The following is a 121,896-nucleotide window of genomic DNA, read 5'->3' as shown; positions in this document are numbered from 1 at the left end:
CTTAAGGGTTTTATGAACTTGGAGTTTCTCAAAAGCACTTTAGCCCAGTCAGCCTCAGGATGCAAAAAAGCTTTTGTCACCCAAGAGGAAGCCAACTTGTAGGATGCCTGATGGATATTTATGACTCCTAAACCCCCCTCAACCTTGGATCTAGTGCAAAGGGCCGCTTGACTTTGGACATTCTTCTCTTAGTGTCGAAACCCCACCACAAGAAGTTTTTGTAGAGTCTGATAAAATTTTCAAGCCTGGTCTTAGAGGCACTGACAGGAAAGGTAAAAAATAGACATAGGGTATAAGCAGTGATTGAGAAAAGTCCTTCTACCTAATAGGTTACTTGAAAATCCCATTGGTATACCCAGTAGTCTGAAGACAGTGCCCTTGGGGATCTTTTTGCATCCTAGTTGTACCAAGATTGGTTGCTCTTTGTCAGTCAATGCTGCATATCCTATTTTTGGTTTATTTTGGACCCTAAGGTGGTGTAGAAGATGTTAAGGCATTTGAGTTCTGTTGAGACATCTTCAGGGGTGTTTCTCAGAGTAAGGTTTGTGTCGTCAACAAATTGTTGGGTTACAAGCTGCATCCCACTTGGAAGCTCAATCTCTTTGATATTACCTTCATCCATCTATTCTTGAAAAAGCCAGACCAAAGCATGAGATGCAATAGCATAAAGGCAGAGAAGCTATAGGGCATCCCTCTCTAATGGACCTTCTCAAAGGGAAAGGTAGGGTCATCTCCCCGTTGACACAAAGTTTGGTCGAGGCATTGGTGGGGACAGGAGGAGCTTGATGAATGGAAGAAACTATTTTCCAAGGCCCATGTTCTCAAGGGAGAGAATAATAAAATCCCAATTAAGTCTATCACATGCCTTGTCAAATTCTATCTTTAAAAAATTGATATCCTACTTGGTTTCACTGCCATGTTCACACCCTTCTCATAAGTTTATGATGGCTTCTAGGAAGTGCCTTCCTTTAATAAATCCTTTATGCTTAGGCTAGGTCCACTTGTCCATTTTACCTTGGATTCTGACTACTAGAGCCTTTGCAATAATCTTGTAGCTACTCTTGTTGAGCATTGTGAGGGATCTCCAGTTTCTCAATTTAGTTTTGTCCCCCTCCTTGGGGATGACCCTTGCATTTAAATGCACAGGGAGGGATCCAAGGGCTAGGCTCTTGTTTCAAACTTTGAGTAGACATGGGTCCACTATCTCCCAAAAGCATTTGTAAAACTCACACAAGAGCCCATTCTCCCTAGGTGTCTTGCCCTCAGTCATAGCAAGGCTTCTTCTTTTAGCTCTTGAATAGATAAGTCCTTATTTAGATACACCTTTTCATACCCTGGCACTGTGACCTTTCTCGCTCTACTGCACCATCTTCTTGTTTCTGTAGCAATGTTGACTTCATTATGAACATTGCTTAGCATGTCATAGTGGAGTCTTATGTAATCCAAGTTCTCCTCAGTTGAGGTGGCCAGGAGGCCATTTTCTTTATTGAGAATGGGGATTTTCTCTTGGGTTCTCTTCCTCCTAATAAGTTTTAAGTTTTCTTTGGTAGGCCTATCTATTTTTCCTGCCCACCAATCCCTGTAGTACACCTTGGATTCATTTAGCTTGATCTGCTACCACTACACCCTCAGCTCCCTTTTCTTTACTACCAGTTCTTCTTGGGCTTGAGCATCTTGTGTTTTAGCCATTCACTTCTAGATCTTCAATGGTCTTCTTGATGCTGTCCATTCTCCTAGCATGTATAACTGCTATGTTTTTCCTTGCCATTTTGAGGATTTCTTGGGTGTTTTTAATAGTAGTCATTCAAGCCTCATGAGCGGATGTGTCAAAGGAAAAGGCATGGGTCCACACTTGAGTTATCTCTTATTGTTGAATAGATTGAAGAGAAAATAGTTTGGGATCTGCTGCCTTGAACCAGGAAGGGCTCTTTCTACCTTTGCCAAAGTCAAGTACCGTCAAGACAGGTTTGTGGTCAGAGAGAGCTAGAGAAGAGAATGTTGATGACTTGAAGGATATTGTCAGTGAGAGAAGACTATGAGAAACATAGATCCTATCTACCCTTGCTTCTCTTCTAGCCTCCCCAATTTGTCGATTGCTCCAAGTAAAGGCTCTTGGGGTACTTGAGTCTACTAGCTGGAGATTTTCCTTTAGTTCCTACCAAGCAAGGAGCTCAACCCCTCTCAAAGTGGAGCCCTTCATTAACCATGTGTCACACTAGAGAGCTCCACTATATTGAAGTCTCCTAGGAGTATAGTGTCTAATCCCAATCCATTTAATTCCTCTAAGGTGCCTCTTCTTGACTCTACTGTGGGGTCATAAACAAGCCACTGTAAAAGAGATGTTTTTGGTCCTATAGGACAAGGAAATCTATCTACCATTTTGGTCAACTTGATTGCCTAGTATTCCCTCATTGAAATGTGAAAGAACTCCTACAACTATGCAAACTTTACCATTTTCATGTTTAGTAAAGGACCATACTCTTCTTATGTCTACATCTTTGAGTCTTCGCTCAAAGATTTCATCAGCACAGCTTTAACTTCTTGGAGGGCTAGAAAAGTTGGGGAGAGAGCATTTGCTCTAAGCCAAAAGGCAAGTTCCTGACTTCTTAGGGGATTAGTTAGACCACATACATTCAGAGTAAGGAAAGAGATGGGCTTACTCACCATTCTTATTTTTTCCCTTTTTTGCCTTGGGGGCAGGGCTCTTTGGGGGGGTGTTCTGCCCGTTTACCTGGGATATCCTTCTTTTGTTCTGAATAATGGCTTGGGCTGTGCCTTTGGGAGTGCTCTTTATTGCTATAGCATTAGGAAGCTCTTCTTCCAAATCCCTAGGGTCAAGAGCACTCATGATTGTGTTCTTCTAATTTACCTCTTCCTTGAATTCTTGCAACCATCCTAGCTTGAAGTCTTTTTCTTTATTAGCTTGATCTTGAATCCAAAATTTTGCCTCTAGATTGATTAGTGCATCGAAAGATTCTGACAAGTTTAAGAGTGTGGTTGACCTCTTGTTGGGGGACTAAGGGCTTGGTAGGAATGGTTGGTAGGCTCTTAGCCCCTTTATGGTCTATTTGGGCTTGGGCGGAGCAGCGGGAGTGGGAGCTACTTCCTTGGCATGGAGAAGGTATCAAGATGGTTAAGCATGTACCAAATGACGTGGTTTAGCCAATGGATGAGGATTTATAAGACATATTTGTTTTTTTGATAAGGCAAGCACATTTTAGGTAAGCGCAAAAGACATTGCAATAAATTTTTACATATTAGTTATCTTCTTTGTTGGAGGTAGTTGAATTGTTACAGCTAGCATCTTTTGACCAAAATAAGGTTTCTTTATTGTGGCCACATTTGGAGTGGTCAATGGCTTTAAGATAAAAATGAATATTGAAGAAATACTTAGATGTGGGGTGTTGTCTGCCATGATTAGCATCATTCTTGCATTGCTTGACATCCTTGGAGGAAAGGTTGAAAATAAAAGTTGAGGTTTGGATAATGAAGGGAGCTAGAAAGTATAAATTATATAAGCTCCAAATTTTTGTGGTCAATAGCATCAAATTTCATTTCAACATGTTTGAGTGGGAGAAGAGGTAAGCAGGAGGATAAATTTTTTAGATCTTTCCCATCCATAGGTTTTGGAGGCTTGGAGAGGGATTGGGAAAGAGTTTCAAATTATTCCTTATCATCAAGGAACATGAGATCAAGATAAATAAAATTGTGGATGGAGCAAGGCCAATAGGTATAGGGAAAGGAAAAGCTCCATTTAGAACAAGGATCTTGTCTCAGCAAGCCCAGGGATAAGTGAAAGGTAATCATTGAGTGACTGTGTGTCATTCTGTTTTATGGCTATAAGGTTTGAAGCCACTCTTTCAAGTCTAGATAGGGCACATATTTTTTATTTTGCATAAAATTGAGTAATTTAACCCAATCATTAAGAAAAGGTATTGAGTAGAAGTGGAGATTTGAGTTTAGGGCTCCAAGATCATGAGTTCTAATAAAAGAAAAGAACTCAATGCTATGGAAGTAGGAGAGTACCGCTTGTGGTGCAAGAGAGGGAGAGGGAAGTGGAAGTGGGATATTCAAAGATTTGTCTTGTAGAGAAGAGTCCCACGAACATTTTTGAAATAAAAAGGAAAATCAGTTAAACAAAATCTGTCCCACAAAATTTTTACAAGTGTAGCTCAAGAGATTTATGAAATGAGTCAAGAAGTACAAAGGATTTAATGACTTAAATGTAGTATGTGTAACCTTTCAATGTTGTAGTAGAGCACGTATGTGTGTACAAAACTTGGAAGATCACTTTTGCATTGTTAAATGTTTAAAAACAAGGGAAGTATTTAAACAGAAGTATATTGCATATAAAGTTTACAAAAGTGATATAATGTTGCAAAATAGTTTGTTAAATATGTTTAGAATTAAAAAGCATTTCATAGAGGAGATAGGGAACTTTGAAAGTAGATAGCACGATCAACTTTTTACTAAAGACGGATGTCTGAATACCTACCATTATCTAGTAAGAAACAAGGGTGAGAATGAGCGTTGACTTGGTTGGGAAGATAGATGTCATAAACACCCCTCCCTTGTTACCAGGATCGCAATTAAAATTAATCAAAACCACTACTTACAAAAGCTTTAAAAAGATATAAAGAAAACATAAGGCTTAGAAAGTAATTAGAAAACCAAGACCATACGAGTTGGGAGGGGGGGGGGATACGTTAATGGTTTTGCAAGAAAGAAATTAAAGTCCAAGCTATAGTAGTCGAAGTGGAATGTGTGTGGAGGATGGAAGTGGTGCCGTAGAAGAGTATAGACATTTTCATAGATAACATCTCTTGTAAAGGTATTTGATTGTTCATGGAGTGGCTTTTTTCACATGAAGAGTAGAGACTTTCTTAAAGATGACCATTGAAACTGCATAGAAATTGTGAAAACAAAATCTGAGAAACTAAAAATTTAGAAATTTTAGCAACTTAAAAAATTAAGCTAGAGACCTAAGAGCTTAAGAAAGAGAAACGTCTGAATTGAGGTACAAACTTATAAAAAATCAACTTAGCAACTTAGACGCTGTAGGAAAGACATATAAAATATTAGAAACTTATAAACTTGAAAAAATGGCATAGCAAGTTGAAGAGCATTGTAACATCATAGAGAGCTTAGTTAAAACATAGAGAGTGTGGTAATATATGGAAATTTGTAGATTGGAACAAGAAGATATTGCATAGGCAAGTGCTGAGTAGATCCTTAAAATTTTTATATAAGAGTAAGATATTTCAAAAAAGTAAAGCTTAAGAAGAGCACAGACTTGAAGCTAACATCTCAAGATGATGTATGCAAGGGAAGTGTACACGGGTTTGGGTGTGTCACCAAAGAAGTGAACATTAGTAAAAAGGGGCTAGGACTATGGAGAGGTTGAGAGGGTAGAATGGGGTGTTACTAGGTAGATAGGGGAATGGTAATGAAAGGGGGTCAAGGATATGGAGAGTCCAAGCGAGTGGAAGAGGGCTATGGAGATGCTGAGAGGGGGGAAGGGGGTGTCTCCAAGGAGGGGATCATTAGTGAAAGGGGACCTGAGGGTGTAGGAAGTCTCGGAGGGAGAGATTGAGAGGGGGTGGTAGAGAGGTTGAGAGGGCTAGGGGTTGTGAGAGGGTTGTGAGGGGGTGGTTAAAGAGGTGCAGCAATGATGGGGGGGGAGTGAACGACACTAAGGGGGGTTGGGAAAGAAAGGCTTATAGGAGGGGGTGGAGCTCTAGTGAGGAGGGGAAAACGATGGGAAGGGGCAGGACGTAGCAGCAATGAGGGATGAGAGGAGAGTTGAGTGGGGAGTTGGTGGTGGTTGCCAAGGAGAGGAGTGGTAGTGAAAGGTGGTTGGGGTTATGGAGAGGCTAACAAGTGCAAGGAGTGTCACCAAGGAGAGGAGCGATAATGAAAGGGGCCTAGGGCTATGGAGAGGCCAAGACGATGGAGAGAGTGCACTATGGAGATGCTAAGAGAGGGGAAGGGGGTGTCTCCAAAGAGGAAAAGAAGGCGGATAATCAAGAATGTCTTGCATTAAGTTTGTTAATCTCAAGGCCTATCACTCAATATGTGGCTTTTACCGTTTTACTAATCGGAATAAAATACTCACAAGGATTGCATGACTTAGAATTTTGGACAGAAATGCCAAGGACTTTGAGTGTGTGAAGGGAGTGAATAGTCACAAGGATAACCTAAATGGGAGGCTGTGCCTCAAGCCCTTCCCAAGCATTCCGAAGTGCCATGTGACATTAAATCTTCTCACTATCTTTGGTAGATCCTATGATAGTTTTGAATGAGAATTATGGGTTATGTCTCTCAACAAGGAGAAAAAGTTGCATGTTGGTCCCTTTATCGAGCACCTTTGAACATACTACAAGAAGTCGTGGACATTGATAGTGTTTACATAATAGGAGATTTCAATATTGACATTAGTATCAAAACAATAGCAACAACATCAATAAAAGAGTTCATCGAAAGAAACAACTTCCAACAATTGATAGATGTGCCAACAATAATTTATGGATCCACTCCGGATCACATATGGACAAGACAAAAAAAAAATTTTGATAGGACCAAATTATGCATATTGGTTAGACCACTCAATCACTTACACTACAATTGAATAACAAAAAGTCAATTTAGGCATGCCATTTGAATCCTATTCACCTTGTTTCAAATTTCTTATCATCATGCCACTTAAGCTAGGCCTCTCTCTCTCTCTCTCTCTCTCTCTCTCTCTCTCTCTCCACCATAGTACATCCCCCCTCACATTGAAAAATAAGAAATTCCCATCAATTAGTTGTGGGGAAGAGAAGAGGGGTCAAAAGGAAGAGGGAAAGGTCATGATAACTGATAAAGGGTGGAGGAAGGAGTTTTGATTAAGGGGGACCACTTAAGAAAGGGGGCATTAAAGAAGAAGGCAAGTGCTAAAAGGGGAGGGGGAATAGGGACCATTTGAACGGGGCTTTAATGAAGAAGGCACTTACTAAAGGGAGAGGTGAAAGAAGGACCATTTTTAATATTTTAGTTAGCATTAGGGATGCTCTTCCACTCTATAGCTTAGTAGTAGGGCTCACATCCAACCTTGTGGGTTGGAATCCTACCCTCTTGGGGGATAGTGTGCACTCCTCATAAACATAGCTTTAAATTAATTAATTAACCCAAATAAATAAATTAATCCATGGACAAACAAAAGTTAATTAGACTCCAAACAAATAGGAATAAAATAAAGCTGAGCGAGTATGTCCCCATTCTACAAACACGATGAATTCATGCATACGGAATTCATACAGAGTAAGATGCACCCAAATTGTCGATGCATTAACCCACTTTAACAAAATTTTAAGGAAGAGCAACATTTCCTCTCTCTCTCTCTCTCTCTCTCTCTCTCTCTCTCACACACACACACACACACACACACACAAGTACTTTGCCTACTAGAAAACAAGATTCCCTCTTTTAACGTTTTTTTGGTTAGCGCTACCCAAGGCACACGCTACAGGAAAACAAGATTCCCCTTTCTTCCTTCCCCCCCCCTTTTCTTAACTAGAGTGACAAGAGTCTTTAAGTTATTCTCATCGAGCCACTTATATTTTGGGCCCTACTAAAGGTTTATGGAAAGTTTTGGGTTTTTTTGGCTAATCTCCAGCTGAGGGTTCATAAGGTGACTATGTTAGAAAGTAGGTTAATATTTACTTTTGTGTTAGTTGTTAGTGGGCATTAAAGATTACCTCTCTCAAGTAATACCTTGACTACTCTTCCTTTCATGCCATAATGGTTTTGCCACCTTATTTTCAAATGTAAAACTCATGTGCAAGTACTTAGGCTGGTTTCACCAATGGGCGCCCATAAGTCCCACGGCACAAGTGCTCAACCACTAAAAAAATGTAAAATGAGTTAAAAGGGGGATGTCCATTTCATAAACAGGTGGACACCTTCTGTGGAAAAAGTGACATGGCGACTAACTCATACCGACTAAGGAAATCTTGGGCTGCATCAAGAGCCTGCCCAAGATGTCAGGCGGATGGGGGCCCCATGGTGTTTGGCTAGAATTGTACATTGCAAGGATTTGAGCCCGAGACTCCTTTAAAGATTCTTTAGCTTTACCACCTAGCCACCACCACATCATTCGTGTAACTAAAGCCCACATTATTAAACATCAATATATCCATCCACCCTTTGTGAATTGAAGGCATACATCCTCCACTCTACTATTCGAAACAACGCACACATCTTTGCCCTCAATTATCCTGGGTGCCAGATGTTTGTGAATCCAAGAACCCTTTCCTTGCTCCATGGTAGTGAGATTCTTCCAAATGAACCTAAGTCAAGAACTCATCAATGTCTCCATCAATCATGTGACTCACGACATACTCTCTATCTCTTGTAGATACGCAAGAGTATCTCTTGTAGTAGATATGCACACATGAAGAATTCCTTATGGCCAAAATGCTCCACAAATATTGTAGTCAACAAACAATGACCAAAATGCTTCACAAATATTATAATCAACAATGACCAACTTTGCTTGTTCTCCTTGGCTTGCTTCTCAAACCAAACTTTGGCAAGCCCCTCCACAAAAACAAGTACCATCTTAATCCATGTATCCTCAGTCAACAAAATGAAGCACAATGTAGTGATGCCTAAATAATCTTTTGTGTTTCATCTACCACCACAAAAGATAGCGATATACGCCATATTCTCCCTTTACCAAATGAAAAAAACCGTTGATCACTCCAAGTGTGGTCTTATTAAGGATATATTTTTTCGCTCCAAAGGCTCCAACCAATAGGACTCTGGCTTCTCAAACAAAGATGACGATTACTATGTCAAAAACTACTTGAACGTGTTTTCGTCCTTAGATTAAATGTACCTGCCTTATCAAGAAGACCAATCTCTCCTGTAAATCCTCCATTCTGTGGCTCGACCATGTCTTATGGTATGTGCTAAATCACCTAGACATCTTTTTTCCTCTTAGCTCCCTTCAAGCTAAGTTCTTCGCCTTTCTCAATTGGACTTCTCAGTTACCGAAGGAAGTTATTTTCTCCCTTATCACCTTTTAACATTTCAGAGTCATACTTATTGAAATAGCCAAGTCCGTCATACCCTCTGTTGACTTTACCTTCCCCTCCTCCTTCCAAATCCTTCTCGGACCCTCTTTTGCATTCTCTCCCTTCCCTCCTCTTCTAAAACCAACCTCTCTCTCAAACGGAGACACAGTTCCCCTCCCAAGTATACCCCCAAACTTCAAAAGACATCCCCTCTTGCTCACGAGGTTAATCTTTCACAAGCCTCCCTGGTTAAAAACTCCTTACCAACCTCCTCTAGTGCTTCAGTTCCCAAAGTAAAAGCACTTGGTGGCAATGATCTGCACTACTCCATCGACTGGGATAAACACTGATCTACTTCGGCTCTTCGATTTTGTAGATTGGCTCTTCTGGTTCACCCAAGGTACGCACTACTACTCTTCTCAACAATGGTTTACTGCATTTATAGTTGTCTCCTAATCAAAAGAATCTGAAATATTTTGTTGCTCTTTACACTAACAAAATTCTAATTAAAATCCCCCCCAGATCCCTTTACAGAAATACTCTACTTTTACATTTCAATTCCCTTTCAGACATTGTTCATTAGAGCACATTCGCTGATCAAATTCCTCTCGCGTGAGAATTCTTGGAGCCCCGCACCGACGCACACCGATAGCTCTCAATGGGGTACTTCATCTACTGCTCCTTTTGTGCATCTCATCAGCGACAAAATCCCGCTTCCCCATTTCACAAGGCTTCTCCTCTCTTATCGACCTCACGTTCACTTGCAAACCATAAACCCACTACCACCTCGCCCTCGTGAAGAGCTTTAGCTTCTCTCCTCACTCTTTTGCTTTTAGTTGGAAATATACACCTCCCCTTAGATCCCTTCTCTACAAGCCTAAACTTACCTTAGTTGAAAACTTCACCTCTTCTTGTCTTTGCACATCTCTCAAGAGATTTAAACCCTTTCTCAAATCCTTTGATAACAAACTTCATGTTTGTACCTCTAACCCTAGCTTCTTTCATCATCCCTTTCTCCGCTCCCACATTCATTATGGCCTCAATCACATCCATATCACACCCTTAGATCCACATCTCGCTCTTCAAGCACTCATCCAAACCTTCCATGACGTCTATCTCTCCCTAAACTTGGACCCTACCCATCTATTAAATAGCCTGTCCATCTTTTTTGGAAAGAATTCCATTCCTTCTAAGTCTCCTCTTGAAGACAAAACTCTTCTTGACGAAGTTAACTGGCTTCTTGGCCATGTGTTCATCATCGGTCTAGATAAGGCCTCCCAAACTCCCATCATTCTTTGTAAATTTTTAGTACATACCCTGACCCTTGAAAGATTAAACTCCCGTGAATTCCTACCCTCATCCAACCCCCCTTCCACTACTCTTTCATCCCTTTCTATTATCCTTGGCTCTCTCAATCTTCCTTCTTCTTTCAATTCTTTACCCTATCTCATGTGTACCTATAAGGCACACAAACATGGCTTTCGTTGGCCAATGCCCATAATTGCATCTTCTCCTCACTTACTGATCTCTTAGCCTTAGGGCTCAAAGAGCTAAAAAATGTCATCTCCGTAAAGGGAGAAAAATGACATTCCACTTATAAAATTTTTATCAATGTATCCACGAACATGCTTTGTGGCATTGATTCTAACTTATAGTTCCTCATCAATTTACCCCTTGAGATTCACTCCTTATATTCTCCTGACATAGCAAACTGCTACGAAGCTATTCCTCACTTTGGCCCTTTTAGCCTTATAGAATCCCTCACCTATTTTTGCGAACTTGCTTCTAAAGTAGGCTGCAAAGGCTTTTTACTCAAATTTGGTAGTTTCCACCTCACAAAAAGGGATAATGTAAAACCCTTTTAAGCTTTGATACCTTTCTAAGCTACAACTACCTTCTTCTTGATTTATGTGCTATCCAGGCTAGCTCTCATTACTAGACCCAATCTAAAGGGCTTCTCTTGTTCACCTCTTTGGTCCCACCTTTATCTCACTTCCTTCGAATTCAAGTTCATAAAGAAATTAGCACGTCTTGGCCTTTCCGGCTTTCTCCCTCTCTTTCTCCTTACCTTTAGGTATGTCGAGGACATCCTCTTCATCAACAATCCCCTTGTTACTAATTTCCTTGACCCCTCCAGACCTCTTAATGAGGATGACCCCCTTACCATCTACCCGCTTCACATCATCTCCCTCAAATGTAGCTTAACCTTCTCCTTTATCAACACCAACCAAAATCTCATAGGACTCTCCTGCACCTTTTTAAACACTCACATCTCTCTTTCCCCCCCTTTTATCGGAGATTTTTCTTCTACATTTGTTTGGAAGAAAAAACTTCTCAATTTTCCCACCATCTCCCTTATTTATTGCCATAGCAATTGACCTTTTTCCTCATCGTACAAAGTTTGCCTAACCTTCATTCTCCCTATCCTTTACTCATGTTCTGATGAATTTGATGCCTTTTCTTTACTTATTAACATTTGCAAAGACAACGGCTTCATTCTCCACAAAATCAATAAAATTATTCACAACTACATTGCCTCAAACTCCTTTCCACATCTTAAACTAAATTTACACATACTTCTTTCCCTTTTCGGGTAGACAGTAGGTCATCACACTCGATGATGACCTACTGTCTCACCTTGTGTGATGTACTCTACTTGGGCAAAAGCGGGTACACACACACACACTCCCTATTCATTCCCCCCTTTACATTTATATTATATTTTTCACTCCCCCCCCTTTTTCTTTAATGTTTCCCTTTATATTTTTCCTTAATTTCTTTAATTCACTATCCTTTTCTCACCTCTCTTCCATTCTTCCTTTATATTCCTCGACTTCCTTTTTATTTCCTTTATCTATTTGTTTGAATTCCCTAAAACTCAACTAAACTATCCATTAACTACCCCTCAAAAACATTTCCTCATTTTTCCCTAATCTCCTCTCTTTAGAAACTCTTTTTTTCTATCTCCCATTTCATATTTAAATTTATTTCTTAAAATTCCTCTATTCATTTTCTTTTTCCAAAATCAATTCTCCTTTTCTTCCCCTTACTTCCCCTATTTTACCCTGTTTTTCCTAACTCTCTAACTAGCCCAAAATTTTCCCTAATTTCCTGTCCCCTTCCCCCTGTTTTCCCCTAATTTTTCCTTCTCTCCCCTAGTTTTCCTACCCTCCCCTTTCTTCCCCTAAACCCCCCTTTTTTTACCCCTACCTTCCCCCAATTTTTCCTAAAATCCCCCCTTTTACTCTATTTTCCCTATTATTCCTTAATTTACCTTTTCTCCCCTATTGTTCCCTATTTACCCTATTCTTCCAACCCCCCTATTTCCTCAATTTAACACTCCTCTTTAATATACTAAACCCCTAGATTCCCACATGTGCCACCCTATGTACTCGTTTCATGTTCCCTCAATGCACGGTCTATGCGCCTCGCAATGCGTCCCCTAGACCTTTCACCTCCCCCGACTAACCTATTCTCTCCTATAAATTAAAGCCCTCCCATCACTCACTGAGTCGCTGCTCACTGCTCAGCTCCCCTACCCACGCCCGCTACTAACCACCATTAAGCTCTACCCTGTCCTCATTTCTCTTACGCCTCTTACAAAATCCTCGAGCCTGCACGTCCCCTTACACCTTGAGTAGTGTGCTACACTTAGTGCCTTCTAGCCACGTTCTGCTCCCCAGCCACCTCTATGCGTTGCAGTTCCCTCTCCACAGCTTGTAACTCCCTCACGGATCATGCCCGTACTCCTTCGCCAGCCAGGCGCAATGGACTCACATGTCCTTCTTTTCTTCCATTAAAACCCCTGCCATCCCGTCGATCAGGCTCTTTGCATAGTTTGCGATTACCCCCCCCCCCCTTCTATCTTAAAGTATTTTCCATGGCATTATATTTAACCCCCCCCTTCATTCTTTCATTTTTCTCAATTCCCTAACCCCCACTCCCCCTCTCTCCTAATCTCTCCCTCCTCTCTATTTAACCCCCCTTTGTTCTTTCATTCTCCTCTTTTTAATTCCCTCCTCTCTATTTAACCCCCCTTCGTTCTTTCATTCTCCTATTATTCCCTAATTTACCTTTTCTCCCCTATTATTCCCTATTCTTCCCCCCCCTATTTCCTCAATTTAACACTCCTCTTTAATATACTAAACCCCTAGATCCCCACGTGTGTCGCCCTGTGTACTCCTCGTTTCACGTTCCCTCGATGCGCGGTTTATGCATCTCGCAATGCGTCCCCCTAGACCTTTCACCTTCCCTGACTAACCTATTATCTCATGTGCCCTCCCATCAGTCACTAAGTCACTGCTCACTGCTCACCTCCCCTACCCACGCCCGCTACTAACCATTAAGCTTTGCCCCGTCCTCATTTCTCCCATGCCTCATGCAAAATCCTCAAGCCTGTAGGTCCCCTTACACCTTGTTGGAATCTTAGGTAGTGTGCTGCACTCAGTGCCTTCAAGCCACGTTTTGCTCCTCAGCCACCTCTACGCATTGCAATCCCTCTCCACGGCTTGTATCTCCCTCACACACATGTACTCCTTCTCCACCGGCCAAGTGCAATGGACTCACAGGTCCTTCTTTTCTTCCATTAAACCCCTGCTATCTTGTCGATCAAGCTCTTTGTATAGTCTGCGACTAACCCCCCCCCTCTGTCTTAAAGTATTTTCCATGGCATTATATTTAACCCCCCCCCCCCCCTTCGTTCTTTCATTTTCCTCTTTTTAATTCCCTAACCCCCCCTCCCCCTCTCTCCTAATCTCTCCCTCCTCTCTATTTAGCCCCCCTTCATTGTTCCATTCTCCTCTTTTTAATTCCATACCCCCCCCCCCGCATCCCCCTCTCTCCTAAATCTCTCCCTCCTCGCTATTTACATACATTCTCCCCCCTCGTCTATATGTATATCTCTTCCTAAATTTTGTTGTTCCTTTTCCCTCCTTTCCTTTTTTCATCCCCCTTCTCTACTATATCATTTACCCTTTATTGCCCCTTTACTTCTTCCCTTTTTATTCCCCTTATATTTTTTCCCTTGTAATTTCCCCTTAACCCCCTTTAAAATATTTTTTAAAACAATTTCCCACTTTAATTTTTATAACCCTAACTTGTCTTTCTATGTTCTAATATCCCCCTCTATTTTTTGGTTTTTTCAACAAGCATCCTTACCCCATTTTTCCCTCCTCACCCTTAATCTTCTGCTAACATCCCCCTCTAATTTATTTATAATACCTAAACCCATCCCCCATCTTTCTCTTTAACTGTCTCTATCCCTTAACCCAACCCCCCTCTCTATATCTTTATGCCTTAAAATATCTCTTTCCAACTTCTTCCCCTTCCTTTCCTTTTTAACTCCTTTCAAAATTCCCCCTCTTATTTTTGGTCTTTCCCACCCATCAATTCACTACCCTTCCCCTAATTGTTATCAAATGGGTCTCTCCTAGCATTTTTCTATCTTTTCTATAAATTTTTAAACTTAATTTGTCCTTCTTTCTACAAAAATGCCTCATTTATCATACCACTACTCTATACTAACCTTCTCACTCATAACTTTTACAACTTGCTTTGTAAGTCTATTGTTAAGTGTTTATTTTTATTGTGACTTCGGTAACAAGGGAGGGGTGTTCATGACACCTGTCTTCCCAACTAAGCTTTAACTAGTTCTCACCACGTTTTTCTTCTTGGATGGTGGCAGGTAGGCAGACTCCCCTCTTCAATAAAAGTGATGCTGCTAATGACTTATCAAAGCTCTACTGCTCACATTTCCTCTTTTAGATAAAATTGTTCATCCTTTAATGATGCTACTTCATTTTTTGTGGATGTTTATTTCAAAGTTTATCTATTAAACATTTATCTTTCCTACTCCAAATTTGTCTAATCTTCACTATAAAAAAGGGTGTTGTAAGTGTCTTCTACACACACTCTTCATTCATGATGTTTCAGATTGGTTTAGTGATGTATAGAGCCCCTTTACTTTTCTATGTGGATGATATGCTCTATGCATACTACAAAAGTTTGAGGTTAATTATGTATGGCTTTATGTTTCATACACTATGCTATGCAACATTAAAGCATATGATGGATACTCTTCATAGGTTCTTTGCCTACTCTTCATAGGTTCTTTGCCTTGGCTTTGCCTAAAATGCATGTAATGGTGAAAGGTTATGTGCTTCACTTGAGTAGTGATTTGATGAGCATAGATTTGAAGATCAAGGAAGACATTATGTGCCTCAATGGTGATATACTAGCTATACTAGCTAGTGATTCTTTTATGAAGAAGAAGGATGCAAGAAAGATCAAAGGGCAAAGGAGTTACAAGAAGGCCTACACCAAGAACCTCTCCAATGACAATGTACCTCACACTATGGTAGCTTGGAAGAGGAGGAGGAATAGCACAAGATATGCCATCAAAGGGGGGAGTTTCCCCACATCTTCAAAGTAGATTTTTTTTTGTGTGTGTGGTCAATAAGGGTTCTCTGCCTTGGGATGTCCCCTCAAATGATTGTTAGTCTTATGTCCTACCTTGCTGGATCTAAGGGTATTCCCATGCATAGCCATTGTTTATCTCCCAATTGTAAACCAAGAGTCCTAGGAGTGAGTCACAGGTTGGGGCCGTGTGTGTTGCCACATGATGGTGGGCAAGCCATGGAGCATCCCATGTACTACTGCTGAGGGATGACGTCATTAATTAGTGGGGGGGAATGAAGGACAAATTGATTTAATGGGATCATACCAAGGGCCGTAAGGTCTATGGTTGAGTGTGTGTAGGTGTGTCTGAGTTAGGTGTGACTAATGATGTGTCAATCCTCAGTAGGTGTGATTGAGTGAATATAGGAGTGTGGTGTGTGATTGAGAGAGAATTGTGGATCTAGAGATGCTCTCTTGAGCTCACATATGATGTCACTCTTAGATGTAACTTGTACCTATATATTGGGCATATCTCTCTTTTCATCATCTTGTCTCCATGCTACTCCAATAGCACCTACCGGACAAATAAGCGCTTTCATCTTCACCTTCTACAATAATATCTTTCTCGTATCGTTTGGCGAGTTCTACATGAGAAGAGCATCACTTTAAAGACCAAAAGCAGGAATTTATTAGAGAAACTAGAAGATGAAGTAGAAGTATGAAAGCAATGCCAGATCACAGCAAACTTTTCGCAAAGGTCTTGCTTTCTGTCTCCATCGCTTCTGGGAAATCATCTTTGCTTTCTATCTCCATCGCTTTCGGGAAATCATCTTTGCAGGCCATTGCTACACAATACGCACTGAGAAGGGGATTCCAAAACAAAGCACTCCAAGCACTCTTATAGAAATCCTTGCATGCGCTCCAACTAATGAGCTTCTGATCAAGTATCTCCTCCATGAATGGAGATATCCTCTGTAGGCCACAAAACTACAATATGCAATGAAACGTGAAGGAAATTCTCACACAATGGCGCTATAGAAAGAGGAGTTAATACGACTCCTTAAACCAATTTTAAACCCTTTTGCAAGCCCGAATCGCAAATTGCCACATGGATATCCACAACAAAAATACACATTAAAATCTTTTCACTTTGGAGCAGGACCAATCACACCTATACCAGTGTTCATAAAAAACCAGCAAACTATATACAATTTATAAGGTGTAGGGTTTATGTGACACCCTTAGGTTGTTTACACACCAAATAACACCCAAGGTTGGGCGGCCATTTGGAGTTAACAAACACATGAGGTGTCCAAAAACTATTGGGAGGACACTTTTTTGCAAAACTTTCACTAGAAGGCAGTGCTAACAAGCGGCACAAGTGCGTAGCGAACTGCCCCTTGACTACCTATAAGTGCGTGTTCCGATTTCAAAGGGCTCCAAAAAAAAGTGCTATGCTAGAGCCGAGCTCCTCACGGGGGCAGTGCTAACAAACACATCTATAAGGTGTAGGGTTTATGTGAAACACTTGAGTATCAAACAAATCTATAAGGTGTAGGGTTTATGTGACACACTTAAGTATATAACACAGGAGCTTCAGACTTGTGGCTAGCTCCTGAGAAAGTGCAGGTTCTTGCAAGATGGGACACTCTCGATCGCAAAAGAATAAGCCTCACAAAACGCGCTTTGCATCCAAATCCTCGCGCAACGTTCACAAAACAGGCACAGGTATTCCTGTATTCTTCCTCAACTTTACAATAGGAGATCATAGATGTATTATTGCTCTTGAAAGTTTTGTTGGAATTTCATCACTCCTTGTTCCACAGTATCAAGTGGCGCGAGCAGGGGTCATCACGTCGTTGGGACACAAAATGCTCGTGTTGCAAGGCTGCACCGCAACAAAATTGTGAGACTCATATCAGCATCTTGTTCATAGAGACTAATTTCAACACGTCATGTCGCAAAAGCAGGATCAAAGTAGTTAATCTTGATAAGACACAACAATATGGATAAGACATCCTCATTGCTTTAAATTTCTGATGTTTCAGCCAATTACAATGTAAGAAACACCCTGGTTCTTAAGCTTGAATATTAAGCTAAAAATAAAAGCTGTCCATGACAGACGAATCTTCTGTTCCCTCTTGTAGGTCCGCGATCAGAAAAGAATGGCACTATTGGCTGAGAAACGTGGGGTTGCTGAATTAACCCGTCCACCACTTATACTTGTGCGTATTTGTGCGCTTTATTTGTCCGAATTCGGGGAGTATTATTTCCTGTCTCTAAATACACAAGAGGTTCTGGAATCTTTCGAAACTCAGAGCTTATGCTTGTAGTGATGAGAACATAAACGTAGTTTTGCTTACAAAAACCCCTCCCCCTTTTATTCTCTCATAATTTTGTTTAAAGTCACTTAAAAACTCCCTTCTTACCTTTGTTCTTTCGCTTGTTTTATCAAAAATCACTTCTTACCTTTGTTCTTTCGCTTGTTCTGAGATTGGATGTATTCTCGTCTCATGAAGATATATATACAATATACAGTCTATCATGTAGGACGGCAATAAACCTGCGTTATGTTTATCACTTCGAGAAAACTGCCGAAAAACTGTGCGTATGTGAGTAGATCTATGTGGTGTAACCATTGGTAGATGTGTGTCTAAATTTGAGTTTGAGTAAATCCATGTGGTTTAATGATCGGCCAGTTTTTCGTGTGTATGTAGCTACCTTACTCAGTGCTCCAATGTTTTGATAGGCGCTTGTTCCACTTTCGTCGAAGGCAAACCTAAAACGAGTGAAGAGTCTACTTTTGGAACAAATCAATGCATCAGTAAATATGGACGGCAATACTATGGAGACTGATGACTTTTCCATGCAAGAGGGTATAGAGAGCAATTTGTTGACGTATCTAAGCCCAAGTCACAAATCAAGGTTCACGGTAAGGATTTTTTGATTGCATATACACCTGATATGTTTTGCAATCAGTCGATATCTTTACTTTGATTTTGGGTGCTAGTGAAGGTCATTGAAGCACCTCAGGAAGATCTTCAAGGATGCTTGGCCATTGCAAAGGTAAGGACAACGTCTTATATCATGCTCATGATTCTAGCATTATGTTGATTTCTTTTGATGATCATACTTGGTCTTGTCCTCGACATCCTAAAAGAAAGCATTCAACGAAATAGTATGCATGAGATCATCCAAGCCACAAAGTAAGAATAGGAAATAAAGAGATATGTTATAATGGCTAAACTGATAGATTGTTTGATTGCATGATATGTGAATCAAAAACCTAACAATCTCTCATAGAAAAGCCTTTCTTTATTGTTCTTGTGAGGAGCATAATTGAAGATGCATGGGATTAGGTGTGTACATAAGAAGTTACTCAATGTTTTCTCCAGATTGTATCTTGCTCTCAGCAAGTCAATCAAGACAACACAAGAAGTGAAAGCCTAAAGACTAGACCCATATTTATGTTTTACATCGTGTGTCTCTATATTTATTTGCAATGCTTTTATGCACATAGAAAAATTTTTGAACTACAAAAATATGTTTTTTGAAAAAAGTAGCAGAGTGTTAGTAGCCAAGTTACCGTCGGAATATGCGTTAACAGAATGACAATTGGCATAGATGTTGGCATTTGCGCCGGTATATGCCATGATCACCAGTGCTTATTTTGACAGTAAGACATTGAGGATGAAATTATTAATGTAAATACTATATATCTTTGGAAGAGTAGAAAATATCCAATATACAAATTTAGATTTATGTTGTAACAATTGATGTATATACCTTTGTACGATTGAGAAAACAAAAGAGTAAAAAAGGAAACATTTTTTAAAAACAAAAGGAAGACATACTTAGCAAGCAAGGCAACACTTGTGTCGTCATCACTTCTTGAATAATTTATCATAGACATATCTTTTGTTCCTTTGCCAATCAACTTGTATTTGCATAGTCAGATTTCCTTTTTTTATTTCATCATGATTTTATGAAAGTATTGAACCCAAACTCGGTGTGGATGTTCTCATCATTTTTATCTTTTATTGGTATTTTTATGGGAGGCATCAAAACCACTTTCTATAAATTTTTAAGAGTGAAGTCTTGTATTCCAAAGTAGTCTATCCCTAGTTGTATCCTTAAGTCTCTGATATTGTCAGTAGCTAAAATTTGATCCTAAAAATGGTTACGATGATGCTGTACTATCCGTGGATCCTTGAGGAGATGATGAATCGTTTTCTAAGACTTCTTCTCAACCAATAGATGGACCAGTGGGAAACATTGGCATCTTTGTATCCACGCCTCTATCTTCAAAGACCATTTACTTCTGGCAGCAACTTGGATCACATTCCACCATCTTGGATCAGATTGATATAGATGAAATATCACGTAGGTTCAACATGAAAATAGATAATAAACATTCGAGAAATGCGTCAAAGTGTCAGCTTATTTCATTTTTACATACCTGTTCACATTGTTTAAAAAGAACAAGAGTATCACTTTCAGTTGACTTGAGTTTGCTAGAGTCTATGGCCTCTATCTGTGAAAATATGTTGTAATCGGATGTTACAAAGGGAGTTCATTCTCTATAATTGTTCTTATTGCTCAAAGCTCCTTATTCAATCCAGAAATTAAATCAAGTCCCTCGTCCTTTATTCTTTGAAAAGTCGAGCTTCTTTTTAGAAGCTAGTGCCTCTTTTTTTGCTGGGTTGGAGCTACCAGCTTGGGTATCTACATGTCTTGGAATAGTATCCCTTTTAGAAGTTGGTACTTCTCAGCATGAGTTTTGAAATACCTTCAAAACCATGTTTGCTAGAATTATGGTTGTTTGGGAAGGTGCTATACTGGATCGCTCGACTTAAAAAAATTTATAACTCTACACAAACAACTCCAATCGGCTCCAAATCACTTGCAAAGAACAGTTAACTTTCAGAACAAAATTTATGGAGGTTTGAGCAGGAGGCTGCGTGACAGATTCGTGTGGGAGACAATCGGAGGGTTGATGCTTAATTTCTTAGGTTGAGAGGCGCTTAATTAATCGTACGTTGAGAGGCAGCTGAGAGAGCCAGCAAGCCTGGAGAGAGAGAGAGAGAGAGAGAGAGAGAGAGAGAGAGAGAGAGGGAGAGATTAACGTCCACAAGAGACCTCGCGGGTCTATGGGACAAAAGAGCACACACCAAAAACATCAACATCAGTTAGAGACTGAGAGTCTTTGGGGGAGTATATCATCACAGCCCCAGTTTATTTAGATGCATAAGTAGCTACTAATTTTATCTTAGGAAAAAATGGCTTGAGCAACATCAGTTTAAGATTGAGAGTCTTTGGGTTTAGATTTGAAATCATGGATCAAGGCTTGTCCATCCCTTTATACTGCCGATTTTCCATCTTTGCGTGCATCCTTCACTTTAGTAAGCTCAACATTCCTTTGTTTGGGCTGATTCGGGGTAAGCTCCTCAGATAACCATACCCGTGTGCCTTTCAATTTGTTTGTCTGTTGGAGAATCTTGACTCTACCTGCCCTCTCTGTGAACTCAACTTGTATTTGTGTTCCCTTCTGAGAGATCCAACTGATGTCGGTTTCATCCCATTCTATCTGTGGTATCTCCTTCTGTTTTTTGCTATGGCTTCCTGCTCTTTTACCTCCGTATATAGTCTGCTTTGTTGATTTTGTTGTTGGCTAGAATAGCCATCTCTTTCTTGGCTGAGCTTACCTGAGTGGTGATCATCTCTTCAACCGTGGAGACAAGTATTGGCGCTACTAGAGATGTGTTGTATTTTTCCATAACCTCTGCAATAATTTCTTGATTGCCTTTGCTCTCCATCTCCTTCACCTTTCTTCCAAGAGCTGCAACCATAAGCCAGAGAGAGAGAGAGAGAGAGAGAGAGAGAGAGAGAGAGAGAGAGACGGGGAGGTAGCCGGCAGAGGGAGACGAAGTGAGAAGAAGCCAAGAGGGGAGACATGCCCCTCCCCCTCTTATACTTGCTCAGGTCATTCTGCAGAAATTTCCAGAATTCTGCACTTGCGGAACCCTCCAGAATTCGCCACTTTTGCTTACCTTACTTTGCCACCTTAGCTTACGTTAATTTTTCTGTCACCCCTCATCTAATGAATACTCCCAATAAAAGTCATCGGGGCACCTACTGGAGGTATGTCTTGTTAAATCATTTGACCATCCCAAATAATCACTCATAGGAGTTAGTACTTTTTCCTTCTCATGCCTGTTGTTTTTAAATATTGGAAATGAAAGTAACAGCAGTGACACAAAGGTGGCTCCTTTAATTGTAGATATCAAGTTTAGGGTCAATTGAACATTGTTTAACTGTTGCTGTTTTGCTTTGTTGTAGGTGGCAGATGTTATCGCATTTGTAACAAGTGCAGCAATTTCTGAAAAAGACCAATTGGTGCACAAAAATGGAAAGTTGTGCTTGTCTATGCTAAGAGCACAAGGCCTGCCCACAACAATTGGTTTGATGCTGGTAACATATCTTTCAATTCGTCCTTAGCAACTTCTGCAGCCTGACTGCATATAAAATGTTGAGTTCCTGTGCTACTATTTGTAAAGTAGCCTTTACCTGGATCGAGTAACCCTGATGCTACAAATTAAATAGGATCTTGTGGAGCTCCCTGCCAAGAGACGGTCAGATGCTAAGAAAGAATGCACTTCAGCATTGGGTGCAGAGCTGCCAGAAGGTTCGAAGATATTTTCTGCAGATATGCCTGAAGAATTTCAGCAGGTAAATGCAGATTTGTAATCCAATTGTTGCTTCATGCAGAGGGAAAAAAAGGGTATTGAATTGAGTTCATTGTTCAGCTGAATTTTGCTAGCTGGTGAAGAAAGAGGGTAGTGAGGTTTTGTATTCACTTTATGATGGTCACAACTTCACTTGTGTGGTGGCCACTTAAGCATGTTTGATAAGAGATCATGTCTATTAATGTGAAGCAGATATTGCGACACTTGACTAATCATAGACCGTCAAATCCTCATTGGAGAAATCAACGACCTTTTGTGATGGCAGAACAGGTATTCTAGGACTCTATGTAGAGTTTTTTGAACAGTTTATCAAGTAAAGAATTCAAACATCTCTCAGCTTCCCAAATTTGGAATTTCAGCTTGATTTTGTACCGGATGTTGAAATGTCAGAGCGAGGTACTCTCTTGTTGTCTGGTTATGTCCGCGGGCGAGGTCTTTCTGTAAATCAACTGGTAACATGGCTTCGTTTTGATTGCTCAAGCATGCATAGAGATTTTTATAAATTTGTGTCTAGTAATAAGGATGTTTGTCTCCATCTTGTAGCAACCTCAATATGACTCAATATGGGGAGTGGTAAAACTGTTATCAATTGTATCAGAAATTCTTAGTTCTTTGTCTCCCATGCTCCACCAGCATGAATCTGAATAGATCGGATGTGGGCTTTTGAACGAGTCTAGGTACATTTGACTGGTCTGGGAGATTTTCAGCTAAGACAAGTTGACGTACTCAAAGATCCGTTTCCCTTTCGACGAGATCAAAAGGTGGCCAAGGCAGATCAGATGCAGATAGAAAATAATGCCACAGAGAAAGTGAGAGCTTGGATCTTCATATTTTCGAAAGAATAATAAGGTTCTTATTAATTGGTTATTTGCAGACTGCAGTCTACATAATTTTACCTATAACGATTTTTTTTTGGTGCAGGCGGTTATTTTTCAACCAGATCCAACTTTGCAGGAACTTCTGATTGTTGAAAATACGCCAGATACACTTGCTGGGGAACAGGTAAAACTTTGTGCGTAGATGCTTGATCAGTCATTTTCTATCAGAAAAGAGAGGTCAATGACCTGTCCTCTTTAAATGCGCTTAGACTTGGCCAACTGAGGAGGAGCTGGCAAAGGCAAAGGAGGAGAACCGTCAAAAGAGGAAAAATAGACTTATGCCTAAGGGCACATCAGAATACCAGGTAGGCCTTCTTTCTTATCAGAGCAAATATGGACTTTACACTCCTATTGAAGTGTCTTCTCTTTGGTGGCTACTTTTTGTTGTCAATGCTTTTTTGTTTTTGTGCATTCAAAATTGATTACCATATGTGCAGGCCGCATGGATTGTGGATGAAAATAGTGATAATGAATCTGAAGATGAACCCATGGAAGGAGTGGATATAAAAAGGGAAGTAGATGAGGAAGATGGGGTTATCTTTGAGGAGAGAAATCATGATGGAGAAGGCTTTCTAATGGGAGATGTATCGGTAGCAGACGACGACGAGGATATTCATAGTGACATGATGGTACGAATCTGATGGTTTGGTCTGTATGGGCATTAAGGTGCTGTATACTCTTTGTCAAGATGGTTGTTCGTTCACCTGTTTCATGTGAATCGGTCATTTTTCCTTTATGTTATGCTTTGATATCCAAGCCTGTTTGTGCCATCGAGATGTGTTGTTCCTTTACTAAAGTATCCATAATACAATAGTTTCTTTTAGCTTGTACATATTGGGTCAATGACAGTATTCAGCCTGTGCTTTAAAAAATTGCTTTTAAAGGATGACAGTATTCAGGCTGTTCTTAAAAAAGTGTAAGCCCATTTTTAAATATAATTTAAAATGATTTTTTTAAACATTGCAATAGATACACCACATAGACATGCACATAGATATACTCTATGTATGTCTAAACGGTCTTTGTTAATACTCCTCAACTAGGTGTTAGAAATGAATAGGGAATGAATCACTCTATCCTCCACCCAAGATCTCTCTAACTCTTACACACTCAGCTTAGATAGATGACCACAGATGCAACAGAAACATACTCAGAAAATAACAGCAAGTATAGATGGAGAGAGAGAGAGTATATTCATCCACCGCAACTAGGTGTTAGAAATGAATAGGGAATGAATCACTCTATCCTCCACCCAAGATCTCTCTAACTCTTACACACTCAGCTTAGATAGATGACCGCAGATGCAACAGAAACATACTCAGAAAATAACAGCAAGTATAGATGGAGAGAGAGAGAGTATATTCATCCACCGGATGGTGGGCAGAAAATGGCTCCAAGGGAGCAGTACAAATCACAGCAGGGTGCTGGAGAAAACTGATGAACTCTCTCTCACAAACTGCCCCAGATCTGAGTGCTGAACACTGCCTTGGAAGGCTTTCTGTAATGCACTGGATACTGGGCTGAATGGAGAAGTGGGCCTTTTATAGGCTCTGCCCAGGCCCCTTCAGATGACCGACCAGCAGGGTCGGTACCCTGTCTGGTGGCCGACTATATGGGGCCCATAAAACAACCAGGGTTGGCCCTGGTCGGTGGCCCTGGTTGGGCTGACTTGGCCAGCCACAGGCCCCTATATAAGGGTGCCCTGGGCGGCCAGGTCCGCGCTGCTGCTGGTGCCTCCATGTGAGGCCTAAAGCCCCCCTTTATACCTGCTGTTGCAGGCTGCGACCCAGCCCGTGTGCTGGTCGCATATATTCTCCCTCCGATGCTGGCCTGAGTCTCTCTCCCCAGCCCTCCTGCCTCTCACTGCCCCTTGTCCCCTCAAATCGGGGGCTCACAGGTGGGCATAGTGAGATTCGAACACCCCCCCTCAATGTCACAACTGTGGGCCAACCCCCATTCGTCTGATGAGGTGCTCCATCTGTTCTCGAGGGAGTGCCTTCGTGAAGAGGTCGGACAAGTTGTCGGCGGTCGGGCAGTACATGAGCTCGATCACATCGTCGATGATGAGCTCTCGAACAAAGTGGTAATGAACTTCGATGTGCTTGGTCCGCGCATGGTACACTGGATTCATGGCAATGGCTATGCAACTCTGATTGTCGCACATCAGCAGTGTTGCGTCCTCTTGACACACGTCCATGTCCTCCAGAATCCACCTCAACCACAATGTCACAAGCTGCTGTACATGCGGCTCTGTACTTTGCCTCTGTAGATGAAAGGGCCACTGTGGGTTGTTTCTTACTCAGCCAAGAGATGGCACCAGATGCAAGTAAGAAGCAGTATCCTGTTGTTGATCTTCTGGTGTCAGCATCACCCGCCCAATCACTGTCACAGAACGTGCCTAGCTCGATGCCTTTGGTGTAGGTGATCCCATAGGTGCAAGTGCCTTTTAGATACCTCAGCACCCGTAAACAAATATTAGGTCGGGTATTGGTGAGGTAAAGCAAGCTTCCTACCAATCGTCGGTACAAAGGAGTATCGACCGGCTGAGATGTGTCGTGAACACGTAGCTTGAGTCCGACCTCCATGGAGTTACTGCTGTCCTGTAATCTTCCATCTGGAATCTCTTCAGAAGTTCTTTGCAATATTTCTCCTGTGAAATGAAGATCCTGTCTTTGGCTTGCTTTACTTCTATCCCAAGGAAGTAGTGTAATAACCCAAGGTCAGTCATCTCAAACTCAGTCATGAGTAGCTCCTTGACCTGGGAAATCTTCTTGACATGGTCACCTGTCAAGATAAGATCATCAACATAGAGGATGAGTACCAATCGCAACCCCTTCTCAATGAACAAGTAGAGGTTTGCCTTAAAAGGACTCCGACTTAGCCCTATCTTATGAAAGAATACATCTATCCTTTGGTGCCAAGCTCTGGGGGCCTGTTTCAGCGCATATAATGCCTTCTTCAACCTGCAGACCTTTAATGGGGACCCTGGAGCCTGGTGGCTGCTCGACGTACACCTGGGTTCCATTAAGGAATGCGGACTTCACGTCCATTTGAAAAATAGGCCAATGGAATTAGGCAGCAAGGGCAATCACTGTCTGGATAGTAACCATGCGAGCTGTGGGAGAAAAAGTTTCATCAAAATCCATGCCTTCAGTCTGAGCAAAACCTTTGACCACTAACCTTGCTTTGTACTTATCCAAGCTGCCGTCCGATTTGAATTTAAGTTTGTATACCCACTTAGTGCCGATGACTTTCCGTCGCGGGGGCCTGGCCACTAAGTCCCATGTATTGTTCTTCAGGATAGCATCCATCTCTGCTTGCATGGCAGCCTGCCATTCTGGATTGTCCTTCGCCTTCTCGAAGGACCTTGGCTCTTCAAGCTGAGCCACCAACGCAAAGTTCACGGATGGGGTCTGCTTAAGACGTTGGGACCGACGCAATTCGGAACTGCTACTGTCAGGTATATCGGTGACCCGAGAGTCTTCCAATGTTCTTAGGTACCATTGGGGCAACCTCTTTTGCTTCTCAGTGGGAGGAGGAGCTGGAACTGCTTCTGGAACATCCTGCTCTTCCTCAGTACCTTGTGGAACATCAGCTTCCGATTTCGCCACCTCTTGGATGGTCAACTTGAACAATCTCCTCCTCCTCAATCTGAGGCTCCTCTTGCGGTTCATGTTCCTTTTCCTCGAAGATGACATCTCGGCTGATAAGGATTTTGCTTCTTTACTGGGTCGAAGAGTCGATAGGCCTCGGATTCTTCGCTATACCCAACAAAGTTACATTTTCTGCTCCGAGAATCAAGCTTGGTCCTTTCTTCCTTGTGCACATGCACCCATGCGTTAGAACAAAAAATGCGAAGATGAGTGATAGAGGGCTTCTTACCATAAAATGCCTCATATGGAGTCTTGTCCTTGACGGCCTTCATCGTGGTCCTGTTGAGGATGTGTACTGCTGTATTTACAGCTTCACTCCAATAGGCTTTAGAAAGGTTCCTCCCTCGTAACATAGCAAGCCGTGTCTCCGTGGTGGTTTTGTGCTTCCTCTCGGCTACCCCGTTTTGCTGAGATGTATGTGCTGTGGTGAGTTGTCGCTTGATCCCATGCTTGCGACAAAATGTGTTGAACTCATTGGAAGTGAATTCTCCCCCCTTGTCTGTACGGAACATCTTGACATTCTCTCCTGTCTCCTTTTCAACTCTGGCCTTCCAGTCCTTCATTTCTCGAAAGCGTGTGACTTTCTAGCCAAGCAATACACCCAGGTCATTCTACTGAAATCATCCATAAAGAGAAGTGAGTACCTAGAGCCTGCCCACGATGCTGTAGACATTGGGCCACAAATGTCGGCATGAACTAACTCAAGTGGTTTGCTGGCCCGAAACGAGGCCTCTTGTGGGAACTTGTCCTTGTGTTGCTTGCCTTCTAGACAAGCCCGACAACCACCATCCTTCCCTGTAATGGGTGGAAGTCCATCCACCATCTTCGACTTTGACATTTCAGCCAAGGTTCCATAGTTGACGTGACCGAAGCGCTCATGCCAAAGTTTGGGCTTTCTGTTGTCTTCATGAACCAACATTGCACTGAGGCGGTATAGTCCGTTTTCTTCGACTCCTTGGGCCACCATTTGTCCATTTGCTTTGGATGTCACGGTGACCTTGCAGTCCTCAAAGAGAACTGACATGTTGTTCTTGTCCATCTGACTTATAGACAGTAAGTTCTTGCAAAGATTGGGTACATAAAGTACTCCAGAGATATCCTTCTCCTCTCCCGAGGTCGTAATGAAAGGAATGCTACCAATGCCCTTCACAGGACATGTTCGGCTATCCCCGAGAGAAACTTTGGATTCCGGGTGTGTACTTTCCATGGTTTTGAACCAAGTCTTTCTGTTAGACATGTGCTTGGAAGCTCCGCTGTCAACATACCAACCCTCCTTGCCTTCACTAACTGCATACGTTGAACAATGTTCACTGATTAAAAACAAGTGTCCTGTTGTCACATTGGCAGAATCATTCTTAGGCCTTCTTCGATCCTGGCTTCTCTCTTCCGCTTCTGATCCGCCTTCTTCTTTCGGCATTCTTCGGCGGAGTGGCCAAGCTTTTCACAGTAAAAGCACTTCATTTTCTTCTTACGGTCAGCATCCTGACTTCTTGAACTCCTTTGACTTTCCTTTTTCAGGCTTATCTTTGGCCACTAATGCCTTCTCGTCAGTTTGCGTGAAGAGTTTCTCTCGAGCCTCGTCTTGAAGCAGGAGTGGGCCAAGCTCTTGAAAGGTGATTGGCTTAGTCCGTTGACCCGTAGTGACCGTAGTCACACAACTTTTGAAACTCCGTGGCAACTTGTAGAGTGTGAGCAACGCCAACTGGCTCAAGTCCACCTTCTGACCAACCGCTGCGAGCTGGTCCTGCACGACTTTCACCTTTGTCAGATGGTCATGCACACTATCACCCTCGTTCATATCAAGATTATAAAGTTGATGCTGAAGAGTAATGATACGGGCTATATTGTCAGTTTCATACAGCTCCTTCAGTGTGGCCTACGCCTCTGAAGACGCCCCTACCAATTGGATATGAGGGATCACAGCATCTGCTGTCGTGCCGATTAGCATTGTCAAGGCTTGAGCATCCCTCTCCTCCCATGCACTGAGTTCATCTGCATTTGCTTCAATCTCTTTTGTCCACAATGTCCTCCGGCTTCTTCTCGGTCCCAATCACTATCTTCCACAGCTTCCATGCCACCAGATGGCTTCGGATCTTGACTTTCCAGATTCACCAAAATTGGGAATGAATGAAGAAGGAAGATGACTGGAGAAGGAGGCAGGACGAGGAGTGGGTGTAACATCCTATTCATAGCACGCAAGTCTTCTCGCACTCCTCTTGAGTCTTTGGAACCAACCAAGTGTGCCCAAATAGTAGCCCCTAGATTCTTGAAGATATGCATGGGATCCAAGAGATGATTGATTTGTAACTGACCCCAATAAGGAAGCTCGTGAAAGATAGATAGCCTCTTCATACCACGAGGAGGTTCCTCTCCATTCACCCTCCATGCCTGAATCCAGTCACTTGCCTTCAAATATGGTGGTGGTGGATCAAGCTGACCTCCACGTGCGAAATGGTCCAGCGGAAGGTATCGAGCATGACCTTCATAAACATTTTTCCTCATATGTTTGGAGTATTGTGCAAGCGATTTCAAACCTGGTTCACAAATAGGACAAGCATGGTACCCACTTGTAACAAGTCCTGCACGCGTGCATGAATGTGTTAGTATAAGACATGCGTGTGAAAGAGAGTCATAAAAGCATAATCCTATATTATACATGTAAAGACACAACCACGTACCTGCGCACTGTCCATATCTTGGGTAGTCATGCATGGTCCACATCAAGATACCCCTGACCAAAATATGCTGGTCGCCTATATTCTCCCTCCGATGCCGGCCTGAGTCTCTCTCCCCAGCCCTCCTACCTCTCACTGCCCCTTGTCCCCTCAAATCGGGGGCTCACAGGTGGGCACAGTGAGATTGTAACACTAGGTGTTGCATATGCTTCTAGAGCATGCAATTATACATTTTTGAAAAGAGAGAGTTGATGAATGGTTTGTTACTACAATTCATCAATCATCAATGTGTGTATCAACTGTTGGGGTAAAGGCACATTGCCAACCCTTCATTAAAAGATAGGACACGCGTGAAGGCGAGGGCTGCGCGGCGTTTTTTCGCAGGCTGCAGGGCGGCGGCGCATTGCGCAGCCAGAGCGCGAGCCGTTCGGGCGTGGGCACGGGTGGCGCAGCTGCTTCGAGGCAGCCGTACAGACTGTCCGTACAGTCGTACGGACTGCCGTACAACTGTACGGACGCCTCACCTGCAGGTACAGTAAAGTACAGCAGGACTTGTTTGTTTTTTGTTGCAAAGACTCGACTTTTTTGGGGGGAAGCGTGCCTGCTACAGGGACAGAGAGTACACAGGTACTCTGCAGGGATAGAAGTACAGCAGGTACTGAAAAGTACAGCAGACACACTTTTTTTTTGTTGGAAGAGGAATAGTGCTGAAGCACTCTGTTTTGTGCATGTACGCGCAGTACATGAAGCATTCCTGATGCATTCCTGAAGCATTTCAGCTGTATACTGTGCATTTGTTGAGGTACAGCAGGTACTCTCGTGTCACTCACGCTTGAGGTGACTTGTGCCACAGTGGTGGTGTTTGCGCAGTTACTTGTCATTCAGGAAGGTCAGATGCTTGTTTTGCAGAAGCTTCTATGCATTTATTGAGTGCAATTCTCAGTTTTGGGTGACCATTTCAAAGGGCTTTTGCCTGGATGTGTTTGCAGTATATGCCTTGAGGCAGTGTGTAGCCAGGGAGCACACATTTGCTTTGTTTCCGCAGTGCATTTGGTGACATTTGTTGCAGGTCACATTCTTTGTACGCACTTTGAAAATCTCAGTTGAGCCACGCTTGGTCAGGGCGCATCGAGTTTACTCGGTCCCTAACTGCCCATCGTTGACAGTGCTCAAAAGATTTTCTTCTTGGTGTTTGTACTTTGTGATTTGTGTTGTTACTGAGTACACAGGGGCAGTCTATGCATTGCACATTGTCAGGTACAAGTGTCAGAGAGATTTCATATTGCATGCTACCTCAGTGTTGAGGTGTTCTCCACTTGATTCAGGTGTCAGATCAAGGGGCTTTTGCCCAGACTTTGTTTGATAGCACTTGGGTTACCGATAGAGATCTTCAGATGCATTTTCTCCCCTTGGTCTAAGGGTGATTGCTTGGGATTTATCCCATTTACTGTTGCAGGTTTTGTGACAGGCTGAAGGGTCATTTACTGTTTTTGGGGTGTTTGTCAAGTGGTTTCTGCAATTTAACTCAGTGCAATACCTCATCTGAGGTGGGAAAAGTGATCAGTACAGTCAGTACAGCAGTGTTTACAGCAGTGTTGGTGGTTTTGTCAGATGATTATGCACTGTTAAGCACTTGTTGAGCAGCAGCAGCAGTCTGAAATTACTGTTTTTATGCCTCTTTGAGCTCAGAACAGTTTGTCAGAAGGTACAGTATTTGCAGGGTCATTTACTGTTTTGCTGCAGATTTTACTGACAGTAAAAACAGCACCATTGAAAGTGCTTCTGGCTCTTGAATAGAGCAGGTTTTTTCTGAGAAATCAGAATTTTTATTCAGTCTTTTTACTTCCAGGGAGTCAGGTACTTTCCTCATCTGATATGGCATCAGGGGGAGGTGATCCTTCAATTCTGAACATAAAGAAACTGGAAGGAGCACACAACTATGCATTATGGGCAGAACAGTGCTTGAATGTACTTCTGTTAAAGAAGATTGCTAAGCCCATAAGGGTGAAGGGTGTCAAGCCATCTGATATGGCAGCTGATGACTGGGAAGAGCTTGATTTGTCCGTGAGGGCTGCTATCATGCTCACTATTTCAGACACTCTTGTGTTCAATGTACAGGCTGAAAAGACCTCTTATGGTCTATGGCAAAGACTAGAAGAATTGTATGCCCAAAAGAGCTCAGCCAGTAAGGTTTATTGGCTGAAGAAGCTGGTCGATCTTCGCATGAAGGAAGGTACAGCTATGACCTCACACTTGAGTGAGTTCAATGCTATCTTTACACAGCTGATTGCACAGGGGTTGAACCTTGATGAGGAGTTCAAGGCTACTTTCTTGCTGTGTACCCTCCCCGAGAGTTGGGACACTTTCAAGACCACCCTGTCAAACTCGAATGCCACTCTTATTTATGCTGATGTAGAGAGCTCTCTCCTTATGGAGGAGATGAGCAGGAAGAATAATGCGGGCAGCAAGTCTTCAAATGCTTTGCAGGTACAGGACAGAGGCAGGACTCAGCAGAAGGGGAGATCTGCTAGTAAGTCCAAATCCCGCAGTCAGTCCCGTGGCAAAAAGGACATTGAATGCTTTTATTGTGGCAAGAAGGGACATGTGAAGTCGAAGTGCTTCAAGTTCATACGGGATCAGAAAGCCAAGAAGGCTGAAACAAAGGATGCAGGAAATGCAAGCAAAGGCAAAGGCAGATGACTTGGATGCAGTGAATGTTGCAGCAGAGGACAGTGACAGTGACATACATGATGTTTTATGCTCTTCTGCTGTAATAGCACATGCTTTGGTTATTGATGGCCATGACATGCACACCTGGCTCTTGGATTCAGGTGCCTCTTTTCATGTTACTCCTCATAGGGAGTGGTTTACTTCCTACACAGGTACTCATGGAGTTGTTCATCTTGGGAACAACTATGCATGTCAGATTGCAGGGATTGGCAGTATACAGATAGTATTTCCTGATGGACAGTCATTTATGCTTGATGGTGTTTGCCATGTGCCGCAAATCAAGAAAAATCTGATTAGCACTGGCTTATTGGATGACAGTGGTTACCACACCACATTTGGGGATTCCAAATGGGTGATTACTGATGGCCAGACTGTAGTGGCTGAGGGTTTTAAGAGTGATACCTTGTACCCTCTTTATGTTTCCAGTGTGGGTAATCATGTTGTTGCCATAACCGAGCTGCCAAAGGTCTCATTGTGGCATAGCCGGTTGGGACACATGTCTGTTAAAGGAATGCAAGAACTGTCACGTTTGGGTTATCTGCCGCCTCTCTCTTTTTCAGATTTGCCTACTTGTGATCATTGTATATTTGGCAAGCACTCTGTCACTCCTCATAAGAGGAGAACTCCCCAGAATAGAGCACCACTTGATCTAGTGCACACTGATTTGTGTGAAATGCCACAGTTATCACTAGGGGGTGCAAAATATTTTATTACTTTCATTGATGATGCCACACGTAAGGTGTGGGTCTATTTCTTGAAGCATAAGGGAGATGCCTTAGATGCTTTCAAGAAGTTTGTCGCTCAGGTTGAGAATCGGACAGGTCGTAGGCTGAAATGCCTCAGATCCGATAATGGGGGTGAGTATGTGTCACATGCTTTTGTGCAGTTTTGCCAAGCTAAGGGCATCAAACAGGAACTCACAGCCCCTCATAATGCATCTCAAAATGGTGCAAGTGAGCGGATGAATCGAACTATACAGGAGAAGGTTCGATGTATGTTGTCTTATGCTGCATTACCCCATGGCTTTTGGGCAGAAGCCGTGCAAACAGCAGTTCACATTATTAACACGTCACCAAACAAGGCTTTGGAGTTGAAAGTGCCAGAGGAGGTGTGGTCTGGCAAGCCACCCTCATATAAGCACTTACGTGTATTTGGCTGCGAGTGCTTTGCTCATGTACGCAAAGAACTACGCACCAAACTGGATCCAAAGTCTATCAGATGCATCTTTATGGGTTATGGTGACGAAGGTGAAATGGGGTACAGGTTATGGGATCCCGTTAAACGGAAGATTATACGCAGCAATGATGTCATCTTTAAAGAAGATAGTGTACACAAGGAACCCGTGCAACCTGTGGAATACTGTTCAAGAGGGTATACAGGCTGAAAATCAGCCAGATAATTTTGCCAATGATGCACCACTGGATGTGCCAACAGATGGGGCTGTAGTACAGCCAGATATGGTGGTACAGCCACCCGTCATGCATGAAGAACAGGCTGGACAGCAGCCTAATCCGGAACATTTTGTTAGGAGGAGCACCCGTGCACAACGGCCTCCTGCCAGGTTTGTTCCAGGAGCCAATAATGTGGCTGATTTTATCATGCTGACAGATTGTGGTGAGCCTTCCAGCTTCAAGGAAGCTATGGGAAGAACAGAGAAAAAGAAGTGGGAGAAAGCCATGCAGTCAGAAATGGACTCCCTACTTCAGAATGATACATGGGACTTGGTGCAGTTACCTGCAGGCAGAAAGGTTTTGCCATGCAAGTGGGTTTACAAAGTCAAAGTGGATTCAAATGCTTTACCTCGGTATAAGGCCAGATTGGTTGCCAAGGGATTTAAGCAGGAAAAGGGCATTGACTTTGATGAGATCTTTTCCCCTGTAGTCAAGATGACTACTTTGAGAGCAGTGTTAGCTCTTGTTGCTCATGACGACATGGATTTATGTCAGATGGATGTGAAGACAGCCTTTCTTCACGGAGATCTTCATGATGAGATCTATATGAGTCAGCCAGAGGGATATGCTGTTAAAGGGAAAGAGCAGCTTGTGTGTAAGCTCAAGAGGAGCTTGTATGGACTCAAGCAGGCGCCAAGGGAATGGTACAAGAAGTTTGATGCCTTCATGCAGTCCCAAGGGTATCATCGGTGTGAGACCGATCATTGCTTGTACACCAAACGGGCAAAGGATGGCAGTTTGATGCTACTCATTCTATATGTGGATGACATGCTTATTGCCAGTAAATCTCAGCATGAGATTAGTGCTTTGAAGAAACAACTGCATAAGTCTTTTGACATGAAAGACTTGGGTGATGCAAATCATATTCTTGGCATGCGGATTACTCGTGACAGGTCCAAGGGACTTTTGTTTCTTTCACAGAAAGAGTACATTGACAAAGTACTGCAGAGGTTTAAAATGGAGGGCGGGAAGTCTATTAGTACCCCGTTGCCTCCACATTTAAAACTCAGCAGTAAGGACAGCCCCAGATCAGATGATGATAAGGCTGAAATGGCCAAGGTTCCGTATGCATCTGCAGTTGGATCTTTGATGTATGCCATGGTTGCCACTCGTCCGGATATTGCTTTTGCGGTGGGAGTCATCAGCAGGTATATGGCAAATCCAGGCAAGCGGCATTGGGAAGCAGTGAAAGGTGTCTTGAGGTATCTCAAAGGTACCAAAGACTTGTGCATATGCTATGGTAGGCAGGATGCATTGGTGCATGGTTTTACAGATTCAGACTATGCAGGGAATGCGGATAACCGGAAGTCTACTACCGGTTATATTTTCACATTTGCAGGAGGTGCTATATCATGGGTGTCTCGGTTGCAGAAATGCGTTGCACTGTCAACCACAGAAGCTGAATATGTTGCAGCCACTGAGGCTTGCAAGGAAGCAATATGGCTTACTCGGCTGGTGGGAGATTTGGGCATTACAGGAGATATGCCAGTTTTGCATTGTGATAGTCAGAGTGCTATCATGTTGGCAAAGAATCCGGTCTTTCATCAGAGGACCAAGCACATAGAAGTGAAATATCATTTCATCAGGGAGGTACTGGAAGACAAGCGACTTGAGCTTGTGAAAGTGCATACTGATGATAATCCTGCAGATTTGCTCACTAAGAGCTTGCCTACAGAGCGGTTTGCACATTGCCGCCACATCATGGGATTAGGATGAGACCATTCTTACTTTATGGTCTTGTATACAGTAACTGTATATTGCTGTAATTTTTATTCTTTTCTCCCCTTTAGGCACATTGGCCTTTAGGTGGGAGGTTGTTGGGGTAAAGGCACATTGCCAACCCTTCATTAAAAGATAGGACACCTATGACTGTCTTAAGACAGTCATAGGGTAAACCTAATCCTAATAAAACATAAGTGAGTTTGTGGTGTGGCTCATTATTCTTCACACCCGCACTAGAGTGTCACTCTCTCTCACTCTCACTCTCTTGCTCTCTTCCACTACACTCCTCCCTCTCATCAACTTATGACATGTGTGGCTTACTTACCTTTAAGATTTGATATATTCTAGCTAACAAAAGTAAGCTTAAGTACTTTGCCTTCTTCTTAGTTAGCCTTTTAATTCTTGCCTCTAGTGTTTTTTAAAGGGGCAATTATTTGATTCAAACTTTTATGCCTAATGGATGGTCTTTTTACGAGTATTATTTGAAATCTTTCATATATGTGGTAGTAGGATGAAGATGAGTTGACAACAGAAGGAAGATTAGCAGAGCTGCAACGGTTAAAAGCAGCCCATATTGCTGATGAAGGTCACCTCTCTCTTTATATCTCAAACCTCACTTTCCTTGGCTTTATAATTTCATATAAGATTTATGAGCATGTACCTAGGCTTTTAAGAAATAAAAGGAACTTTAAGGTCTGGTGCATGAGCAAGCATTGAATGACTGCTATGCAAAAGAATGAGTTAATAATTTCCTGTAAGATCAAATTCATAGGGCATGCACAACTATTCTCATCCCTGCTATAGAATGTAGCTTAATATGTTTTGGAATATTTTTGCCCCAGAAAATAGAACTGTCTATTAGAAGCTTTGAATATTTTGAAATCATGAGATGCTAAGGAGAGAAAACTGGTTGTCTTGTACCCCAACTCTTAGAGTCCCAGCTCAATGCCTAGGGCACCTAACCATGATCCATGAAGATGTAGAATATGCTTGCAGACCATGCCTTGTAGAAATGCTCTCGCCTTTCGGCAATCTTTAGAGTAGTCTCTAAAGATTCGGGGACACTACCATTGTCTCTACCTAGAGGGAAGTGGCTTCGGTCCTTTGTCACGACTGGTCCATTTCCATGACCAGGTTTGTATCAGGCTTTATCTGATGGAGATGCGGCGACACAGGGAGATGCTTCTACGACAGATCAGAGAGTAGCAGGGGATGGTCAGACCACTACAGGACATAGAGGGTGATTGGGCACATCGACACGTCATAGACTTCTATACATTTGAGTCAACCCCCGGACATAGGGGAGTGGAGGAGGAGGAGCTAGCTGACATGAGAGCACTCTGGATGAGCAGTCGGCACAGTACCATCGAGAGAGGGGTGCAGAGGCCACGTGTGCGATAGAGAGCCCCCAGGATACACTCTATTGAGGTCCGACCTATCACAACTTTCTTAGGAGAGACCGATAGAGATGAGGGGTCACCCTAGACGTAGCCCAAAGAGTCTAGAGAGCGAGGAGACCGCGTCCCCCACTGCAGCGCGAGACAGCTCGACGGACGAGATACGAGACATCTTCGCAGCCCATCGCTGTACCAGGCTTCGGTTTGGTCCCAGCACCTGCATAGATTGATTGATTGATATGGCCCACTTTGCAGTTGTTATTGTAGTTGACTTTTTTTCTCTATGATTATGATGCTAACAACACTACTGAGGTTTGTATGAGTTTGCTTTTCTGTGTACTTTGTCCTATAGGCTCGTGAGGCCTCCCGTGGACGTTAAAATATATTTCTTTCTTTCTTTCTTTCTATGACCTACTCCTGGATAGATCGCATGTCCTGGATAGATCACATGGTGTAAATGATATCATACTAGATATTGACAAGTGTTGCCGTTCCACCATTACAAGGTTGGATCATGCAACCTAGATATTCTAAGTTGTGGTGGTGGCAATCGTCTCCCAAACGCTGTCCTTCAACAAGAGTTCTCGGTGTCAACAAGACGGAGGTAAGGTCTCGTGAATATCTTGGCTTGCTCTGTGTCTATTAGATTTAGACTTAGATGCTCGTTGGGGAGAGACTAAAATGAAAACGTTTAGACTTCACAAGCAGTTGTAGCTTGAATGAAGAGATTTTGGACTACCTTTTGAATCTTGATTAGCCTTCTCCTTTAGTGCCAGCCTTCGTCATGGCTGAGTCTGCCCTTCACCTCCGGAGTGCCAACAGAAACTTAGTACGAAGACTTTGTGTAAATGGATGCTCAAGTATGTGTGGGTGTGTGGATTTGTATGTGTGAGAGCATATTTTTATACTATGGTCTACACCCACTGTTGGGTGCTGATGACGTCAATGGGGATGTCATAGTAGCTAGTCCCTGCTATGCATGATGGAGTTTATGGTTTTCAACCTTGTGAGTGACTATCATGAGATTGAAACTGCACTATGTTGTGTTTTTAGAGGATGAGTTTGGGAATGTTCCTGGATTCATCTAGGTATAGGCTGATGAGGTCATCTCGGCATGCCTCCCCTCTGGCAGCTGAACAGCAGAAAAGAGATGACCATACCAGCTGCATCAAGCACATCATCATCCACATGGCAGATAGCTTTGGACCAAAGAAAATAGGAGAAGCGAGGTTCTTGTAAGGCCAAAGGAGGTGTGAAAACCTTTGACCAATGAAGACTCTCAGCAAGCAAAGAATTACCAGCCACAGTGTCCGTGCCATTCCATTTAAGGTGACAGAGTATGTGCTTCCAATCAGCAATTAAACGAGAAACATAGCAGCATCCCTATATTTTACCTTCAATGTGACCTAGCAGCAAGTCCCATTGAGTGGCAAGCGCAAAATCAAATGTCGCATCATAAAAATCCAAGGCCGATCACCCTGCATGGACTGTAGCATCATTTTTCCCTTATGAGCTAGAATATGCATGTGAATATTAATAATATTCAGTCCTCCATGCATTTTAGGTGTGCAAACATGATCCACAGAAAGTGACCGCCAGAATAACTCTATGATAGTAGACATAAAACAGGCAATGTTTTGCTTAGCAAGCAAAGGCAAATAGAACTAGATGTAGGCAACCTAGGACATGTAAAGGCCACATTGCCCGTTTCCAGTATTCCAGCTTCTTTTTAAGCCTGTCAAGCACCCATTCGCTGACGGCGAGTGACCATCCACCCCAAAGGATAACCAAGAGGTTGTACCAGCTGCGTGGGTAAAATAATGTCCCTTGGCCATACCAAGCTTTCTCATGCAGAGGTAGTAGTTTAGATTTCTGAAAATTGACATGCAAACCAGCAGCCAGACCATAAAGAGATAAAGCATGCATGAGGCATGAAAGATCCTTTTCAGTATTTTGGAAGTGCCTTTTAGGCCACATAGGACACTTAGTCCTTTGTGACACCTAGGACACCTAGTCCTAGGTCTAGGTACTTGTACCTTGTACTTCTCTTTTTCCAATTATCCCAGTTTGACGTGACGGCTAATCTATCGACTCTAATTAACCACCAACGCTCTACCTACTAGTGAGAGTTTGGCTGAAGAGCTTGTGCCGAACTCCCTCTAGGACTAGGTGGAACTGCTACTTTGCCGAGATGTCAATGCCAACCTGGCCCCCTAAGTACCTCACCGCCTCCCCCCTTGGGATCCACCAAAAGCCAACAGCCCTCTAGTCTCGAGCCTCTTGGATTTCCTCTAGCCCAGCGAAGAAACCAACAGATTTATGCGAGCTCCGAAGGCCTTGCAATAAATGGACAAGGCCTCCTTACCCTCTCTAGACTGGATGTTGAGCCCTCCACATAAAGGGGTGTATCATCTACAAATCCCGAGTCTAGGAGCTCCTCCTCCTTCCAAATCCGAGGCCTCATCCTGTGAGGCCAAGTGCCTGGGAGTGCAAAAAGTAACCTAGGGCCTCCACCACGAAGAGGAACAAGTTAGGGGGCAAGAGGGCAGCCTTGTCTCATTGAATGGAAAATGTCTCACTAAACGGGAAAGAGGAAAGGCCTCTCTTGTGTGCCCCCCCGATGATCACTTAAGATCTTGTAAGCCGTGTCTAGTAGGGTGATCGGACTCCACTCACAAATATCTGATCTATCTCCTCACTTTGGGATTAGACAAGTCCGGCCTCTGTTCAAAGAATGTAGAAGGGAGCCTGAGTCAAAATCTCCTTACAGGCTAACCTAAGTGGGGTAGAAATATCCTCCCAGAAGCACTTAAAGAAGCTCGGAGTTGGGCCGTCCTCTCCGAACACTTCTGGGTCGGTAGGGCCTGCAAGGCCTCTCAAAGCTCCTTGTTGGTAAATTGCGCCTCCAGTCGTCTGCTCAAACTATGCATGACCACGAAAGGAACTTGCTCCCATAACACCTCTCTAGCCAGGAGAGTCATGGGCAACGACTCCTCCGACTAAAACAGCTAGTGGTAAAAGTATGTGGTCCGCTCGAGGATCTCATGTGGGTCCATGTGCATATGTCCTTGGAAGGCCTGGAGTTGCTGAAGCTGAATCCTTGCACCAACCAGCAGAGAATCAGATATTGCGATTGACTAGGCGCACGGTCATGAAGCCCATGCACGTTCCAACTCACCAAAGTCAACCTCATGAGGATGGGGCGGTAGAGAACAAGGCTCGCTTGTGTGCAGTAGCATGCTCTAGGAAACCAGATCTCTGCGATTTCAAAAGAGGTTTGGAGGGCGAGTAATCTATATCCGTGTGCCGTGGGACCAAGGTCGCCACTGGCTCAATCCATACCTTCCATGTCCAGCATATCATGAAAGAAACATCTACACCGAATAGGTCCGCACATAGCTAGAGCGTCCAATAATGAGATTGGGTGAGTACAATCTCAAGAGGCAAACAAATCACTCCTACTAAGCCTGATCCTTGCCACGCTGGAGAGAAGCCAAGCTGAAATGCGTCGAAGCACCATGGGTGCACCACAAGTCCATCCTCCGTGTCCCATCCACTCATCCATCATTCAGTACATCTGATGCTCCATCATCGCGTCGAATAGTTTCGGAGTCCATTTCTCCACACTTGTGGAGGTGAACCAAAGACCCGAACCAAATGGGTGCAGGATTCTACCACGATAATACCCCCTTTCGGGACTGCAAGATCAAGACAGTCAGTTCCAAGGGCATGGGATACAACTCCAGGATTTCCAAATAGTTCGACGGTCCCAACCTCCATAACTCTCTTGATAAAAGCAGCCCAACTTGCAGGCGGTGACTTGAGGACTAGCCAACTGCTCCCTCTTTCACAAAAGCCTATGAGAAAGCTATGTACTCTGTGCCCGGGGAGCTAACTTGCTGTCGTGGAGAGGCCAGCAAGGTGGCCTTAGCCTTGCCCTTGCTCAAGGGTTAGGGTCAGCAACACATCCGGAAGGGGCACGCAAGGAAGAGGCCCCAGGTGAGTTTGATGCTGTCGGGGCGGGGGGGGGGGAGACGAGTGGTGAGGGTGATCACGGTGTGGGAGCTAGGGAAAGGAAAAAAGGGGGGGAGGGGCAAGGGTCCGAAGAGAGGAGGCTGAGAAGGATCTGTGGCAGTCGAAGTCAAGGGCCATTGCGGCATGGGTGCCTGAGGCCTCCAAAGGTCCCCGAGGCTTCGAAAACCGCTGGAGTCTGTTGCTGCTGCGAGCACGGAGTCTTGCCTCCGGGAGGCCTACAGAGTGGCCTAAAGTCGAGGGCCCCCTCTCTGGACCTCATGGTCCATCTTTTGGGGGCCGCCAACCTAATCTCCATGGGAATGAGCGGCTGCATGTGCTCGCCTCTTACGGTTGGCATGCTGCCGTTGGTTCTTTCTGGCCCACTTACTCCGCTTTTTCTTTCCCACCTTGGTCCACCTTCCCTCATAAGCCTCGACCCAAGGGTTTTGGGACTCGTGATGTTGTCGCTGAGGTGCTTATAGTGAGCAATAGTGACTTGTAGCATGAGACATATAAAAATATGGTGATAGATGCAATTGCTCCTCTTTCTTCACATTGCCACATTGATGTTGATTATGCATGGTCAGCTTTTGTCACCCGCATGCAACAATTTATTTGTGATTATGGCAAGAATTATATGTATGCTCTCAGAGAGGATGTTGCTAAAGCTAAGACACCTATCAAGGATTGACAAAAATCAGCCACTTTCGAGAATCGACTCAAGAGGAGGCTGCTTGCTTGTATCAGGCTATTACCATTTGAATTTTTAACTCAACGAATATTGCAGGTTGCCTTTTATAATGCAAGTTTATAAAAAATTCCTTTGAGAAGCAGCCCTTATCAGTGAATGCCCTCTTTCTGGCCCTGGTTTCCCCTTTCTGAACTTTTTTGTGGTCCTTGCATCTAAGAAAGTCTATAACCTTTGTAAGACTAGACTGTATCCAATCGTACAAATTCAGATTTTGTTGTTCTAAAACCAAAATGTTACAACGAAAATAAAAGAGAAAACGAAAGAGAAGAAAAAACTTTTTGAAAAACAAAAGGAAGACATACCTAGCAAGCAAAGAAATGCTTATGTCATCATCATTGCCCAAACATAAGCAACTATACGATGATGATGGTGGTGATGGTGATGGTGATGGTGGTGGTGGTGAGATGGTCATCATCCACGAGAAGCCAAGCACAACCTTACTCTACAATAGTAGCAAAAATATTGTAATGTGGAAGCATTCCTATTAGTATATATGGTTAATCATGCGTGGAGTTGGAAGAAAGGATTTATATACCTAGATGAATCCAGGAACATTCTCAAACTCATCCTCTAAAAACACAACATAGTGCAGTTTCAATCTCATGATAGTCACTCACAAGGTTGAAAACCATAAACTCCATCATGCATAGCAAGGACTAGCTACTATGACACCACCACTGACGTCATCAGCGCCCAACAGTGGGTGTAGACCATAGTATAAAAATATGCTCTCACACATACAAATCCACACACCCACACATACTTGAGCATCCATTTATACAAGTCAGCACTCCGGAGGTGAAGGGCAGACTCAGCCATGATGAAGGCTAGCACTAAAGGAGAAGGCTAATCAAAAGGTAGTCCAAAATTCTTCATTCAAGCTACAACTGCTTGTGAAGTCTAAACATTTTCATTTTAGTCTCTCCCCAACGAGCATCTAAATCTAAATCTAGTTGATAGGGCAACGCACCATTTAAGATAGAAAGAATTATCACAATACCAGCAGGCCGCAACTTGGAGGAAAACTTCACAAGGTGAAGTTTGCATGTCCGCTAATACGGCAAAAGCATATACCTAGATGAATCTAGGAACATTCCCAAACTCATCCTCTAAAAACACAACATAGTGCAGTTTCAATCTCATGATAGTCACTCATAAGGTTGAAAACCATAAACTCCATCATGCATAGCAGGGACTAGCTACTATGACATCCCCACTGACGTCATTAGCGCCCAACAGTGGGTGTAGACCATAGTATAAAAATATGCTCTCACACATACAAATCCACACACCCACACATACTTGAGCATCCATTTATACAAATTCTTCGTACTGAGTTTTTGTCAGCACTCCAGAGGTGAAGGGCAGACTCAACCATGACGAAGGCTAGCACTAAAGGAGAAGGCTAATCAAAAGGTAGTCCAAAATTCTTCATTCAAGCTACAACTACTTGTGAAGTCTAAACATTTTCAGATTAGTGAAATTATTCCCTAAAAAGAATTTATGTGAGTCTTTTACAGATTGGAGACCCATTACTCTTATGCCTGTCATCTATAAGCTTTTCGCTAAGATGATCTTGGCTCGAATTAAAGGATTTCTACATGACGAGTTGCATCTTGCTTAGTATGATTTTATTCCTAGGAGACATATTAAAGAAAATATTGCCAATGCCTATGTGAGAATAGAATATGCCAACTACATTGAGCAAGATGTTATGTTGTTACAGGTAAATATAGCTAAAGCCTTTGACACATTACAATGTGATTTTATCTCACAAAGTTTTAGGGATAAAATGGAGCATCTTATTTATTAGCTTTATCAGGACAGCCTAGCTGCTGGCATTATGGTGGGAGGTCATATTACAGCTAACTAGACCCTTTTTGTTCGGTGAGACAAGGTTGTCCTCTCAGTGCTTTGTTCTCTGCCATAGCTACTCATTCCATGCTACAATACATGGATCATCTCGTGGCAGCAGACCTTTGCTTGCACAGGTATATGCTGATGATTCTTTTTTCTTGCATTATTGCTTGGTGTGCTTGGTGGAGGGCCTACAGGAGGCTCATGTTGCTGGTCAAAGTCCTCTTCTGAGGATGGCAGAGGTAACCAAGATTCAAAGGCATGAAACATGTCAACGTCTGGCTTAGCTTTGGAGTCCACAAGAAAGAAAGAAAGAAAGAAAGTTTATTAAAGTCTTCGGAAGACCGATGGGTCTATGAGACTGTGAAAATCCTAATACAACGAGCTGTGGTAGTGGAGCTACTAAACGAGCGTCCATACCAATGCAAAATGCAAAATGCCAAAAATGCAGAATGGCAGTACTAAGTCCTAAGTACAACATAGTGATATCGGTGGTAGAGGAGAAGCTGAATGTTCAGCAAAGATTACATCTCTACTGACAATAATCTTCCCAGTATTTGGTTGATATAACTGATACCCTCTGCTCTCCTGGCTGTAACCAATAAATATGCATTTGATTGCCTTGTCATCAAGCAGATCTACGATGCATCTTCGCCCTCTCGATCACGTCTGTGGAGTCTACCAAAGGATAGCGTTTGGGAGGGGACGAGCATTTTCCGAGCAAAATCTTCCGAGCGTCTGAGCGAAGGAAAAGAAAATCTTTCAACTATGCAAAAATATGGCAAAAATGGATCAGAAGAAAACATAGTTTCACTTAGAAATATGCAAAGTATTATAGCAATGCCTATTTTATATACAAATCTTTACGTGAATCTTTGGGCATGGTAAGAACATAATGGGATGGCTTTTGAAGAAATCCACATGTAGAGTAGACTTCTCTATGAAAATTCCCTTATGATCCTTCTTACAACTTTTACTTAATAGGAGGTGACCTTGAAAACCTCTCTCAACCTATCTTCATGAAAGGGTTTCTTCAAAGAAAACTCATTGAAGAAAGCCATCCAGGTGGTTTCGCCAGCGAAACCCCTTTGAAGTAGATCTTCCAAGGTAGTTTTCCAACGAAACTATCTTACTCAACATTTTTAAGAGTGACATAACTTTCACATCCAATGTCCAAATATAGTCATTCAACCACTCAAATTGATCAGAACACCCCATTTGAGCACATCTATGGAGTTATATTCTGAAAAATCTTGCATACATAGTATTAAATATTACATGTATTTTATGAGAGTAATATATAAGCCCAGGTTAATACTTATTTATAGTAATTTAAACTTCTTTAGAAACATGTCCATAAATATCTTGTTATTTATGCTATAAAAACACTAGAAAGATATTGCCATATGATATAAATGTGTTAATAAGTAATTATATATGTATAGTATTATTACATTGAGAGTGGCTATGAGAGATGTTTCTTAAAGGAATTATTTTTCAACACTTTTTAAAGGTAATAACAGGGGTACAAAGGGATGTCTATAAATAAGAAAATTTATGTTGTGTAAAAATGAATGAGTGACTAGTCTATATATTTTTATGATAAAGGGATCTAGTTCTAGTGAAAATAAAAGTGTAAAAACCATGTTTCCTAAAAAAATACAAATTTTCAAATCTCTTGAAAAACACGCTCGGATAAACCTGCTCATCTTACAATTCCGAAATCACTCAAGTACTCAGAAATGAATCAAGAGATCCTTAGAAATCTCTAAAAAATTAGAGAGCACATTCTTACAATCTCTCAAGGAATGCAAAGAAGAAGGATCATTAAAATGACCATAACTCCCTATCCATAGCTCCGAATGACAAGCTTTCTGATGCAAATCGGAGATGGAGGAGAGCTCTACAAGATGAGCTAAAAAGGTACTATATATACCAAGTACTTGTATTGTTTCATTTGAACATTTCTATTGGAGATTTCTTGTGTGTGCACTCTTGCTCACTTGTGTTCACAACCCATCTCCACTTTGTTCCGACATTTAGTATCGGAGCGCTTCCATCTCTAGAGCCCATTTCCATGCTTGCTCCAGACTCCTGCAAGCTTGGTGCTCCAGTGCGTCATATCCTACACCTCTCTCTGGGCGGGCACACCCACACACTCAGGACTATGCATACAAGAGATGACTAACTCTAACTTGTATGTACCTATGTGCAGCTTCAAGAAAGCTCTCTTATGTGAAATTTTTTTTTGTTCTCATTTTTAACAATAAAACATTGAGGTATGAAGACACTTTTTGAACAAATTTAGAAGCTTAGCCCCATTTACTTGTCTGATCTCTGCCATTTGATGGGGCAAGGGCAGAACTATGTGCCTTTCCTAAGGGTTCTTGTATTGGCTGCCATCCAAGCCTATATTTGGGCCCATGTGTTAGCCCAAAGAATGACCAATACCATGGCTGTCCTGAAAGGACAGATCTGCCTAGAAGGGCAACCCCGAAACGTTTCGAAAACATTTCGAATCGGTAACTCACGTTTTGGAGCACCTAAAAAACCCCAAAATCATCATAACACCCCAAACGTTTGGAATCATAAAACATGCTCTTCAGAGCACCTAAAAAACCTCAGAATCGGAGTACTTATTAGCATCATTTCAGCTTTGAAGATTGAAACTTTTGTCATGTGACATGAATCATTTGTCGGTTTTGAAATATGACCATTGACTCTTGAATCTTCAATGATGTGTTGTTTTTTTTGTTTTAGAAACTAGTAGTATGTTTCAAATTTCAAGTTCTAAGTGACATATCAAATGTCTATGTAATATGTGTGATGAGCTTTTTTCAAGTATTGGAGTTTTGGTGGTAATCATCTAAAATGTTTTCAATTTTTTGGGGGAATATATATTTGAATATCCTATTATGCATGAAACATTTTAGAGACGTTTCAGGATGGCTCTGAAACGTTTCTGAAACCCCAAAACCTATTTCGAAACTCCTTGACTACTATGAACATAAATATATTATTGTGTTGCTCATGTTGCAGCCTGTGTGCTGTCCTATCATTCCCGTGACACACTTACACCTTCAACTTATTCCTTCTACACACTTTGGGACATATCTGCACTAAAGGGTGGATCTAGATATTACATTAGGGGGATATTAATATGTTGCCCATGTGGCAGCATCATTCCCTCTACACACCTACAGGTATCATGGCCCTGCACACTCCGATAGAATAGCTAAAAGTTTATGCTGAAGCATGCCTTTGAGGTATCATGTGATCTTTTGCATCATGTTTTGGTGGAATCCTCAAAGAGGTCATTTCTATTTGCTGGTACAGCTGGCTGTCCATGCATTATAAGAACTAGAACGGATGCTAGTGGCAGAGGTTACTCGGGCTCTAGCTTCTGTAGATCATATTGGTGTAGGGTTAGGAAGAGGACGATGACAAGAAAATGACATGATAAAGAAATGAGACTTTGACAATGAGGGACATGGCAAGGAATTGGGTACCAGCTTATAGGTGATCTACATTCGTATTGCCTGGAATAGCAATTAGTGGTCTTCGACATGACAAGCTTTTTCTTAGTTCTTGTTTTATGGGTTGACTAGTCTCCTTTTGTGACATGAAAAAAGTGAATATCATCATACAAGCGAGACCTTAAAAAAAGAAACAAATTGGTTTTAGTGATGGGAAAGCAGGGAGGGAGACACGTAGTCAGTTGGGGTTAGGAGTATGCAGTTTTGGATTAACTAATGTTCTTGATTCGTTCGTCTAATTCGTGTATTCAGAATTTCCTGATGAGGTGGACACACCGTTGGATGTGCATGCAAGGCAGCGTTTTGCCAAATATAGGGGTTTGAAATCTTTTCGGACTTCACCCTGGGATCCTAAGGTCAGTTTATTTTCAAAAGCACTAGCTACTGCAATTTATTGATAGCTTGAAAATCTTTTTTTGAAATAACTATAAGATGGGTTGGAAATTCGCAGTTGTCTTCAAACTTGGATCGATATGTTTTTGGATTTCTTGAGGCTTTGGTAAATATACTCCATGGGATATTGCTTGTGTCTTACTAAATTTGATATTGAATGCAAGTTTTAGAAGTGAACCAAAGGGTTCTGAGTTTTATGTCCTGTTATTTTGATCTGCCTTAGTTGATCTCTCTCTCTCTCTCTCTCTCTCTCTCGATGATATGAAACCAGTCCAGAAGCCCTAAAACGAATCTTTATTCAGCTTTAAAACCCTAAAACGAATTAGTGATCAGCCTTGAAAGCCTAAAAACGAATCACTCCTGGTAGAAACACAGCGTGGATCTTCGATTCACAGCAGATAATCACCAAGATAGATTTTGAATTTCATAGATAACAGGGATAAACAGCATCTAATAGCTTCATCTGACGAGGAGCAGCAGCATATTTCTTCTGGGAATTAAAATGTGTTAGAAACGTCACTGCCACACCTGTGAGCCCCCGATTGGAGGGGACAAAGGGGCAGGAGACTGTAGGGGGAAAAGGGCTGAGGTTACCTGGCTGTGTGGAGGATTGCGCCAGCAGCCTATGTGGAAGATTGCGCCAGCATCATACGGGGGCACACGGAGCAGTACTGGGACCAGCCAGCTTCAGCAAAAGAGCCCAACATATGGGGCTTTATATAGGCCAGGAGGCTGGCCTAGCAACCGACCTAGGGGTGGCCATTTCGGCCCCTTTAGGGGTCGGTGCAGTAGGCTGCAGCCGACTGGCCTAGTCGGCCAGTTTCAGGCACCAGGCCCTCCTATAAAAGGGCCTCCATTCCTCCTTGATTCTCCATCACCAGCACTAACTTGCCTTGCACCGTGCAAGCGTGTAGGGAGAGGAGAATACTTAGTTCTTGTTGACGACAGCCTTGTTGTCCTCTGTGCTCGTCTTTGAGCTTTTGTCTGCCCACTATTGTGGAGGAATATATCTGAGTTTTTGTACTCTCTCTCCATCTCTTTGAGTGTTGTTTGAGCTAGATCGGGAGTGTGAGGTGTGAGTGATTCTATCTTCTATTTCCAACATGGTATCAGAGCAAGGTTTACAGCTCTAGAACGGAGTACTTCAGCAGGTAGGCGACTCCAATCGACACTCAGGTTTGCTGCATGGTCAAGTTCTCTACTGCAAATTCATTTTTCAGTTTGTTGTTCGCTATTACAGTAAGAATGGAGGACAAGGATTCTACTGTTGCCTCTTCAGCCCCTTCTCTTCCTTGCTCTTCCTCCAGATTTCTGTCATTCACCATCCCAAACTTCGGAGAGTCAGGGAAGCTAGATGGGCCGAACTAAGTGAAAATCCGGAGCCATTTAGTGGCTCGGAAGTTGTGGAAGTTGACAACGGGGGTCGAGGCAAAGCCGGAAGATATGCTCGATAGCAAGGGGAAGATTCTCATTCCAGTAGATGGAGAGGAGCTTGAGAATTGGAAAGACAGAGGTGCCCACTTCCTAGCATTAATCATTAGGACCACGGTGGACTCTGTTCTTCCGCACATCTAGATGGCATAGATGTCTGTTGAGGCGTGGGCTATTCTGAAGGATCTGTATGAAACAAACAACACATCTCGTATTCTGCTTCTTCAACATCAACTGTACAATCTGGACATGAATGAGGCGGACAATGTTCATGACCATCTGACAAAAGTCAAGGTGGTAAGGGACTAGCTCGCGGCAATTGGTCGGAAGGTCGACTCAAGTCTTCTAGCATTGCCGACATTACACAAGCTACCTCGTAGTTTAAAGAGTTTCGTGACTACGGTCACTGCAGGACAGAGGACCAAGCCTCTCACCTTTGAGGAGCTTGGCTCTTTACTAGAGAGAGAGAGAGAGTTTCTAGTTTTTTGAAAGTTTTTGTTTCTTGACTTGCTTGTTTATTTTTGCTTAGTCACCTGCTTTGTTATTCTTGTTTTCATTCTCTTTTGTTTATTTGATGTATTTTAGTAAGCACTGGGTTTGCCCAAGAGACTCCGTGGGTCTTTAGAAACCCAATATACCTGCTTGACGACATACGTGTTGCTTTGCTTGCTAAGTATGTCTTCCTTTTGTTTTTCATAAAAGTTTTTGTTTACATCTTTTTTCTTCTCTTTCATTTTCTCTTTTATTTTCTTTGTAGATTTTTTATCTTAAGAACAACAAAAATTCTAAATTTGTATGATTGGATTTATTCTAGTCTTACAAAGGTATATATAAGTATTTGGGGCCTAAGGAGCAAGTTATGGAAGAGCTACCTCCTACGGATGAAGAGGGCCAGATTGAGTATATACCTGAAAAGATCCTTGGATTTAAAGATCATGTATTGAGGAACAAGTCTTACATGGAATATCTTATCATATGGAGAGCTCTACCTGATGAGGAGTCTTCTTGGCAGCCATCTACAATTGTGGAGCAGTACCCTCAATTGCTTAGCTGAATTCTATGGCTGAAATTGCATCTTTTTTAGCAGATTTGATTCTCTTGCTATATGGCATATATGGACATGTTGCAGCCAGCATTCACTATCCTTTCTCAGATCAGCATGTCTCACTGGATTTTATGATCAGATCTGTTATATTGGACAGCATAGCTCTGCCACCCTGTTGCTTGATTTCTTGGGAATATTATATGATCCATTTACAGATCAGCATGCCTACAGGGAGGTATTTGACTGAGAAATTGTTCAGCTGATATGACCTGAATTGAGGTGTTCAAGTTTACAAGGAGCATTGTATGTCCAGGTTACAGCCTTTTCAAATTTGAGGACAAATTTCTATTTGAGGAGGGAGGATTGTAACAGAGGGTTACTTTTTACTTAGGCTAAAGTTAGTAGAAAGGCCTTTATTAGCTTGTAAGTGTTTTTTTCCTTTTTTTAGGAGATACCATAAGTTGCCACGTGGCATCCTAGGAGGTAATCCCATAAGCAATACTGCTTTGTACTACCCTGGGCCATACCTATATAAGGGCTCTAGTTGTACTTGGCAATTGATTCAGAACTTGTACTTCATTACTGAAATAGAATATACAACAAGAGTTTAATACTCAGCTGAATTCTAAAAAGGATTGACTTCCTCCTGTCCTTGTGCAGCCCCTCACAAGTCTCTGTTGAAGATCCAGCCCATGATCTTCCTCTCCTACCCTTTTCCTAAACATAAGGTACTACACTACTTAACTGTCCTGCACATTCTACTAAACTTAGTAGTGTGTACTGTTAGTTAGGAGCAGTCCTGTTGCACCTATTGCCTTTTTGACCCGGAAAGAACAAGATCCTTATTAGTAGGGATGTGATCTTTGAGGAGTGAGAGCCACAGCCTGCAGAAGAGGTTCCTAAACTTTCAGCATTACTCCCACCCAAGGTCACCATCCAAGAGGTGGAGGCGACTGAAGACCCCGGGGAGGAGCAGGAGGAGGAGCGTGCTATTCCAAAGTGAGCTCCCAAGGCAACTCCATCAAAGGCACCTCCATTAGAGAAAAAGCCACCTCAATGGTATTTGAAGACTTTAGCAGACTCATGGGTCGTGGACATTGCCGAAAGTAGTTTCGGAGTGCGGCGGTCTCAATGCAACATGAAGACTCACTCCGTGAACTACGCTATGGCAGCTCAGCTTGAGGAGCCCCGTTCCTTCCAGGATGCAAAGGATATTCCAGAATGACAGGAAGCCATGCATGCAGAGATGGATGCCATTTCGAAAAATGACTCCTGGGATTAGTGCCTAAACCAACCAAGTGGAAGGTCATTGGGACTAGATGGATGTATGCCATTTTGAAAAATGATACTTAGGATTTAGTACCCAAACCAACCAAGCGGAAGGTCATTGGGACTAAATGGGTGTACAAGCTTAAGTTCAAGTCAAATGGGAGCTTGGACAAGTACAAAGCAAGATTGGTTGGTGAAAGACTACGCACAGTCAGAAGGACTTGACTTCGACGAGATCTTTGCCCCCACAGCTAGGATCGTGACTATCCGAAAAGTCATTGCCTTGGCTGTTCATGACAGGTGGCCTATTTTTCAGATGGATGTCAAGTCTGCATTTTTGAATGGTATCCTAGAGAAGGGGGTATATGTGGCACAACCATCGGGATTTTAGATTCCAGGATTCCCATTAAAAGTCTGCAAATTGAAGAAGGCCTTATACGGGATGAAACATGCCCTTAGAGCTTGGTACCAGCGGATAGATGTTTTCTTTTAGAAGATCGGGCTTCAGCGGAGTCCATCAGAGACAAATCTTTATCTCGACACAGAGGGGGATTTGCAGCTGGTATTGATTCGATATGTGGATGACCTCATTAGTACAGGGGATCGTACAAAGAAGATTGCTCAAGTCAATAGACTTCTTATGGAGGAGTTCGAGATGACCAACTTAGGCATACTTCACTGGATTGAGATGAAGCACGGAAAGAGATGTATCTTTATTTCACAGGAGAAATATTGCAGGGAACTGCTCAAACGCTTTGAGATGGAAAATTGCAAAGCAGTAGTGACTCCCATGGAAACTGGGCTTAAGATGAGTGTGCGTGATCCATCTTAGCCGGTTGATTCATTACTGTATCCATAGTTTTTTCCATACGTGACCATATGCATACGTCATACGGGTACGAAAGTATGATTGGAGTATGGTTCAGCCCTTAGGGCTGAATCATACGTGACCCTAAATTTACCCCCAAAAAATCAGAAAAATATAGATTGTACACATTTACTTGAGAGAGAACTACAAAACTTTCAACTTCAAACTTTTATTGATTTTAAAGTCTTGAAGAGTCCAGGAACTGGATTCTGTCATCTGATACATAGTGATAGAGTCAGAGTCGGACCAATGTTGTAAGACACGTTAAGACACGACACGTTAGACATGCTTTAGACACGAGTGTCTAAAGTGTCTTAAAAATAAGACACGTCATTGTAATATTAATTAAATATTTATTATATGTATAAGAATACAGGTGTACAACTTACTAGCATAGCTAGTAGCTAGATTCTAAAAGTACAATAAGTTACACTTAAACAAGGCACTTCTACAATGTACTCAAGACTTCAAAGGTAAAGTTTAGACTCACGGCTCAAGATCTTGCAATTCACGACACAACTTTTAAGGTTTAAATTGACAATTGAATCTTGATTTTTTAAAATTCAGATAAACAGCTTAACAAGAGCCTAGAGGGCTACATAGATTATATACCAATCATCATAGATCAATAAACATAAGTATCATGACAACAGTCAGTCACATGTGACATGAATGAAATCTACATCTCAATACATATAATAGGAAACTTTGGACTCTGAAGATTCATCCTAATCTGAATCTGCGAGGTCACTGCCACTGCTGGAACCAAAGTTGCCATCAATGATAGCATGGTTAAGTCAAACTCAATGTTTGTTGTTACACCCCACAAAAAAAAAAAAAAAACAAGAGTGTCTAAAGGTGTCTTAAGGTAAGACACGTGTCTTAAGTGTCGTATCATAAGACACGAGTGTCTTAACAACCAATCATGATCAATCATCAAAGGTAGCAGGTAGTAGATCCAAAAAAGTGAAAGAATTTTGGGCCCTGTAGGCTGCAGGTACTACATCAAAGGCAAGCTGGAAAACATCATATAACAAACTGAAAAGGCTGCCAGCTTGGGCCCTGCAAGCTGCCACAGGCTACAGCCAAGAAACAAAACTGACATGCATGACAATTGATGAGGCTCAAGCCTCAAGGTGCATCCTCATTCTGTGTCTCATCCTCATCATCATTAGCATCAGTGCCATCCTCCTCCTCCTCCCCCTCCTCCTCCTCCTCATCATCATCATCAGCATCAATTCCATCCTCCTCCTCTTCCTCCTCCACCTCCTCATCCTCATCGCTGTCAATCTCATCTGCCTCGCCATGGGACTCCAAAATAGTGGAGCTGCTTGAAGCTGCAGCAACATTCATCCTTCCTGTAACAAGAGGGGCTGGTCCGGCTGGAATCTCCTCTTCTCCCTCTGGAGTCTCTTGCATTGCAAAGGAAGCAGCCTTTCATCATCCTTCTCCTTGTTGATCATTTCGAAGGTCACTTCTATCTTCTCAAATCCCCTTTCCTTGATTTTGGAGATTAGTCGCAAATTAGTATGGATGTATACTAATTGTTATGTAAGAAGCCTATTCCTTGTTTTGATATGTATAAGAGAGAATGTGCTCCAGTTCCTCACAAGGAGAAGCACATGTCCCCTGCGAGAGCACTCGAATAGCCAACTGCTGCAAATTTGGAGTATGAGCCCCAAATGTCTCCACCACTTCACCCCTTGATGCATCCTCTTATCATCCTTCGCAATTGCCCGAGCAAATGTGCCTGACATGGACTTGTAAACATCGAACTCATCAAATAAGATGCCTTGCCTCTCAACATCATACTTCGTGTACCGCTCAATGACATCCATCCACCCATCATACACCTCCTTATCACCATCTGGATTTCTCTCTCTCCAAATAGGATGGAGAACAAAAGCTGCTGCATGTAAAGGAGAGTGCATCATATCCCACCTATTAACACACCTGCACCACATTATCTGGCCCAACATCAAGAATGGCATCTTTTAATATCCCAAAAATATATTCCCCTCATTTGTACTGCCCACTAGTATCCATAGACTTCAAGAAGACAAATCCAAAAATGCATGAGATCATAATATTAATGATAGGCCTATGCTGAGTGTCAGACCAGCCATCACACACTATGGTGGATCCATACTTTTTCCATTTCTCCCAAAACTGCAGTAACTCTTGATCTATGCATATCCCGAAACTGCAGTAACTCTTGACCTCATTTTTCAGCTCCGAACTGCGCAAGGATTTGTAAGATGGAGGCTTAAAGCTAGGCCCAACTTGGCCAATTGCACGGACCATTTCCAAAAAATATGGACTCCTCACCTTCCAATGAGGAATGTCCCCTGCAAAGAAAAAGCACCGAAGAGCAATGTAGGCATCCTTCCGTCCCTGGGACTCCCATGCCTTGGCCAAGGCTTCCTTTGACACCTTTTGTTTCTTCTTTTTTGGTTCATGTGTAGATGCACTTGCACTTGTAGCGCCACTCTCCCAGGCATCTCCCAAATTAGTCACATCTGCATCAAGCTCTTCTGCAAATTTATTTTTACCTGCCTTTGCTTGCAACTTTCTGCAAGTGTGTCTCACATTTTCAAGGGGGGAGGAGCAAGGGTCAACCCCAAGGCTTGTCAGTCCAAGAAAGTGTGCTCTTATGCAGGTATGTCCTCCATCCCATTTGTGAGGGCAGTACTTGCATTTACAAGTGCAGGGAGCTTTGGCACAATTGGAGAGACCATGTTTTGAGGCTTACTTCTAGGATCCCTTGACAAGGAGGTGGATGTTTGATCCGTTGGTGAGATCAAGGATAGGCGATTGTTACTTACACCGAGGATTGCCAGCTCCAGATATCATCTCGGATTGAGGCAAGGAGGGCAACTCACATACCGAAAGAGCAAAGGATGTGTAGACTTTGCACACTTAAGCATGTGGAGATAGAGGAGCACTCCATGTGTAGATGTCCATTATACTATGAGATGTGGATGATATCACACTGCCCCTTTGAGAGGGGCTTGGTTTTGGATCATGGACCTCGATGATGAATTTCCGTGACCAGATGGGTGCCGCTGTATACTTGATAGAGATGGAGAGACACAAAGAGACCCCATTGAGACAAAATTAGATAGCAAAAAGAGATATTGACACTTGAGATAGCGAGGGATTGGACACGAATGCATGTCACAGAGTTCTATGCATTTGAGTCAGTGCCGGAGAGGGGTGGAAGAGATGGCTGCGATGAGGTCAGAGTGGGTTAGCAAGAAGAAGAGATGAGCAGAAGTCGGAGTCTTGAAGACCGAGCAAGCAGAGACTGACTAGGACGCACATGATGGAGGTTCGGTCTATTTTGTGACCGCTAGACACAAGGGATCACCTTTGATGTGGCTAGATGTATACAAAGGAGACAGAGATTGCGCCCGCCACCATGTATAGCGGCGACTCAACTAAGGCATATACAAGATGTCCTCGCATCTCACTGGAGGGCTCCACCATAAGCTGTACGCACCATAGAAGGTCTTGTGTATCCCCCTGTACAATTGGTGCTTGACTTCAGGACCTTAGTATACAACATTGTAGCAAGTTTCAGTTTTGATTTTGATTTTCTTGTTAGCACTCTATAGTGCACCTTGCACTTGCACTGGCCCATGGTGACGTGTATTCGGAATCAACTTTGGATGTACCTTTTTGTCTCACAAACGTGTGAGGCCTTTGGAAGAGGGTAATATATCTTTCTTTCTTTCTTTCTATATGTCTGTCTATGACATTATCATGATCATATTCTCTCATTTTTATGACATTGGGCAGGTCAAGATGGAGTCACAGTTGATCTTTAGATATTTGATCTATTATGTGCGTAGTAGGCAATAATTGGAGATTATTGCTCCACCTCTGGAGATCCGCTTAGATGTAGATGTTCAATCTGTAAGGCCCTCATAGGAGAACTTAGAAGCTGGAGGGCATTAGGATATGTTAGGAACTAGGCTGAGGTATGGACATGACAAATGGCCATAAATTGCATGGTTTTCTGGGGCAATGGTGAGTCGGAGATGAAAACACATCCAACTATGAAAAAATAAATTCGATCTTTAGAACAACAAAGATATGAATTTGTACAATTGGATATATTCTTGTCTGACAAAGGTATATTTTGTTATCACCATAGCGGACATACAATTGCTTTGAATTTTCGTCCAAGTGGTGATCAACTGTAATATCTTACGCAACAGCTAAAAATTATTTTTGGTCTATACAACAACAACAATCTGAACTTGTTCGATTGGATATATTCTAGTTCTACAAAGGTATATATATGATCTAGGCGGCTGATGGCATGGCAGCAAGATGTGCTATCCAAGTGTCTATTCGCACATTTGTTCAAGACCTATAGAGGGCCTAAGATTTGCAATGCCAACAAGACACAATGTTGCCAATGTCTCAATGTCCTAAATGAATCTGTTTGAAAATATAGAAGAGAGAGAAACCATGGATGGTGTATGGGCTGGAGTAGTTGTACGAATGGCTTGTGCTATAGACTTATAGCGATGAAGCAAGTCATGCAAAATATTGAGGCAATTGCAGATCGCAAGGAACAACGAGGGGATAGAAAGCAAGTCTTGCACAATGTTGAGAAGGCGGCAGCGGCAATTGATGGGTCACGATGAAATAGCTCTTCACCCAATCCTGAGATGACAAGGCACTGGTGGTAGCTCTCGAGGAGATTGGTTGTGCGGCACAACGATGTACAAGTCTCAATAGACAAAAAAGAGCACGGACTCATTGATTGTAGTCAATGGCAGCTTCAAGGAATTTTCATTTTCCTCCCAAACCTGAGGTGAATAATTGTATCAACAACCCGAAACCACTCCCACCCTTACTCGATCGCACATCGGTGCAGCTTTTGTCTTTATCCGCAAGCGTTGGTCCTTGAAAAGGCAATACTTAGCTGAAGGACCTTCTCCTGAGCTAGGACTAGCTTGAGCTAGTAGAGGAATAGGGCTTTAATACCAAATGTCGGGAATGGGGGTAAGACCAAATAATGAGAAATATATATGCTACAAAGGACGCTTAAACTAATACTAACCTAGGGGGGAAATCCACTTAATTGGAGGAAAAAGTTTCCATGCACCAAGGGTGTGTTCACACCACACTACTCATAATGTGACGAGTGCAATTATATTTACTCGTTGAAGGGTTGCAACCTAAATGGTAGATCTGATTGTCTACACCACAAATCAGTACATTACTGATTCTTTCACAAGGCCATGGGTGCTAGGAAATTTGAATGTTATAGACAGAAAGAAAGAAAGTCTATTAATGTCCACGGGAGATTAACAGATCTGTGGGACAGCCAAAAACCAGCTAATACATTCGTTCAGGGAGGGCACAAGGCAGCTCCCAAGGGGTGCATATAGCGACTCTGAATTATTATAAGGTACCTATATTGTAGTATGAAAAATAAGACAATAAACGGCGAGCGTCTGTTGGTTTGGATTAAAACTCCTTGATGAGGGCCACACCCTCACCATATATTACCCATTTTCCATCCATCCTAGCAGCCTTGACTTTGGCTAATTCCGTTGCCTTTTGGTTCAGTTGAGTGTGCATGTCTTGGTCCCTTTCAGCTTGTAAGATTGGCAAAGAAGCTTGATTCGTATATCCCATGTGCTTGTGTAATTATGGCATGCCCTCCATGGTGGCGAATATTAGTTGCGGAATCTATTTGTCTTAGTCCTCTTCCAGCTATTCAATGCTAGGGGAGAGTCTCATTTATGTATCCTGCTCGTTGAAACCAGGCTTCAAGAAGGCCGCATATTCTGATCTTCAGTGCATTGCTACGTTTGGCTTTGTGCTCCTTAATTTCAGCCTGAATGTCAGTTTTATTTGCCTTTGTATCGAGCCCTACAATCACTTCCTTGTCAATTGTTTGCACGTCTGTGTGAAGAAGATGCTTGGCTGCAGAGACTAATTACGGGGTAGGAGGAGAGGACTTGCAGGTCTGCATTACCTCAGTGACTACGGCTTGCTTCCTAGGTCCCTCAAGGTCTTGAATCAGGCTACCAGAACTGCCCTGTATAACCGTAGCTCTCGTACTTCTTGCTGTAGAGAGAAAATCTGCTCTTGAGGGCCAACAATGGGCTGGTTAAGGGCTCCCCATTGGTATGTCTTTGCATATAGATAGGGTAGGGAGGCAGCAGCTTTAGAGTATGGCTACAAGGGACTGCTCTACAAGGGGAGGAGACTACTGCTAGGGGCATGCACACATGCATGTACACTCGCACACACACAAGAGGTGAGCAGGAGGGGTGCAGACTACTATTGGGGTTTGAGTGAGGGTCTGAGTGGGGGTTCTAAGCACAGCGTCTGAGTGGGTCTTTGAGCAGAGGTCAGAGAGAGAGAGAGAGAGATTAGTGTCTTTGGGAGGGCTCGTGGGCCTATGGGACAACGTACACCAAGAGTAATAACTCATACAAGCCTCAATGGGCTGAAGCAGAGGGCACGCTAGGAGTCCTATGCTAAGCTAAAGAGCTCAACAGCTCAAACAAAAACTCAAATGCAAACTGAAAGCTGAGACTCAAAAGCCAAAACCCGGCACCGTGGTGGCTCTCCGGCGGGGGATCTACGGCTGTCGAGCTGTCTTGCCCTGTGGCGGAGGACGTGATCTCCTTGATCTCTAGATTTGATGGGCTATGTCAAGACTCAAGAGTGACGCCTCGTCTCTGGTGGTCTCCTCTAAGACTGAGAGACATGATTTTGAGCACTAAGGGAGAGTGCTAGAAGTTAATACCAATTTTCCATACTATTGACGGCATTTTTGGAGGAACCATTGTGTTTTAAAAATTCTGACATCAGCTAAGCTCATCTAGGCTTTCGTCCATGTTTGGGAGGTTGTGAGTCATACACCGTTTACAGGATGGAACATAGTAAACAACATATGGTATTCTGCGGTTGGGAGTCTATTCTCTGTTCGCTAAATGTTATCAAGATTATACGAGCCAATTTCATGCATATTCTTGGATCTTTTCAAGTGTAAGGTGTTTGACACATTGATGAAATCCTCAAAAATTGGGTGATTCGTTGGTTGATGGAACATGAGTAGCATGATGTACTTTAAGTACGTTTTTTCAATGGATGTACTTGTCATAATTACTTTATGAGGTTTCTCATGACAGCGACAATTTGCAGGAGTCCTTGCCACCAGAATATGGTAGAATTTTCTCTTTTGAAAAATTTCAGAGAACACAAAAGCATATCCTTGCTAAAGCCAAAGATATAGATCAAGGAAAAATGGATGGTTCTGTTAGTGTGGGCACATATGTGAGGCTTCATATCAAAGATGTTCCACTAAATGTGGCCTCTAATCTACGAAGTACGTACACACACACGCCTTCAGTGGTCTGGGGGCTGCTGCAGCATGAGTCAAAAATGTCTGTTTTACATTTCAGGTTGGTTGATTATGGACATGTATTTCTCCTAGAATGTTCAGAACTGAAGGCTGGGACATGGTTAAACAGTCAATCTAGGGGGGAAAACAAACTAACAAACAATCTAGAAAGGCAGTAGAGATCTTGTCATAGTTGTTTTTAATGAACCGTATCTCTCAGGTGCCTATAGTGTCCGCATATTGCATCAAGTATCGTGCAGTGATGATTGTGCTTACCAGATAGAGTTTTTTCGCTTTTGCATTTTGCAGCATTAAGAAACATGAAAGTTTCACAGAGCCCTTGAAGTCAAAAGAGGCCCTCATTTTTCATTCAGGATTCCGCGTATACAAGACAAGGTAAAGATCCATCATGGCTCTCTTTATTGTATTGATTGGACCCATTTTATTGTGATAGATGGTGGAAACAGAGAATCATACTTAAGCGTAAGATGGTTAATCAGTCTATATATTTTTGTTTGGCATGTTTTCCAGACCTATTTTCTCAACCGATGACATTAACATGGATAAGCACAAGCTTGAAAGATTTTTGCATCCTGGCCGTTTCTCTGTTGCCTCAGTTTTTGCACCCATCTCTCTTCCGCCTCTTCCATTGGTGGTTTTCAAGGACAGTGGCAGTGGTAAATCAACTCTTGTGGCTTCAGGCACATTAAAGAGTATAGATCCTGATCGCATCATCTTAAAGAAGATTGTTCTTTCTGGGTATATCTACTTGCCATCGAAATGTATTTGATAGCACTCTCAGTCCCATGTTCTGCAAGTAATATTGTGACGTTGATGTTCAGATATCCACAGAGAGTACATAAGCAGAAGGCAGTTGTAAGGTTTATGTTCCACAATCCTGAGGATGTGCGCTGGTTCAAGGTAAAACTTTAAACCCGCAGTCAATTTGGTTTCCACTTCTAATGCACATAGGCAATGTTGCATGCTAGCATTGGTTTATTGTTGCTTGCAAGTAAAGCCTTAGCATGCTCTATACCTGACTCCTCTAGAGGTTTGTAATAGAACAGTTCATACACTTGCTGATGGAGTGAATTTTATGGTGTAGGGATTTGCTACAATTAACTGTTGATATGACAGGAATCTCTAGTTTTACAGTGTTTTCGATATTGATAGACAATGTTTCTGGTTTTAGGCAACTCACTGAATGAGGATATACCTTGTTTCTCCAGTACCTTCCTTTAGTGTAACTCTGGAAAAAGAGGTGATTATTGGTTTTTTGGATTGCAGCCCCTTGAATTATGGACAAAATATGGACGCCGGGGTCGAATCAAAGAACCTGTTGGTACTCATGGTATGGGCTATATGAAAGCATTTCTTCATGCACATTTTCCTTTCATGCCTACTGCAGAGGTGTTTCCATGGTCTTTTGTTCACTGCCATTAGATGCCATTGGAAGCAATTTTCACAGGCTTAATGATTACAAATTCCTGTTCTTTTGTGACCAGGGGCGATGAAGTGTGTATTCGATGGTGTCCTTCAGCAACGGGATGCTGTTTGTGTGAGCTTGTATAAGAGGGTTTACCCAAAATGGCCAGGCCTTGGTTCATGAAGTTGCAACACAGAGGTATGTCAATGCTCTTACATGATAATATATTTTATAGAATTTGGTAGGTACTTCAGTACACAAGTTGACTAAGGTATTCTTGAGGGATTCAATTTGTGCTTGTAGACAAGATTTCCTAGTTTTGCTGCATGGAACACTGACTCGTGGCAAAAATCCTCAAAAGCTCCACTAGATGATCTTCTTACCTGCTTCACTGTCATGAGCTAGCAGCTGAGCTTGTAACCCTTGTAGAGACCCTAATATGGACACAATTACAGAGATGACTATACCATCCACTGTTTATAACAAAAGTCATTTGAAATTTGGGAGGTAACACCTTAAGGGACGTTTTTTAGGATTGTTGAATCCACTAGATTTCCAGCACAGGGGGAACAGGTTGTGTCGATCGAGCAATCTCTGAAGAGTTACTTACTCGTTCTCAAATTTTTACAGAGGTAATAAAGAGAATGGGTGAATTCAATGCTAGTGCAGGGTGTAAGAGTGCCACTCAAAGGAGAAAATGAATTGAGACAAATGCAGCTGTGAGGAAGATTTCCTTTCAATGGAGAGGTGCTACTCTGGAGGATGCAGCTGATGCTTTCCTCCTATGCTATTATTGGATACTGTGCTGGGCTTTCTTGTGAAGTGGACTTCATTTGAAATTGGGCAGTGTCACTGTGAAAGCTGATACAAGCAGAGCTGAAATTGCAGAGTTGTTTGTCTGTCTGTCTGGTAATTGTGGTCATTCCTTCAACATCGAGAAGTGCAGAGTCTGGCCTACATTCCGGCTTATTTAAGAGTGGCAGCAACAGGCTAAATTTTCCTGATTTTGTAATGCCTTTTCTGTACAGAGTTTGCCTTACATATCTTACTCAGGTATCATGAGACGGCTGTTCAACGTCCTCCAATGGCTTTAGTCCATCTTTTGGGCACTCTGTATCTTTCGTTCGCATACATAATAGAGTTTCTAATTTCAGTCAAATAAAAGGCGATGTTTGAGTGGCATTTTCTCTATTATGTTTATATGGTGGGCCACATGAAATTCCTCCCCTCAGTTTAGTTCTGAAAGCAGGACTTGATTCATCATTTGACTCTTTTTATTCTGCAAAAGCTAAATACCCTGGAGCATCTTTGTTTTCATGCCTTACCACTCCAGCTACAGTTGCTTGCCACTTGAAGGCTTACATATTGCAAAAGAGTGGCATTTACCTGAAAATTATGCATGAGTTGCTGTGTACTTGCTAGCATTGTTTGTATACTAGGCAGTTGTTCACAATAGGTCATGACATGCCTTACATACCATTGGACCCATTTTGACTAACATTGTGAAGCACATTTGGAGGAAATATATGTGAAAAGGATCCATTCATTTGGGCACTCCACTTCCCACCAGCATCCATAACATTTGCAAAAGGGCATGTAAGAACATGGAATTAAGAAGTCTTAATACAAAGGCATGTTAGCATGCCTCGGGTTAGGCTATTCCAAGAATTTGCAATTCCATATATTTTCAACCATGAATCCGAACACAGTCATGAAAATAAATGGAATGAAAAGCTCTTCGCATTTAGGCTATTGGATGTCTTTTGAGGATTATAGCCTTTGATTAATTTTAAAATTTCATAGTATTACATGTCATTGTTAAGAAAATCACAATATTGTAAATGTATTGTCTCACATTGTAAAATAATGATAGATTAACAGCATTTACAAAATGAGTCATTTTTAAGGAGAAAATGAGGAGTTCTTGTAGATACTTGATTCAATATCTTAGGTGAGCCCAAATGCACCACAAAGTTGATGTACTTGTACATCCCAATACTAGGGGTGCCAAGAATTTGTAGCTATCGTTATATGTATTTAAAGTATTGTTAGATTGGGTTCGTTTTCATATTTTTGCAATGCTGACAGGACTCCGCTAGAGATCATGACCCTATGTTGAGTTGCCCAAGTCTTGGCACATTTGTCTTTTCAATTAAACCTCCAATAGACTCATGCATGACATTCACATGATGAAAATTAAGACTTACTATGGATTTATTCTCATTGGATGTAAAGACAAGTGGACTATCTTTACTTAATTGTAAGAAAGTTGTACTTTGCAAACTATCTTAAAATGGAGAACTTGCAAAATATCTATTGTCCAAACCCATCTTTCCACTATGGCCTTGCTAAAGTGTTGTTTATCCTTGAAGCACTTTTTTCCTTAGCATGTAAGCAAATTGTATGTTCAAACCTTGAACATTTAGTTTAGAATTGCCCTAGTTGTGAAACACAAATCCATGAAGGATAGTGTCAAAGATTTGCACACAAATAAACACAATGTCAAAGAAAAAAATCGTATGTAGGTAGATCCTTGGTCATATGAAAGTGAAAGCATACTTGAAGTTGTGCAATTAAGCTAGATTGGACAATGTAGACTAAGCAAAAACTTGTTTATGAGTAGAGAAGACATGCTTACCATGCCAAAGATGAAATAAGCCTCCACGTTTTTTAAATCTGTGCAATGTTCCAGTAGAGTGGCAACACTAGCACTCTGGAGCATGAAGCCGAGCATTTCCATAGTGTAAAGTCTGTAGCATATCATCAATTGACCGCGGAATGGATTAGGAAGTCTTGGAGGCGCAAGATAAGTTCTTTCACAAAAATACGTGTAAATGGTTGACTAAGAATAAAAATTGATTCAAGAGATCATTTTGGTAGAAACTTAAGGTGCACCCACAAACATATCCACAAATGCATGAGAAAGAGTAAGGGAGCTAACATTGCATCAAGTTAATAAGGTCCACACATGGAAGATAATGAGACCAGCATGGACACAAGAAGGACGTTGTCAAATAGTTTATCGAATCCAATAGTGGAACCTTGCTCCAGTTGGGGAGTTGATTCAGATAGGTCGAGCTTCAAAAGTTATGGAGCTTGTGTTCACTGAAGGTCTTAAGAACTATGGGGCAAGACTATGGTTCTCCACATAGGCTCCTTACATTAACTCCTTGTAGTGCCAAAAAAGCTTCTTCACTAACTTAATCAAGGTCCTTCTCTCATTGCACGACCGTCGCTCTTATTGTCCTTCGCAAGCTCCTAGGTGATGAAAGAAGTAAGATTGAGCTTTTTTGTTGGGCATTCATTGTAGCAATTTGCAACACAACTTAAAGGAGGACGTACTACGAAATGGATGTGAACGCATCATTTAAAGATCTCGTCAATGAGAATAAAGAGGAAATCTATCTTAGAACACACAAGAGATAAAGCCAAAATCCGGGGAGCCAATCCGAGCCAACAGAGAAGACACAAGCAAAAGGCGGCCAATTGACTAACATAACAAATAGCCTAATCACAACTTAAACTAGCTAGAATTAATCACCTAACTAAAATTAGTACTAATCTCCTAACCAAACCGGTCTGCATGACTTTTCCCAAGGGAAACAAACATCCACTCAAAACTCAAAGGCCCCTTGCAAGGCCAAAAATGTTGCACAACTTGTTTAGCCAAGGTAAGGCTTGTGTGTGTGTGTGTGTGTGTGTGTGTGTGTGTGTGTGTGTGTGTGTGTGTGTGTGTGGGGAAGACTTGACAACACCCCTTTGCATAGTGAAATGACTAGAGAGTGAAGGGAGAATGTAAAAGAAAGAGAAACTTATTGCATTAAAGGAAAAGAATTTGAACCAGTAGGTGAACCCCTAAAAGTTGCCAAGCGGTGGGCAATTTTGTAAAAATGATTTTGCACAACTGCATAAAAGTAGAGCTTGGATAAGTCCTAACCAACATCACTTTTATTGAAGAGGGGAGTTTACATACCTGCCACCATCCAATAAGAAAAATAGTAAGAACTAGTTTTAACTTTAGTTAGGAAGACACGTGTCATAAACACCCCTCCCTTGTTATCAAAGTCACACAAAAAAATAACACTTGGCCATACACTAATAAAGCTTAATGTGAATACAAGATTGTTTGAGTAGAACAACGAGTTTAGAGGTTAAAGAGAGAAATATGAACCTTTGTAAAAAAAGGGGGGGTTGTAGAACAATGAGTTTAGAGGTTTAAAGAGAGAAATAATGAACCTTTGTAGAAAAAGGGGGGGTGAGAAGAGTGTGGAAAGGAAAGGGTTTATGGAAGAAGTGTGGAGGAGGTATAGTGATGCTAGAAGTTATAGTTATTAAACAACCAAGCCAAATTGAGTTTAAAATAGAGGGAGATTTAATACAAATTAATAGGAACAAAAAAAGGGGGAGGGGGGGGAATTTAATGGAAAATAATGGGGGGGAATTAATGTAAAAAGACGTGGAGGGAAATTGAACTAATGAAGATGGGAGTGTAGTTGTATGGGTAATTGCAAAGAAAGGAATTTAAACAAGGGGGTTAGAAGAGGAGAATACAAGTGCTTGAAAAGAAAAAATCTAACTCAAGGTAGGCTAAAGAGAAAAAATAAAGATAATTATAATGGGCTAAGGAAGTAAAAAATAACCTTAGAGAGTTAATTTGAAAGTGGGGTTATGTTTCATAAATAAGAGGGGGAGCATACCTGCCACCATCCCAGAGTGGAAGGAAGAGAAACTTATTGCAAAGGGGTGTGTGGAAGACTTAACAACACCCCTTTGCATAGTGAAATGACCAGAGAGTGAAGAAAGAGAAACTTATTGCATTAAAGGAAAAGAATTTGAACTAGTAACGTGAACCCCTAAAAGTTTCCAAGCGGTGGGCAATTTTGTAAAAATTATTTTTCACAACGGCATAAAAGTAGAGCTTGGAAAGTCCTAGCCAGCATCACTTTTATTGAAGAGGGGAGTCTGCATACCTGCCACCATCCAATAAGCAAAATAGTAAGAACCAATTTTAACTTTAGTTGTGAAGATAGGTGTCATAAACACCCCTCCCTTGTTATCACAGTCACAATAAAAATCAACACTTGGCCATACACTTATCAAGCTTAATGTAAATACAGGATTGTTTGGGTAGAAGAGTGAGTTTAGAGGTTAAAGAGAGAAATAATGAACCTTTGTAAAAAAAAGGGAGGTTGTAGAACAATGAGTTTAGATGTTTAACGAGAGAAATAATGAACCTTTGTAGAAAAAGGGGGGGTGAGAAGAGTGTGGAAGGGGAGGAGTTTATGGAAGAAGTGTGGACGAGGTATAGTAATGCTACAAGTTATAGTTATTAAACAACCAAGCCAAATTGAGTTTAAAATAGAGGCAGATTTAATACAAATTAATAGGAATAAAAAAACAGGGGGGGGAAGGGGGGGAGGGGGTGGAATTTAATGTAAAATAATGGGGGGGAAAGGAAATGGGGGAATTAGTGTAAAAAGACGTGGAGTGTAATTGTATGGGTAATTAGGAAGAATGGAATTTAAACAAGGGGGTTAGAAGAGGAGAATACAAGTGCTTGAAAAGAAAAAATCTGAATAAGGGTAAGCTCAAGAGAAAAAATAAAGATAATTAAAATGGGCTAAGGAAGTAAAAAATAACCTTAGAGAGGTAATTGAAAGTGTGGTTATGTTCCATTAATAAGAGGGGGAATAAAGATATAGAGAGAGAAGGGGGGGAGGGGGGGGGTATAGAGAAGGGGGAGAACATTAATTAGAGGGGTAAATCCTAAAAAAAGGTGGTATAAATGAAATAGAGAAGAGAGGGGGAGGGGGGGTTTAAAATGGATGCATGTCTTTGAAGGCGGCATAGAGAAGTGCAAAAGATGTTCGGAGTACATGGTGCGGATGGTGCTAGTAGAGTAGCCAAACGATGGCACAATCGGAGAAGCTCCAGGGATGAGCGATGTGGCAGAGCAGAGCGGGGACCGTGGGGTGGGCGGAGCTCAGTGGGCTTAGATGGCGGGATATCACAGTCCACCGATAATCATGGGAGAGGCCTCTTATATAGGTAGGCGAAGTACAATGGGAGAGTGGGGGAGGCAATGTACAGTCAGAGACCCGTCAAATGAGGTGGCAAGCTACGCAGAGGGAGGCGCAAAGCGTACATGAAAGTGCTGGCAGAGGTGTAGTCAGAGGCGCAATGGCAGTGGGACACGTGGGGGGGCGGGCGAGGGGGGTTGATTTAGTGTTTACAAATGGAATTAAATCAAAAAATTGAAGCTTTATAGTTAGGATAAGGTAGAAAAAAATAATAAAAGGGAGGAAATTAACGTTAGAATTAGGAAAATAGTGAAAAGTAAATAAATTAGGTAGGGGAGGAAAAAATAATTTTGAGAAGGTTTGTGTTAGAAAAGAAAAAATAGTAAGAAAAAAAATAGAAGAACAAATAAGAGAAAATTTAAAGTTAAGAAGAAAATAAAGGGATGTTTATTTATTTTTATAAATAGAAGATAAAATAGTAAGCAAAAAGTAAGAAATTATGAATAAAGGGAAAATTTTAAGTAAAAACAATAAACAAATAAGGAGAATTAGAAATTTAGAAAGAAGCAAAAATTAGGGAAATTGGAAAACATAAACAAAATATAGGTAAAATTTTAAGAAAAGTTTATAAAGTTATTTAGAAAAAATTTTAAAAGCAAAGAGAATTATAAAATAATAGGGAGAGTTAGGACATGATTAGTGAAAATTAGGAAGTTATAAAAATAAGTTAAAAGAAAAAATAGGGGAGAATATAAAAAATTTAAGAAAAAAACTATGAAAATTAGAAAAAGGTGCTAGAGTGGGAAAATTTGAGAGGTTTAGGGGGAATGTTAGGGGAAAGAGAGGGGATAGAAGGGTAGAGAGAGAGTGAGTGAAAATTTTGGAGAGAGAGACAGAGACAGAGACAGAGGAGGGGGGGGCAGGGGGGGAAGGCAGCTTTAAAGGGGTTTTTGAAGGATGATAAAGGGAAGAAAAGTAAAAAGGAAAAAGGGATATTGTGTATGTGTATGTGTATCCACCTTTGCCCTACACTAGGTGAGACAGTAGGTCATCACCTAGTGTTATGACATACTGTCTACTCGAAGAGAAAAAGAAATATTGAGAAATGCAATTTTAAGTAATGGAAAGGAATGGAAGAGAAGTACTTGAGTAAGGTAGGTTAGAAGTATGGAAGAAATAGATATATGGGTAAGTTGTGGTTATATTAATATTAGGCAAGCAGAGGAAAGTGAACAATTCTGACAACAATCTAGGCTAGAAGAGTTTATATGAAAAGGGAAAAACTAAAAGGTAAGTGTAATAAAATAGTATTGCTCATAAGAGAAATGAAGGAAGTCAAAAGGCCAAGGGCCATGATGACTTAAATGTATTGTTTGGGAGGTGGGAGCTGAAATCAGGGGTGAGCTATTGAGAGCTTTGAATTTGGAGTGTGACATCCGATGTAAGATCAAGGACAAGAGAAGGATTAGAAAGACAAAGTCTATTGGGTCTAGTACATAGTCCACTATACTAGATCCACCACCATGTGGGAAGCAAGCGAGTCTCCCAAAAGTTGAGACAAAGTACCAACATAAAAAAAATCACTTACTACAGAGAATCAAGGGAGTGGACAAGGCCAACTCCTCTCATGTTATTATAGAGCTTAGCTGCATTTTAACACTATTATAAAGTGGTATTTATAACATCACTTTAAGACTGAGAGTCTTTGGGTTTGGATTTGAAGTCCCTAATTAATGCTTGCCCATCTCAATAAACCGCCCATTTGCCTACCTTGCATGCTTCCTTTACCTTGGTGAGTTCATTGTTTCTTTGTTTGAGTTGGAGCAGAGTGAGTTCCTCAGATATCCAAATCCTTGTACCCTTGAACTTATGTATTTGTCTGAGAATTTTGATTCTTGCTACCTTGCCTCTGCAGTAGATCTGTGCTTGTGTGCCAGTATGGTAGACATTGTAGATATCATTTGCATTCCTTTTGATTTGCAGAACTTCCTTCTTAAGGCATATCATTATGTCCTCAATGCTTTTCTCCTCATCATCACGAAGGCAGACTGCTTTCAGTACCCTAAGGCATAAGATCGTCTTATTTCGTGCTCTAGCTTCCTGCTCTTTTAATTCCACATAAAGGTTAGCTTTATTGACTTTGTTATTGGCATCAGAAGCAGCTATCTCTTGCTTGATTGAGCTCACGTGAGTGGTGATCATGTCTTGAACCGTGGAGACAAGTATCGGTGCAGGTGGAGATGCATTACATTTGTGTACTACTCTCCAATAACTTCCTCCTTTCCACTACTCTCCATGTCCTGCACTTTCCTCCCAAGGGCTGCAAGCTGAAGCTTCAACTCTCTAATCCTTGTTGAAGGTAATAGATTTGCTCCTGTGGGTCAATATTAACCATCTGCCTTTGATGTGTTTTTGCATAGGGAGAAGGTGTCTTCTTAATGGTAGAATACGAAGGCTTGAAAGAGGGGGCTAGGGTTGCAAAACTTTGACCTTAGGGAATTCCATGGTGACCAAGGGTTCAGCCCAACCTGGAGTCTATGAACGGGAGTGCTAGTAAAATTAAACTATGAACTGACTAGACCAGATTGAACCAAGGTGAAGTTAGTTGAATTGAACCGAACTAAATCTTCACTGAAGCTTAGCTTCTTGAGGTGGCAGCTATGAAGCTGTGAACTTTGGAGGAACTTTGTGGCGGTGGCGGTGGCAAGAGGAGAAGCAGCACATCAATAGACAAAACGACCTCGCTGGGAGAGACCGGGCTGCTCAAACTGCTTGGGCTAGGAGAGAAAGGAGAGATGGGCCGTAAGATAGAGAGAGAGAGAGAGAGAGAGAGAGACGTAAGAGAGAGAGAGAGAGAGAGAGAGAGAGAGAGAGAGAGAGAGAGAGAGAGAGAGAGAGAGAGACAATATTGATGATGGTGATCATCCTAACATCTAAGAGATTTTAAATATGATCTATTGGACCAAAAGTAACACTAGAAAGGCAACAAAGTGGCTAATGTCCAGGAAAAATGTCATGGTTGCGAATACCAATGATATCTAGAGTTTGGTGAGCTTCCCATGATATTGATTCATGATCAACGAAATGTAGGTATGTGAGGCCTTATCGCAGCCCTTTTTGTAATAAGTAATGGGCCATTGAGTTGTGTCTTGTAAAACGTGTTCATAATTCCCTCATGTAAGAATACATTAAATACTCCAAAAGGCTATGATATTCTACCTTCAAAGATTCTTTGACTATAGGGCATATAGAGCTACTCTTTTGAGACCCCAATTCTCCTTATGGGCCAAATGCAAGAATCATAGTTGAAATTCAGCTAGGACTAAAAGAATATGAAGTCAAGAAATAAGGAAATATCAATTTATAAGAGAAAGAACCGATAAAGAATTAACTAATAATTCAACGAGTCAAGGAATAACTATAATAATTTAAAAAACATTTTGAGGAATCATATCCCTTAGCCTTAATATGTAACTTAGTCTCACTTCAAAATCTCAAATACACACATATGTACACACACACACACACACACACACACCCACACACACATACACAAACCGAAATCAAATTTGAAAAGACATGCCATGATTATACTAACTCCAAATTGGTATGCAGAAAAATATGGAGACTGCAATGCAACTACAAAAGACCACAACCGAGTGTGTGTCATGGGGTGTTAAAGGATCAAACTCCATCCTATGAAATTTTGCAAAGTTCAATGGGCTTTTATGCTTACTACATGAGCGCGCGACGGTAGATAATTTTCACATGACACTCGTTGTGAAGATTTTTGTATTCCACAAACAACTTACATGTAGATCATATATCTACTTCAATTTTGATGAAGTATATATTACAAAGCATATGTCATTTCCACATTACTATGCCACTCTTTATGCATGCGATAGGAGTTTCGGTTGACTTGTCCAAAGTCATTTCCTTGTCTTGGTTCTTAGATTTTCTTCTTTGGAGGTTTTTAGTGGGATTGAAAAGTCTACTTGTGTTCTCATTTCCTACTATGAGGGAGCCTTGATTATAAATTATGAGGGCGCCTTGATTATAAATTAATTTTCTCATTTTCTATCTTTAGAGTTGTTTCTTTATCTAAGTGTTTGTGGGTTTTGTGTGGAGTTTCTACTTCTTTCCGGCGAGGCTTTCTAGTTTCCTTTGATTTCTAAAAGTAAGATTTCAGCAAAAAATTGTCTAGTATTTTGAACTAGAAATGGGTCTAACTAACTAATGATTGATTGTTGTTCGCCTTTGATTTTTGGGTGATAAAGGTCATAAGTTTGGTCAATATCCTTGGTTACCATTCTTTGCTTTGGTGAGCTTGTAATTTCATTCTAATATAGTCCGAATTGTTAATAAGTGCAGCTTCATAAATGGTTGGTGCCAAAAGGATTTTATCACATTTTATTAAATGGATTTAAATGTAAAAAGCATGCTTTATAGAGATAACTTTTCATTCTATGCTGAACATTAAAAATCATTATGTTTTATATTTGCTTTCTTGATATTTACTATAGATAAGGCTATATCCATGTAAGTTTGGCATGGCTCTATTATGTAGAATTTATTTACCCGTTAAAATTTGACACTACCTTATAATTGTTGTTGTTCATGGCATTAGTGAGCTCTATATATATATGTGAGTTAATCTATTTGAATTTAAGTGCCTTGGCCCTTTATGTCAAGTAATTTTTTCATATGTGATTTGTGCGAGATGTGTGTCTCATTAACTAATGAAAGAGTTTTGTTTGCTCTTGATTATTGAATTGCTTTCTTTTACTTCTTTTCTTTATGGCTTACTAAAAGGAGCCGGGGTCTAGTAAGCTCAAAGGATAAAAGATTATTAGGTTGATCTAGGTTTCAAACAAAATTTAGTGGGGTTCGATGCTAAATCAATCCCTAGGCTTTTTTGAGCCTTTCTTGTTTTTAAAAAAAAAAAATTTGAGCTGAATGGTTGGTTTTGGTGGTTTAGACATTAGGATTTGGATTTCACGTTTTCCTAGTTAGAAAATAGGAATCGTGCACATTGGCTCTTTTCAATCAAATTTCAAGTACTAGTGGTTAGAGGGAGTTAGGAGGGTTGTTGTCCTCCCCACTAAATTTTCTCTAGCCGCCTCAGCATTCCTTCGTCTACCTCAGCGTTTTGTTGACTTCCCTCTTCTTTTCATGTTGGCTCATCCTAAGTTTTTCCTGATCTCTGTCAGTGATGCAAGCTGTTGTTGGTTGTGTTTGGAAGTTATCCTCATCTCTCCTCATTTGAGTTATCTCTACCTGCAAGGAGTCCAGGGCCATCAACCATCGCCTTTGCTGACACTTCAAAGTTCTCCCGTTGACGGCTCATCAAGCTAGCATTTTGGTGCTTCTATTAGTGACCCTCCCTGGCTACTTCTACTCTTCCTTCATCTTTACGTCCAAGTGTGCTCTTGTTCTCAGTGTGACTAGGCTACTTTCTTGGTTCCTAGCCACCTCAACCTCGCTAGCTGAGTTTGCATCTAAGTTGGTCTGAATTTTTTACCATATCTCCTTCAAATGTCATTCTTGCACGGCTGACGGCTCGTCTATTTGTGGCACCCATCTCTTTTTGAAAGCTAGTGTGAAAGAGCTAACCTGATCAAGGCTCTGTGCTTTGCATTCCTTAGACCTATTATTATTTGATTTTTTGTTGTTCCTTTAATCAAGTGACAGAGACTTACGTCATGCAAGGTAGGAACCTCAGTCTTCTTTGTTTCATGCTAGGTTCCTACAAAGAGCGTGACGTTAGTCTGGGTCCCGATCAGAGTGCTTGCGTGGTCTGGGTAGCACATTGCATGCACAGTAGCTTTCTTCCAAGATCAGTGGAATGTTTAAGTGAGGGATCGGAGGCCAACTGTGAACCATCATTATGGTTCATCTATACCTATTTCTCATCTTGCTCCTTGCTGATCCGAAAAGATCGTTCCTTAGACTTGAGGTCTATCTAGTGCTCGCGCAAGTTATCAAATCTACGTCCGTCTTTTTCAATCTACTAGCGCTCATGGGTAGAGCCTTCTCCTCTGCATCTCACTGGGTTCTTGTTACACACTTATACCTTGCTTTTGGTAAGCCTTTTCTCTTTCTTCTTCATGATTTGTTATCTGGTCCTTCTTAATGGTTGTTAAATGCTCTCAGGTTTTTGCTCGGGTGAGGAGTATATATATATATATTTCAAGGTGTTTAAATGTATGTAGGTTAGGCATCTAATATGTCTTAAGTCTTTTATCTCTCAAGCTAATCTTCTCATTCGTTAGTCAAGCTTTATTACGGTATGTTCGATTAGCAAATGTATTAGAGGTCAAATGGGCACCGTTCCTAGATTTATGTCTCAATAAAAATGCATTAGTAGTCTTTGTCATTGAATTTACATTTTAGTAGGATTTTAAGACTAAGATTGATTGTTTTAAGTTTAGTAAGTGATTGAGAGTGATTTTTTCATATTCTTCATATGCTCTTATAGTTTACTTTAGTTAGATAAATGTTAAATAGTTAAATATATAGGTTGGTTTATTTATATTTATATGTATATATATATGTTCATATTTATTTATTTATTTCTATTTGCATCAACAACGTCGACATCAACTTAAACAACAAAATGACATTGGACACGGTATATTCAATGAACCGTAGAATTGGGCAATTCTAGTAATATTCCATTGCACAAAAACAAAAAACAAAACTGATGTACACTACACATAACACTGAATTTTAATAGTAATTATTTGTGACATGGATAACAACTGGGGACATGCATTCTAACCTTCCTTTCCAATGTAACATATATTGTCCTAACACAATGTAAAGTTGGATGGTGGTAGGTTAGTATATCTCCTTCAATTACTATGCCAAATTTCACAAAGTTCGACAAGTATACTGGGGTAAATACAGCATGACAATTTGATGCATTGTATTATTATATAAAGTGATGCTTAGAATTTGATTTATATTGAATCAATAAGTTGAATTAAAAGTTTACAATGTAGAGAATTGGTTTGCATATGTATTATAAACACACACATAAAGCTTATAGACTTCCCAAAGGTATCCTCTAATGGTCAATAAGCACAAAAGAGAGAGGACACAAGGTTGGAGGGTGAAGCCTTTTTTCACTTTTGCACACAACAACAATACAATAGAATAGGGAAATACCCTATATGTCAAACCTAGAATACGTGGTTCATATGTGAACCCAAACCAAAAACATACGTGGTAGTCTAACTACACCACGAGTACAACTAACATAGGCGGTGACATAAATGATAGTCATCCAGGAGATATATCGGGGGTAGAGCTTGATATCTCAACACTCCCCCTCAAGCAAACCATTAAACTAAATCAAATGCACATGCATGCAGTGTTACGGTTAGCATGCGGATTTGATGCATTAGAGTATGATACACCTTTAGCAACCCCTTCCCCAACCGCCTAGGAATTCTTAGTCATCATATTAGACCTAGAGTTTCCATGAGCCTGACTTAAATACTTTCAAAAATGACCCCGAATCACCTCTACTACTACTGGCTCAGCTAGCAGTAGAAGCACTTGAATTTCATAGACAAAAAAGCTTCACTCATAAAGCTAGTGCATATTTAAAATCAACTTGAAGAGCTAATAATCCAAGATGAGAAACAACGAGAACATTTTTTTATTATGACTACGAATAATGAAAAGGTTTTTCAAAATTCATAGAGTAAAGGACATGTCTTTGACATATCGAAGGAAAGAGAGACTATTTGGAGACACATCTCCTTGCTGAGTGGGCACTCATATCTTAATAGCTATTTGAAAGAGAGACAATTTGGAGACACATCTCCTTGCCAGGTGGGCACTCATATTGAAGGAAGGAGAGATTATTCGGAGACACATCACCTTCCCAAGTGGGCACTTGTAGCTTAATAGCTATGGATGGTCTCACTCAAGAATATAGAGAGATTATTACGTGAAGACACCATACTCCGCCACCTCTCGATAGCTCACCATTAAAGCCCAGTGAAATTCCATATGCAAACCTTATGTTCGTGAGAGATAGATGGAAATAAATGTAGCATTGGTTAATAACAAAGCATGGATATTTGGTGACTACTCACACTTAGCACCAATTTCTATTGACATGTGGGCAATAAAGGGGGACCTCAAAAAATAAGGAAGAGAATTTAAGGAGCACTACAAAGATTTAGCAAAGGCCCATGAATATGTGATCAATAAGTACTACAAGCTAAGAGTAGGCTTCAATATGAGCCATTTCGATGTTGTTTGATGTGAATGTACATATGGCATGTTTCCACGAGTCAAAACTCGCAAGGTAGACGGTGGACAAAAAGAAAAGAAACATCTAGATGAAACTTGGAACTATTTACATCCATATATTAAATGACTTTGCCTAAAAACAATGAGATATAAATCATACATTCTATGGTTTAAACGAGCAGCATGGTTCTTATTGAATAACATCAATTTCTTAATGAAGTGCGAAACCTGAAAAAGCAAAATATTGATGCTAATCATGTGGTTGCAAATGATGCAAGACCAATAGTCAAGGCATCCATAATCTTTGCACAATTCTAAGAATTCATGAAACAACAACTAAAAAATCTTTATCATGACCAAAATGCAGGTCTCTTTCCTGGGGTGGATGGCAAAGGAATCCATTTTATGTAGAGGATCCTTAAGCCTATTGGACACCAATTTTTACGAGGATGACCAGATGAGAAAAGAAAAACCACCTTTTTGACCGAAGGCAACATACTATGGCAAAGGATATGGGAGAGCTCGTGGTGCCATAGGAGGAAAATACAAACCAAAGAAATCCACTCCACCTTCAACAATTAGACCTAATATCACACTCGCATTAAAAAAAAAAAAGGAAAAATACATACTTCAGCCAAGTGATATAAATAAACCAACAAATGGGATATGGAAATACAAAACCAATAAAGTGGGTTTGAAATTTTAAAAAATAAGACATTATAAATATAACAAACTGGCTCACTAAAAACATGTTCATATGTTTGGGAGATAAAGTGTGGAAACAAGTAAGAGGAATACATATGGGATTCTCATGATCTGATAAATCGTTTTCAACATTCTTTCATATTCATTGATGATATATGTATGATCAATGTAACAAATGTGCTGGCATTCACAAACAATTCAATAAACTGTCCAAGGATAACCCGTTCTGGATATATCCAACAAACTTTGTGGATATCAAATTAGAAACAAATAACTTTGCCTACAATGAGAAAGGAAAATATTTAGAACACAAATAACATTCCTTAATACGGAATTATGTCATGTCTGTTAGCTTTGGAACATGTTTTATCACGAAGTATGACAAAAGAGAGAATCTGCCGTTCAACATAACAAAATTCATATGGAAACAATCAAATCGACCTAATCTCCAATCAAACCACTTCTTTACATATGCTATGATGAAAGGCATGATACAAAACAAATCTGTAAACTAATAAAAGGATTCTAAATAAATTGGTTTCAAATACCACGAATGGTAAAAATAGTGAAAAAATCACCATCGAAGAAATTTACAATGGCGAGATGCAATCCACAAAAAACAAAGGCAATACTAGGTAAGCAAATAGGTGCTCATCATAGTAACCACAAATTAAGTAGCCAATAATGACACCTTAAGTGGTTCAATTATCATGTAACTTAACACATAAAAAATAATTGAAATAGCATGTTCTAAGGGATGGTGGGTGCACACACACACACACACACACAAACCAAAATCAAAGTTAAAAAGACATACCAAGGTCATACTAACTCCAAATTGGTATGTAGAAAAAACATGGAGAGTACAATGCAACTACAAAGGACCACAACCGAGTGTGTGTCATGGATTGTGAAGGATAAAACTTGACCCTATAAAATTTTGCAAAGTTTAATGAACTTTTATGCTTACTACATGAGCGACGGATAATTTTCAAATCACATACATTATGAATGATTTTTGTATTCCACAAACAATTTACGTGGAGATCCTATATCTACTTCAATTTTGATGAAGTTTTAGCTACAAAACGTATGTCATTTCCATATTACTATGCCATCTTTATGTGTGTGATAGGAGTTTCGGTAAACTTTCTTTATTTCTTTGATTGTCCAAAGTCGTTTCCTTCTCTTGGTTCTTAGAGTTTCTTCTTTGGTTCATGTGTAAAGATGTAGGTTCAAGGAGTTTAATTGGTACTTCATTTCCAATGAGATTCTATTCTTTGATACAATTTGAACTGCTTTTGCAAGTTCTGATGCCTTTGCCTTTTCAGACTTCAAAGTCCTTCCTAGTAACCATCTAAAAAATGAGTTGAACATCTCATGCGATGCATTGCTGCGAGTGACACCACCACCATGCTTTGAGTTCTTGAAGTAGGCTACCTTGGCTCTATAATGCGACTTCTCCATGCCTTGTGTATTCCAAATGGACAAAGGACCCCAATTTTGTACAAACCATGGTCTGTGTGCATAGAGAATATGTTGTAAGGAATTAAAATTTAATTCCAAAATATCATCAAACTTAAGTAGAGGCCAAGCCCAATGATATTGCAATTAGCAAGCAAATTACATTAGCAAAATCAGATTCCTAAAGAAGTTTAGGTAGAGAAAATCAAATAGGTACCATAATAGTGGAAGCACTCCAAGAAGACTCAACAAGAGCGCTTATTATGGCCCACTCAAATGCAGTAAGAAGCAAAGAGAACTATCACAAGGACATAGATATAGATGGTTATGTAGTTATGCCCAACCTGATGGTTAGAATTATTCTCAAAAACATGGAGCATTCAAGGAAATTTGAATCTGTACTGTGTAATCCACCAAAAATTATGGTTCATAGATCTAGATGTTGGGTGCAGCTTCATGCTTCCTTGTCTCCTAGTTTGGCCATTCCAAGGACTTATGGCCTTGGTCACCACACTTGTAGCATGTGATAATTAGATTATTTCTTTCTTAGCCTCTTTTATACCTTCCAGAAGCTACATACTTTCCTCTAGACCCTTGGTACTATTGCCCTCTTTGATAGGATCGAAATTTCCAAAACGTCTACTATAATCTTTATAGAACCTCTATTATAACCTTTGTGATAAAACCATGATGATTTCTCTTTTAGCCAATTGAACAATTTATCTCAAACAAGTTATTTCTAGATTTTTGGCCTGCTTGATAGTGAAACCTTTCCTCCACTCTAAAAGCCATCTTGTTAAGTCTTTAACGAGTAGTTATCAATGAGGTCATCTTAAAAAATTCATGCTCTCTTTGGATGGTCTATTTGAACCCATTGACGAGCTTCATAGATTAGCATATTTTCAGCTTCATCACATCCAACTAGTTGGGCAATTTGTAAAGGGTCTTCATATAATCCTTCATACTTTGGCCATATCTTGCCTCAAATTTTGATAGGACTTGTTGAGCTATACATCATAGTTGAAATGAATCCTTACCATTATAGCAAAGTCTCTCCATTGGGACATCAAAGGTTCAAGAAAATGTCTTCTCTCCCTTTCTTGTGTGTTTCTACCACATGGCAACACCCGGCTAACCCAACCTCTCACCCAATTTTTCCAAGGAGCCCAAACAACAAGGGAAGATCCGAGCAATAAAAGATTTTTGCAAGGTGGAGACAAAGATGAAGATAGATACGAAAATCCAAAAGAAGGGGTTCAAAAACCTCCCACCTTCGCTTTACTTTCACATAAATACTTACATTCTTGAATTTCAAAACTTGCACTTAGGGTAGGTTCACATCAGACTCTTGACCATCTTCCCATATTCGCTTGGCGCCTGCCTCGCCTTTTTACACCAAAATGCTTGCAGCCTTGTCATAAGTGCAAGGAGGGATTGTTATTGGAGGATGCCCCGAACTCCATGCCCATATATAGATTTGATTTGTGGATGGCACTAAATTGGGTGGATTGGGACATCCTTGGGCAAAGGATAGGTGCCAAACATCTTCCCTACCGCCAAACGACTTTTCCCACAAATCAAGTGGGACAACTAAGGCAAGCAAAGTATGGATCCTTGATAGGGTGGGTGGTCTGAACCCACCCTTAGTGTGTTTTTGACCTGCCATATATGAAGGCCTAAGTAAAGCCGATGGCATTTGAGAAAGCTCATTTTTTTGAGGGATTGGCGCCACATGGAGCCACATCAATGCTTCAAATCCTCTCTCTCTTTCTCCTTCTCTCATTGCTAATTTCTTCGGATTCTTCCCTTTAAATCCTCTCTCTCTCTCTCTCTCTCTCAGCTTTCCCCCCCCTTTTCCATGTTGCACATTCACTTCGTCTTCTTTTTTGATCTCGGGCAGGCCTTATGAATGATATTCATCTTGTTTGGTTAGCATTGCATGCCGTGACAATGACGTGGTGAGAAACGATTCGAGGGACACTTTTTAACAAAGCTTTCATGAGAGCCTCTCTCTCCTCACCTTCTATAACTCTCCTTCTCATTCTACTTGTTGATCGTATGCATGGTCTTCTTAAGTTTCCACCTCCCTCCTGGCCTCTCTCCTATTGCTTCTACATATATACTTTCCATTCTACTTGTTGACCATATACCTACTCTTCTCAGGTTTCCACTTTCCTCCTTGCCTCTCTCCCCTCGCTTCTGCATCTCTCTGCCCCATTCTGCCTACCGATTGTATTGCCTTAGCTATCCTTCTCCATTTCCCTCCTTGCCTCACGCCTTCTCAAGATCCCCTTGTCAACTCTTTTTGCTCCTCCACAACACCAGCAGTTGCTTCAACTGTCAACTGTTCTATAAGATATCTTCTCTTTCTAGGCAATGTGCAGTTTAGTGCTTCATATAATGCATTTTCTTGTTGTGCTAGATTTTTGTGCGTGTTATCTTGCGCTAGATCCTGCATGTCGCTTCAGCGATCACTACTTGATTCGTAGTCTGTCTTGGGTCCCCTTTACTTTTGGATTCTTGTCTTTCTAATGTTTTGATACAAGGCCAAGGAGTTGAATTCCCAACAGAAGAATACGTTATCCAGCTTGATGGTAGCTCCATTGAGTCCTTGTTGCATCATAGGTCTTGCTTGATTTTATCATCTTTAGATTCACCGAGTTTGGGTCATCCAAAGTACTGTAGATCTTCCTGTTCGCTTCATTTCTTTGTGATATGATCAATGGTGCCATGGAAATTACTTCTTTATTGCCAAACAATCATGGACAATCTGGCATAAGCTACAATGTTCATTGAAGCAGGTGTAACATGCAATTTCTGGCTTGCAATGCTACTAGGCTTGTTTCCTCTCTTTAGTTGCAATATATCGAGATATGGTGCTTATGATTGGCAGTATTATTTACGTTTTCTGTTATCATTTTGGGATGCAAAAGCTTCATTGGTCTTAGTCTCTTCAAATGGTTGATCATGTCTATAGCTTTTCTTGTTGCTATATAGTTTATCTTTGGCATGTTGTACTTAGCGCTTTTTAGGGGGGATGAAACGAATACTATGAGAAAATTGTTAATTTAAGTGAATTCTTGTGCATGTTTATTTTGAGCCTCACAATAGGGTGGATGTATCTACTGGCTTACTATGCCAAGGCTAGACACAATTGAGTAAACTTGCTTATTGGCGTAGATTCTCATTCCAACATGATTCGGTTGGTTTATCACTTATCAAATTTTGCAATTTGCTTTTGGGGGACCTGTCAGTTAGGCTTGGTTATCTCATTGTGCCTTTCATGTCTAGCTTGCCTCTCCTCTTGTACCGTTCCTTGCCTCCTCAAACTTCCAATCTTTTTCCCTTTCCCCCTCCCCCATCCCTAATCCGTAGCAATTATCGCAGTGGGCTTGGTTTGATGCTACAAATTAGGATAATAATTCAAAGTTAGGGGCCACTTAAAATAACACTAGTGGGAAGTGTTCCAAAGAAGGGTGTATAAAAAGGAACCTGTGAGTGCATTAAACGAGAGGTCGTGATATGTGAGACTCTACATTGAGCCACGCACTTGAGGCAACTAAGAGAAAATTGTGCAAAAAATCGAGCTACAGCAATTACATGAGCCCTCCAAAGTGGTCTCGAATCTTGAGAAATTATTCCAACTTTGGTCAAGGGTGACTTCAAGATCCCAAGCTCGTGAGAAATCTGTCCACTGAGTTGATTGTGATTCGAATCCAGAGACAAATTTGGATTCAGAGAACTTGTTCCCTCTAATAAGAACCAACTTAAAACTGTGAGTCTTTTAATGTTAGGTGAAATGAGAGCACTTATATAGTTCAACACAAGGTTTAAGTGTTGGAGGTTGTTCAACGATTCAAACTCAAAAGGCATACTATTGTTGAGTTGATTTGCATGAATGTTGAGGAGGTGGAGAGAAAGGTTGCTCATCCCCATAGGAAGTGGTCCTTCTTTGAAAGAAGAAGATGATGATAGTCTACAAGATACAAACAACAATTTGACATTGTAACAAAAACAAAACACGATGATACTTTATACAAACAATAATTCAACATTCCAACAAGCTACTATATAGAACGACATATATAAGATTGAACCCTTTAAAAACATCATGTTACGAGAATTTGGATTATCCCATTATTTTTTAAAATTTTCAGTATTTAGTTGTGAGATCTAGCATTTTGTTGCCAACAGATGCAGCGTGTGCTTGCTGTACGTATGAGTGTGTAGCAGTGTGTGCACCACTTATGCAATGAGTGTGTAGCAGTGTGTGCGTCGCTTACACAACGAGCGATAGTATGTGTAGCAGCGTGTGCACCAACCGTATGCATGGTTGGATATATGGCTACAGTCGTATGAGTGTGTAGCAATGTGTGCACCACTTACGCGATGACGGTATGTGTAGCAGTGTGTGCACCATGTGATGGTATGTGTCGCATGCGTGCACCATCCATCTATGATTTGTTGATTCTGCATCGCTTAAATGTTGAAAGATTGAATAATATTGGTGATTGATTCCAAGGTTTCTTATGCTTGAAATATTTGCATTATTGATGGATGTTGTGAATTCAGGGGAAGAGTAACTAATTGGGCAGTGGCTATTGGCAGCAAGCATGATTCGCCATATTTTTGTGCGCGTAAGGCGCAATCAGTGATGCAAGAAATAAACAAGGCTTACTCTAGAAAGCCTAGTTTTTGAAATTACAAATGCTCATGTATATATTTTAATTTTTGGAACATTAGAGGCTTAGCCTAAGCATATTAACTAAAGTGGAAAAAGCAAACTCTATTTCTAGAAAAGGCAAGCTATTTTGTTCGTGCATGAAGGAGATGTACATGAGCTTGTATGAGTTGTTGCTCAAAATTATTGAATCAATCAAATACATAGGAAGTGGAAGATGAGCACCACTCCTATGGGGGGAGATTGCACCCAGCGTGCTTGTTATCTTTTTCGTTTGTGAGTTTTGAAAGATCGTGCATATTTTTGTGTATAGTTTTCATTGTGTTTTCGATGATTTGCAGGTTTCACAAGCGATTCCCGTTGTACGTTGCCTTAGTGTAGTTGGCACCATGGCTCCCTAAACCCTTTCTAGCTTGGCAAGGGCTCAAGTGGGTGCTGCTTTGTGTGCGTCCACAAAGAGCATGCTACAGCTAGCTAGTTGGATTTTTCACAAAGTAAGCAAAAAATTAAAGAAAATAAGAGGCATAGGGTGCCAATTGCATTGCCCCTTTTTGGAGAGACTTGAAAGTTTGAAGCCTGCACATTCACACCACGACTGCTCACCAATTTGCAAAAAGCATTGAACCTGACGGGTGCTACTTCGTGTGAATCCACAGAGAGCATGTTGCAACTTGGATTTTCTCCAAAGTAAGCAAAAGAGTTAAAGAAAACAAGAGGCACAAGTTTGCAAAAAGCATTGAACGTGACGAGTCATGATAATCCAAAAGCCTTTTATACCCCTTGCTTTGCTTGCGCTCTCTCTCCCTCTTGCTTTCCTCGACTCATTTGCTGAATGATCGTTGAATGTGAGGAGGGATCACTGCAAAATCTAGTGACTTTCTATAACAAGCCCGTTTTGCACATGATGCTATAGCTTGCCCCTAGTGAGGTAGTGCTAACTAAAAACAACACACTAAGGCTAGGTGCACACCACTCGCCCGCCATCCTCCAAAAAGTTGTCCCAATTGGAACGATGGAAGCCCGAACACTGACGCAAAAGATTTGTGCCCCCGATCCATGAAGGCTGCCCACTTCATGGTGGTCAACTCCTCCAGCTGCTACATGATTAACCCATTGCATCCTCACCAACAAACGGTTGGTGACACAAATTAGCAGCCTGATGACGCGAACCATCACACTCGGCGGCAGCTGTCATCCCATTCCATTGCCACATACTCCTACTCAGGGGCCTGCTGAGTGCCTCTCCAACTCTATTTCCTCCTAGGTTAAGTTTTGAAATGAGGGGAAGGCGGGAGGTGGTTTTTGAACCCTTGTTCATCATCATCATCATCTTCTTCTTCTTCTTCTTCTTCTTCTTCTTCTCTACAGACCCTGCAAAAATCCTTTGTTGCTCGGATCTCTGTCGCTGCAATGTGCGTTCTCCAGCTTCATCACCTCCATCGCTAGGTTTTCTCTGCTTCATCTCCAGGTTCTTTGCCTCCTCTCTACAACCTTGATTTTTTTTTTTCTTCACAGTATCAGCTTGCTCTGCTCTCCCGTTCCTTGAAACTTTATTCATCATGTTGCTTCATCATTACCCCATTCTGCAGCAGCGGATTGTGGGGATTTCCTTGGTGCCACTAGCGCCGAGCATGGGAAACATTGCATGATCACGGGATCCTTTGCAGGATCGAACGTTTGGTTTTTGGAGAGCTACGGCAGTTCTCATGCTTTCACCGGAGCGGAATGCGAACGCGGAGAGTGTCTTTTCAAAAAGTTGCCAATTCAAGCGGACGATGTATGGCGGGCTTCTATCTTCGGCAACGACACCTGCTTGCAAATTCATCGAAGACTTGCTTTCTGTGAGCACCTCGCATTCTGGGAAGCAGCTGATAATGGCGCCATTATACAGCTAGCATAACTTCGAGAAATTTGAACGTCTGGCGAGGAGCGCAAGGATGAATTCTAACCCGTCAGCACCTCAATATCTTCATGCCACTAGCTGATGGAAGCTGGAGAAATAAGATATACTGCAATTTCCTTCAGAAGGTAGCGAAATGAGGAAATCGTAGTTTGCGCAAAATCATATGGCCGAAATTGCTGCTTGCACCATTGCATCCACTTTTCATGGCAGTGGCCTTTCCGCTTCAGTTGACTACGGTTCGATGTCCAAGACGGTCGGTTGCGCTGTTGCAGGGAAGCGGAAGACTCCATCCGAATTACGGGTAAACTCGTTTTCGTGTTGTGCAATGCTCTAATCTAGCATCTTGTTCGGCTTGTTGATTCTAATCGCAATGACTGCTGCAGGTGGAACAGTTAAAACGTGTGCACGCAGATTACGATGAAGCCGGACCAGCTGCCACTTCGTCCGACGGGTGGGTATTTACTTCTGTTTTCGCTTTTGCTAGTCTCTTGACCCTAGCTTGCAGGTGAACAAGCTTCGTGCTACGACGTACCGTTACAATTTGAATATCGTTCATGAATGCAGCAATCCAAAGGTCTCAAGATCCTCAGCCCCGCAAAAGGAGGCTTCAAGGCCACGCTTTGTTGACACTCGCGTCGCAGATATCTATGCTGCCACCAAGCCTGGCGACAGGGCCAAGCTATTTGCAAAAGACAAGCAGAAGGTTCTTGCATTCTTCTACAAGTCCGTTTTCACGTTGTCTATTGCGTGTTATCCACGGATTTCTATTGTCCATTAAAAGCAGGTCTGTCTGCTAAAATGAATCTCGCTCTTTTGTCAGGATGCACCGGTCTTCCCTCAAAAAAATGATGAACAAACAGCTACGGATACAGGGGTGACCTTGGTGTCTGCTCGCAGTAAATCCTTGGCCAAATTTCAATGGTCAGTCAAGCGTTCGTCTTTTTGCTCATGTTTCAGGAATGGCTCTTTGGCTCGATACAAACTGATTTCCAGTGGTGTCCCCTAGGAAGAAAGCAGAGGAGCCTATACATTTGGACACAGCAACAGGATTCGAAGCTTCCAATGTGGAATTGAAAAACACTAGAACTGATTTATTGTCTTTTAATACCTTCAAAGATGTTACCCAGATATCTTCAGGGTTGCAAGGAAGCAGTTCAGGACCAACATTGGATATGGTAGGGCTCCCTGCATTTGTGCATTGACGCAGTGAACACCTCAGTGGTGCCTGTACAACTCTAAGCTTATTGATATTAGTAAATGTCGGGGAAGCTCTTGCGTCTTTCTTGCTCCTAGAGCGGTGGATGTTGATCATTCCTTTAACATGAAGTGCTGCAGGTCAAAGCTTTCAAAGGAATGGCTGCACCAAAAGTTTCCAAGGTGGTTGGTCAAACTGTGGGAACTTCAAAGATCCCAAACTTATCACTTGCAGCAAAAAACAATATTCAAGGAGAGAAGCTCCCACTCGACTTAAGCTTGAAAACCAGCATGCGTTTCACTTCATCTGCTTCTTTTCAAAGGTGAGAGTTTGATGGGTCTTTCTTTGCTGGCAACTACAAACTACGCTTGGACTTCTTGGGTATATTATCTATTTTTCTGTTATTTTGTTCCAACTTTGGCATCGCTATGATCACCTACTATGTTTTTCATCTAGCTTTACTATCTGAAGCATAGCTTTAGAGATTATTTTAATTATGCGGTTTTGTTACCAGCCTTGTGCACTCCAAAATTTCATTTTACTTGTAGATCACTGGTCTCTTATACTTCCCCTTTTGTTTTATGGGTTTTCTTCACTCGAGTCAACGTTTTAAAGAACTCTTTCAATTTGCATTTCTCCCCCCCTCCGCCTCGCAAGGCTTCCAATTTTCGGTGTCTTGGTTCCCAGGACAAGGATTCCAAGCATTCATTGTGATGAACTTAAAAATGCCAATACGATCGTAGATTGCATTGTTATGTGTATAGGATTGCAGTTTGTGGTCACCAGCATGGTGACGTCTGAAGCTTTGTAAATAGGCCTCATCACAAGTAATATTTTTGTGGTCCAATAGGTGAGTGCCTCTAGGGAGGTTAAGGGCAATTTGCCCTTCAAAGTTCAGACCTAGGCTGCCATTGCTCACATAGTGTAGTAGCATGGCATAAATAGCATAGCTTCTTATTAACAAAAAAGTAGTACATGGGCATAGTTGCCAGCTGAAACGGAAATGGGAGAAACGGAAACTGGAAAGACCGGGGAAATGGAGTTTTTGGCTCTTGCCGAAACGAAAATGGAAGAAACGGCAATATGGTGCAATTTATATATAAAAAAAGTTTTATACATAATACAATTATCATAAACAGAAATGAAATGCGGTTTTGCATTGAGGAGGATGGCGAGGTGAGAAGGAGAATGGAGAGGAGAGAAATGATGGAGAGGTAGGAGGATAGGGAGGTGAAAGAGAATGGAGAGGTAGGAGGATGGAGAGGTAAGAGAGGATGGAGAGGTATAACTTAGAAGCAGGATGGAGAGGTAAGGATGGAGGGATGGAGAGGTGAGAGAGAATGGAGACTTGAGAGGTAGGAGGATGGAGAGGATCCGAGAGAGGTCTCTCAAGTGAGAGGGGATGGAGAGGTGAGCGTGAGGTAGGATGGATGAACAACTGCAGCACAGCAAGCAACAAGAAGCCAAGGTGTAAAAAGCGACAAACAGGTCCCATTGTGCAGAAAAAAGGTGATTTGGGGTTTTAAAAAAAAAGCAGGTATTACGAAATGGTGTTTCTACTTGAAATGCTGTTTCCGTTTTGGAGGTTCCATTTCCTGGCCCAAAATGGCCGTTTCGTGTAACTATGTACATGGGTGTTAGGATCTTGTAAGTAAGCATAATATACTATTACTTTTGATACATCCTCAAGCAAAGAGCCAGGTCTTTATGTGTGCAATTGGTATCCCACAAACCTTAGAATGCTATCTTTTGTTCTAAACACTGTACCATGTCCCTTATTCCAAACATGCTAAATCTCTATTCAATTAATGCACTCTAGAATCAATACCATGGGCATATAACCACCACTTGTCTAATTCTCACACTATACCTACGACTCCCATGATTTCTTTTTCTTCAGTTGATACTAGGGCCAAGGTCGAACTAGTTTTATTTACATACTAAGTAGCCTGTACAGAGAGCCCTGCATAGTTCTGCTCTAGTTTCCAGGCGTAAACAAGGGCCAATGAACGAATGGCAGAAGCGCATCAGTTGTGGACAACTTGATGGTGACCTCTATTATGCCAACTACCTCTAGGTTTTCAAGAAGAGGATGAGTTTGACAAATGTGATCGTTTGAGTTTGACGATCATGATCTATATGAACGTGAAGCTCTTTCTTGAGTTTGTTTGTGTCTGGCATTAGTAAGCGCAATCTTTGCACACTGTCATAGGGTCCTAAGGTGTTGGGTGTTGTCATTGTGCAAGCTGGGTCGAGAATTGGGTATTGTAATTACAGACAGTTTGCATTCTCAGCAGTATTCCTTCTTGAGGCAGTGGAGATAGTGGCTCCTGGCTGCTCTTTCATTTGCTTTATATATTCACATAGGTGGAAGATAGTGGCTTCCAGTGTGCTACTAAGGCAGAATGATAATCCATTGTATGACTGGATGTTTTGTTGAGTGACCACATCCAATTGTTTCTGGTCAAAAGTGTAGCGACCTTTGAAGCTTTGAAAGAGGCATAGGCCTTATGATGAGTTGGATTAGTGTGGTCAACTAAGTGAATGCCTCTAGGGAGGTTAAGCAAAAGGTGTTTGCCATAATTTTATAGCAAACCATTATAAATGGACCTCTATTTGGTATTGTGACACTGTTTCTATTCCTATGCCTCCCATGATGTAAATTCTTTCATCTTTTTCTTCAATATTGCTTCTTCAATGATTGGCTACATGCTTTTAAATTGCTGACCTTGTCTCGTCAATGGCCGATGAGATCTTGTGCAGATCTGCCTGCCAAAACCTGACCCCATCCCGGGCCCTTCATGTGTGCCTAATTAAGGCCACACACTGCCTGCAATTCCAGTCCCATTTGGGCTCTTGGTCAGCCCTACAAATGGCAGTCCCATGAGGGACTGTTCAGCCCTTTTTCTTGGCATCCAGTCAATCCCAAGATGATCTTCATGCACAGTCCTTTCATGGGCATGTGAATTGCTGCCCCTGGGGAAGATGGATTTGCAGTAGATTTGTTAAACATTTGCATAGGCTGCTACTGGTCTATCCTCAAGGGCTGCCAACAATAGGTGGATTGCTGCTCCACTGCCACTGAAGGTTGATGGGAGATGTTATTCCTTCTTTGTGTGCATGCATGTGTGTGTGAGTAAGTGGGTTGTGGGGAAGGGAGAGACTGATGTGTGCTCCTGCATTTGTAATCTCTCCTGCTATCCTCACCCACCATATCTCATTTTCTTTTGCTTTGTGTTTGTAATGTCTCCACCTGATTCTATTCTGTAAATTGATGGTAGAAGTAGATTGGGTAACAGAAGGTAATTGCAAATCCATTGTACGGAATGTTTTGATGGTCAAACGGTTGGATCCAATTGGTGATGTTTGCCTTAGGTGTTCCAAATTCTTGGAGAGTTAATGTCTAGGACCTTGCAGTACTTTGTACAATTGTGGTCGCATTGTTGAAGGTTCAAAGAACCCTAAAATTATCTTAATACACAATTCCTATTTTTCCATCCCTTAAAATCCGAGCGATGTATTGCTTGCCAAGTGTTAGCTCTATAATGCTTGTTAAGGTTCATGCCATTCTTTACTTCGTATGTCTTGCTATGTTTGAGCCTATTTATAGAGGGGGTTGACTTTGGATTGTGCAGGTTTCAAAAAATCAGCAATAGGAATCAATGTGTAGGATTGCAAAGCTTTCTCAGTGTTCTCGGAGGGCAAGGAAACATTGATATGAAGCTTAATACAAACATAACAGATGGTGTTATGGGACAGATTAATGTAGAAGCTTCTTTTTCAAAAGCTTTACATTCATGGGTGCATCCTCAATCTGTGCTACCATCTTCAGTTCTGTCTGCATTGGCATCAGCTGCTGCTCATGGGGGTGTCACTGGTAAAAGTTATTTTATGGATTATGTTATTTTCATTTGAGGTGAACAGGGAAGTGAAGGTGTAGGGTCCCTGTTGTTTGTCTCATTCTTTATGGATTGTTGCTTACAGAGAAGGACTTTTTGTTTAAAAGGCAGCAAATGTGGGAGGACTCTTTTCGGTCATTGTACTATATGTTCAGAAATGAACAATGTGAATTATTTTACTGTGAGAACCCGAACCTTAGAATTCTTGGTGATGTTAGTTGATTTTCTTTTTCACCCCTTCTAATTAAATACCGCTGGGATGTCGATGTTGTTGTAGTTTCCACCCAGCAGTTCCTGGTGATGTTCATAGGTGGAGACATTGGAGGAAGAGACAAGAAGGCCTGTAGTGCATATCTCACAAGGTCCACTCGTGGTCTTCGTGGTCTTCTTCAAGAGCAGGTTAGTTCTTTTGTATTTTGAGTTCTAGAAAAAAAAAGTAATCAAATGATGGCAGGTCTATATTAAGATCAGTGGTAAGTTTTGAAAATTTGAATCAAATTAAAATAGTTAAGGAATGACTTCGGTGTAGGATATTGCATTTTCTATGCCATTGTGCACGACTGAAGCAGACACGACGACCATGGAGGAGATTCAAGAGCTGACAGAGTTCGAGAAGGCTCATCCTGGCCAGGTATGATATTTTAGTATTGGGGATGCAAATCATATTGAGCAGAACTATTATTTGTGGTTGCAGCTGTAGCAGACAAATGTCCATCATAGATGATGGACATAGATTTTACCAATTATTAACCTTTGGATGCATCTCTCCTGACAAAGTGTTAGTGGACATGAGTAGGTAGGAGTACATGTAGGGAGCTCTAGCAGGGTTTCCCACGCTTGTGGATGAATAAAGTCTGAGTTCTTCTCCTTTCTTTTCTGCTGTATTTTCTAAGTGAGGTTTCAGCGTGTCTGTACACGTTATGTGAGATCAGTGGGAGTTTGAGATCGTTTCGCTGTGTAGGACTGATCAGTAGACCCTTCAAATTTAACATGTTGAATGTAGACTTGCCATACGTATTGGGGGAGGTGTATGTCTTTGGAGCATGTTCATGCTTTATTGCTATCAGTATATGACCTTGGGTTTATGGTGATCTTGTGGGTGTTTGACTGTGGATCCATCGATGTGGACCCCTCAGACAGCTTGAGAGGATGGAGATCTCGGCTTTGTGTACAATAATTGAGGTGGTACCTGATTGGTAAACGAGGCAATATGTGCCCATATATTGGGCCGTGTGAAGGGTTGGTCCATGGAAATGTGATGTCTCCATGAATGCTTGACTTGGTTTTGTCCCCTCCTTTTCTTGAGAGGGAGATAGAAATAGATCTTTATCATCGTTTGGTAACCAAAAAGATTATCTAGGGAACCGATATAAGCTTTGTGTGAAGTTATACAACTTCTTGAAAACTGTACAATTTTAAGATTGACAATGCTTTCCAACAAGCATATCCAAGGGCATATAGGACAGAGTTTCCTTAGAATGATGATTCTGAATATGGTGGAGGCCTTCTCGATCAAAGTGCCCTCCATGCATGTACACAAGTAGGATGGATGCACACAATGCATACTCACAAGGAATCGTTGCAATGGAAATGCCAAGATTGGCTAGAATGAAAGCATAAGTGAAAATGTAGCGACTCAATTGCAAATGCATACACTGAGCCCGATACATAGCAAACCCTAACTGAGGAGGTGTGAGAATGAAGCCACTTGGTGGCTTCTCACAAAAGCTAGGGCTTCAACACCCTCCTACGTGGCACATTTGACGTAGTGTGCCTAGTCAAGATACATTAAAACACAAGCATAGATGCCATACTAGAATTTGATTAGTGCCAGGTGGCACTCATCCTCTTCATTCATGATGGATGTATTTGGAGGGAACTCCACATCATGTGGCTCCTTAAAAATCTCCAACGATTGTCCATGACATAGCATCATGAGTGGCCTATCTTAGGACTTAAGGTCTAACTACCACTGAATCACTCCATGGGTGATTTAATGAACTAGATTCATAGTTCATCTCTGTAAGAAATCCTAGATTTACTATATTTAGAAATGTGCTAAGGAACAGAAAGGAGACTGAAATAGCAAAGAACAGGGAATATTTGTATTGCTTGAGTGTTTGTAGTGTCATCCATACAGTTGGGCCTCTCTTATATAGAGAGTGAAAAGTCAATGAAAAGGTGTGTACTCCAAAGTGTATGTGCATGAAGAGGTGTGTACCCCTTGTGAAGGGTGTGGCCCTTGATGAGAGGGTACATTACAAAGGTAGTGTCTCTTCAATAGAATGTGTCTCTTGTGAAGGGTTGTGCCTCATAGGAAGTGTCTTGTTGAAAGGGCGTACCCTTCCACAAATGTCCATTCATCAAACCATCCATAAGTCTAAGGTATAGAGAAAGGAATACGTCACAGATCGTGACAATCTCCAACTTCCTCAATAGTCTTTGATGAACAATAGATAGGATTTTATATCCATCAAGTTGAAAAACTTCTCTTGCTTAATCTTGGCAAGAGGTTTTGTTAGGATGATCTTTTGTTGGACAATAGATAAGCTCAATTTGATTACACATAATCTTTTCATGTATAAAGTGATGTTGCACATCAATATGCTTTGATTGAGCATGAAGAATAAGATCCTTGGTTAGTTAATAAAGCTTTGGTTATTGATATATAGGGGTAGATGCTTGGTTAGTTTAATAAAGCTTTAGTTTAATTAGAAAGCCTCACAGGTAGATGCTCTATATTAGCTTCTATGAAGGATAGCAATACTACTTTGGTTCCTATTGCTCCATAGTATCATGTAAGCTCTAATGCTAAACTTATATCCATACTTTTGTCATATGAGCACTTAATCACTACTAGTAAACCCTTGCTGAATCACTTTTGTCATTTGAGCACGTTGCTTAATTGTTATCAATAAACCTTGATAGTTTTCAATCATTGTTTCTTTTATATTATATTCCATAGGTTAGTGTTTTCTTGACGTACCTTTGAATGCTCTCAACTCCCTTCTAATGGCTCTCTTTTGTATCAGTCATGTATTTGGGATAGTGCATTGACTAGATAATCTACATCAAGTTTGGTGGTGGTAAAAAATATCAAAATATCAAGAACTAGTTGCCTATATATAGTATCATTTCTAATGCTACCTTGATCCTTGGATAACTTCTCATTTGGATTTATTGATGTATTAATCAGCTTACATGAATGGTTTATCTTGGTCTCTCAAAAGTTTAATAAGTAATGCATATAGCTGAGGTCTTTTATCTTGGCCTCTTTGGCTCATCATTCTTCATTATTATCTTATGATGACTGTCATCAACGTATAACACTATGAGAACTATGTTGTCTTTGGCATCATGCTTTGTATACAAGTGATAATTAGATAAACTTTTGTTAAATCCCTTTCATGGAAATGTTTCTCTATCTCTAAATGCCAAGCACAAGATGCTTATTTCAAACAATGCAAATCCTTTCGTAATTTGTAGATCTTTTTTTGTTTTGGATATCAAATCTACATGGCCATTGCTCATGTGCATGCGCACGAAGACACACATATGTATGCATTTATACGTTCTTATAAAAAAAATTAAAAATTAAAATAGAATAAAATTATATATATATATATATATAGAGAGAGAGAGAGAGAGAGAGAGAGAGAGAGAGAGAGTTTATTAAAGTCGGCTAAAGACCGATGGGTCTATGAGACTCAAGAAAAACTTGATACAATGAGCAAAAGGGTGGAGCTACTAAGCGAGCATCCTAACCCATGCTAGAAAATTGTGTAGACATAATCAGTGATATCATAGTACATGCCCACCAAAATCATATACAGCCATCCTAAAATCCTCCTCCTCATGTGGAGACACAGTCTAATCTAATACTATGTAATAGGCATATAGCATCAAGATACACTCAACGGCGGACTAGGTAGTGTAGGCAAGAAGCTCGTAATGGATCGCTGTTTGCTATCAAATGAGTAACTTGTCGTGCCCTCTTGGATGCTACTCAATGTTTGACGAGCGCCATTGTAACCCCGGTCGGCTGCACTCCAAGTCTGAAAATGGGGGAGATGTCAGTGAGTGTGATGTGTGTTTGTCCTCTGTCGGGTGTGTCGTGTCTCGGTCTCAGGGTCTCTCCCTCTCCTACTGACAATGGCTAGGATAGCAACTTGTTCTGCCTTGAAGAAATATGTGATTGTCCTTTGGGATGGATTGAGCATCGTCCCTTGCTCGTATCTCCTTGATTTGATGAGAGGATCTCTATGTTAGACTGCCTCGTGAATAAAAGCTGCTAGGCATCTCTGATCTAGGTGTAGAAGGAGTTTGGAGAGGCTCTCGAATCCATCTATGAAAAGGCAATGATATCGTCCATGAATCTCATAGTGCAGACTGGGCAATGGAAGAGAAAGTGCTCCTCTGACTCCACCTCATGGCGCTCACACAATGTGCAGATACGACTCTCATTGGGAATCCCCTCTGCTCGCCCGCTCTCGATACGGAGTTGATGCGATGACACACGTAACTGTCCAAGGGCAATCTTGAGTGAATGTGGTAGGTGGATGTGGGTGTACCCTGGTAGGATGATGAAACCCTTTGCTGAAATGTGCAAGCAGTGGTCCCGATAGAAATTGAGCTTCACAGGGAGCTTTGCCTGTGCTAGCTAGGCCCTAAATGTGTGTAGCTGTACAAGATCCTCTCGGATGATTGGGTTGAATTCGTTGCCTCGAAACGGGACAAATGGAGCGTCAATGTTGTATAGGAAGGGTGGCAATTTGTCTATATGAAAACCCAATCTCTCAAACCACCCGCATTTGCATGCGTACCAACATCTCTGATCACCCTGAGCTGCTAATGCCATAGAAGATGCTAGTGCCGACCAAGGTAGCTTGCGTCGCTTTGTGGTACATGAGCCATACGCATGCACGTGGTAGAGGTAAGTGATAGTTTGGTAAGTGTGTGTGTGTGTGAGAGAGAGAGAGAGAGAGAGAGAGAGAGAGAGAGAGAGAGAGAGAGAGAGAGAGAGAGAGAGAGAGAGAGAGGTTTCCTCATTGGAGGAATGCGATCCAAGGAGAGAATGATCTTGAACCGTCCGATGGAGGGCGAATTTGAATTGAGACCATCAGATGGTTGGCGCCAAAGGAGCGTTCAAATTTTGAAAATGTATAAAGAAAGAAAGATATATTAACGTCCGCGGGAGGCCTCACAGGCCTATGGGACAAAAGTGTGGAAACAATGTAAACTCATACAAGCCACTGTGGGCTGGAGCGAAGGGCTCGCTAAGGCCCTATTGAGTACTAGAAAACACATAAACTGAAATACTAATGTAGTACATCATATCAAGTTAGGCCAAAAAAGCCAAATAGTGTGTAACATGAGTGAGGCATATCAGGTGCTCAGGGCTAATGCTCCAAGAACATGATCTTGCTCCATGTATCCAGGCTCTGTGATAGCTCTCTGGTGTGATGCAAAGAGCTTATGTATCTGCATTTGTCGAGCTGTCTGGCGTTGTGGTGGGGGGTGTGGTCTCCTCGATCTCTGGATCCGATGGGCTATGTCAAGTGTAATGTCACGTCTCTGTCGGTCGCCTCTGAGGAGAGTTGAGATAGGTCGAACCTCAATCGTGTGTGCTTTGGTCTCTTGTCGCATGTGAGATCCCCGTGTCCCTCGTCCAATAGTGGTGTCGTGTCGACTCACTCTACTGACCCATCTATCTCTCATGTCAGCTAGCTCCTCCTCCTCTACTCCCGAGTGCCCTGGAGCTAACTCAAATGCATAGAAGTCGGTGACCTAGTATCCTGTGACGTGGTGGTTGCATCTTGCTACTCTTTGATCTGTCGCAGTAGTGTCTCTCTGTGTCTCCGCATCTCCATTAGGTAGAGTCCAATACAAACCTGATCTTGGAAGTGGATCAGTCGTGAGAGTGGGCCAAACTTGTGTCCCTCCTAAAAAAAGGCAATGGTAGCGTCCTCAGATCTCATAGTAGGCGGGACACATACAAAGAAAGTGCTCCTCGTTGACCCATTGTGCATAGCATACAATTCCGTTGCTCTTTGGGTTTGCTTGCAGCTCTCCCTGCCTCAATCCTCAGCTGATGGGAGGAGACTCGCATCTGTCCAATGGCAATCCTCAGTGCATGTGAGACTCCTCTGTCCTCAAGATACTGGGGTTTGATGATGAGGCCATCCTCCGATACTCTCAAGAAATGGCCATAGTAGAGCTGGGTCTTGGTGGGGAACTCTTGGCCCCCCCCCAAGTGCGAAGTGTGTGAAGCTGGAGGAGGTCTAATTGTGTGATGCGGTTAATCTCATCTCGTGGAATCAGCTCGGGGGGCATCCATGTTGTACTGAAAAGGGGGGAGCTTGTTCATCTGAATGCCATGACTGGCGAATCAAGCAAAGATGCGTGCATACCATGCTGTATCAAACCCACTCTCTGCTAGTCGGATAGAGGATTCCAATGCCAGTCTCGATAGCCTCTCACGAGGAAGGCCCTAGACTCTATGGAGCAAGGTCATTGTCTGAAAGGTGGCATCGATCTGAAGAGAGGTCATAGCAAACTCTGCCTGTACTATCTGGTGGGGGATTGAGGGCTTACTACGAATCATCTTGGATCCCCTGATTATCTGTAGCCGCTCAAATCTCTTCCACTATGTTGCTGAAATATCACACTCGTAGAACAGTGCTGCATACATGGCAGTTGGTCTCACTAGGGTGTCGAAAAGCCAGCTTCGTGGGTGGGTCTTGTAAGTGCGCTTGGAAACATTGTCGCTCGAGCTGGGCCAAAGCACCATATTCTCATGTGAGGCATGCTCGAGTTGCATGGATCATTGTGAAAACTGGGCCAGTGAAAACTGCACCCAAGTATGTGTAGGACTGCACAATCTCTAGTGGCTGACCTCGGTAAGTGAAGCTATGTCGATGGAGCACTAGGTGGTGTTGAAGATCATAACCTTGGTCTTCCCAAGGCCTTTGTAATCCCTCTGTTGAAGACGATAGGAGGACTGTCATCCGCATATAGTAGTATCAGTACCAACAAATCAGCCAGCGGTGATCCCTCAGCTCCCAGGCGGTCTATGAAGGATGTGATCTCATCAATGTAGAGGTCGAAGAGAGTTGGTGAGAGGGGGCACCCCTGCTTCATCCCAATCGTGCTCTCCACCCAGCCTGATAGGCCTCCTGGGGCACAAACTCGTCCTTAGACGGACTCATATAGGCTCATCACCCCTCAAATGAGAACCTCTGGGATCTGCATCTCCTGGAGTCTTTTGGTCATGCGGGATTGTGGGATAAAATCGAAAGCCTTCCGACAGTCTACAAAGCAGGCATAGACTTTCTGACGCCTCGACCTCGCCTCCTCAATGATAGCCCTCAGTGTGAAGATGTGGTCTAGGGTGGAATGCTGTCTTCGAAATCCTACCTGCCCTAGAGCACGTTGCCCATGTGCCTCTGTATGATTGCTGATCTCTCTCTAGAGTATAGATCCATAGATCGTGGCTAGAGTGTGGCCAATCATGAGAGTGCGGTAGTTCCCAGTGTCCATGGGGTCACCTGCCTTGTGTATTGGGACGATGGTGGTAGTGCTCCAAGAGGGTGGAAAGCCATGCCATATGACGTGATTGAACATTTGTGCTAGGATCGGGGCCAAAACCTTGTGCTCGTGTGCGAAATGCTTCGTCCGTAGCCCCTCATGATCCTGTGCTCTCCGGTTATGTAATCGACGGAGTGTCGCTTGCACATTCTGTGCAGTGAACAAGTGACAAGTGGCGGGTTTGGGCATAGCGGACGTATCAGGTGGTGCTTGCATCGGAACATCAGAAAGAAAGAAAGTTTATTAAAGTCTTCGGAAGACCGATGGGTCTATGAGATTGAAAATCTTGATACAACGAGCTGTAGTGGAGCTACTAAACGAGCATCCATACCAATGCAAAATGCAAAATGCAAAAATGCAGAATGGCAGTACTAAGTCCTAAGTACAACATAGTCATGTCGATGGTCGACTATATATCAATCTCAGCATCATCATCAATATCATCATCATCCCCAGCAACAGCAAGATATCCGGATGGATGAGGCAGTGGAGGCATGAAGTCGGCAATAGAGTGCTGTCGGCCACTCAGAGGTGCGGTCTTGGCATGTCTCTTGGTCGTAGCTTTGCGTCTAACCAACTTGGACCCCCGTCGGTCGAGATCCGACTCTAAACAAGGAGGGGATGTCTCCAAGTGTGATCTGTGTGTCGACCCTCTATTTGAGGTGTCGGGTCACGGGCTCTGGGTCACGGTCATGTCGAGGCCTCGTCTCGTTGGGATCCATGTGATCTAGTTGAAAGAACTTTGTGATAGAGCTCTGAGAGGGATCAACAGAGGAAGAAGTCTGCTCCTGTCTCCGTGCTCGGAGTATCCTCTCGCGGAAGTGCCTCGTGAATGAAACCTGCCAAACACCGCTGGTCTGGGTAGGAGAGGAAACGGGCTAAAATCCCATAACTATCCCTGAAGAGGCAGTGGAAACGTCCTCGAATCTCATAGTTGTCTCAACCTCTTGTATGTCATACAGTGTGCATATGCGCCGCTCCCTGGGTAGTCGCTCTGCTCTGCCGCTCTTGATGCGAAGTCTGTGTGAAGAGACCCGCCCAAGAGAGATCCTCAGCGAGTGGGGTACACACACACACACACACACACACACACATAGATAGATAGAGAGAGAGAGAGAGAGAGAGAGAGAGAGAGAGAGAGAGAGAGAGAGAGAGAGAGAGAGATTAATGTTCGCGGAAGGCCTCGTGGGTCTATGGAACAAAGTGAAGAAAACACCAAAAGGGGAAAAAAACTTAGCAAAGGGTGTAGTAAGGCCCTTGTTGAGTACTATGCTGAAATAAAGAGTTCAATAGCTCAAGCAAAATCAAATACAAAACATGTTGTATCATATCATATCATATCATGTCTCGTCGTATGATGTGCTATCTGAAGTAGGAAGAGAGTTGGAATTGGGATAGGATCTCAGAATCCGAAGCTTGGCATTGCGGTAGCTCGTCTATGATCGGCAAAGATGTTTGTCTGGCCATCTCACGTTGCAGTGGCAGAAGAGGATGTGGTCTCCTCGATCTCTGAACCCGTTGAGCCATGTTTAGAGCGACCCCTCGTCTCGAGCAGTCTCCTTTGAGGAAAGCTGTGATAGGTAGTACTTGCGATCAATGAAAGGGGTTTAATATTTTTGTGGAATTATATAAAATATACATACATAAGGGATTCTTTTAATTCAAAAAGTGATTTTGTTTTCATACATAAGGGATACTGTGATCATCTCAAAATGTATCGAATGGATGCATATAGATCAAAGAAATCCGTAGGTAGGGGGTTTTTTTAATACCCCTTGATCACACGTGCTATATGGGGTTTTTACATAGTGGCCTCCCTAGGGAGAGAAGGGGGAGCGGGAAGTTTGAATTCTAGGGTTTGAATTCCTTTAGGGCTATATATTGACTCGCACTTCTCCCATAACTCATTTTCAATCACGCCCTCTCTTCTACTCCTGCTCCTGTCGTATTCCCCTCCCTTCCTCTCTCCCTCTCCCTCTCCCTCTCCCTCTCCCTTGTTGCGCTCCCTTCCTCTCTTCCTCTCCCTCTCCTTTCTCCTCCCTCTCCCTTCCATTCTCCTCCCTTCTCTCTCTCCGTTTCCCTTCTCCACCCTCTCTCTCTCCCCTCCCCCTTCTCTCTCTCTCTCTCTTCCCCTTCTCCTCTTTTCTCTCCCTTCCTTCCTTCCCCACCCTTTCCCACTCCTCTCCCATGTCTCTCCATCCTCATTGCGTTACCACGAAATAAAGTGTGCTCTAGTCACTCTCCGTGTCACGGGTAGCGTCTACAATCCTCTTTCAGCAATCCATACTGCCCGCTTGTCAACTAGCTCCTCCTCCTCCACCCCATTGTGTCCTGACTCTTGGAGCTGACTCAAATGCATAGAAATCTGGGACATGCTGTTGTGTCTGATCAGCCTTTGTATCCTGTGGTCTAGTCCTCTCCTGCTGCTCCTCGATCTGTCATAGCAAGGTCTCCCTATGGCGGTCGGCGCATCTCAAGTAGATAGAGCCCAATGCAAACTTGGTCATGGAAGTGGATCAGTCGCGATCGTGGGCCGAACCCACTCCCATTCTGATAAAGATAGTGGTATCGCCCCCGGATCTCGTAGTAGGTTGGGCAGTTGTAGAGAAAGTGCTCCTATGTCTCAGTCTCTCCTAGTGTGCATAACATCTGTTGCTCTTTGGGTATACGTGCTGCTCTCCTTGTCTCAATCCTCAGTTGATGGAACGAAACCCCCATTTGCCCAATGGCGATTCTCAGTGCGCATGTGAGAGAGAGAGAGAGAGAGAGAGAGAGAGAGAGAGAGAGAGAGAGAGAGAGAGAGAGAGAGAGAGAGTCTATTGTCATAACGAGGGGGTGTTGGAATTTTGCAATTGGTTGGTTTGTAGTGGCCGGTAGGCAAAATTATTTCTAATTTTTCTTCTACTTTTCTTCTTTGTTTCTTCCTTTTCGCTATCAAAGTTTTTGTTGTTTGTTTGCAATTTCAAAGCTTAGTAAGCAGTAGGTTTACCCAACAGATTTTGGAATCTTTCGAAACCTAGATGGCAGCTTATGCTTGGGTATTGATGAGAACATGAACGGAGCTTTGCTTGCTAAGCTCTTTTCCTTCTATTCTATTTTTTCTCATTTACTCATAATATACTCTAGTGTCGCTTACAAGCTTCCTTATTTCCTTTGTTTTGTGAGATTATGAAGGGGTGTGTGTGTGTGTAGATATATATATATATATATATATATATATATATATATATATATATATATATATATATATATATATATATATATATAGGTTGCTTCCATGATTGTTTTGGAATAACTGAATCTCCTTTTTGTATCTCACAGTCCACTTCTCTTTGTGAAGGCGAGATTGGTTGATTTCATGTTTGCTTTGGAATTAACAAATTTGTTTCTTATACATCACAATGTGTTTTGCTTATTGTGGCAGACAAGATTGGTTGATGCCATGATTGCTTTGGATAATAGCCCCCAATCGGTTCTAGCATTCAACGGGCACAGGAGTGTGCATGGGCTGTATGATTTTCTCTTAAATCACAGGTCTCATGGCTGGTGCTAACCTTCACCTTGCATTATGTACCCTGTTTATATTTTTCAGTCTGCTCATAGTGTATGTTCTTAAAGAGATTGAACTTTGGTTCTTCTTCCAGATGCTTGCTCGCCTCCACAACTGGGGCAGATGTTCCAGTCCTTTATTCACCTGTCTCATTTGAAAATGCAGCTCTTGTTATCCCAGAGGTGATTCACTTTGTATAATTGTTATTGGGTAATCGTTCAATTTTGCACAACAAGAATCTCTTACCCATTCTATCTAAATGGTGTGTGGCTTGTCATACAGGTGATCTGTAAGCAATTGCAGCGAGCAAGTGAGGCAATTCAGAATCAAGAGCAGAGTGAAGACACTGATAGGCAAGCAAGTAGTGGTTCTTTAAATCTGAGTTTTTGTCTTGATCTCAAGGGGACGATTCTGCCTCCATGGGTTGTTTGGAGAGTTTGTGGAGCAGTTCAACAACTCCAATCTGGAAGTTTTGAAGCAAGGTACATTACAAATGAACGAGATTCTAAGGCCAAACATTAGAACTGTACTTTTGAAAATGGCTAGAACTTTAATGTATCTTGGTTTCTTTAGAGTTTGATCATGGATAAACATCCAACCCTCTACGTCGTCAAGTCGCTGTTTTATGGTGTTTTTAAGTCGTCTCTTTTCACATTCGTGTGGATGCCATATGGATCTTTGTTTTAGCCAGAGTATTCGGAATAACAATACATGTTGCCTACAGTTTTTAAAAGAGAGGCATTAATACGAATCAGGTTGGAGTCCTCCTGGTAGGTTGGTAGTTGGTTGTTAGAAGTCCTCTAATGTGATCTGGGTGTTCCTATCTGAGTGGTGTATCTATTTAGACATCAACTATTTGTTGATATTAAAACCCATGGTGTTGTTGAGAGGGAGGCGTAGTGAAACTCACTCATAAATTTCCTTGCTTGCTCTTCTTTATCTTAGTGTGTGAAAGTGTCAACCTTGAGTATTGTTGGTAGTTGCTTAAAAGTGGTCAAGATATTTTGCAACCATCTCTCTTTGCCTTTGTCTGAATGTGTCTTAATCGTGCAACATATCCCTCTTGAAATCCGATGTTAGGAATTGTTCCTTAATATTACCTCGATTTAGCGCAAGATTAAGGAGCAATACGTTGCGCTTCCATAGCTTGATGCCGTAGAGCACCTGAACCATCAAGGAACACAGTGGCAAAGGTGATATTTGCTCTCATCAAGTTCTCTTACATGCAGGATAGCAACACTTGTGATTTGTGATCACTTGAGTATTTGGGATTTGTACGTGCTTTCCTTCCAACTTTGAATGGTAGGGATGGCTTGAACCATCATCTGAAGAAGTTGAAGTATAAGGAGGAGACCTATGATCATGCTTTATTTTTTTTCAAAGAAAGGAACCTTCTATTAATGCTTAGAAGATTTCATACAAGACAACAGCCCTGAAGGTGCTGAGTATGAAAAACCAAAAAAGGTTGAAAGAAAGAAAACCGGCCTGTTCCAGAGAAGCCTAGCTCACTCACTGCCTAGGGGATCTTTGGAATTGGGGCTAACAGCCAAGTGGGGGGACTATATAGCCAGCGAATCCCTCGCGGAGTGAAGATGTAGAAAACACTTCAGGCCAAGCCTTGCAGAAACGAGCATGCCTCTCGATAGTCGCCCTGGAGCCGGAGTCCCATGCTCCCAGGTGGACTGTAGAATGTAAATGATATCTTGCCAGATGGCAACCAAGGTAGCCGAGGGTGGAATTGGGTGCTCTCCCATCACAAGATTGCAGCGAGTCACCCAAATGTTCCAAGCCGTGATGCTGGCTACCACGTCCCAAACACTGTCCTCCCTAGGAGGAGGAGCTAGGGTGTCGGGGGATTGCCTCGTGGAGTGCAATCCTTAGAATGCTTTGACCCTGTATCCGGTAAGCCAGGGAGATCTCATCAATATGAAACGCGTGTCCTCCCTCTGTCAACCAAGCCACCATTCCCCAGGTGTAGTCTCTGTGGAGACTCTGCATACGTGTCATGAGCTTGAGGGCACTCATCTAGATTCTCGCTGCGCTACGACAACTCCATAGGCAGTGTGGGATAGTCTCCAGGACGCCATGTGAGCAGCAATGGCACTGTCCCTCCACTCGCATCTGCTCCAACCATGGGTCGATGGGCAAGCCTCCGTGGGCTGCTAGCCAGAAGAAGTATGAAATCTTCCTTGGCTGCAAGCCAGACCATAACCGCGTCCAAAACCTAGAGCGAAACTCCTCGGGCACTTTCTCGGTCACCCAGTGTCTCTCCCTTGAGGGAGTTCACCTTGACGAGTCCACCTGAAGTCTCTTGCCAATCCGTGTGGTGTAGGAAAAGAAAGGCACCTCATCTATCGTCTCAACTAGGCTGCCCCTAGAGGGCCATAACCACGCCCTTGGGTCCCATTGGACCTTCCTCAGGGGTCTACCCTCCCATAGCCAAAGGCGCCATCTAGAGGCGTCCTGTCTGAGAATTGGGAGGATCAATGTGCCACTCCTTTCCCAAGTGTTCTACCACTCTGATCATCTGCCAGTGTATCCCATTAAGACTCCCATCCATCTCAGGGTCACTCCCAGTGAGGGGCTGAAGTAGGCCTCCAGGTCCTACACGGAAGAAGCCGTGCCGCGTTGCATCAAAATCCTAAAGGGAACACCAATACGGGAAAACACCCCCAACCATCTGTTGTCTCTCCAAATGTGAAGTCCTTCCTACCAGGACTCAGGAATGGCAAAGTCAATCTCGCCCATCCGCTGCCCTGCCTCTCTCAGATGCGCTAGGGCGTCAAGCCTCTGCCTCTGCCTCCATAGGTAGTTTGCTCCAGCGACCAAAAGACCCTATTGGACCACTGTCCCACTGTGCCTAGCCAATGTGAGTCCGCTGCCCAAGCATATGTCTCTCCTAATCTCTAACCTCTAGGTGCCACATAAGGGGTTGGCGCTCAAACTCCTCTTTGTATCTGGGCCGAGCATGGATGAGACCCTGTGCTAGCCTCTGCCAAATCCTGTGAAGACTCCTCATCAGGGGGGAGCCCTTCCTTGTAAGGGGGGCCTCTGAGAAGATCCATCTATGTGAAGGCTGCCATTGTCCCCAGTGTGTGGGGTGTTCCTTAGAAGCCCTCTCTGTAAGAGGAGCTTCCAAGGCTCGGCACTTGGGGTGAGGCCACGAACCACCAACTTGCCCAGAAGGGCCCTGCTCCACATCTCCGGATCAATGATACCCAAGCCTCCCAGTACTTGCGGCATGATCATCGTCTGCCAAGCTACTTGGGCCCTAGTGTTCCTCGTGTCGTCTGAACTTGCCTAGAGGAAGTTTCGTACCAACTGTCAGAGCTGCCCAATGCATCCCCTGTAAAGCACCAGCATGAATGATGAGGCAATATACCAGGCAGTGGCAAGAAGGACCTGGTTTGCCACTAAGGCGCGACTTGCGAGGGAGAGTTTGGCCGAGCTCCAATAGAGAAGCTTGCGCCGAACACTCAAGGACTAGGGCTATTCGTTGCTCTACTGTGATGTCAATACCCACTTGGCATCCGAGGTATCTTGCTGTTTGGCCTCGCGGTATCCATCTGAAACCAAAGTCACTCACCCACTCATGGATCTCCTATGTCTCCTCAAAGCCCGTGAAGAAGCCTCTGGATTTTGTCCAGTTGATCCGTGCCTCCGAGGCCTTACAATAGATAGCTAAGGCGCCTTTGACTCTCTCTAGACTCGCTGTGGTGCCCTCAACATACAAGGCCATGTCATCTGCAAACCTAGAGTCAAGGAGCTCCTCCTCCTGCTTGATTGGGAGCCTCAACCTTGTGAGACCCGCCACTTGTGATCTCAAATAGTAGCCCAGAGCCTCCGCTACAAACAAGAACAGGAAGGGAGCTAGTGGGCAGCCTTGGCGGACCGAGCGAGAGAGAGGAAAGGCCTCGCATGTGTGTCCTCCAGTAATCATCTGACTAGAGCTCCTTGCATATAGCGCTGAAACTTCTCTGACCCATCTGTTTGTGAAATCCAATCTCCTCATAGTGCCCTCCAAGAAAGACCACTCCACCCTGTCGCAGGCCTTCTTAAAGTCCAAGAGAAGGATGGCCAGTGGCTGTGACTCCTCCTTGGACCAATCCATTGCCTCCTAGAACGTGAAGATGTTGTCCAGGATGCTGCGCTCCTGGATAAACCTAGTTTGTGTGTCATGGATGATGTCGGTAAGATGAGGCCGTAACCATAAACTCAAGACCTTGGCGAGGATCTTGTATGCAGTGTCAAGCAGAGTGATTGGCCTGCACTGTTGGATATTTGACCTATCTCCCCCTTTCGGGATCAAATAGATCCATCCTCTGCACAAGGACTGAGGGAGAAGGCCTGTGTGGAAAATCTCTTGGCAAGCTAAACGGAAAGGGGTGGAGATAATCTCCCAGAAGTTCCGGAAGAAGGCCGGAGTCAAGCCATCCTTCCCCGGGCACTTCTAGGTCGGGAGAGCCTTGAGAGCTTCCCAGAGCTCCTCATCTGTGAAAGGCTCCTCAAGTCTGTTGCATAAGTCCCGCGAGACTACTGTCGGAACGTGATCCCAAACTAGCTCTTGGGCCACAAGACCAGCTGGGGTCATCCTCTCTGTCTGAAAGAGCTGGCTATAAAATCCGGTGGTCATGCCAAGAATCTCTTGCAGGTCAGTGTGCATGATGCCTTGCGAGTCCCAAAGACGTTGTAGTTGTGTGTCGGTCGATCGGGGCCCAGTGGTTTGAAAGAATTGGTTCGTCATCTTGTCCCCTTGCTATATCCATCAGGCTCGGGAGGAATGGTAGGAGAACTCAGCCCGTCGCAGCTCCGTGTCCTGAAGCTCGAGACGAGCGCTCTCCAATCTATCACTAAGCCACTGAGACATTGGGTCCTGCTCCCTGAGCCTCTTGATGGAGGCGAGGTCTCTCCTCAAAGCTTGCTCGTGCTCCTGAAGGGTCCTCCTCCGCCTAAGGGTGTGAGCTTGCAGCTCCACACTGCTCCTCTGAATCGCATCAGCAACCCATGCAGCCCAGCCCTCACTCGGTGCCATCTCTGAGTGCTCCTAGATCTATGCCATAACTTGTTGAAGGTGTGAAGGTACATTGGGCTGTCAGCCCCTTCATCCTCTTCTTCAGCCTTCTCCTTTCTTTAACACTCACTTCCCTCTATCCCATCCACCTTCTCTTTCAGTTCATCGTCCTCAACTATAATACTGTGTGACCATGGTATAAGGCGGGAAGCCAGAGGGCTTGACAGCACTTGCATTAATAGGGCCTAAAGAGCTTAGATCTAGGGTCATGCCTAGGTCTAGGCATTTATGAGGTGGTGCATAAGGAGTCCTAGAGAGGGCTATAAAGAGAGGAGTCCCTTGTGGGACATGTGGCACCAAAGGTGGAGGCCAAGTGGCAAGTGCTGGGCTAGGAGGGGGGATTCTAGAGGGAGCCAAAAAAAGAAAGAAGGTTGAGGGGGCTCCAAGAGAAAGGAATCCGTGGTCGGGTGGAAGATTATGAGCACAAGCCCTCGAGGTTTGAGGAGACTCAACAATTGAAAAACATTTGACCCATCAAATATTAAATCGCATGGCGTTGTGTACATCTCTCTATCCCGAGTTTGTGGCCCATTCCAACATGGCGACTTTGTTCGAGATGGCGGAGAACAAGACTAGAATTCCAATGTTGCCCACGTTCCCGGTTGACCGGCAGTTGGATAGGCTTAATTACAGCGTCTGGTGGGTGATGATGGAGTCTGTGTTATAGTCATATGACCTTGCAAATTTCATCTTTATAGGTGTTGCCCAACTAGATCCCCTGGCGAAGGACCTTGGCATCTTGGAGTAGGAGGAGGCTGAGACCTTGTCTTAGCTCTAGGACCGTGTGAATGCTAGGGTAAGATCATTTGGGTTATGTCCAGGAGATCATTTGAGTTGTCATGGCACTTTACGAGAGAGTCTCAGGCAGAGTCTAGACAGGGACTGGATGGATAGAGGAGATCATGAGCACTATTGGGGTCAAACAAGGGTGTTTTTTTTTGGCACCCTGTTTGGCCTCTACATAGATGAGCTTGAGACCTTTATGCAAGCTTTGGGAGGCGCTAGATGCTCTCTTGCTGGTACTCTGATTCAGATCTTATCATATGCAGATGATGTAGTGCTTTATCTTCCTTTGTAGAGGGGCTTCAGAGACATTTAGATGCACTACAGTCCTTTTGTGAGTCACATGATTTGAAGGTCAATCTTGGCAAAACCAACGTTATGATCTTTGTGAGCATGCTGCCTACATGGCAGCCAAGGTGCTGCCCACGTGGTAGCCACATCACCTCGTGGTTCACCCCCCATGCTGTCCTCATATATGGGCTTATAGTTGGGGAGGTGACCAGATCATTATACCTATGATGTTGATTCTTGGCATGGACTTGTTGTATTTGAGGCTAGCTGGGAATCTGTTTACTGGATACGGAGAGTTTTCCTAGACTTTATCATCGAGGATGCTGATTCTTGAAGAGGGAAGGGATGTTACTTTCCTGTTAAATGCGACATGGCCTCGGATGGGTCGGTTGATAGAAGCCTTGAGAGAGATTTGATATAACCGAATGTGTATGGGGTTCTACATAGTGGTTTGTTTGTAGTTAACTTATTGTGGTGCGATTTGCGGTTGTTCACAGATTACAAGATCAAGCTAAATGTTCAAATACTTAGTTTGTCAAGGTCTTGGAGACTAGAGTCTGTTGAGTGGTGTCAAGGAGACTAGAGACTCTTGTGCTTTCTTCATGCTTGGATAGTAATTGGCTATAGGGTGTGGAATTAGTTAGGGATGATCCACATACATGGTGATTAATGTAAGTTTTAGAGAGGAGCATTAGAGTACCCAAACTGGGGAAACCGATGACGTAGATACATGGCATAATGCTAATTATGTGAAGGATCTCTAGGGTTAAGGGGCTCACGATACGAACTATGAAAAAAAATTGAGATTTTGTACGCAAGTTCTGTATGCTGTTTGTATGGTGAGGCTGGCTAGGAGGTAAACGATCCTTACATACTTGAGTCTCTAAATGGGAAGTGCAGCCAGCAGGTCTGGTTGAAGAATTCAGGTTTGAATGTAATAAGTGGCAGAGTTACTTTCCCAAGTAGCCCATCTGTAGTCAGGTCTTGAGGTCAATTAGGTTGATTTGACTTGCATAAGGTGCTTTGATAATCTCGATGCAGATTTGTGTTGGTCCAATCTGATAGTTATCTAAATGTATTTGCTATGTATTCTGAGGATTCGTTTTCCCTCCTGGAATCCTTCTCAAAACTACTCTTCTTCAACTCCAGTCCATACACACAGACGAAACCTCATTTTTCTTCCCAATACTATCTGTGTGCCTCTCTCAAAAAGCTTCCAATTTGTATTCCCATTCACATGAATTCTTGTGGGTTGCAGATCTATTTTAATGTTTTGGTTCTGACTCTGTCCTTGGATATCAATGCCATGACACTGCTTTTCTTTCTTGCTGTTGGGCAGCTTTGCAACAGAACCTCTCTCAGGGTGCCTGAATATTGCTCAGAAAGTTGAACATAGAGCATATTCACAGCTGATGGAGGTGTCAGATGACACAGTGCTCAAGAACGAACTGAAGAATATGGAACACTCTCCTGGCATCTGTTCGGGCTTTATTAAGCATCTTAAGTTCAGGGAAGGGTCTTACACAGCAACTGTGGCAAGCGTTTGAACCTTTTTCCAAACAAAGTGAAGCTATCCTCCAATCAAACATGAAGCTCTTCTCCAATGTAGATTGTGGCATCTACTCGCTCAAGAACTTGATAAAGTATTGGTTCAGTATTTGTTCTCTTATCTTTCTTCTTCACCTATTGTGCAAATAATGAAGTCTCACAATTATTTGGGGGAAGAAAGTTGAAGTGAAGGCAGATCTAGCCTGATTTCTTACAGCTGTGCCCTTAATGAGTTCACCTCAACAGATGCTGGCATTTTAGGAGAGCTCTATAGCTGATTAGTTCAGCTGTTGTAATGCTGATCCTTATGTTGCTCCAGTTCATAGCACATGGTTCACTATCTCGTTAGCTCAAAGCTCTCTCTCTCTCTCTCTCTCTCTCTCTCTAATTTAACTGAGTGCATGGATCAAGTTCTGTTTATCAAATGTTGGAAAGTGTTGTGTTAATCCTGTGTAAGGCTTATCTTATGAAGGATGCTAGTGAATTAAGTTGCCAAGTTGTATTTCCGTTTCCTTGAGAGGAAATTTAGTCAATTGAAAGAGCAAAACAAAAAAAGCACAGATGGATGGGTGTGTGTCTAAAAAAGAGGTAAAGGGAAAAGGCCAAGGAGTGCTCACATCATGTTGGAAAAAGTCTCAATTCCCCAAGGTATGCTGGAGGAAGAATCGACAATAGTGCATTTTACCACTTGTTTGTCAAGAACAAGTAATGTGGACCTTTGTTGGTATGTGAGAGGAAGAGTATAATTAGAAGAGGGTAAAAAATCAAATACTTGTTTACTTCCCTCTTGAAGGATAGGTGATGGAATGGTGTGTAGCGTATCTCGTTAGCTCAAAGCTCTCTCTCTCTCTCTCTCTCTCTCTCTCTCTCTCTCTCTCATTTAACTGAGTGCATGGATCAAGTTCTGTTTATCAAATGTTGGAAAGTGTTGTGTTAATCCTGTGTAAGGCTTATCTTCCTTATGAAGGATGCTAGTGAATTAAGTTGCCAAGTTGTATTTCCGTTTCCTTGAGAGGAAATTTAGTCAATTGAAAGAGCCAAACAAAAAAAGCACAGATGGATGGGTGTGTCTAAAAAAGAGGTAAAGGGGAAAAGGCCAAGGAGTGCTCACATCATTTTGGAAAAAGTCTCAATTCCCCAAGGTATGCTGGAGGAAGAATCGACAATAGTGCATTTTACCACTTGTTTGTCAAGACCTTTGTTGGTATGTGAGAGGAAGAGTATAATTAGAAGAGGGTAAAAAATCAAATACTTGTTTACTTCCCGCTTGAAGGATAGGTGATGGAATGGTGTGTAGCGTCCTTGCTAGAAATTTTATCCATTTGACAATTCAAGAAGATTTGTTTTTCAGGGCTTAGATATGAACGTTAAAGTTGCACGAGGTTAGTCGTAGACTAGGGAAAAGCTATAGTTATATCGAACCTGTTAGCTAAACCCCTCAAGGGGCGCTTTGTCTTGCTAAGGTACAGGAGGCATTGAAGGTTTGACGACGCTTGGCTATTGGATCACGTGGTGAAGACTTGATGACGTGGGGGCCTGCCCAATGCATGGATAGCCACGTTGCTGTGCATGCCTTTAACATGGAGGGTTCGTAGTACCAGCCAGCGAGGAGGTTTCTATACATAGGTGGAGGCAGGCGGTATCAAGGCCTTTTTCACTATGGGCTTGGCTTGTGAGCAGGATATCAGTTGGATGTGAGCAGTAATCAGCGTCGAGCAGCTGCTCTTGGGTCCATGGAGGTCATTCGAGTCGGTAGGGGTGAGGCTGTTGGTCTGTGTCAGCTACAAGTTAATAGAAATACTTTTTTTGAGTCCTTCAGTGTCCATTATTTCTGGCTGTCTATATTTCACATATAATCTTATGTGATGGTCTTTTCGGGTCGAGATTGGATCCCTCGCATCTAGGTATCAGTATTAATTTGAAGAGCTCAAGGTGTTTCTCTCTCGTCGCAATGCTCATGAGGTTGGGGAGGGCTTGTTTCCATATTATCGATTGTGATATTTTGCATCTCTTTCTCGATGTCCTCGTGCTCAAAGACTTGTCGCTTCCTTGGAGCAATATGAATTACATTTATCGTTTGTGTTCAAGTAGGTGCATTGACAATTGCAAAATTTATAATCCAAAACCAAATAGATACATACAAGAATGTTGAAGTTGTTCATTACGATCAAGTACCACAAATGTTCGTAAGGTCATTCTAAAATTTGGTTGACTCAATGGTAAAGACCATTCAAATCTTTTCTCCCAGTTGCTTAAGGGTCTCACACACAACTTAAACCATTTCACATTCAATATAAACATTGAATTCTCCAAGCTCATTTTCATAACTTGTATAATTCCAAACTCACTTTGGTATCTCTTGCACTAGCTCGATTCTTGAGATAAGTTTTCCTTGACTCCATGATCAACGTATTACACTTCACATCAATACTCTTTGAAGAGACATGGCAGTAGGAGAATGCCAAGCTAATTAGGAACAGAATGGAAATATGGAAAGCATAATGGAAAGCAAATGAAAGAGCAAGCGTTAGGCAATGATACCAAAATACTCACATGATATAGAGCTTGATGTTGATTGATGTAAATGACTCAAGACAAGTACAATACTATATAGTGTGACACCAGACTCTAAAAAGTCATAATGTTTATGGGATATCTCCCAATATGACACGTGGAATGTCTAGGACTCATTAGACTATAAAACATCCCCTAGACGCCTAGTACACTCATTTTTGACTCACTTTGGTTTCATATTCTATCACCCATCCATGAAGGCAAGGTGAGAGACTATTGGAATAGAACCAAGAACAGAACATGATAGTGACAGGCATCAAAACTGTGCATGTCGGTTTAGAACTAAACATGGCTCCCATACTCTCAGAGGTAAGTGAGCATGGCTCAGAGGCTAGTGATCATAACGTAGAAATCTCATCTAGCATGGCTCAGAGGCTCATCATGCATGGATGCATCATCAACTTAGAGGTCTAGGAAACCAATGCACCAATATCTTGGAACTCTCAAGCCACGCTTGATAAACAAATAGACCTATCAAAGCCAATCCATATGGCTCCCATAGTACATCCCCCCTTGGCTTCATATTGGAAAATCAACATGAAGTCACACACCTCTCATAAAAGAAATAACATCAGTTAAGGAGGACTATCCAATGTTGAGTACCTTATAGACTCAATGAAAACAAAATCTTCAATACATATCATTTTAGGGGGACTACCTAGGGTAGAGGACCCCAAAATAAGTAATAAAAAATAGATCTCTTATGATAAGAGATGTCCTCCAAGTAGCCATTGCACATGTGTGCACATCCTTGAGAGTCGATGACGATGTCGAAGAAGCGCTATGTAGGAATATCCCAAAAGATGTGTCGATGAAATCCATGGGGTAGCTAAATGGAGCACTCACATGGTGACTCTCAAAATGATGCAATAGAGTCACCAATGTGATGTCCAAGTTCTCAAATCAGAGGACAAATGCTGAGTTAGCAAAGCTTCCCGAATAAATGTACAAATCACAAACAAATGTATATAAGTCTTGCAAAAGACCCAAATGTTACATTTCGGGAACTTTAATTTTGTTCAGTCATTGAGAGGGTCAATAATCGGGAGATATCGGCAGGCAGCTTTTACTGGCGGAACTGAGGTGAAAATGTGGGCAGCTCGAATGGCAAGGAGATAGAGCTGGGAGTTGTGGGACAACGCAACAGCAAGGAGTCAATGTGGGTTGGTGGATAGAGCTGCGTGGGCAATAGGAGAAGTGTGGGCAGCAGGAGTAGCTGCGTGGGCAACAAGTGAGCAGGGAAGGCGACCTTGGCGGGCAGAAGAGACCTGCAAATGGCGACTGTAAAGGGCGGTTGAGAAAGGTACGCAGGAGGCAGAAGGGAAGTAACGTAGAAACAGCATGGGCATGAGGCAGCGAATGGCGGGGTGGAAATTAGCATAGGATGAGCAGCTTCTTCAACGTAGTGGTCAACTCCACGCAGCAGACACAAACAACCACCACCACAAATCAGCTCCCCTTAGCAACAACGTGCAGCTCCATGTAGCAATATCAGCAGCAACGAGGTCTCCAAGAATCAGTTCCACGCACATCTTCTCCAAGAGTTGAGCTAGAGCAATGAATCGCGAGCAAAAAGAAAGAGCAGCTCCACGTCTTCATGCTTCACGTCTCCATGTTGGGGCAGCTCCAATGCTAATGGTGAGGCTCGGGTAGGAGGAGAGGAGGTCAAGTTGGAAAAGAGGAGAGCTCAAGGGAGAGGTCAAGTGGAGGAGAGGACCTTCCAAGGAGGAGGGAAGGTAGCTTCATGGCTACTCTCTTACCTTAACCTCTTGGAGGTGGCTCTGATAACAAATGAAGACATGGCAATAGGAGAATGCCAAGCTAACTAGGAATGGAATGGAAATATGGAAAGCATAATGGAAAGGCAAAATGGAAAGCAAATGATAGAACAAGTGCTAGGCAATGATAACCAAAATACTCACATGATATAAAGCTTGATGTTGATTGATGTAAATGACTCAAGACAAGTACAACACTATATAGTGTGACACTAGACTCTAGAAAGTCACAATGTTTATGGGATGTCTCCCAATATGACAGGTGGCATGTCTAGGACTCACTAGACTATAAAACACCCCCTAGACACCTAGTACACTCATTTTTGACTCACTTTCGCTTCATATTCCAACGCTCTCTACATGAAAGCGATGTTTGTGTGACCACATTGCATTAAATGAAATATATTGAATATGAAATCACAAGAGTATTTTAGATAGCTTGACTCTCTTGCGAGTAGTTTTTTCACGACTTCACGATCAAATGTGTTAAGCTTCACATTAATACTCTTCACATGAAGGCGATTTCCATGTGACCATATTGCATTAAATGAAATATATTGAATATGAAATCACAAGAAAAATGAGTATTTTAAATAGCTCCACTCTCTTGCAAGAAGTTTTCCATGACTCCATGATCAATGTGTTACACTTCACATAAGTACTCTTTACATGAAATTGATGTCCATATGACCACATTGCATTGAATGAAATATATTCAATATGAAATCACAAGAAGAAAAACTAGCATTTCAGATCGTTAATGATATTCTTAAGTTACGTGAAGACATAGCACTTGCTAATTTCTCATTTTAACAATCTCTCCTCTTTAATAGGTCTTTGTAATTGCATCTTGGAGCTATGGAGTTTCACATTTGCTTGGTAATGGATATAAACCTTTTCGATACTTAATCCCTCTATTACTTCTTCTAAAATCTTTTTTGTCTTCCTCTCTTTTTCTTTTGGTTTCTTTGTATTTGCTTCTTTTTGCAACAAGAACTAATTTATTACATTCAAAACAAGTTAAACCAGAGATGGGAGAGTGCGAACTCTATCCTCAGTCTCTACAATATGAATAAATAGCCATGGTGCTGGTCTAATCCTAAGTGGGGTAACATGAAAAAACAAGGAACAATCCCAAGTCCTCATGAATTCTATCAATCTCTCTCAAGTAGTTTGTAGAGGTCCCAGTGCATCTCTCCCTCTAACTTCGGATAGTAAAATTGAGATAAGTCCAATCTCTCTCAAGTAGTTTGTAGAGGTCCCAGTGCATCTCTCCCTCTAACTTCGGATAGTAAAATTGAGCTAGTATATCAACAGTGGATGCATGCCCACTAATGACTTGAGCACATCATGTTTACCATAAAGTAATGTTGGAAACCACATCCCAAGTTGAGCTTGCTTGTAAGTATATACCTAGATGAATCCAAGAACATTCCCAAACTCATCCTCTAAAAACACAACATAGTGCAGTTTCAATCTCATGATAGTCAATCATAAGGTTAAAAACCATAAACTCCATCACGCATAGAGCGAAGTCTAGCTATTATGACATCCCCACTGATGTCATCAGCGCCCAACAGTGGGTGTAGACCATAGTATAAAAAAATACTCACACATACAAATCCACACACCCACACATACTTGAGCAGCCATTTATAAAAAGTCTTCGTACTGAGCTTCTGTCGGCACGCTGGATGTGAAGGGTAGACTCAGCCATGACGAAGGCTAGCATTAAAGGAGAAGGCTAATACAAAAGTCGTCCAAAATCTCTTCATTCAAGCTACAATTGCTTGTGTGAAGTCTAAATGATTTCACTTTAATGTCTCCCAAATGAGCATCTAAATCTAGATGATAGGGAAACACACCATTTAAGATAATTATCGCAATACCACCAGGTGAAATTTAAGATAATTACAAGGTTAAATTACAAGGTGAAATTTGCAAGTCTGCTAATACGACATAAGCATATACCTAGATGAATCCATGAACATTCCCAAACTCATCCTCTAAAAACATCACGGATAGCAGGGAGTAGCTACTATGACATCCCCACTGACATCATCAGCGCCCAACAATGGGTGTAGACCATAGTATAAAAAAAAATGTTTTTACACATACAAATCAACACACCCACACATACTTGAGCATTCATTTATACAAAGTCTACGTATTAATTACTGTCGGCACTCCGGAGGTGAAGGGCAGGCAGATTCAGCCATGATGAAGGCTAGCACTTAAGGAGAAGGCTAATAAAAAAGTAGTCCAAATCTCTTCATTCAAGCTACAACTACTTGTGAAGTAAATGATTTCACTTTAGTCTCTCCCAAAAGAGCATCTAAATCTAGCTGATAGGGAAACTCACCATTTAATATAGAAAGAACTATCGCAATACCAGTAGGCCTCAACATGGACAAAAACTTCACAAGGTGAAATTTGCATGTCCGCTAATATGGTAGAAGCATACACCTAGATGAATCCAAGAACATTCTCAAACTCATCCTCTAAAAACACAACATAGTGCAGCTTCAATCTCGTGATAGTCTGCATTGAAATAGAACAAAAGATAAGCACTAGTCTCTAGAGGGATAGGCTTTCTTTGTTCCTACATAAGAAATGTGCATGCACATTTTTCATTGCTTTGGACTTGATAGTTAATTTTTCTCTCTTCTTCTAAGTCCCACTCAATGCTTGGTCAAGGGATTGGTTCTTGGTCCCTATGCCCACAAGGTGATGGGATTAGATGGGACCACTCTTGAGGTCAAGTATTTGGACTCTCTTAAAGAGGGAGGTGGCTTTGTTTCCCTTTTTTTGTGCATGCATTTTGCAAGGTCCTACGATCTGATAAGAAAAGCCTTAGAACTGTGATTTGGGAGAGAAAGTCAACCTTAAATTTTGGGATGGCAAAGAAGCAAGTTTAGCAAGATGAAGAAGGGGCAATGGTAATCTAGACTCTATGTAGTGTCTCTTGTGAGGTTCGGACCAACTTCCCTCATAGGCATTTTCCTTGCTTCTTTCAAGCCCCACTCAGAGCTTGGCTACAAGTGTCCATACTTCCTTGCAGTCCATGTCCAAAATCATGTCCTAACCTTACAGAGTCCTCCTCCAACCTTGCAACCCACCCTCTCCCTCTCCTGCTCCCCCCTCCTCCTCCTCCTCCCTCTTCCTCCTCCTTCCTCCTCACTTCTTCTCTCTCTTCTTTCCCCCCATGCTCTTACACCTTCTTCCTCTCCCACTCCTATGCTTCCCCTAAACCCTTAGTTCCTCAACCCTTGACCTCCATGATCTACGAGGGAGACGAGTTCTCCACCATGTACTCTACCTTGAACCTTGGATCCTCCTTCTAACCCTTGAACCTCTTCTAAACTTTGGAACCTCTCTCTGAACCTTGGAAGATCCCTCTAACTCTTAAACTCCTCCTAAACCCTTCAAACCCCAATGAAGGCGAAAGCCTTCATTACCCCAACCATGATGATGCACATTCCTTTCACACATGCATGCACTATGTTTGCTTACCCCTCTTAAGCCTATGTCTCTCACCGGAATACAACTCGAGGTCCTAAGCTACACTTATACTACAAATGACAACACCGATATATTTGTAGGTGACAAAAAGCCTCGGAACCCTGCATGCTGAGAATACCCTACTCTTCCTGCGGAAGTCATGGGAAAGAGCCAACATTTGGCGCCGTTGTTGGCTAGACTAGCATCTCAAGTAACCAGTAAACATATGCCAGTATGTGTATAAAATGAACTACTATGAATTTTCATGAACATAACACTCAAGGGCAAGGCCAGTTAAAAAAATTTCCAACTCTAGCCAAACATATCAACTCCAAGCATCAACCTTGGGTTACTACCTTAAGAAATTTTCTTTATTTGTTAAAAAGAAGCCACTTGATAAACAAATCAGGCTAGGTAATGGACATGAATGCATAGAGCTTGCAATTATGATCATTTCACCTCATCAGAGCGATTTGAGCTGACCATGAAAAGTTATGGCTTGGAAAGAGTTTAGGGTTTAACCCTAACCCTACACCCATTCCTATAAAAACCCACTCCACTGCCTCATTCTTCTTCTTTCACATTTATCCTCCATCCTCTTCCCCATTCCGAGCCCTAGGCAAGACACTCCTCCCTCTCCATCAATAACCACCCTAGTCCCATCCTCACACGATGAGTTATTTCAAGCCCTTCTCGCCGTGATAACCTAGCCATCCACCCACCGGCCATTCGCAATCAACAATCCTATTACATTGAGAAAGACTTGGAGAGCCTTAAGGTGACCATCTCTTCCTCCCTTTGGATTTCCATCAAAGTTTTTCATCCGTGAAGTTTCCTCCACCACCATCCCCTCCACCCCCCTCCCCCTCCACCCTCCCTCTCCACCATCCCCTCCATTCCCCCCCCCTCCACCCCCTTTTCTGAACCACCCCCTCCATCCCCTCCACACCTCCCTCCCAACCTCGTCAACCCCACCCCCTCACAGACCCCCCTCCCAGCAATGGCCGCCACCCGATGCCCCCCGGTCATTTTTTAAGGGTTTTTTAAAAAAACATAACCTAACCATAAATTAACCTTAGTTAGGTTAGTTCTAATCTAGGTTAGGTTAGACTTACCTTAAATTAGTTTAACCTAGGTTAGTTTTCAAGTCATGTTAGCTTAGCATGGGTACTAACTATAGTTAAGTTAGTAGACTAATTGTAGTTAGTTCAACTAATTGTGCTTAGCTGACCAGGTTAGAGTAAAGGCACTAACTATGGCTAACCACCATTAGATAGGTTAGCCACTAACTACCACCATTAGATAGGTTAGTTGCTAACTACCAGTTACATTAAATGGGCTGGTCTAGTTAGGTCAACTGAATTGGATTAGTTACTCCCCCTCAGTTAGGCTTAAAGCCCATTCACACCAAACTTTTGAGAGACCCCCCCCAAACCAAAAAAGGCCCATGTTACCCCTACTTTAACCCCTCGTAACTCATCCGGTTGGGACCCAAACTAGACCTCGTTTGAACCATGGTTTCACACACAAAAATGCCATGCTATGGGACATTTTTCCAGCCCATTGCACACCATTTTTTCATCCCTAGCACTCGCTAGTTCACGCCCCCGTGTGGGCTCCTTTTCGCACTAATTCGCTCATAAAATTTCGTCGTGACCTCCAATTGATGATCCGTCTGCACCGGCACATTTCCCTACACACGTAGGAAAATCCTAGGCATGTTATTGGCATGACAATCCCTACAACACTAACACATCTCTAACCCTCCTAACACAACTACATCAATACCCACACTTCCGACAAAGACACCCATTGCACCTCTCGCCACATCTGCATGCAGCTATGTTTTGACCAAGGCCTCTGACACCAACGCTCACCAAATTTGCATACACCTCCACTACGGCCAATGCCTATGATAATCCTCTACCCCGATTCCCCCCTAAAATTTAAGAAATCCCTTTGAGTCCTCCACGACACAACATGGCCGGGCGCCGTCGCGATGATGGGGATATTGATCTCGATGCGGAGGGGAACGATTTCTTTAATAGCAAAAATTTTGGCAACAATAATAACAATCATGGCAGGCGCCCCTTGGGCAAAAACTCAAACTTTCCAAATATAATGGTAGGGGCGATCCAGCCCGATTCCTCTAGCATTTTGATGCCGCATGCCAAGCGGGTGGAGATCAATCCAATGAAACAAAGGTCGCCTCGTTCTCCATGGTCCTAATCGATGAAGCATTAGAATGGTACCTAGACCTCCTAGTGGAAGAGAGAGCCACATGGGACCTGCTACAAATTGAATTCAAGAGGCACTTTCAAACGAAGAGACTACAAGATGATCCCGCTCTTCAACTAAGCAAGATCAAACAAGGTCGCCGAGAAGATTTACGCATGTACCTGGGCAAGATTAAACGATTTATTGCCAAATGTGACCCACGCCCCGATGTAAGATACCTCACGGCTTGGTTCATTGTAGGACTAAAGAAGAAAATCCGCAATGACATGAAAAATGTTAGCAGTTACGAAACATTCAGTGTTGCTCATGCGAAAGCCATTGACATCGAGGATGGCATGACCAACTTTGACACCGGCAGTGATGATGGAAGATCCAGTGCACGAGATAAATGGTCTAGAGGCCATGACCATGAAGTTGAAAGAAGAAATGATGCAGGCCATGGAACAAAAGCTTCACTTGTCTCAGCTGCCACCTCAGACTTATCCACGGTGAGAAAATGTATGGGGCCCACACTGCATGGCCAATCATATAGCAAATGAATGCTTGGCCCTAAGAGCCAGGATCACTGCACAAGCAAATCCACCACCAAGGTTGTGGTGCCATATCTGCGGTCATTGGCCATGATGAAAATAGTTGCATCTTCAACATGCGCAACAACCCGCCTTAATCTCAACAATACCAACCACAACCCATACCAGTGTACAGGCAACTGGCACTTGCACAAGCGCCCCCAGCTCTGAGGCTGAATCATGTTCCCGTTCGAACACAAGTCTTGCAATTACTCAGGAATCCAAATCCATGACCATATCCAAGAGCGCCAAATCCAACTCCTTGGGCAGTTCCAATACAACAACTGCAAGATGAGGAGTAGACTCGCCATTCGAGTATGAAGCCGAGTATCCATTGTACTATGTAGAAGGCAAAGAATGTCTAATACTAGTCTATGAAAATCAAGTTAAGTTCGATCCAATACATATCGAGCACCAATCAAGTGCTACCGTTGTGGAGAAAATCATCGAATCGCAGAGTGCCCTCATCGTGGTGGTAGTCCCGCTACTTTCCAACCATTTTGCAAAGATTGTGGCATAGGACATGCCTGTATGGATTGTCCAATGAATAATAAAATCTGACAACAAACTGACATCCCAATCGACATTATTGGGGTGGACCATCAAAGTGGCCGACAAGCGTAATATCACAACCTGTGAATGTAATTACATGCCAACAAAAAGAGGCTACCAAGGACCCTAATATTCCAAACCAGCCAAGACGACTTCTTAAAATAACTGCACAAGTGCCTCTACCTCCGCCAAGCAATGAGCAGCCAAGCTCATCCACATCAGCACCCAAGCCTCAAATAAAAGAAGTGCCTCTACCTCCACTAAGCAATGAGTAGCCAAGCTATCCACATTAACTCCCAAGCCTCAAATAAAAGAAGCTCCATACCCACATGCAGAAGTGGAGAAGGCTCGTTTTCAGGCATTTTAACAATGGGTACAAAAGGAACAAGCTCAATTTAAGGCTGAGAAGCAGGCTCAAGATCCAATCCATGATGCCCCATAGAGTATTGATACCGTATTCGAGCCTCTATTCCAACAACAAACTCTGCAACATAATGTACCGCCATGTCAACTTGAAGGAGCCGCACTCTCTAGAACCCTAAGTTGCCCTCTGTCAATTCCCATTGAAATCCTACTATGGAATTGTCCCAATATCTGGGAGAGTTTCAAAGACTAGATTGAACTGGCAAATACCCCTCCACCTATGGAAGACATCAAAGATATCCCTATGTGAATGGGTGAGAGAGATGACACATGCAACATTACTGTGCCTTTGATCCACAAGGCATATAATGAAGCCATCCACAAGCCATAGTGGATGGTGGAGCAAGTGTAAATGTCCTATCAAAGGAGCTCTACGATGAATGTGGTCTCCCACCAATGCAAAAGGCTGATTTCAACATATGCCTTGCCGATGATTCATGGGCAAAACCCTTGGGAATAGTGAATGGTGTGTCAACAAAAGTCGTAGGAGTCCTTTTCCCTTCAATTCACAATCTTGGATCTCCCTAAGAAATCTTATCAAATCTTACTGGGACGTCCTTGGTTGCGGGAAGCATCAGTCCTCCATGATTGGGGAACTGATAGACTAACAATCCAAAATCGTGACACTACAGTTAGAGTTAATATGGGGATAGAAGCAATAAAACTAATTGTGCCTAGAGCATTGGATGAAACCTCTTCAACGACGATCTCAAGCAAATCAGCTCCCCTACAACAGCATGCCATAGTGGGCGATTCACAATGCAATATCAATAACTAGATTCAAACATTGGCAACCATTGAAAACTGCCGTTCATTAACACACATCTTCTTGCAGATAGATGCTAAGGTGATATAGGTAGATCCTCAACTCACACATGAAGAACCAATCGATCTAGATGTGCCATTATTTATGGCTAACCTCGAGTGGGATAATGAACCTGAAGAAGGTACCCATACCAATGAGGACTCAGATTTTCCTTGGGACCTCGAAACTGAGGCTGAAGATTCTCAAATTGAAAATTAAGTCTATGACAATGACAGCCATTTTGCATGCCCTAATGGTAGTCAAGCTTCCAAAAATTGAACCTCCAAAATTGAATAATAGCAGAAGATCCCACAAGAAAGCTAGAGGAAATCGCAGAAAAGCCAAGGCCAAACACTTCAATGAATTCAAACGAGTCCAAACAAGGATCATTGAATTGTATCTTGGAAAGCCAACTTCCTCCAAATTTGAGCCACCTCCTCTTAAATGGTCCCCTAAGGGACTGGAAGGAGTATGCCCAGCAAATGAACCCTTACTTGGGAACACCTTTACCAATGGAAAAGTTACCCCACAGTTCCCAATGTAAGAAGTTTCAAAAGTATAAGCCACATGTGCGGATGAAGCTCGATCAAGAGACTTCAGAAAAAGAAAGTCAACAAGAGCCTAATAAATTGGTTAATGATACTATGCCACCCAGTACACATAGCACATGCCAGGCTAGTTCAACACCATCAGAGGCTGATCTTCGAGAAGCGCCGGAGTACTTCAAGAATTACACGTGGCAGTGCCCATAGCAATGCCAAGACCACTAAGAGAATTTGAAGTTCAAGAAACCGATAGCATTGGAGAAACTCCAATCTATGAGGGACCGGAAAAAACTCAAACAATAAACCTCGCCCTTGAAGGGGAGGAAGAAAAATTGGTTTTCATCGGGAAACAGCTTCGACAGGAAGATGAAACCAAACTCAAAGCACTCTTATTGTGACTGCCTAGCATGGTCATATAAAGAGATGAAAGGAATTTCACCAGACATGGCAATACACACGATACCTACAAGGGAAGGTGCCCACCCTAAGGTATGTGGACCTTATCGAACAAATCCTAAGTATGGCACCATGGTTTATGACGAGCTGGAAAAAATCTTAGATACTCGATTCATCTATGAGATAGAGCACATTGATTGGTTTTCACCCATCGTCATTGTGCCTAAACACAACAAGAAGCTTAGAATATGCGTCAACTTAAAGAATGTGAATGCCACCACAATTAGGGATCACTATCCCCTACCTTAATAGAAACAGTGTTGGAAAAGGTGGCAAGTTCTGAGATATATAGCTTCTTGGATGGCTTCAGTGGCTACAACCAAGTGCAAATTGATCATAAAGACCAATCAGAAATAGCATTTGCTACAGAATGGGGTATTTTTTCCTATAGAGTCATCCCATTCGGCCTTTGTAATGTCCTAGCCACATTCCAATGAGTCATGTTCACAGCTTTCAAGTCATTTCTGAATAAGTTTTTACAAGTGTTCTTGGATGATTTCACAATTCTTCATGCAATCGACTATGTGTCTAAGCGAAAGCATGTGAATGCACATGACCTAGTACCTAGGTAGGGACTAACTGTATGTTTTTTTTTTTTTTTTCTGGGATTTCATAGGGTATCTAGAACTCATGCATCACTTCTGAGCCTTAGGTTGAAATCAATTGATGCTACCTATATGTGCGAAGATGTACATATGTAAGTGAGTGCTCATGATATAATCTAATACTAACTAAGGAAGATTCGAGTTTCCCAAATCTTCATTTTTGTCAGGGATGGCTTGTGTGTTGAAGTAGTAGCGCTTTAGTTGGCTCCT

General features: G+C 42.2%; 2 protein-coding genes across 7 annotated transcripts; both read left to right on the top strand.

The window, feature by feature from the left end:
- The first annotated feature begins 16,805 nt into the window (after window positions 1-16,805).
- Window positions 16,806-62,128, top strand: LOC147895071 (pre-rRNA-processing TSR1-like protein). Of its 3 annotated transcripts, XM_087383561.1 has the most exons (23): window positions 16,806-16,901; window positions 17,044-17,180; window positions 17,279-17,358; window positions 17,600-17,677; window positions 18,202-18,384; window positions 18,468-18,518; window positions 21,792-21,923; window positions 22,056-22,181; window positions 22,391-22,468; window positions 22,558-22,650; window positions 22,876-23,007; window positions 23,120-23,200; window positions 23,286-23,381; window positions 23,514-23,705; window positions 35,818-35,893; window positions 47,115-47,218; window positions 59,048-59,307; window positions 59,556-59,642; window positions 59,778-60,005; window positions 60,089-60,167; window positions 60,534-60,597; window positions 60,752-60,870; window positions 61,303-61,511. In XM_087383561.1, the coding sequence occupies exons 2-22, from the start codon at window positions 17,093-17,095 to the stop codon at window positions 60,853-60,855; spliced, it is 2,412 nt and encodes an 803-aa protein (XP_087239687.1). In that variant the 5' UTR covers window positions 16,806-16,901; window positions 17,044-17,092; the 3' UTR covers window positions 60,856-60,870; window positions 61,303-61,511. The 3 variants fall into 3 exon arrangements, with proteins under 3 accessions (XP_087239687.1, XP_087239689.1, XP_087239688.1); XM_087383563.1 differs by lacking the exon at window positions 61,303-61,511 and adding an exon at window positions 61,701-62,128 and having other exon boundaries at window positions 16,832-17,180; XM_087383562.1 differs by having other exon boundaries at window positions 16,832-17,180; window positions 61,342-61,511.
- A 21,013-nt stretch (window positions 62,129-83,141) lies between these two features.
- LOC147895070 (downstream neighbor of Son) lies at window positions 83,142-108,008 on the top strand. 4 transcript variants are annotated; one of them, XM_087383804.1, is made up of 15 exons: window positions 83,142-83,281; window positions 83,403-84,017; window positions 84,100-84,167; window positions 84,281-84,419; window positions 84,537-84,637; window positions 84,723-84,891; window positions 85,052-85,233; window positions 88,547-88,788; window positions 88,896-88,991; window positions 89,088-89,209; window positions 89,340-89,441; window positions 99,822-99,931; window positions 100,042-100,129; window positions 100,230-100,429; window positions 107,432-108,008. In XM_087383804.1, exons 2-15 carry the CDS (start codon window positions 83,880-83,882, stop codon window positions 107,637-107,639), a joined length of 1,965 nt encoding a protein of 654 aa, XP_087239930.1. In that variant the 5' UTR covers window positions 83,142-83,281; window positions 83,403-83,879; the 3' UTR covers window positions 107,640-108,008. The 4 variants fall into 4 exon arrangements, with proteins under 4 accessions (XP_087239930.1, XP_087239932.1, XP_087239931.1 ...); XM_087383806.1 differs by having other exon boundaries at window positions 83,145-83,225; window positions 83,406-84,017; XM_087383805.1 differs by having other exon boundaries at window positions 83,148-83,281; window positions 83,406-84,017.
- Window positions 108,009-121,896: the final 13,888 nt, after the last annotated feature.

The sequence above is a fragment of the Dipteris shenzhenensis genome, chromosome 13, assembly GCF_047967505.1.
Source record: "Dipteris shenzhenensis isolate YYH24624 ecotype China chromosome 13, Dip_SZ_1.0, whole genome shotgun sequence".
In the NCBI taxonomy this organism is placed as follows: Eukaryota; Viridiplantae; Streptophyta; class Polypodiopsida; order Gleicheniales; family Dipteridaceae; genus Dipteris; species Dipteris shenzhenensis.
The sequence above is the reverse complement of the archived record's forward strand: the minus strand, read 5'-3'. Positions and strand labels throughout refer to the sequence as shown.

Bases quoted from the DNA above. Each gene is read 5' to 3' on its own strand.
- LOC147895070 (XM_087383804.1), top strand. From the start codon at position 83,880: ATGGCCGAAATTGCTGCTTGCACCATTGCATCCACTTTTCATGGCAGT. The intron at 84,018-84,099 runs GTAAACTCGTTT...TGACTGCTGCAG, and splicing joins AGACTCCATCCGAATTACGG to GTGGAACAGTTAAAACGTGT. The intron at 84,420-84,536 runs GTTCTTGCATTC...CTCTTTTGTCAG, and splicing joins TTGCAAAAGACAAGCAGAAG to GATGCACCGGTCTTCCCTCA.
- LOC147895071 (XM_087383563.1), top strand. From the start codon at position 17,093: ATGGGACACTCTCGATCGCAAAAGAATAAGCCTCACAAAACGCGCTTT. The intron at 22,651-22,875 runs GTAACATGGCTT...GAACGAGTCTAG, and splicing joins GTCTTTCTGTAAATCAACTG to GTACATTTGACTGGTCTGGG. The intron at 47,219-59,047 runs GTCAGTTTATTT...GACAATTTGCAG, and splicing joins CTTCACCCTGGGATCCTAAG to GAGTCCTTGCCACCAGAATA.